Source organism: Dipodomys merriami, unplaced genomic scaffold, assembly GCF_024711535.1.
Source record: "Dipodomys merriami isolate MVZ:Mamm:240054 unplaced genomic scaffold, mDipMer1.0.p SCAF_4, whole genome shotgun sequence".
NCBI lineage: Eukaryota > Metazoa > Chordata > Mammalia > Rodentia > Heteromyidae > Dipodomys > Dipodomys merriami.
Window position 1 is genome coordinate 54,149,454 of NW_027205603.1, and position 123,522 is coordinate 54,272,975.

Consider the following 123,522-nt stretch of genomic DNA (forward strand, 5'->3'; position numbering starts at 1 on the left):
TGTGTGTCACAGAATTCATGGACTTCTGTTTATTTATTGGGGATTTCCTGAGAATATATTAAGAATCTAGCAGTTGGGTTGGGGGAGAAATATATTCATATCTTTTTTTTAAAGAAACGCATTTTACTGGTAGGGAGGCAGGCAATAAGAAAATAAGAACAATAACAATATATATGATAAAAATAAAATAGGATTTTCAGATGATGATTAGGATCATGGAGAAATTAAGCCACAGTGACTTAGAAATTGACCTTAATGTGGGACTAGTTCCAGAAGCCCAAATCCATGCAGATGCTGGTACAGTCATACCTATGGGACAAGTTGCTGACTGTTCCAGGATCTTGCTTTGTATTCGAGTTCTTTATGATCAGGAGTTTAGAGCTGTTCTGAAATATGGCCCTCTTTCAGCAGATACTCCCTCACTGAAATATCTACTTCTCTTAGCATGCTCTCTGTCATGGATTATTTATATATTTTTCTTGATTCCTTAATGCCATTGACTTTAATCTTGAGCAGCACCTCTTTTCTGTACTACTAAATCTGGACTATCTTGCTTGCTTTCTGCAACAAAAGCAAGTTTGTCTGATCCTGTGCAGAGCCTAATACTGTCTAATTGTTGTGACTTGGATGGAACATGTTGCCAACATGCCCCACAAAGATGACATCCTGGCCCTGGGATTTACCTTCCCTATGTCAGCACCAGGATTTCTGCCAACATGCCTATTCTTACTAATACTCCAGTAATGTCTTCTTGTTTTGTTCTTCCAGTGTTCAGGATCAACCCCAGTGTCCCATACCTGCTTGGCAAGTTCTACCCTAGCCCTGCAATGCTTTCAATTTATGCTATTTAGAATATTTTCCCAACTGAAGTTAAGAGGTTATGCTTTGAACTCTTGGTGGTAAAGAAGAATAAGCTAACTAAGCTATCTAAATGATAGGCCTGCTTGCTGGCTTAGGAAACCCCATAAATTAGTTTTTAAAAATGTAATGTCTGGGAAGAACATATATTGTTGACAAAGACAGAGGAAGTTCAGGAAGCTGTGAGAATACCTGAACACTTCTGGCAGGGGTGTGGTCCGACTGCTAGAGAACCTGAGGTACTGTATTAGTTTTGTTTTTCACTGTGACAAAAATTCTGAGGAAAATCAACTTACAGAAGGGAAGTTTTATTTCGGCTCACAGTGTCAAAGACTTGAGACCATGATTGCTGGCTCCATTATTTTAAGGCCTGTGGTAAGGTAGAACTTTATGGCAGAAGGCCTTGGGAGAGCAAAGCTCCTCACCTCATGGAGTCCAGAGAACAGAGAGAAGACAAGAAGGGGACAGAGGCATATTTTCAGGGCAAACCCTCCTGTGATTGACTTCCTCCAACTAAGCCCCATTTCTCAACAATGTCATTATATTCTAAATCCAACAAAGAAGTAATCCATTGAGTATGTGAGAGCCCTCATGGTCCAATCACCTCTCAATGACACTGTGGGTCCATCCGTTACAATCCAAGCCCTCAACACACAAGCTTTAGGGGAAACACTTGCCATGCAAACTATACCAGATACCTGAAATTTCTATACAGATTCTTATTCTAAAATCATTTGCTTAAGGATTTGAGGAAGATGTTTCAATAGCCCAGGTGAATAGAGAATTCATTTGAAGTATAAGTGGGAATCTTACATAATGCAACTGCAAATAGAGCCATTAGGCCTCATAAATGTTGAAAAAGGATGGAAAGCAGGGTCTCTATCTTTCTATAAGTCAATCCCTTTACATAGCCAGGCCTCTTTCACAAGGCTCTTAGTGTTTGTTCCTGAGTAACTGCTAGTAAACATGAGTTCTACGCTGCAACCTTCTGACTCACACTTGACCAGATGGTGCAGTTCTAGCACCCACAAACAATTACTAAGTCAAATTTCTCACACCCTAATTGAAATTCTTGTGTAAGAGAATCTGATTGATCCAAGTAGGTTTTGAGTTGTTTTCCTCTGTGTTATATGTGGCAAGATCCTGGAGCTAGAGATCATATGATCCTGTGATACAAACACAGTACTCATAGGGGCTGTCAAAGGAAAGACTCTCTCAGACCGAAGGGAAAGGAGACAATGGACAGCATATGTAAAGCTGCAAGAAAGTTATGAAGTTTAGCTACTATCCACAACTGTCAAAGAGGCCACTTTTTATTTTTTAAGTCCAACAGTTTAATAGATGGTTGCATAAAGATTCTCATTCTTTTAACTTGTGTAAATGTTTGAATTGACTTTTGTCTGAAGAGAATATTGTTCTACATTTTCCCTTTTTCGAAAGAGAAATCAAATTGTAGCCATGTTAAAAATGGATATTTGTAAAACTTGATCTAACAGTTTTAGTCTAGAAAAGAAGGAATTTGTAAAGGAATAATGAACAAGGATGTGAATAAAAATAGTTCATGAGTGTCTCAGGCTACAGTGTGGCTGAAGTGGTAAAGCACTTGCCTAGCAAACACAAGGTCCTGAGTTCAAGCCCCAGTATCCCAATAAAAAAGGAGGGGGATGCCAGGTACCGGTGGCTCACACCTGGAATCCTAGCTACTCAGGAAGCTGAGATTTGAGGATCATAGTTCAAAGCCAGCCAGGCAGAAAAGTCCTTGAGACTCTTAAATAATCTACTCAGACAAAGCTGGAAGTGGTGCTGTGGCTCCAGTGGTAGAGTACTAGCCTTGATCACAAAGAGGCTCAGGGACAGTGCCCAGGCCCTGAGTTCAGGACCAGCAAAAAAAAAGGGGGGGACTAGAAAATGGTCATAGCTTTCCTTGTACTTACATATGCTGTACCATATTCCTCACATACCTTTACCTTAACTCTCATGTTAACAAAGTTCTATATGTTCTTCAATATACAAATTAACCAGTACTTCTGGCAGAGTTTTTCTTTTCTTTTTTTAGTGCTGAGAATCAAATTCAGAGCCTCATACTTGCTAGGCAAGTAGTATATTACATGAGTTATGCCCCAGCCTGCCTTTTCTTCTTTCTTTCTTTCTTTCTTTCTTTCTTTCTTTCTTTCTTTCTTTCTTTCTTTCTTTCTTTCTTTCTTTCTCTCTCTCTCTCTCTCTCTCTCTCTCTCTCTCTCTCTCTCTCTCTCTCTCTCTCTCTCTTTCTCTCTCTCTTTCCTTTTTTAGTGAGGTCATACTAACTTTGCCAGGTCTGGCCTAGAACTCTCACTTCCTCTATCTCCAACTCATGAGTATGAGTAGATGGGATTATAGACAAGAGCTACCACACACTGCTTGACAGAATCCATTTTCAAAGGCAAAGATGATTGCTCTCTTCTTTGGTCACACTTTATTTTATTCTTCTTTGCACTCCTCACATCTACAACAAAATGTGTATGGACCTTAAATGAATATCTATTGAACATAACCAAATCCTTATTAGAATGAGACTCTGAATTCAAGCTCAGTACCACCCCCCCCACACACATATACCTACCACCATAACCCTGAAATAACCAAGAACTAGGTTGTGGTTCAAGTTGTAGTGTATTTGGCTAGCACACATAGGCTCTGAGTACATTCCCTAGTACCACAACAAACACAAATAAACCAACTAAAACAAACCCAACTAATTGGCAGGTTTGGCTAATAATCTTATTTATATAATTTAAGGCAAGAGTCTATGTATGGATCATGACTGTAATGGAATGTTGGACAGTTAATATTAGAAATCGTAAATCCTCTACTTTATGGTGATGATTATTTCACCAATCTATAGATGTATCCTTAAGAGATGAATCCTTATGTCCATCTTACCACAATTAGCACACATGCTTTTAGACTGCAGTACCAGTGAAATATAAAAGGCAAATTCCATGAAGAAATACTTATCCTGACAGTCATTAAACAAACACTTTTGATAGTGACACTTTATTATGTGACACAATTCACTATATATATATATATATTTATATTTATATAGTATAATAAAAAGACTGTGAAGAATGATATATCCAAATGGGATAAAGGTGTTAATAATAATTGCATTGCAGTCCATGCTAGAAGATATTGTGACAAACTCCTATAGATGTTTTACAGTATTGGTGTGTATGTAATTGTTTGCTTGATACCTTCTTTGGTGGACTAGAAGCTATACTGCAGTTCAGACACAGCCTTATTTGTTACTATTAAAGCCTGCCTTGTAGCACAATTCTAGCATCTAAGCAAGTATCCAGTAAGCTTATGCTAAATGAATCTGAATAGATAAATATATAAGAATAAAACAATTATATGTGTTCAATATGCAAAATTAGACATAAATGACAGCATATTAAGTTATCCTTTACTGAATCCAATTTGAGAAAGGCAAATTATTCAAGACAATTATTTACAAGCATACAAATAAAAGATAAATTTTTACCGGATCTGGGCAAAGATTTACTGGTTCAATAATCTATTTAAAAAAACTATTCATTGAATCCATACAAAGTACCAGGTACATTATTGGGTGCTGAGGTTCAAGAGAAAATAACTAATCTTGATCTTTATGTGCATTGATATATGTCCACAAAAACTTTATAAAACCAGAAGGTACTAGAAGTTTCAAAGATTATTTTCCTAAAATATGAAATAAAACAAAAAATCTATCATAAAACTCTTGCATATTTGACAAGCAAACATCTAACATACCTTTGATTCTATTTGGGCAAACATAACTCCCAATTCTACATCATATTTTGCTGTTTCAGAGCCTACACCACTGTTCATGCTAGGTATTGTTCATACCAAGTTTTGTATTTGGTTTTTTGACACAGAAACTCCTTATTCTGCCCAGGCAGGTGTCCAACTCAAAATTCTTCTATTATAGTCTCCTGAGTGTGGAGATCATGGGCATGTAGCATAACACCTAGCTTAAATCTTTCTTTTGCTTCTATTCAATCTTTAAATTTCTAAGGCAGACATGGTCTTCCATATGACACTCCAAACTTTCCAACCACAGCAAGCTGTGTGTGCACCTGCCATCACTGGGTTTATAGAGAATACTGATATCATTATTTGTCTGTTTATCTCTTTTGAACATATTTCTCTAGGGCAGATACTTTTTTGGGTCTCCTGATTTTGCACTTGTAATTCCTGGCACATAACAGGTGGTCAATAAATTCCTAAATGGAACTGAAACCATCTTTGCTTGCTATTTAGACACCTCTCTCTTCCTAAGAAATAAGGGCAAAGACTTCACCTCACAGCCTATATTTCCAAAATTTTTTCAGACAGGTATTTAATAGCCTGAATCATCAAGAAACATTACTGGGAAAGCATTCACAAGCCTGAGTGCCTCCTCTTTGCTTCTCACCCATAGCTTAAATGTACATGAGAATTTAAAACAAAGAATATCATTATTTTTATTGTCTTTTTTTTTTTGATGGGTTGTGGGGCTTGAACTCTGGGCCTGGGTGCTGTCCTTCAGCTCTTCAGCTTGTCTTGATCACAGAAGTTCCTTAATATCTCAAATACATAGTGACTACATAATAAAGTCAGAACTCTATCTATCTATCTATCTATCTATCCATCTATCTATCTATCTATCCTGGGGTTTGAACTGAAGTGCTACTTCACTTGAGCCACATACCCCAGACATTCTGCGTTTTGTCCCCACATTTTTTATTAGCATCAGTTAGTTGAACAAGGAAGGTTCATTTAACATGTCCATTCTCTTTCCTCACTTCACCTCCCTGGCCAATTTCAACACACTTCATTGTTCTAATATTCACCATGCTTTAGTTATTTGTTCAGTGAGGGTCTCATGTTTTTATCTCAGACCAGCTTCACACCACAAGTTTCCTTCTTGTGTCTCTGTAAAGCTGGGATTACAGACATGTACCACCATGCCCCAAGTAATTAGTTAATTGAAGGGTCTCACTATATAGCTCATGCTGGCCCTGAGGACAAAATCCTCTCCTGTAGCCTCCCAAAGTCCAGGATTACAAGTTCATATTACTGTAACCATAAGATATCTTTCTGGAAAATTCAGTACTTAAAATGCCACTGAGATGTTGGAGAAAATACTTCCTCTTGCCATTAATGCCCCTGAGGTAGTAAAACAAGTTTTTCAAAGAAAGAGTAAAGTGAAAAGAGATATAAATAGCCAGCACTCAGTAATACCCAGCAGACTACAGCAGAAGGATCTGGAACTTCACACTAGCCACAGTTATAGGCAGAAGCCCTGTAAAGAAAAGAAAGAGAGAAAGAAAGAGAGAAAGAAAGAGAGAAAGAAAGAGAGAAAGAAAGAGAGAAAGAAAGAGAGAAAGAAAGAGAGAAAGAAAGAAAGAAAGAAAGAGAGAGAAAGAGAGAGAGAAAGGAAGAAAGAAATAAGAAAGAAAAGAGAGAGGGAGGGAGGGAGGAAGGAAGGGAGAAAGCAAGGAAGAGGACAGACAGGAAGGAAAGAAAAGAGGAAGGAGAAAAAAAGAATGGGATAGATATATGAGAATATTTATTATGTAAAAATGTTATCTGACACATCTCAAATACAAATACACAATGTCCTCATTAATGAATTCTCATTTGAGCTTCTTTGTGTTATATATTGCCTCAATAATGCTTCATAACAAACCTTCTTGAATACTTAAAACAGTAAGTATTTATTTAGTTCACTACAAGCTCATGATTTCAAATGGGTTAGCTGGGAGGATCCCAGCTGGATTTCCTTTTGGCTAGAAGAAACAATGTAGAAAATGATAACATTTTGATTGGGAAATACAAACAGATAGAAATGAATCCAAAGAACACTATAATGTTCAACAGAGCAGCTACTAGACGTAATAGTAGAATTAAAGAAGTATTATTTCCTCCAGAGTAGGGTACATACTCTTCTGTTGTTGCTCTTGAACTCACACTTCAAGATTTTTGACCTTTGCAGTCTGGGCCCTACACCATTAGTCCTCTGGAGATGGTGAGGTCTTTGGTCTCCTACTGGAGACTACCACTGGCTACTTTGTTCTGAGGCTTTGGGCTGCTGTGACTGAGTCATTGCTTTTGGCTTCTGTGGCTGTCCAGCTTGAAGCTGGATAGTCATCAAGGAACTTTTCAATCTCTGATTGTGTTGCTGTGACAAATACTCAATAGCAGCTGAAGCAATTTCCCAATATTGTGTGCATGTGTGTATATAATGTAAAATATATACTCTCTCTGTATATATATATCTATATATATCTATATATATATCTATATATATATATATCTGATGCTTCTATAGTTGCAGAACTCCACTTAATACAATCACCAAAAAATAGTTTGCTTCAGAGGATACAGTTGCTCTTAGGCATACAGTATTGGATAAATATGCATATATCTGACAAAGGTAAGTAGGAGAAAGGACATCAAGGAAGAGAAGGAAGAAAAGGTGGGCCTCAAAGGAATGTTGAAAGCAGCAGCATTGTCCAGATGGGCATGGCACTCTATGGTATTGGATTCTGGCCAGCAATGGGGCATGAGGAGAACACTAGAGAGAGTTACAAAATGAACAAAGAAACATTTGAGTACTGGATATGGTACAAACATGTGAAAGCAGAAATTTTTGAGTGTAAAGTGCATTTTTTTCAGAGCTAATGTAAATTTTCCTGCACATCGTCCAGTGTTAACATGATCCATGATGTTAACTACCTATTAAGAAGCAATGAAAACCACCTCTCCAAAACACCACCATAGAAAATATACATCTGTAGACCCTGCCAGATTCCTCTGGGATGCAAAATTGTCCCAGGTTGAGAATCACTGGGTTAGTGTATTTGATGGCAAGTTATTCTTAAAACATAGTGACATAAAGCAATAAACATTTATTAATTCATCATTTCTGCGGGCAGGAACATGAGAGAGATTTAGCTGGCTCAAGGTCTCTGATGAGGTCTCTGAAGGCTTGAAGGATCCACTTCTATGATGAGTTTGTCACTTGTGACTGGCAGGAGGCCTCAGATACTTGCTGGTTGTGGCAAGATGCTTTCGTTCTTCATTCTGTGGTGGTTGTTCCATGTGACCTTGCCAATGGCAGCTGCTAATGATCTGAGAGTGTGGAAAGGACCACAATACCTTTTCATAAACTATTCTTGGAAGGGACACTTCTGCATTAGTATATATATATACAACCAAGTCGCTGACTGTAGCCCACACTCACTTGAATGAGAACAGCTTTGATTTGTGAAGGAAGGACTATCAACAAACTTATAGACATATTTTACTATCATTTATAGTTATAAGAAAGATTCTTTAATAAATAGGCTAGGGAATACCAATGAGCTCCTTAGAGAAAAGAAAAGACCATCATTCCAAAACAAATCCTAAAGGATTAAATTATTTGACAACAACAAAGAAAATGAATTGTCAAGTAGAAACAAAAGGCAGATAAATATTTGATCTTAGGATGTGAAGTAAAACCAGAAAGCAAAAAATGAATAATACTAAAAGTTTACATATAATCAATATCTCCATGAAATATTAAATACTCTTGTGAGCAGTCCAGAAAGAAAAGGGACAATGAGGGACAAATAATAAGATATAATAATCATTCATATGAAATGAAAATACACCATGATCACTTGCAGGCATAGTAGAGAATCACATTTCTTCTCATATTGTGCTATGGGAAAATTAGTAATAACAATAAATTATTGCTTCTGTACCATGTGTTAGATAGCTACAAGCATTTTATTTGTAGCAAGTTATTTTCTTACTACTAAACATCATGTGATATGGCTATACTAGTGTTTTATCTGAGGTACCTTCTAATTTAGTAAACTAGCCAAATCTTGTAGCTTGTAGGTGACAACAGAGTCAGCTTAATATCAATCCATTTGTCGTAATACAAATGTAATCAGAATATAGAATTTGCAATATTAATTTGTGGAGGAAAAGGACCACAAACACAACATTGCCTGAGACCATGCAAGTCAGAGCTGAATTTTGATCCTGGAAGATCCCTGGAAGACAACTTGCCAAAGTGTTTCAAAAGGGCTAAACCCATTTACACCCTTTGGTTACTTTGGAATTGAACCCAAGACAGTAAATAAGGACATATATGAAAAGATTTGAAAAAAAGTCAGCAGTAAAAATAAATATGCAATGTTGGCTATCAATTTAGGAGACCAGGAGAATACTAGAAGTTCTGTACAGCCCAAAGGGAAACAAAGTAGGGAATAGAACAAGAAGCTAAAAGGCACCTTGCACACTTCAGAAGGAGTAGAGACCCTGAACAGATGTTTATTAGCAGCTCTTGCATTTACTTAAATGGACCTGAGGGCAGAAGGTGGAGAAAATGTAAGGAAATAGCATGTGTTTAAGCTGAAAGAGTGAGCACTTTAAGGATCTCTGAAGAGATTTTGAAACAGGAGTAGTAGAGTGTGTGAGCACTAAAACCTTATCATTGATTTATCATGAGATTTCTGAAGAACCTATGGATGATTTTAAACTCTGAAGTGATCATTTCAGATGGATGTTTTGGAATGATCTTTGTGGATCAAGTGGATAATGCACCTAATTTAGGTGATGTTAAAGGCAGCAATCACTAAAGTCGGGTCAAATTTACTGAATCCTATGCTATTCGTGGTGCACAATTTTACCAAAAAGTTTGGGTGTGTCAGGACAAGAGGGAAGCTAGAAAGGCCATCTAAAGTTAGAGGAAAATTTAGAATAGACAAATGTTAAAATGCGAGTATAGTGATAAATAGTAGTCCCATAGAATGAAGTAGGAGGCTGGCTCAGAAGACCTGCAGAGACATCTAGTCTGGGACAGCAGCAGTAACAAAGTTGGGGAGTGGATGTAGGGACTTTATGGGGGTTGGATGAGGTGATGGTAAAAAAAAAATTTTTTTTTTAGACATATAAGCTTGAAGATCTTAGCTCTCTGAAGTAGATTAGATTATCTGGTGAGTAATGTGGTCATCGTTGACTTGAATTAACAGGAAGGCCTTTCTTACAAAAGCTACACAAGTCATCATCAGCACTAGGGAACCGGGTTGACTCATTTTATAATGGAGATAATGGAAGCTACTCTTCAGGGTTTGTGTGGATTAATTGCCGCTGACAGATGTACTTTCTCACTAGTATTCGCCCTGTCATTGGGGTGATGTGCTGGCAAGGGGAGTGGACGATCTGATCACTAATAAAAACGAGCTGCAAGTCTTTTGGTAGGACTACCTACTAAGTGCAATTATTTACTTTTTGCAGTGGGTTCTAGGTCAAAGACTGAGCTAGGTTAGCCTACTTCTGCGTTTGGAGGAGAGGATCTCACTTGAGGTCACGCGCAGGATTCCGCGGTGGACCAGAAAGTCCGAGTCAGCAGAGAGCACCCGGCTCCAGCTAAGAGAAGCCTGGGCTCCAATCTTGAGGGTTGGCCCCGCCTCTTCCACAGGCTCAGGCCCCACCCCCTTCTCCTATTGGCTGGCATTGGACCTCTCGGAAGACCCGGAGGAGCGGAGTTTTCCCAAAGGCAGGCTCCGTGCGCCTTCGCTGCGCATGCTCGCAAGAAGCTGGCTTCTGGGTCTGGAGTTGGAGGCTCTGGGGCGTCCGTGGCTCAGCGGCGCGCGCGCACCCGCGGGCGGGAAGGCGCGCGCTGAGTGCGCGGCGCCGGCGTCACAGGCACGCGGCCGGCGCGCTCCCGAGGAAGGGAGGCGTGGGGTCGGCGGGGAGGGGAGGGAGGGGGGGGAGGAGGGTGGCGCGCGGCCGGGGTGGGGTGGGGGGAGGGTCGGGTGTCGGCGAGCTCGGCGTGCAGCTTCCGAGCGGGTGCGAGGCGGCCTGGGCTGCCGGGGCCGACGCCTGGGTGGCTGCCGCCGCCGCCGCCGCCGCCGCCGCCGCCGCCGCCGCCGCGCCGACTGCGAGATGGCGATCTTGGGCGCGGAAGGGTGAGGGCGCACGCCGCAGGAGGAGGCGCCGCCGCCGCCGCGGTGGCTGCCCGGCCCGGCCGCCCGGAGCCGACTGCTTCGCCCCGGGGTAAGGACGCGGCCGGGGGCGCGGTGCCGGCGCCCCCCCCCACCCGCGGGGGGCTCTGCAGGGGGGCGCTCGGGGGACGACGGGCGCCGCCGCGGCCGCCGCTCTGCAGCCCCCTCCTCCCACCCCGCCGGGACCCGGAGTTCGCGGGGGTGTTGGGGTGGGGTCACAGGGCTTGCCCCGAGTTGGCCTTGTCACAGGGCCTGTGCTGGGGACGTCCGAGCGGAGCCAAGGGTTTCCGTGACTCTGCAAGCCGCAGCTCCCCGGCTTCCTCAGCCTCCTCCTCGCCCGCCTTCCACCTTTGCCTCACACCTCCGGCAAAACTGCCCGTGCCCGGGACTTTCACCCCAGTCCCTCCACCCCGAACCCGGGACCGCAGAGCCCGTCTTCTCTAGACCTGTTATCTTAAAACAAACAAATAACAACAGCAAGCACTCCTAGGGCTTCCCCGGCCCCCCAGGCCCCCGCTCCCACCATCCCCAGCTCCACCTTTTGTGACCCGGTAGGTTCCTGTGACCTTGCAGATTTTGCCAGTGCTTCTGGGCTCGGGTGGCCCGGCGCTCCCCTCCCGTCACCTCTTAGCATTTACATTTCATTGTGTGTCCCGGGCCTCTCCAGCCTCTACCCGATCTTCATTTTCACTTAGTTATTTATTTTGTGCACTGGGGGATTGTGCAGTGTGCATCGATCCCGAGTTGCTTCCTGTGCTCCAGTAATCATCGGAGGAAGCTTTCCTTACCGAAGAGCAGGAGTAGTTAGCATTTTGGTACTTTTTACTCTTCCTGGATAAAATGTATATTTTTTCCCCCCAGGAGCTTTCAGTTGGTGAAGTTTTTCTCTTTTTTGAGGGCAGTGGATGTGCCACCAAATCTGAGTTTCTGCCTTCAAAAGCTACTGTTAAAAGTAGTGGAAAAAGAACCTCCAGAATTACTCAACAACCTTCCCCCCACACACACACTTCCCGCCCCTGCAGTGTTATTGACCTGAAATACCTGGTTTACAGTTCTCTGCAGGTTTCTACAAGAGTTCATGCTTAGGTATAAATCCACTTTGCCAGGCTTACCAAGTCTATGCATTGTGCAAGCAAAGTGAAAATGTACTCTTTGTAAAAGAAAGGTATTCTCTTATCTCTATGTCCTGCTTTTAGCTATAAAGCAGTTTTAGTTGTGACTGAAAATGATCATTTTTTCATAAATGGTTAGTAAATCTTGAAAGTGTCATGGTCACATGTTGGGGGTTATGGAAACTGAGCCATGTAAAGTATGTGGTATCATTGTTTAGGATTTAACATTAGTATTTTCAAATACTTCTTCCCATTAAATGCTGAATTGCTTATACTTAAGACACCTTGATCTTTGAAAAGCTGGAATTTAGAGTTAGGTTTTTTGGATAGAGGTGTCAGAAGAAGTTGTAGATTAGGTTCCTGCCTTCAAAGAGATAGTGATCTTTTACTACTTACCCTGTCATGGTTGAAATTTCATTGACTTCTTTGCACAGTTATTAAGCATCTATTGAATGGCTGTGGTAGGTGATTATGATGAGGATGATTATCTGTTTTAGCATCCTCCTAAATTCTGAGATGACAGGCATGAACCATCACACCAGGCTTATCTTTTAATTTGTAGACAAACTTCATAAACAATACATTCTCAGGATTCAAACTTAATAGTTAAAACTCATTGTTTGGTGAGGCTCCGTTTTGAGGGCCTCTGGTTGTGGGATCTTGGCCTTGAAGGATGACTCTGAGATTTGATGGTCAGGTAAAGGTGATGGAAGGAGAAGCATCTAAGAGAATACAGAGTTCATCTACTGGGGAGAGGCAAGTAATTATGTTTAGGTGGAACATTATTTGTACTTAATGTGAGTACTTTCACATGAGAAAGCTTGAAGTAAAAAAGTTGGACCAGCCAGGCTGATAACTTTGCACTATAGAAGGCAGTAGGGTTCCACAGATGGATTTTGCATTGGAAGTTCAAAACTTTTGTCTTAGGAAGATCAATCTGGTAGCACTGTGTAGCTTGACTGGAGGTAGGGAGAGCCTGCTTGTACATAAACCTGATTACTGTGGTCATAGGTAGCCATGGAGTTCTTGAGTCTTAGATTTCCATTGGTTTATGCATACCCATCTTGTTTTCTATGTGCTTGAGAGCTGGTAAGTCTGAGTGATGATTTGGATGCTCTAGTGAGCAGATAGCAGTATCTTAGCTACTCAAGAGTCTTGAGATCTGAGATCACAGTTTAAAGGTAGCCCCTGCAGGAAAAACTCCATGAGATTCTTCTCTCCAGTAAGCTACCAAAAAAGCCAAAAGTGGTACTGTGGCTCAAATGGTAAAACACTAGCCTTGAGCAAAAAACAGCCCAGGGCAGTATCCAAACTCTGAGAGTTCCAAGACCAGGTGCGGGTATGCGCACACGCGCACACACACACACACACACACACACACACACACACACACACACACACAAAGAAAAAAAAGGGACACACACACACACACACACACACACACACACACACACACGCAGAAAAAGAAAAAAAAAGGGAGATTGGTCCAGGAGGAATGGAGGGAGGGAGGGAGGGAGAAAGAAAGGTAAGAAAATGGTGTTCATATTCTCCTATTCAATGAAAAGGATTAAAGTAGCTAACTTGCAATTAGTTTATTTCTAAGATAGTTTGATTAGTAAAATAACTAATTTCTGCACCTGATAAGATTGGCTCCCTAGTAGTAAGCAAACAGGGCTTGTTATTACTTGGTTTTTCTTTTAGAGAAATACAGAGAGAATAATCTCTTCTTTGTTTGCTTCTTTAATTATTAGAAAGACTAGAATCTTTTTAACTTTTCATATAAGATACGACATAATTCTAACAAACAGTGGAAAACTCAATTTGCCCTTATTAGTGATGTCCAATGAGCTGTTTACTACTAATAGAAGAAAAAAATGAATTTTCTTTGCTGGCATTAAGATGAATAGCTAATATTCATCTTATAGATATCTTGTAGATATTTTTCTACATGTAAGTTACATTTCATATATATTTTATCATCTGGTTCCCATGACAGTTGAGAAGTAGTGGGTTAAAAGGTAATCATTGCCTTCTTCTGGGTGAATATACTGTAGCTCAGACCTGTAATCCTGGTTTCTCAAGAGCCTGAGGTCAGAGGATAATGGTTTGAATATAAACCCAGGCAAAAAAAATCAGTGAGACTCCATTTCCAAAATGACTATCAAAGACATGGTCTGGAAATGTGACTCAAGTGGTAGAGTGCCAGCATATGGTTCATTTGTAGCTAAGCTTAGACTAAGACTAAAACTTTTATTTCTGTACTAATTTTTAAACATTTAATTCTTTTTTGTGTGTGTGTGCCCATCCTGGGGCATGAACCTATGTTCAAGGCTAGCGTTCTGCCACTTGAGCCATAGCTCTGCTTCTAGTTTTTTGGAAGTTAATTGGAATAAGAATCTCCTGTCTGCTGGCTGAATTTTGTTTAGTATTCTCACTAAACTTTTTTTTTTAACCTGAAACTACTTGTAAGAATATATGAAGACTTTGAATTTTCCTGATTAACTTCTGTATTGTGTTGATATAAATTGTCACTTATTTTGTGTTAGGATGGAAACTGCATTTTCAGTGGCTGTAGGGAGGTAGCTATAAATTTATTTAAGTATTTTATCGCTGGTAGTTATCCATATACAGTTATACTGTTAAGTATAAGTATATATAAGTTCTATTGTTAAGTACATTGGTATTATTTCCTTTTGAAAATTTGTTGCTTTTAATTCTAAGGTGAAGTTTTGTTATCTTTGATGATTATGTGTATGTAATGATACTTCATAGTTTTGGTCATTACATATCTAACTGAACGATTAAAAAAGATAAACCCCTATAAAAGTCCTTACGAATTAGCTTTTATTTATTTATTTGTTGCTGTTGAGGCTTGAACTCAGAGCCTTGGGTTTGCTTGCTCATGCCTGGTATTCTACCATTTGAGCCATGACGCCAGCCTGTGTTTGTGTGTGTGGGTGTGTGTATGTGCACGCAGGCACACATGCTTGTCCTGGGACTTGAACTCAGGGCCTAAGCTCTGTCCCTGAGTTTTTTTTTTTTTCTTTCCTATGACTAGTACTTTACACAAGCCATAACTCAGGTGATTGAGAGTCTTACCAACTTTCTTGCCTTGGCTGGCTTTGAATTGCAATCTTCAGATCTTAGCTAGGATTACAGACATGAGCCACCAAACTAGCCCTGCTTTTCTCTGGCCAATTGGATATTAGAGTCTTATATACCTTTCTGGTGGCTTTCAACTCCTGTACTCTAGATCCCAGACTCTTGAGTAGCTAAGATTACAGACATAAGCTGCCAGTGCCCACAAATTAGTGTTTTAACTTCTTTTATGTATGAATTTTTTATACAGAACCGTATGTCAGATAGTTTCTAATTTATAGTAAAACTAGCATTTGTTGATTTAGTTTTGACATTTCTTAAACTTGCTATTTATTCACAACACCCACTGGTATAGTAACCACATGCCATACATTCTACTGGGTACTTGGTACGATTTTGAGATGACAAACAGAAAGCTTGTTCGCTTAGAACTTGGAAGGTAGTAGTTTCATTGACATCAGTTAGTAAGAAAATTCACTTGTCTTCTGAGGTTGTAGGAATTTGGAGATGCATAATTAGCTATATATCCCCCTTTTTTCTGGCATTTGAACAAATTCTTCAGAAACACAAGAAACCTGCATTATTTCAAGCCTCTTTTGCTCTGTAAAAACTGTTTTATTTGTTTATAGTTTTGTTCGCCTGGGTTGGGCTCAGTTGGTCAGCAGGATTTGCTGGTATCACTGTAATGACTACTTTCAGCCGGCAGTTAGCTGAGGGATGAACACACACACCCTACATTCTTCATGCAGTCTTGTGGTCTATCCCTATCCTCTCCAGGTGGCCTTTGTAGGAGCCTTTGCCAGCCTTATCAGCAGCTTATGGCATTCAAGAGTGCAAAATTAGAAGCAAACAGGTCTTCTGAAGCTATATCAACTTAGGCCTGGGACTGGCAGAGTATCAATCACTTCTGCCTCCTTCTGTTGGTTAAAGCAAATCATAGGTTTAGCTCAGATTTCAGGAGAGGGAACTGAAGAACTTGAATCCATTTGGGGCCACCATCCAAATAGATTACCAGGAATTTTACTTTAAAAATACAGTGTCATTGATGTTACACAAAAACGAATATTGTGGGAAACTGTTTTAAAAAACCAAAGCTTAGACTCCTTTCCTCAGTCTAAATTTTGAGCCTGGTCCTGCCAGAGGGAAAGTTGAGTCTAAAGTGCAAATGACAACACATTTTGCATGTTACCCAGATAGAAATAGCTGCGTCTGTCCTTGGGAAGAAATCAAGGGGAGCTGGTATGTAGCTCAGAGTTAAGCAACTACATATCATGTTTGAGTCCTTGGGTTCTAACCCTAGCAACACACATACACATACACAGCCTCTACAGCTTGAGGCCTGACCAAGCATGCATCCACCGTAATATGGCAAGATTGATTCTATTTGAGGGCGGCAGGATATAGCAAAGGCCCATCCCCCTTACCCCTTGTGATTAGATATGAGACCAAGGGGTGCTGCTTGGCCAGTCACTTTGGCCTTGACCCATCTGTGCCCTACAGATGTATCTTTCATTTGCATTGTGTTAAGAAAGGTTGAAATGAGCCATTTTTATTAGGGAAGCCTAATCAAGGAGAGACTACTTTGAGAGTTATGTGGAAGTACTAGGAATAAGGTCATGCTTCGCCCTTCCTGAAACAAGTAGATGCATTAGTTGCTATGTTTACTTTTTTTTTGTACTGTTCACTGTCATTTTGTCTTAGTTTCAGTACTATTTTTTATTTACTTTCATGTTAACTACTAAAGGATGACATGTTAAAGGAAATGAATTTTTCTTCTTTTAATATAGCTTTCTCAATGGAATTGTGAATTAGTACATTTCATTGAAACCTGCTGCAAACCACTCTGCAAATTTCTGGAAATAGTACATTGACTATTGTGAGGAGGAGTTAGGTGACTGAATGTACTAAGACAATGATTTATAGAAGTAGGAAAGATGAAGATGCAAAGAAAAGGGATGGATAGAACTGTCTTAAGAAGGTTCATCCTCCCTTCTTCCCTCTTTTTCTACTTCTTAGTACTTCCACTGTTGGAGTTTGAACTCACAGCCTGGTGCTCACTTGCCTTACTTGCTAGGTTGGCACTCTACCACTTGAGCCATTCCTCTTGCCTGACTTTTTGCTGATTATTTCTGGCCAGCCTTGACCGGAGAGTTTCTTAATTTTAGTTTCCCAAGTAATTAGCATTATAGATGTGAGCCTCTGGTACCTGGCTTCTTTTTATTCTTTTCTTTTTGAAGATTAGCAAAAGTTTGTTTAGTAAAGCAGGGAGAAATAGAAAAGGAACACCTCTTGACATACAGAGGGAGAATATAGAGCCTCTTATGGTATCTTCCTATTTTTCTCTCTCTTTTTCTTTCTTTTCATTCTTTCCTTGGTATCAGTTAGTTGTACAGGTGGATTTCATTTTGACATGTCCATATATGCACACAGTGTACCTTGATCAGACTCAACCCCTCCATTACTCTCCCTCCTCCTACCGTTTCCCAAACCAATCTTAGCAATCTTTATTCATACATTTACTACTGTATTTTGACCATATTCACCTTCCTTTCCTCCCCAATTCCACTAGTATCGTCATGCTGAAATTCATGTTTTTAGTATATGGTACTTGTTCAAAGGGGTTTCACACATGCATATACAGTATTTTATTCATATTGACCCCCTTATTTACTTGAACTTTGCCTATTATCACTATCCTGTATTCAAGAGATTTTGGTTTCATTTTACTAACTTATAGATCTTCATTCACAGGTACAGTACATTTCAGTATTGTTTACCCTCTAATATTCTCTTTTCCTCTCCTTTTGCTAAGCCCCTCAAATAGTTCCACAGTTACAAATACATTATGTGATCCTCTTTGGTTTACATATATGCATATCTTTTAGGTCTAGCATCTACACATGAGAGCAAATATGCAACCTGTGGCTTTCTGAATCTGGCTTAATTTCCTTAATGTTCATTCTTCAGTTTCATTTGGTTTCCTGCAGATGACACATATTACTGTTCTTCACAGCTGAATAATACTTCATTGTCTATATGTACCATATTTTCTTAATTTGTTCATTGGTTTTAGGGCATTGGGCTGTTTCAGTAGTTTGGCTATTGTGAATAGTGCTGCAGTAAACATGGGCAGCCAAGTGCCTCTATTTTTATCCTGACTTAAATTCCTTTAGATATATGCCCAAGAATGGTTTGTTGGATCATATAGAAATCAGTATGGAGGTTTCCCTTAAAAACTAAAAATAGAATTAGTGTTTCTTAGTGGTACTCCTCCCTGCTCTAAATTACCTGGGTAGTTAAAAAAAAAGTCCTTGTAGTAACAGAAATGTAGGTATAGTAGCCTTATTTAACTAGGGAGAACAAATTCTTTTGCTAGCTATTTAGTATATTTGTAATTATGGTTAAATAGGGAGTAGAAACATCTTGTTGACTTGAAACTCAGAGTTGAATACTGCTATCATAATATTAGTCCCAATGAATTACATAAGTGAAGTTGCTCTTTATAAGATATTCTGTACCTTAGAAGCAGAAGGTCTTGGCCAGACATACTCAGGTGGCTTGACACAGGAGGATTTTGAGTTCAAGGACAGTCTGAACTACATAAGCTATGTCTCAATAACTCCATGAATTAAAATTTAAAAAATACACAAAAAGCAAAAACAACAGAAAAAGGTAGACAGGTCACTCTTGGCAAATGAGTTAAGAGCTATAGTTAAAAATCGATCAGATTTAGCTTCTATCAGAACTCTTTCGTGTTGCCTCAGTTTCTTCTTTGGAAAAGGGTAACAAATATCTTCATTACTTTTTTTGTAAGAGTTGACAAATCTTTATAAAATGTAATATTTTTTAATTTTTTTAGCTAATGTATTATAATTAAGTTGAAAATTCAAGAGGTGGACACCACTGTGTAGCTGAGTTTGTGTAGGACAGAGCTGCATTTTAAATCTCCTCCCTATTTCTCTTCTTCCCTGCCTTTCCCCCTTTTGCAACATGGGATTGAACCCAGTGCTTTGTCACTTCATCCATGCTTCCAGATAGGGCTTACTTGCTTTGTTCTACTGGCCCCAAACACCTGCCTCAGCCACCTGAGCATTTCAAATCTTACCATTTAATTTGGGGGAGAGAGGGATGGAGTAAGTTGCTAAAAGGTTAAAGTTGATCTGGGAAAAACTGATTCAGCAGGGCCGGCTGTATCATTTGGTGAAGGGTTGGCTGTGTCACCTAGAAACAAGAAATGGTTAACATCATCCTTAGGTAGAATATGTAGCCCAGTTTGTCAAGATGCAGTTCTTGTTTAACAGTCACCTGAGAGACTACTAAAATATGCAGGCTATGAAGGTCTTTCAACATCTTCATTTCTGTTTTTCAGCAAGCATTCAGATATTATACATGCTGATTTAATACCTGCTGGCAGAAACCGTCTGTATTTTGGGGTCCCTGTGAACTCCGCTAGAGATGGTTTTCCTAACTAAAGTGTTTCCTAGTGCCCATTTGTAGTGTAAATATAAAGAGAGCTCAATGTGTGAATATGCCAGATGTTTGAAAGGGCTGAACATAGATGCAAGGGCTTCAATCTGACCAAGTACAGAAACATAATATGGAGAGGTAGCCATGAAGAGCAGGGAAATGACACTATTCTACAGAAGAAAACATTTCATTTAAAGAAACCATTAATAGAGCTAAGTTGGATAATACAATTTGTTTGCTAAGTCTGATTGCTTTTCACTTAGCTAAAATTATCTATTCAAAAATAGAGATTTTGATTGAAGTGTATCAAATTTAGAATTGGGCTTTTGGGATAGAAAGTAGGTTGGCTGTGGGAATGATACGTCTTTTGGGAAAAGCCATTGCTTAGTATAAGGGCATTGACTTGGGAAGAAAATCATGAGAGAAGGTTTAAACTTTTATGTTGTTGGTTGTGGGGCCTGAACTCTGGGCCTGGGCACTGTCCGTCAGCTTTCCAGCTCAAGGCTAGTGCTCTACCACTTGAGCCTCAGTGCCACTTCCAGCTTTTTTTCTGCTTATGTGGTGCTGAGGAATTGAACCCATGGCCTCATGCATGCAAGGCAAGCACTGTACCACCCAGCCACCTTCTCAGCCCCAAGAAGATTCAAGTTTTAAGTGAAAAAATAAAAAGCCAGTTGCTCTAATTTTTGCTGGTGATGGCTGCCTGTGTGTAATGCAGTGTAAATCTACCTTTAATTCTGGGACCCACAGGACTCCAGAATTTGATCAGATCTGTCATTGGAAGAACAGCATAAATTGGAGCCATTTCAAACCCAAAAACATTGCTGAAATAAACAGAGTTATGGCTCATGTTTTGTGGTAGAAAAGAAACCATACCAAGCCCATGATACTTTCTAAATTTGAGTGGAAACTATCAGTTGACATTACTGTTTGAGGAGCCTATTGTTTTTTGAGGTTGTTTTCACTGTTTTGTGGCCCCTTCTATGAGGGGGAAAAGAACAATAGACATTTCTTTCTGTCTTGTGACTTGTGAAATATAGTGTTTGTTTTCAGATGCCCAGAATGAAAAGTGTACATTATATTAGGGAGTTTCATTTTTTGAGGTTAAAGATTTTGGTAATTATCATTTGTTTTAAAACTTTTTATGTAGTTTAACTTTTTCTTGAAAGCATTTTTTAAAGCTTAGACTATAAATGAAGTTTAAAGAAATCTAGACTTGAATTCTGGCACTCACTAATTGAGTCAGTGATATTGGTCAGATTAACCTAACTTAAACCTGAGTTTTAGAGTATGTACAGTGAGAATAACAATACCTAATTCATAGATTTCTTTTCATCTTAAACCTACATAAATTTTAGTAATCTGGCACTTAGTATTCAGTAAATAGTATCTTTAGGATAGACTGATAATACCATTTATTTATTCAAATCTGTTTTGGAATTATTATTATTATTATTTGGTGCTGGTCTTGGGGCTTGAACGCAAGTCTAGGCACTGTCACTGAACTCTTTTGTTGAAGGCTAGGACACTACCACTTGAGCCAGAGCTCCATTTCTTGCTTTTTGGTGGTTATTGGAGATAACTTGTCTCACAGACTTTCCTTCCTTGGCCTGACTTTCAGTCCTCATCCTCTAATCTCAGCCTCCTGAGTAGCAAAGATTAAGGGGTAAGCCTCATGGCCCAGCACAATTTTCTTTGAAATGAGAAGAACTCTGTGTACTATGTTGCATAAAACCCGCAGTGAAGTCTGGAGCGGTCAATGCCTGTGCTTTGTTTGAAAAATGTTTATGAATCACTTAAGGGCAGTAAGTAGTCTCACATGAGGCCAGATTTTACTGCTGAATGAGTTCAGATCAGTTTAGTTTTTGCCAGCAATGAGTAATGAAGGAACTCTCAGTTTTACAGCTTTTTGTGTATTGAAATTGAGTATAAAATACTCTGTTTTTACTGAATTTTAACTTGGTAAGGATTACTTTATTCTAGGGGTAGAATTTCAGCTACTGACTAAACTGGTTAACTCCTTTTGGGAAATTCTATGTGTTTTGGATTCTAGTAGTTTCCTCTAAGAATGAAGAACGCTTAATGAAAACTTGTACTTTACTGCATGTTTTTAAATTCTTGGGAAGAATAGTTATTCATATTGACTACAGTGTATGTATTACTTTAATACTTCTGATATATTTTCCTTTCTTTCACTTTCTTTTTCTTTCATCCTTTGAAATAGGGTCTCTCTCTGTGTAGCTCTGGCTAACCTGTGAGCTCAACAATCCTCCTGCCTCTGCCTCCAAGTGCTAGGATTTACAGGTGGGTGCCATCACACTGGGCTAATTTTATATTTATAACAAAAACTGTGGCAATACTTATTCCTCTTAGGTTCCTCACTGCAAGTATGGGGTTTGGTGTGTGTTGTTTTGCAGCATGTCTATGAGACTACGATGCCTTCTTAAACTGTCCTCTGTTTTCGTTGAAGCATAGGAGAAACGTTTATATGCTTCAGAGTAATTAAGAATGTGGTTCTAGTGGTTGTGGGAAGCAGGGGGAGAAACAGATTAGGAAATTAATACTTTATTCTTGCTTCTGGAAAGAGTTCTAGTTTCCTAGAGTAATGGTTATTTTTTTGTTCCCTCACAAAACTATATTATTTTTGTCTTAGTATCCTCATTTTTCAGATAAGAAAACAGACTCAGATGAAATGTACAAAAAGGGTAGAGTTGAAGAGTTTGTGCTTAGTTTTTTCTGACTTAAGAACTATTCTCTGTATACCTTTATTCCAACATGTTCTTCTCAAAGCAGAAATTGTCTATGGAATGGCAGAATTAGGAAATTCAATGCATAAGTTATAGTAAATCAGGGTTCTTAATGTATTTAAAAACAACCAGGAAATGTTGTTGAGGTGAATGTAACTTTGTGTCATGACATGCTAATGCCCAGTGCAGTATGGAAGTGCTAACTAGCCTTGTCAGTGGACCTGGATTTGGCTGACATAAGCTTTGTGTTCCTGAGGCTTTTAATTACCCCTCTGCTTTGGCTTCAAGAATGCATATGACTGTCTGCTTTCTGCTTCTTCATAAGGTGTAGCAAGTACAGTCAGTCTTCCCTATCTGTGGGCTCCCCATTCATGGATCCAAGCAACCTTGGGTTAAAAATATTTGCAGAAATCCCTTATGGGTACTGAACACCCATAGACATTTTCCTTGCCATTATTTCCAGAAAAGTACAGTGTAACAACTGTTTTTTACATTGTGTTGGTTATCATAAGTAATCTACAGTTTACTTATGATAGGGAGCATTGAGAGGCTAAGTATAGGTTTTTTGCAAAGAAATACATTGTCATTTTACATAAGGAATATGGTATTGATGTATTTAGGAATTCCTCATAGATAATGAGGGATGGCTGTATTTATGCCAGTCTTGGTATATGTTAACTTGGGTTTATTCTAAAAGCTTGGAACTCAAGTTTCGTAGTTTAATGCTATTTGAGAAACATTTTAAGTGATATTTTTCAGGACCTGAATGGGACACCTGTTCTACAGAGTTTTACTGAAACAGGCAAAAAAACAATTTACCAAATGCCTAGATTTTATTTTTTTTTAGAAGTTGTGATGTCTTCTCATTATAAACATAATGGAATAGGAAGTTGAGAAATAATAGACTAGAAGGAAAAGAAAAACTTACTTCATTTTAAAGTACTGAAACCATTTAGATGTAGTCCTTTATTGATGTGACTGGTTTAATATCAGTTCGTTGAAATAATTTGACAATGTATAAGTAAAAATATATTTCAATTTCTTATTATGATAAAAGAGATTGAAGCAGGTAGAGAAGGAAAGGTCAGTATGATGGTAAACAGCAATGTTATCAAAGTCTTATGTTTTTGTTTAATTTTTAAGAAATCATAGCTGTTTATGTTAAATATTAGAATAGGTGTAGATAAATATAATGAATACTTTTCCTTTTTGCTAATCTTTCCAAAATATAGACAATTTACAAATTCCTTTTTATAAAGGAGTTATTCAGGGGAAATCGATATGATTTATTTATAAAAAATTCTTTCTGTGGAGCAATATCACCATCTTGTGGCCCTGTAAGAACATTGTCAAAAGTGAAGTTTTTATAGTTACAAACAAAAATTGTCCTCTAGATATTAGCCAAGGAGTGCATCACATTTCTAACTGGCTTTGTTTACTGCCAACAGAAAATAAAGTGATTTGAGGACTAGTATTGCAGCTTTGTTAAAAATTTTTTATTAGAATAAAATAATGGAATAAAAATAAACAATTACAGTTGATTTGCTAAGATTTCATTGTAATAGAAAATATGTAGTATTTTTAATGAAGTAATTCTAAGCTTAAAAATTTTTTAGGTTTTCTGATCTATTCGTTAATTTAATTAAAAAAAACCCGAAGGCTCAGAGATATTTAATGGGACTTAAAATTTTTTTTTTGTTGTGGCATTTTAAAATCAGCTTCTAGGGCTGGGAAGGTGGTTCAGGGGTAGAGTGCTTGCCTTGCATGTATGAGGCGCTGGGTTCGATTCCTCAGCACCACATTAGCAAAAAAAAAGCCAGAGGTGGCGCTGTGGCTCAAGTAGTAGAGCACTAGCCTTGAGCTGATGAGCTGAGGAACAGCGCCCAGGCCCAGAGTTCAGCCCCCTAGACCGACAAAAAGAAAACAAAAATCAGTTTCTAAATACATTTAACTTTGTTTTTGAATCTGAGTGTAGGAAAATAATTCCAAACTGGACTGACTTTATAAGTGATTAACATAGACATCAACGAAGGTGCTTGCCTTGCCTTAAGGTCTCAGTCTCTCCGTTGTATAGGAATGCTTTGTTTAGTAATGCATTCTTCCCACTTCTAGGTCATATTGCTCTGTGATTTTCCTCTTGTCTCTGCTCAGTTTCCTCTCTTTGACATGCCATTTCATTGGCTTGAGTCTTTTTTTAAAATTTTATTTACTTATTGGTAGGGGCTTGAATTCATGGCCTAGGTACTGTCCCTGAGCCTCTTTGTGCTCAAGGCTATTGCTTTACCACTTGAGCCACAGATTTTTGAGTGGTTAATTGGAGTCTCATGGAGACTTTCTGCCTGGGCTGGCTTTGAACCTTGATCCTTAGATCTCAGCCTCCTGAGATTACAGGTGTGAGCCAGTGGTGCCAGGCTTGTTTATTATTAAGTAGTTGCACAAAGGGATTACAATTCCATGAATTGCTTCTTGGACAGTGTCACTCCTTCCTTTGCTTCCTCCCGTTTTCCTGTTCCTGCCCACAAGTTGGATAATTTGTTTTTGTAATTTTCAATATTAAGCAGTATTTTTTGAACTAGTTACTCTCTGAGGAATATTTTCCACATTAAGTTTTATATTTTTTTTCATTTTGATAATAATCTTTTTTCCCTCTGATGTATGTCTTGCTATGTTACCCAGGTTGGTCTTAAGCTCCTGGGTTTAACTGACCCTCTACCTCAGTGGAGACTATGGACACATTGACTCACTATGCTGCTATTTTGATGATAATTTTTATTATTGTTGTTGTTGTTGTTTTTGGTCCGTTGTAGGGCCTGAACTCTGGGCCTGGGCACTGTCCCTGAGCCCTTCAGCTCCAGACTAGCGCTCTACCACTTGAGCCACAGCGCCACTTCTGGCTTTTTCTGCTTATGTGGTGCTGAGGAATTGAACCCAGGACCTCATTCATGCAAAGCAAGCTCTCTTACCACTGAGCCACCTTCCCAGCATTGATGACAATTTTTAAAGGGAGGAGAGAGGAGAAGTAAAATGTAAGAAAGCACTTAAAGGTATATAGCTCAGTGGTAGAGTGCTAACCTAATGTATGTAAGACCCTGAGTTTTATCCTAGCACTGCAATATTAGAAAATAAATAACACCTAAAAGAATAAGTGCATTTAAGTTTAGTGCCTCTGGTTGACTGGGGTATAAATTAAATACCTTCTGTATGCCAGGCTTTGAGACAGGTAAGTAGGTAGATACAAAGGTGAGGATTTGTCTGGACACTCTTGGAACTTCTTCTAGTATTCGATAAAAATTAAAAAAATAAAATTTTGAAATCAGTAATTCTGGATTAAATACATCTTTGTTTATTGAGTATTTCCTTTGGGTCATATACCATGCAAGTGCTGTGGGCACTTTTTCTATTCTCAGTAGTTTACTTTGGGACTTCGATTTTACAGGGACAATGCATATGAACACAAACAGGTTTTTGTGGAAGCCTTGAAATATCTCTGGAACAATTGGTTTCCTTGTAAAGTATAAGAACTTTGACCTGTTCAGGTTCAATAGCTTTTAGTGACATTGTTTCTGTGGGAAAATTTGTACTTCATTCTTAGTAGTCATCTTTTCCTCAATTTTTTAAGTGTCTAGTTGTTATATAATTGGGGATTAGGATACTACTTCTGGAGTGTTTTGAATATGTAATTTGCAGCTGGAGAATATTCAAGTGTAAAGACCTTTGATTTAAATACTTTTGCTTGCTTTAGGATTTGACAAGTAAAGTAAGAATTGTAGGTTCTTTGCATTTGAAGAAATAAGCATGAACCTGGTGCTCAGAATTAGCAGGGCCAAGGTGGGAGTGGGTGTATGTGGTTTTATAGTTCACCTTCATGGGACTAAAAAATATTTTCATTAGAAGTTTCAGTTCTGTGCTGTATAGATTTTTTTTTTTTTTTTGGTTTTGGGGCTTGAACTCAGTGCCTGGATGCAGTCCCTGAACTCTTTTTGCTCAAGGCTAGCATTCTGCCACTTTGAGCTACAGCACTACTTCTGGTTTTCTGATGGTTAATTGGAGAGAAGAGTCTTATGGACTTTCCTGCCCAGGTTGGAACGGTGATTCTTAGATCTCAGCCTCCTGAGTAGCTAGAATTACAGGCATGAGCCACAGTCGCTCAGCAGTATCTAGGTTTTTTAACTTAATCATCCTCACCCTTCTATGTGGTTTACATTTTAATTGTGAACCTTCATTAACACATGTTTATTGAGTTTGTCTTTCCAAAGTCTTAGTGTGCCTCCTGTTACACTGAAGAATTGGAATCATTAGGCAAAGACTCCTTATTTCCTGACATTTTCTGTGATGTCCTCTCTTCACATTTCTCCTTTGCTACCCCTTTCCCACCTCCCTCCAGTCCTGGGACTTGAAATCAGGGACTGGTTACAGTCTCTGAGCTTCCTTTGCTCAAGGCTAGTACTCTTATCACTTGATCCACAGTGCCACTTGCAGCTTTTTCTGTTTATGTGGTACTGAGGAATCAAACCCAGGGCTTCATGCATGCTAGGCAAGCACTCTACCACTAACCACATCCCCAGCCTCTCCTTTGGTTTTTGATCCCAAAGATCTCTGTCTATGCTTTTATCAATATTGACTGACCTCATTTTCTTAGCACTGTAAGATAGTACAGATTGAGTATCCAGGAACCATTGCCAGAGTAAATGGTACTCCTGTGTCCTTGTCTTTAGTTACCCTTAGTCTGGTAGGTATTTTGAGTATCCTTTAAATCACCAGAAGGGCATAGCTTGGAAGATGCTCTTCAGTGGATGAATGCATCAAGAAAATGAGTTATATTACAATTGAATTTTACTCATCCATTAGGAAAAATGATAGTATGTCATTTTCAGTGAAATGGATAAACCTGGAGAAGATGTTAAGTGGAAGTTAGATCTCAGAGAGACAGAGGACACGTGTTTTCTCTCGTATGTGGAAGTTAGATCTGAATTATAAATACGGGTTCATCCATTTCCCTGAAAATGACATGCTAAATACATAAGTGAACATATATAGGGTTATATGCCTACATATGCAAGTATATTAACTAATGCATTGTATATTCGGGGGAGAATTTCCAATGGTATACTTCCCTTCTAAGAACTTACAGCTTAACAAAATGAATACCAAGAAGCTGAAACTTGTGATGTAATCAAGGGGAGAAGGGTAGACAAATGCAGAGGGGAAGAGTGGGAAAACACAGTCATGATATTTCAGTGTACATATGTGAAAATGGAACTTGGGAAATTGAGGGAATGGGTGAGCTTGGGAGAGATGGGGAGAATGCTGAAAGGAGTGACACTGATTAAGATGCATTATACTTCTTAACTGATATGTTGAGCTGAATCCTCTGTGCAACTACATGAAGATTTAAAAATCAAAATGATGACTTCTCTGTCTTTTGTGTTTAATGGAATTAATCTGATATTCATAGAAAGAAAATCAGTGTTGGACCTTATTAAAAAACAAAATCATATCTAGTAAGATAATTCAACTCATGGGAAAGGTTCAGAGAAGCATTACTCTTTTTCCCCTAGTAGCCACTTGTAAATTATTAGACATTTTTGTGATTGGCACTGAAAGGGATTAATCAGTGATATTTATTGAGAGATCACTGAACAGAGAAATCAGCTATGAGCCTGGTGCTGGTGGCTCATGCCTTTAATTCTGGCTACTCAGGAGGCTAAGATCTGAAGATGGTGTTTCAGAGTCAGCCCGGGCAGGAAAGTCTGTGAGACTCTGATCTCCAATAGACTACTCAGAAAACTGGTGCTGTGGCTCAAGTGGTAGAAAGCTAGTCTTGAGCTGAAGAGCCGAGGGACAGCACCCAGGCCCAGAGTACAAACCCCACGACTGACAAAAAAAAAAAAAAAAGAAAACTGCCATGTTCTATCTCAGACAGTTGAAAGTATATAATGAGAATTTAGTACTGGTTTTATTTGAGATAAAAATTCACAGTGGTTAAGGGCAATGCTAGAAAAGAAAAACGCTTCGAGAGAAAGAATAGAGATGAAAAGAAAGTGTTGGTGTTGCCTTGGTGAACTTAGAAACAGTTACACACACTATTTCCTAGATAAAGTAGTTGTTAATGTTGGACACTGAATTGCTGTGCATTCTAAAGGAGTGCAGGCTTCCCTGAAGTGAGTAGGCAGATTCTAAAGTTGCACCTATTGGGAGATTGTGGGCCATAGAGGGCTGTCAACTTCGGGATGGAGTGCTACTGAATGGAATGCAGGTCTGCAAGCTACAAGGGTTGTAAATGGGAGGCTGTGTAATGAGTATGACAGCATGGGCTAGGGAGGGACAGCAGGGCTGAGTGTCAAGGAAGTCTATGCAAAAATTGGAAATAGTTTGGTTCATTAGGAGTCAACCTGGTGAGGATTTGGAGAATTTTAAGTTAATGATATTGAGAGCTAACACTGGGTATGGAGAAAGCCCCTTGGTCCACCTGTTTCCTGACTTTGTACTTTGGGGAATTCTGTCCTGAAGAATTTTACTTCAAGATGCAATTCACTTGTAAGTTATCTTCTCTGTGAATCTGTTCCTGAACCATGTAGCTTGGTTAGTTGCCATCTCCCTGTGCCCAGATGTATACATTCACATTTTGCATCCAATTTAGTAATTATTACACTGAAAGCAGTTTGTTTGTTTGCAGGGTTATCTCTTCAGCAGACTATGAGCTCCTTGAAAGAAAGAATCGTGTCTTACTCATCTTTGTGTCCCCAGTGTCTAGTACAGTTCCTGATACATAGTAAGTGATTAATGTGTTTTAACTAACACTGTGTTTGACAGTCAAACTCAGTGCACATTGTTAATTACACCCATGTAGACCTATTAAGATGTTGTTTTAGCAGTATGTCTACAGAGGCAATTTCCTCACCTTTAAGTTACAGATCGTACCATACATGGTACCTCTCTAATAATACATATATATATATATATTAGTATGTATATGTAAGTGTGTGTGTGTGTTGTACACACATACCCCCCACATATATATTCTTATATATTCTTAGTGTCACACAACTTTGGGTTATAAATGAATTGCGAGGTTAGGTGTAATGTAAGTTTGAACATGCCAGAATATATGAAACGTGGAAGTCAGTAATAAATACAAATATCTGTGAGTCAACATTTCAAACTACAATTTAGATCTGTACTAACATGGTTAATGAGCTACCAGTGAATACATCTCTTACCCGGCATTCCTCTTTTCCCAACTCCACTGTAAATACTATCTTGTTTTCTTTCTTTTTTTGTGCTGGTCCTATGGCTTGAACCCAGGGCATTAGTGCTATCCCTGAGCTTTTTTGCTCAAGATTGCTACTCTACTGTTTGAGCCATTGTTCCACTTTTGGATTTTTGGTGGCTAATTGGAGATAAGAGTCTCATGGGCTTCCCTGCCTAACCTGGCTTTGAATTGTGATCCTCAGATCACAATTGAATTGAGATCCTCCCTAGTAGCTAGGATTATAGGTGTAAGCTACCAGTGCTTGGCTCCTAAATTTTTTATTTCTTTATTTTAGGTGGTATTGGGGCTTCAAATCAGGGATTTGTGCATGTCAGAGAGATGCTCTACTACTTGAGCCATACCTCAGCCCTTTTTCTAAAACAAAAGAAAGAATTTCTTGAATAGGATCTCAAATGCCTGGCTAGCCTGAATTTCAATTCTGCTATTTATGCTTTTCATGTAATTGGGATGATAAGCTTCTGTTACTATACCCAGTTTTTTATCCATTGAAATGAAGTCTCTTGAATTTTTTTGCCTTAGAATATAAATGTGCAGCTTTATATGATAATGTCAGATTGATTGCCAATAGAATTTTACCAGTTAAAACATTTACCCTTAGATCTTCCTCATCAGCCTTCTGAGTAGGTAGTATTACAGGTGTGGGTCACCACTCCTGGCTGGCCTTTTCTCTTTTTTTTCTTTCTTTTCTTTTTTTTGGAGGGTCAGTCATGGGGCTTGAACTCTGCTCCTGGGCACTGTCCCTCAGCTCTTCAGCTCAAGGCAAATGCTCTTCCACCCCAGGCAGGACAGTCCATGAGACTCTTATCTCCAATAAACCACCAGAAAACCAGAAGTAGCGCTGTGGCTCAAGTAGTAGAGTGCTAACCTTGACCTGAAGAGCTGAGGGACAGTGCCCAGGCCCAGAGTTCAAGTCCCACATCCACAACAACAACAAAAAAATTTCAGACTACATAAAATTTCAAAAATTTTATATGGGACATTGCTGAAATTAGAATATGGACTATATTAGAGAATAGTTGGGTACTATTAAAATTCCCAAACTTTAGCATTATGCTATAATTATTATATATTTATTTTTTAGGAAATACTTAGAAAAACTGATGTGTAAAAGGTCAGTGTACTCAAGTGATTCAAATAATATATACATATATTAATTTATTCATTATGTGCTTATTTTATTTAACATATGACCCTGGATTCTTTTTTTTTTTTTGGTCGGTTGTGGGGCTTGAACTCTGGGCCTGGGTGCTGTCCCTGAGCTCTTCAGCTTAAGGCTAGTGCTGTACAACTTTGAGTCTTAGCACCTTCTTCAGGTTGTGGTTAATTGGGGGTAAGAGTCTCACGAACTTTCCTGCCCTGGCTGGTTTTGATTTGCAGTCCTCAGCTTCCTGAGTAGCTAGGATGACAGGAGTGAGCCACTGGTACCTGGCTTCTGGATTCTTAATATAATCGTTTATTTTGTTGCTCATATTGACTCAAGTATGATTTATTTATCATAAGGTTCTGTAATTTATGTTTCTAATGCTCGGTTATAATTTCAGATGAAAGATGCCTGAGAATATAAATGTGATGGCTGAAAATAAGAGTGGATTATAATTGTATAATTGATTTGAACAGCAATGTTTAAACATTTTGCAAATTTCAGTATTGTGTCTCATATATAAATAAATGATCTTTTTTTATAGACATAAACTGAATTTTGGGACATGGCCACTGCTTCACCAAGGTCTGATAGTAGTGATAACCACAGTGGAAGGTTACAGTTACAGGTAACTGGTAAGTGGTTTTCAAATAATTTAATATGGTGATTCTCTGAAATTCAATTTTGAATATCCCAATTCAGCAGACTTACCACATAAATAAAGTTCTTGGGAAATACTCAAGTATTTCCTCCATTAAATGGCACCAAGTTTTAGTGCTTTGCTTTTGTTTCTGTTCCTTTTTCCGTTGCTTTGCTTTTCTCATCTTGTTAATTTAATTTTAAAATAAAAATCAGTTGATAAAATCTACAGTCCTAATGAGTTCACAATACCCCGTGTAGTATCTATCACTATTCCTTAAACCAATAGGCAAAGGGACTAAGTGCCTTCTGTTGGATATAGGAGACTGATTAAGATCCTAGGATTCTAGGCTTTGTACTTTTTATATTAGTTAACAATGATCTCTGTACTGATTTTTCTTTGTGGTACTCAGGGTTGAACTCAGGGCCTCATGCATGCTAGTCAAGTGCTTTACCAGTGAGTTACATTTCCATTTTATTTTAATCATATGCTATCAGTAAAGGCTTGGCCCTTTGCTACCATTAAACCTAGTTGTACTCTTCACTAAGTTAATTATTTTTAACATCCTGATTTATTTATTTTTATTGTTAGCATATAGGTTTTTTGAGACAGAATCTCACTATATAGCCTAGGCTGGCCATGAGCCTGTGATGCTCCTTCCATAGCTTTCTTGGTGCTAAAATTATGTGTGGTGTATACCACTATAATATATTTATTCTTTTTCTTTATATTCTTAACCTACATCTAATTGAAAACAATAATAGTGGGCAGCAGGGTCTGTGTGTGTGTATCAAGGAGAGAGAGAGAAAGAAAGACTTGGCATGCTGGAGGCCTTGGGATTGATTCTCAGTATTGCAAAATAAGGCTAATAGTAATGATGATAATTGTAACAGAATAACAAGAGTGATCATGTGAGCAGAAAAATTACGACAGAAAAGAATCAAACAGAAAACTGTCCAATGCAATATGGTAATATATTGTAGTTTACCATGTACATAAGCATACTAGCATACAGAAGTATATTATCTTGAATATCTTTTTAGATTTCAGATTTTTAAGGGAAAGGTCAGAAGCACAAAGTTTGCAAAATATACAAAAGGAGAATCCTTAAGTTTGAAAAATAGACTTGTTATAGTCATTCTTGGAATATTTTAAGCTTTTATTTTGCCTACTACCTTAAGAATTTCACATTTTAAAACTGAGAATTTAAGTTGTATGTATCTTATTTAAGTATTAGTGGCATGAATTAATAGACTGCATTCTTAGTGTTACAATATTTATGGAATAATCTTTTCTTCTGTTGATTTGAAGTCTTATCATTATATACAGACCCCTCAGAATTCTTGTCACCTTTCTCTCATCGCTGTCAAACTGTCATACTTTCATCTTACTGTACTTAAAACAGATTTGGAGAAATCTCTCATTTTGCATATCATGTATATTTATACCTTCTCTTTTAATTTTTTTTTACTTTATTTAGTTTGACTGTCCCTCATTTCCTCTGCCTCTACCAAAGAAACTCAAAAATGAAGGTTTGAGGTTTATTTTAAAATACCATATTAAATAAGAGATAATTCAGATCTTTCCATATTAAAATTTTCAAATCTAAGAATATTCAGATCATTTTTTTCATCTTTTATGCCCATCATTAAAGTTTTGACATTAACTTCATGTTGATCTTATACATTTAATATTATTACTACTCTTTTTAGGGGAGCTGTTAATGAGTATCATTTAAAAGTTAACCTCCCTATTTTCTAATAATTTTTCAGTATTTACATAGCTTTGTAGCAAATAATATAATACCAAATATAATACCAAAGAAAACTAATTAAATGAGCATATACACTCTATTCTACATATTTCCACTAGTTAGAACTACTATTTGAGGGCTGGGAAGGTGGCTCAGTGGTAGAGCGCTTGCCTTGCATGCCTGAGGCCCTGGGTTCGATTCCTCAGCACCACATAAGCAAAAAGAAAAAAGCCGGAAGTGGCGCTGTGGCTCAAGTGGTAGAGCGCTAGCCTTGAGCTGAAGAGCTGAGGGACAGCGCCCAGGCCCCAGAGTTCAAGCCCCACGACCGGACCCAAAAAAAAAAAAAAAAAAAAAAAAGAACTACTATTTGAAATAATCATATTGATTTTTGATTATTTAAAATCATAGAATTATGGTTGTTTTATATGCACATTCTTGTCAGCTAATATAAATTCTTAAGGAGATTAAAAATTGCCTTTTAAAAATTTATCTTAATTGGGTGCTGGTGCCTCTAGCTACTCAGCGTCTGAGATCTGAGGATTGCAGTTCAAAGCCAGCCTGAACAGGAACGTCTATAAGACTCTTACCTCCAATAACCTTCTCATTAAAAGTTGAAGTAGAAAATACACATTCACCACCTGCCTAAAAATAAGCTATTGATTTAGTAGAAAGGAGAAATCTACAGAGCTTACTACATAGTCAAAAAAAAAGCTGTAAGTAATGCTGTGGCTCTTAGTGGTAAAGCCTTGGCCTTGAGCACAAAGAGGCCAAGGGACAGTGCCTGGGCCCTGAGTTTAAGTCTCAGAACCAGCAAAATAATAATAATAATAGTAATAGTAATAGTAACTTCTTGTCATTCTAGCTTCCAGTAGTATTGAACATGTTGCCAATTAAAGGTAGACAGATGGGCTTTGAATGAGTTTGTAGTTACTCAGGAGTGTTCATAATGTACCGTTATTAATAATAGAGTAACATTCACCGTTTTGGGTGCCAGGAATTCATTGATGGTGGTAGTGCTTTGCATCCATCCTATCACTTAACAGTTGTAAGAATTAGGTAGTCTGTTTTTCAGATGAAAAAACAATGGTACAACATGGTTAATTGACTTCCTTACTGTAAAGTTCTAGTAATTGGTAGAATTAAAATATGAGCCCAGATACATTGTTTCCTGTGCTTTCAAAATGATACCCTCTCCTTCCTGTTTTCTTCTCATATGTGAATAGATGTGACGTGTATTAGCAAGGAAATGACACTTTCACTTGGGATGACAATTCTGAGCCTTTTTATTTTTTTTATCAGTCACTCCAGTGGTATTGAACATAGAGCAACTTGAGCAGTGAAGGATGGAAATGAATTTTGTTAAGACTCTGAGAGTGTCAAAGTAGAAGTAGTAGCATAGTAGAAATAAGATTGAACAGTCTTTGTTCCGTGCAGCTCTTCAATGTAGTATTTGCTCTAAATATCTCATTATTCTACTGTTATTCAAGTTCTGTGCCCCTTTGAGGTATTTATCATGTTGGGTTTTCTGGTGTATTTGTATGACTATGTTCATAAGATAGTAGAAACCTGTATATCTGGTTTGTTTCTGTATCTGTAACACATTGTGTATATGACATAGGGAGGTTTTCCTCTTTCTCATCACAGATCCAGGATAGGCATAGGATTATCAAGGTAAGATAAATGGTTTGTACTGCCCTGACAGAATATTTATTTCTCTGTTTGAATTAGTATTTGGAAACATTAAAGACATTTGTATAGCCTAATTAATTCCTTCATATCTTAGGTAAATTAGATTTAAAGTTTATTTTCTATAGACTTAAAATGACATTTTGTTTTTAAACTTTTTATTTTAAGACAAGTTACTTTTCATGTTTTTTGAAACCTATCTTCAGTTAAAGCTTTAACACATTTAGAATATAAGTTACCCAGTTAAGTGAAGAATACCATCTGTCAGGTGTGTTAATAGGAATATTGAATAGACATACTGCTCAATAGCATGAGTTCCTTTTTGGGGTAAATTTGTGTTTTTGGTTTTGGGATTATTTTACACTGCCTCTCGCTATGTAGCATAAGTTTATGTTTTCCTGGAATTCACGATCTTTCTGCCTCAGCTTTTCTAGTTCTGGGGTTATAAGTATATACCACCCCACAGCCAACTCAGCAAAAATGTTATAAAATTTATTGCAGTAATATCTGCACAATGGTGTGATTCTTTTAAAGCCAGTAAACTCAGTCAGTTCATCCATAAGTGGGTAAATTATGTGACGTGTAAATTATGTCAATTTAACAGGAAAATTCAAATAGCTTTCAGGCATTATTATTACCTTCTCCTTTTGTCAATGGAAGAAATTGCGCAAGAAGAACTTCCATTTTTATTGATTTATTAGTAGGCAATACTAGTTATTAGCCACACACACTAATGATGATTATTTTTCTGTTAGTTTCTAGTGCCAAACTAAAAAGAAAAAAGAACTGGTTTGGAACAGCAATATATACAGAAGTAACTGTTGATGGAGAAATTAAAAAAACAGCAAAATCCAGTAGTTCTTCTAATCCAAAGTGGGATGAACAGCTGACTGTGTAAGTATTTTCTTAAGTTTAGGCTCCTCATGTTTTTTTATTTTGTAAAATGGCTTCACAGTAAAGAGTCTTTTTTCCCCATTGCTAATAGGTGATTTAAAATATGAAGGTATTGGATTCATTTTCTTAAAGAAAAAGAATAATAATTCTTGCTTTATAATTTAATTATTTCCATAGAGCCCTCTTTATTCTGGATGATTTGCATAGAAATTTAAAAAAATTCAGTAATCATTTAATTTTGGTATTTGTGAAATAGTATGGTATGGATTCATTTATAGTAAAAGTATTATAACTAATGGCCTCAGTTTTCTTAAATGTTTTTGAAATCTGTTTGAAATTTTTTTCAGATAAAAACAGTATTATTGTAAATTCTCAGTATGACTCAGAACATTGCCGATGTTTTGGATTAGTAACTATTAGTACTATTACAATCTTTATGGTTTTCTTTCATGTGATATTAAATAAACTGAATTTTCTGTTCTTAAAATATATTGAAATAAATAATCACATAAAGTGATGATGTTTGTGTTTTGCTTTAATTTTACTCCTACAGAAATGTGACCCCACAGACAACCTTAGAATTTCGAGTTTGTAGTCATCACACTTTGAAAGCAGATGCTTTATTAGGAAGAGCAATGGTGGATTTGAAACAAGTCCTTTTAACGCACAATAGAAAATGTAAGTTTCTTTCTAACCTTTGTTTCTTTGTAAGTTTATTTCATACACTTTTAACATATCCTAAATTACAAAAGCAAACTATAATTTGGCACTATTGAAGGAGAATTTTATTTTTGCCTATGATTGCTTTTAAATTTATAGGTATCATAATAAATATTATAATTATTTCTCCATTCTGTAAAGTGATTTCAGTTATCTGTAAGTATTCTATTATCAATGATAAGCAGTCATTTGTTATTTTACTCATCTATATATTTTAAAACTTAAGCAGCATGTGGGTGGTGTTGCACATCTGCATTCCTACCATTCAGGAGAATGAGGGTAGGAGAATTGTGAGTTCCAGGTCAGGCCCGGGTATATAGGAAGATCCTGTCTTGAATCACATCTCCCAAGTCATACAAGTTTTTGAGATTTAAAAAAAAAAAAAAAAGACCAGTGTCTGAGCCTCTTCTTTGTTTCTTGACTAAACAATTTTATTTGGATAAAATAAATTCTAACTTTAACTTTTGGTGTTTTCATCATACAACTAGTTCATTGTAGGAAATGTATAATATAGAAAATCTCAGAGGAATATAAAAATTACCTATGATTTTTCTATCCTAGGATAACCATAATTTCTGTGATTTTCTTGTTTGTAGACATAAACATGTCTATTATTTTATCTTCTGTGTTTAAAAATTTATTAGTATACTGTAATTATGTTTCCATGATTTAAAATTTTTCTGGCTTCAGGATTTTTAAGGTAGGTAAGACTGCAGATATTTTGTAAACCTCTTAGAAGTATTTGTGGAAGTTTAGGTATACATACTTCAGCTTGTAATTCTGCAGAATTATAAATCAAAGGTTTTATCAAATTCTCAAAATATGTAATTCATAGAAGATTATAAACAGCTCTAGTTTGAATTTTAAGTACAATGTTTTTTCATAACATTAAATCTTATTGTCTGACATCACATGGTTTCTAGTTGTTAACTCAAACTAATGTTTAAATCTGTAAATCTTTGTGCTTACCTTTTTTTCTTTTCTTATTTCCTTGCAAAAGGTAAATTTATAATGCTTCAAAGATAGAGGAAATCAGTATGCCTTAGTCTCAATTACTCATTATAAATCACTCATTATAAAAATAAAAAAGTTACTTGCTAAAGTAACAAGTAATTGTAAAGTTGTAAGTAGAAGACATATTTTGTTTCTTAACTTGAATTTTTATTTAGCTAGCCTTGAAACAGTTTTTAAAACATTTCATTTACAAAGATGATTAAATTCTTGGTTTCCTTTGATTCAATTACTTTAAACAGTACTTTGATTCTGGATTTTAGTTCAGCATCAATTAAATGAGCTCTAGTGAGACTTTTTGTGTTTTATTTACTTGGTTTTTGCTAAGAATACATAGTAACCCATGAAAAACATGACAGTCTATGATAATAGAAATACCTGATATTACAAACATTCTGACTTTTCATTAGATCATAAAATGACTTTTCATTTAAGTAAAATCTAAATACCCCAGTTATGAAAGAGGAGGAGTATTTGGTTTTATATAAAAAAGAAATCATAAATTGTTGTCATGATCCTTAGTAGCCAGACATGGGCTTTGCATTAAGTTCTTATGACTGGTCTTAGTTTGAAGTTCTTTTTTAAAAAATTCTGACTATCTCCATTTTGTGGTAAGGAAATGAGAAAAGTGAGGACTCAAGAAGTTTAAATAACTTAATCCATATCATGTCTAATTAGTAGCAAAGCTAGAATTTGCCAATGCTTTGCCTCAACCAAAGGGTTGGGCTGAAGACCAAGTTTGTTCAGTTATTAGACAGTCTTAGTTTTATTTGTGTAATAGCAAGTTCAGAGTGTATACAGAAGTGGTTAAAGATGATCTATCGAAAGTACAGGGAGGGGGAGAGAGAATTACTGAACTAGGTGCAAAAAGCCAATATAGATTAAAAAATACGAAGAATTCTTTCTAAACATAGCTGTCAAGTACTGAGTTACTCCTTCTTGAAATGTAGTTTTGATTTCCAAAACAGTTTGTATGTAGCCAAAGTGATAAAATTGGATATTCTTTTTTCTAGTGGAAAAAGTGAAGGAACAATTAAAACTGTCTTTGGAAAACAAGAACGGCATAGTACAAACTGGTGAGCTAACAGTTGTACTTGATGGACTGGTGATCGAGCCAGAAAATCTAGCAAATTGTAGCTCATCTCCAACAAGTAAGCTGTATGTATGCTTTTAAAATTTAAAGTAAGTCTGCAAGAAGTATATGAAAACCTGGTTCTTTCTTTGTTTCTTGTTCAGTAGAAATACAACAAAATGGGGATGCCTTACATGAAGATGGAGACCCTTCAGCAAGGACAACTACCAGGTAGAATGTTTCATTTCAATGTTTATGGTAACAGTTCTTAGTATAAAGTGGTTTGGACCGCATTCTGGTAGCTCACACCTGTAATCCTAGCTACTAAGGAGCTGACATCTGAGGATTCTGATTCCAAGCCAGCTGGGGCAGGAAAGTCCATGAGACTTTGATCTCCAATTACCTACCAAAAAGCCAGAAGTAGAACTGTGGCTCAAGTAGTAGAGCATGAGCCTTGAGCAAAAAAGCTAAGGATCGTTGCCTAGCTCCTGAGATTAAGCCACTGTACAGGAACAAATATAATGGTTTTGTTCTTTTTTTTTTTAACTTTATTATTGTTTAATTTTTTCAAACTAGGGCTGTGTAGCTCAGGCTGACTTCAAACTCAAGATCTTCCTGCATTAGCCCCTCAGGCCCCGGGGTTACAATTGTGCATAGCCATACTCAGCCACACTAAGTATGAGGTTTAAAATTTTAACTTTAATGTAGAATTTGTCACAAAATTTAAAAGCTGACATGAAAACATACTTGTTGAATGCTTATGAGTGTAGCTTTTAAAAATAATAGTTTATTAAGATATAACATAGACCATAGTCATTCTTTTAAAAAATAAATTTCAAGGCTGGGAAGGTGGCTCAGTGGTAGAGCGCTTGCCTTGCATGCATGAGACCCTGGGTTCGATTCCCCAGCACCACATGAGCAAAAAGAAAAAAGCCGGAAGTGGCGCTGTGGCTCAAGTGGTAGAGTGCTAGCCTTGAATTGAGGAGCTGAGGGACAGCACCCAGGCCCAGAGTTCAGGCCCCATGACCGGACCCAAAAAATAAATAAATAAATAAATTTCAATAGATTTTGTCTAGTTCTAGACTGTGCAACTACCCATCTAGTAATTTACATTTTAGCTCTAGATTTGTCATTTCATTTTCATCATTTCATATGAAATTCATAAATTGTGAATGTTTGTGACTGGCTTCTCAGATTTAGCATAACAGTTCAAGATTTATTTATGTTGCAGCAGTTTATGAAATTCATTATGTGTCTGAGCTTCATATTAATAATATTTTTCTAAATCTGTACTTTGGCTTTTTGGTAAATGGATTCAGATATTGTAGATAAATCTTACTGCTATCTTAATTGGCATTCTATAGACCACAGGAAGATAAATGCTCTACTGATTTGCTTTTCTACCAAAATCATCCTGTCATTTCAAAAACAACATTCATACTTTGTGACAAGAGATGCTTTCTGACATAATAAATTGAAACAAAGATGTATAATATCAAATATGGTAGAAGTGTAGCCTTAAAATATAAAAATATATTTCTGTAAAATTACTTGGTACATTTAAAAAAACATGCTGGTGAAGGACAAAGTATGAGCTTTATTACTGTACTCTTAATTAAGTTGGTATTAGCAATCTTAATCACATTAAATGATCCTGATAAAATCACTTGAACAAGCCAGGTGTGGTGTTGTACTCCTAGGTACTCTGGAGGCTGAGGCCGAAGGATCACAAGTTTAAGGCTAGGTTGGCCATCTTAGTCCCTATCTAAAAATAAAATTTTAAATGGAAATGCTGGTGGTTCATGCTTGTAATCCTGGCTATTTAGGAAGCTAAGATCTGAGCATAGAGGTTTGAAGCCAACTGGGGCAGAAAAGTGCTTAAGTCTCTTGTCTTTGATTAACCTGCAAAAAGCTGGAAGAGAGATGTGGATCAAGTGGTATGGCACCAATCCTGAGTGAAAAGCCAAGAAAGAACATGAGACATAAGTCTCAGTACTGTATAATTAGTACTAAAAGTATTTTAAACTTTAATGTAATAAAACAGGCTATATCGTTGTCCCTTACTTTTTCTACCTATCATTTTACATAGATATTAAGAATTCTAAATTTTTCTGAGGGAAATCCTAATGAAAAGTTATGTAATTATACGTAACCCATTGAACTAAGGTTTATTTTTGTTTGTTTTTAAAGGTTGGCTCTTGAAGGTACTAATGGAATAGATAATCATGTACCTACAAATACTGTCATCTCAAACTCATGCTGTTCGTATGTAGTTAATGGAGACAACACACCTTCATCCCCGTCTCAGGTTGCTGCCAGACCCAAAAATACACCAGCTCCAAAACCACTCACCTCCGAGCCTGCCAATGACACTGGTAACCTGGCTGTTTATGATATGTTTAAAGAAAGCAAAATTAAGTCTATGTATCTATGCCTATACTTTCTTCCTTGTATAATCTTTTTTCCTCTTAATTTTTTTATTGTAATGGTGATATACAGAGGGTTTACAGTTACATAAGTCAGGTTCCATTTCTTTTTGAACAGTGTCACCTCTTCACTTGTTTTCTCCCGGCTTTTTCTCTCCTGACTCCCCATCCCCAGAAGTTGTGCAGTTCATTTTCAACATAGTGTCTAGTGAGTATCACTCTATTCTTTGACAGAAAATTTGTAATAACAATCCTGGAAATTTTTTTCTGAAATTTTAATTCCTTTGGATCACTTAAGATGGAATTCCAAAACTAATTTAGAGAGGACAACACATTTTTACTTCACTTTTATGATAGGTAATGAATGTCTCAGGCTTTATTCCTCAAAGTACATTTTATTTTTCATGTTATAGAATGTTTCTGAAAGAACTTCAGTGAATTCATTGGTTTGTAACTAAAACTTAGTAGCAAATGGTTCATTTTGCTGTCCTGTCTAGTTTGGTATAAAAATGGCCTGACGATACAACTAGCAGAAAGTTTTATAGCCCCAATGTAGGAACGACTCTTATTAGAAAGGCAGTAGTTAAAGAAGATTTTTCTGTGTAAGTTTTTGTATCTATCTGAAAATACAGCATAATATGAATATAACATAAGTAAGTCTCATCAGTCTTGCTTTATGTTACCTAGTCTTCAGTTAGATCTGACATATAATACAAATCTGTTACAACTAATGTTATAGCTAGCCAAAACCACATGTTCTAAATACTTAGCTTGGCTATTTAAAAAAAAAGTTAAAACTTGGGGCTGGGAAGGCGGCTCTGTGGTAGAGTGCTTGCCTTGCATACATGAGGCCCTGTGGTTCAATTCCTCAGTACCACATAAGCAGAAAAAGCTGCAAGTAGTGCTGTGGCTCAGGTGGTAGAGTGCTAGCCTTGAGCTGAAAAGCTGAGGGACAGCACCCAGGCTGAGTTCAGGCCCCACAACTGACAAAATAAATAAATAAATAAATAGATTAATTAATTAATTAATTAGAAAATTGTAGTTTTAAAAATACAGTCTGAGGAACTGCTTATAGGAAGAAAGACCAATAATTTGTTTTTTAAAAATATAAACACAGAAAAGATTATCTAAGTACCAGAGTTCTGCATGATAAGGCAAGAAAAAAATGCTTTTTAACCAAGAAGACTAAAGCTCCCAAATAGTTACCCATACTAGAAAATGAAGAAAAATCCTGCTTATTCACCCATTTAAAATTTTTACATTTCATTTTTGTATAATTTCCTTATGAACTTACCAAAGAAGTTCTAAGAATAACTATTAAAAATATTTAATTTTCATATGACCATATAAATGAGTTCTTTTATGTGATTATCTTTGAATTAAGAAAGGTTGAGCTAGTTCTATTCTTTCTTACAACAGTTAGATAGCAGAACCTATCATTTCAATCAGTACTCTTTTTTTTGTTTTTCCTCACTCCTGGTTAGTACTGGATTTGGAACTCAGAGCCTGGCTGGTACTCTACCTCTTGACCACACCTCCAGCCTGGCTTTTTGCTGATAGTTTTTGGAGGTAGAGTCTCTCAGACTTTCTGCCTGGTTTGACTTTGAACTTAGATCTTTAGGATCTTAGCCTCCTGAGTAACTAGGATTACAGGTGTGAACCACCAAGCCTGACTCTAAGACTACTCTTGATTTCATGAAAAGAATATAAGGTGAAGATGTTGAATGCTTATTTTAGAAAGGTTTTCTTTTTGCCATCTCTCTAAAGTATATGGAATTTTCTTATTGGTAAAGTGATTACCTATCTGAATAGATTAGTGAAAATAATCTACTGACCCTTACTTTCATGTTTTAGTGTTGGGGTATATTCAGATGTGGACATAATTAAGGAAGAAGGAATTAATTTAGGCTTTTCTGATTATAGAATTACAGACTTCAAAATAGTATTCTCCCACCCTTTTTACTGATTATTATTGAAGATGTCTTACAAAACAATCCTATTGTCATCATTCCATTGCCTAGTTTAGTATGGCTTCCGGAACCTAGCCTGTTGATAGCAACCACTTAATGGATGTCTTTTTGTATGTTCAGTCATGCCTTACTAGGAGGATGAATTCAGGAATGGGCAGTTCCTATTCCTTTAAGATGTTGGTACAAAGCCATATTTCTTTATTTAAGGTAAGGTCCTTAGAAATAAGTTTTTGTTGTTGGAGTTGTAGATGGGGATGAGGGTGGAGGAGAACATATTCTGTGTATCACTGTATTCTGTCTTTAGTTTTCTGAGTGTGAGCCTGACCCCTGAATTGTTGTTTAGCTTCTGGTGCTTTGGTTTTCTATCTGGAAATACAATCTCTTGATCTCTTCTCATACATATCCTGAGGGCTTCAGCAGAGCTGCTCTTCACTGAGAACCTGAGATTTTGAGCGAAATGAACTTCTTTTTCTTGAAAAGTTATTTATTCAGCCTTGTTATTTACATTAGTAATTCAAAGTAGACTTACATACCTATAGTTCCACAGTTTGGAAATCACTAAAGTTTTTTTTTTTTTTTTTCTGGGTCCAGTCGTGGGGCCTGAACTCTGGGCCTAGGCACTGTCCTTCAGCTCTTCAGCTCAAGGCTAGCACTCTACCACTTGAGCCACAGCGCCACTTCCGGCTTTTTTCTTTTTGCTTATGTGGTGCTGAGGAATCGAACCCAGGGCCTCAGGCATGCAAGGCAAGTGCTCTACCACTGAGCCACCTTCCCAGCCCAAATCACTAAAGTTTTTTTTGTTTATTTTTGTTTTTGTTTTTCTGTTTTTCTTTCTTCTTATAAAGTCATTCAGTAGAAAAATTATTAGAACTGACATGAAACTAGTTTTAGTGGGGTACCAGTGGCTCATACCTGTAATCCTAGATACTCAGAAGGCTGAGATCTGTGGATAGAAGTCAGCCAGGGCAGGAAAGTTCATGAGACTCTACCTCCAATAAACTTCCAAAGAGGTAGAAGTGCAGCTGTGGCTCAAGTGGTAGAGTGCTAGCCTCGAACAAAAATGCTCAGGGACAGCACTCAAGCCCTGAATTCAAACTGCCATGTTCCTCCAAAAAATAAACCCTATAGGTTTTATCATATTCATGATGCATATTCCTATATTTTTATGCGAAAGTATTAACATATTTAATCATAATGCGTGGTTCTCTGGTGTTCATGTAGTATCTAATAAATATATGTGCTATATTACCTTTCATAACCTTTCAGGGCCAAAAAGTTATGGCCTCAAAGGTTTCAGACAAGGAATATAGAATTGTACTAGGGAGTTGATCGATGCTAACTACCTGCCATACCATTACACATGAAGGCTTTTCCTCCCTTCCTGTTCTTTATAGTCTTAAGATCCATTTAAGAGATTTAGTTTTTTCATTAGTACTTATTTTAGCCTCCAAGAGAGACAGTGATAATGTAGTGAAGAGTTGATTTATGCTCCATGTAGTCCTAAACTCAGACATTTACTCAGTTAACAGTGATCTTGTACAAAGTAACAGTCTCAGAATTAGCTCCTCTATTAAAAAGATTTTTAAAAAGTAGAGGATTATTTTGAAAGTTTAAATGAGGTTATAAAACTACTATAGTTCTTAGACAGTAGGTATATTCTTTTCCACTTAGTTCCTTAATCCCTAACTTCTATTGTTAAATGGGTCTTTTTGTAATATATGATCATTATTAATAAAATTGATCAGAGCTCAGTTTCTTCAGCCAGAGCTAGCTGATCTCAAACATTTATGACACTTTTTTTCTTAGCTTTTTATATTAAAGAACAATGGGAATGTATAGGAAGGTCCCATATCTTTCTCAAGTGTTAACACCTTGTATTACTATAGTAAAATATCTGTATCAGAAGACTCACAGTGGTACAAACCACTGAGTGTTTTCATATAGTTTGCTTGTTTTCCATGTGAGTTGAGTTCTGTGTAATTTTGTCAAAGGTATGTTTCATATAATTGCCATGATTGCACAATTACCACATGTCTTACTCAAGCTTTTCCTCTGTACCCACATTAAGTGAAAGTTGACTTTTTTGTTTGTTTTTAGACAGGACTTGCTTGTAGCTTAGACTAACATTGAATTTATGATTCTACTGCTTTAGAAATACAAAGTGGTCTGTTTATGTTTCTGTAACAAAATACCTGTGGATAAAGAAAAGAGATTGATTTTGTAATACATTTTTTATTGTAAAAATACTGTACAGATGGGTTACAGTTACATGAGCAAGGCAATGAGTACATTTCCCATCAAGCATTGTTGCCTCCTCCTTTGTTTTTCCCCTACCATCCCTTCCTTCCTCACCTCCCGGTCTACTCTGCCATGCTCCCCCAGCCCTGCTTCCCCCACCGAAGTAGTAAAGTTCGTTTTCAACATAGTGTCTTGTATATCTCATTGTTACAATGGGTCAACCTGTATCCCTATTTAAGCATTTCGTTATATCTCTTCCTCTCCCCAAATTAGAAAAATGTGTATACAAGATTCAGGATACCAGAATCAAATACAGTGAAAACAGGGGTTATACCATGGGGGAAGAACATACCAAAGAAACAAAAAATCACATAGTACATTATAAATACATTAAAAACAATAGCAAGAAAGAAAAACCATTTGTGTCCCTATCTTGGGGTTCATTTCGCTTAGCATCACTTTATATGGTCATATGTACATAGCTTTTGACCTTTTCTGCTTGTCTTAAACTTATACTAGTTATTGCAACTAAGGGAAACCATGGGACCTATGTTTCTTTGGGCCTGGCTTACTTTACTTAACATAATTTTTTCCAAGTCTTTCCATTTCCTAACAAATGGGGTGATGTCATTCTTTCTGATGGAGACATAGAATTCTATTGTGTATATATACCACATTTTCTTCATCCATTCATCTACTGAGGGGCATCTGGATTGGTTCCATATCTTAGCTATGGTAAATAATGCTGCGATAAACATAAGTTGTGCTGGTACCTTCTTGTTTGTGATCATTTGGGTAAATTCCTAAAAGTGGGATTACTGGTTCATAGGGGAGCACTATGTAGTCTTTTGAGGGACCTCCATACTGCTTTCCAAAGTGGTTGAACAAGTTTACACTCCCACCAACAATGCAGTAGGGTACCCTTCTGTCCACATCCCCTCCAGTATCTATTGTTATTAGATTTCTTGATTATAGCCATTCTAACTGGGGTGAGGTGGTATCTCAATGTTGTTTTGATTTGCATTTCTTTTATGGCTAGAGAAGTTGAGCATTTCTTCATGTGTCTATTGGCCATTCTTATTTCCTCTTAGAGAAGTTTCTCTTTAAGTCTTTAGCCCACTTATTTATTGGGCAGTTGTTTCTTTGAGGATTTGTTGGTGGAGGATTTAATTTTTTGAATTCTAAGTACATTTTAGGTATGAGACCCTTGTCCATTGTATGGCTAGTGAAGATCTTCTCCCAATCCATGGGCTTTCTATTGATCTTGCTAGCTAAGTCCTTTACCATGCAGAAGCTCTGCAGTTTCATGCAATCCCATTTGTCCTACCTTTTATTTGTTGTGTTTCTGGGTCTTTATTAAGAAAATTTCGGCCTGTGCTAAGGAGACTTAGGGTTTCTCCTATTCCTTCCTGTAATGTTTTCAGGGTGTCTGCTTTGACTCGGGTCTTTGATCCATTTGGAATTGTTTCTGGTACAGGGTGATATATAAGGGTCTAGCTTTAGTTTTCTACAGGTGTTTAACCAATTTTGCCAGCACTCTTTACTGAAGAGGCTGCCTTCTTCCATTCTATTTTTTTAGCTCCCTTATTGAAGATTAGGTGGCTGTGAGTTCATTTCTGGGTTTTCATTAGTCCTCAGGTCTGTTCTTGTGCCATTACCAAGCTGTTTTAATTACTATGGCTTTGTAGTAGAGTTTGAAATTTGGTATTGATAAGAAAAGATTTATTTAGCACACAGTTTTGGAAGCTGAAAGTGAGATCATATGGCCCCATTTATTTAACCTTTGAAGAGAATGGCCACGTCTGGAGCACGTACTGAAGGAGGGATCATGTGACAGGAAGCTGAAGTGAGCCTAAAGAGTCATGCCTGCTTTTTTTTTCTTTTTTTTTTTAAATAACAGCTTACTCTTGAAAGTACTCATCAGATTCCCTATTTGAAATTACTTCATGGGTTTTCACCTGTCACAGGGATCTCTGGAACATAGCTCCCACGATGGGTAAGGGATCACTGTTTACATATTTTTAAAAGAACCCATGATACAGGGAAGCCGCAATAAGTAAACGACTGATATAGTGAGGGACGACTGAAAAGCATTTCATTGTGGTATTTACATAAATCCCCCCCTTCCCATCATCTCTTAACATTTTTTTCCCCCTTATCAGGGATTGAACACAAGGCTTCACACTCTCATTCAACTTTTTTTTGTGTGTCGGTCCTGTGGCTTGAACTGAGGGCCTGGGCACTGTCCCTGAGCTGCTTTTGCTCAAGGCTAGTACCCTACCTCCCCTACCACTTGAGACACAGTGCTGCTTCCAGCTTTTTGTGTTTTATGTGGTACTGAGGAATCAAACCCAGGGCTTCATGCATGCTAGCAAGCACTCTACCACTAAGCCACATTCTCAGCCCCTCTCATTCAACTTTTCTTGCTCATAGCTAGGCTGGTTTTCTACCACTGGGGCCATTTGCTCAGGCTGGCTTTATGTAGGTTATTTTATTTTATTGTCAGTCATGGGGCATAAACTCTGGGCCTGGGTGCTGTCCCTCAGCTGTTGAGCTCAAGGCTAGTGCTTACCACTTTAGCTACAGTGCCACTTCTGGTTTTCTGAGTGGCTTATTGAAGATAAGAGTCTCACAGACTTTTCCTGCCTGGGCTGGCTTTGAACTGCAATCCTCCAGATCTCAGCCTCCTAAGTAGCTAGGATTACAGACATGAGCCACTGGCACCTGGCTTATATAGGCTATTTTTTGAGATGGAATCCCATGGTCTTTTCTGCTTAGGTTGACTTGGAACCTTGATCTTCCAGTTCTCAGCCTTCCTAACTAGTTTGGATTACAGGAGTAGCCACTGACACCTGGCTTAAACAGTTTTTAATGAGTTTTATCATGTTATTTTCATTCATGCATACATATACACACATACATATACAAAATATATTTTAGCTGTATATCTAGTATGGCTTGCTTATTGCATATTTGTGAGTGATGAGTGTATTTTCCTATTATATACTATGTTAGAACCAGTGAGTCTTAGTGGACTCACTCTAGTAGTTTGAGTAGTTGTGCTGTAGCCATGGGAGTATATTAATGCTTACCATCTTGAATCCTTTTCCTTGCAGTTTATTTGACAAAGTTTTTTTGTTTGGTTGGTCATGGGGCTTGAACTCTGGGCCTGGGCTCTGTCCCTGAGCTCTTTAGCTCAAGGCTAGGACTCTACCACTTGAGCCACAGTACCACTCTCGGTTTTCTGGTGGTTAATTGGAGATGAGTCTCAAGGACATTCTTGCCTGGTCTGGTGTGAACTGCAGTCCTCAGATCTCAGCCTCCTGAGTAGCTAGGATTATAGACATGAGCCATCAGCACCCGGCTTAATGTGACAAACTTTTATAGTGTACACATACTGGGAATGGACCAGTTACACTTAAAAATGAAACCTAAGAATGTGGGGGTCTCAGGACTAGAGTATAATCTTCAGGTAATATTGAGTCATACATTACCTTTTTGTAGATTAGAAGGGAAGTTGAAAGAAATGTTTTTTAATGTTCTTTTATCATCTGTGCAGATTGTCCCTCAGAATAATTTGGAAGAGAAACATTTATATGCTAATGTTGGTTTCTGTTTCCTTAAGCCAAGGGTATTGGCATGTCTACTTAAATTTTTATTATTTACACACTTATCTTTAAATATGAACTATGAAAAATGTAATCTCTTAGGTTTATTAGTACTTGGCCCATTGCTCAGTGTGAATTATAACCTGAAGAATATATTAGGTAACTAGATACTTGTTATTACTTCATAGATCCTGTTTTTAATTTTTCCCTCTCAGTTAATGGAGAATCATCTTCATCTGCACTAACTGCTAATGCTTCTGCCATGGGTACTCCAGTACCATCGGAAGAACCCACATTGACTTCAGATTGCATTAGCACTACCATCGAAGATTCTTCTGTTCAGGAGCTACTAGCATCCTCAGAACACAATGAATGTATTCCTTCTGTCAGTACAGAATTGGGATCTGAAACTCAGAACGTATTAGACCTTAACTCCTCTAATTCTGGAAGTAGTTCTGCTTTTGACAAATTAAGGCAATCAGATGGATGTGTGGAGCCTCTTCGGCAGCAGTCTGGGAATGCAAACACAGAGTCTTTGCCATCAGGGTATGTGAAAATACTTTTTTTTAACATTTGACTTTCATTAGTAACTATATTATATGGCTATTGGATGTGTATATATGATGCTTTTATTAGCGTAAATTAATTATACAATGGGGTTTATTTCTAGTATTCGAAAATTTGAAATCAAAGTTGGAATGTTTTATACTCTTTTATTTCTCCGGTGAAAGTGTTTTTTTGGAGCTGAGAACAATTGTTCATCTAGTTGAAGTATGTGCAGTATGAAAAGAAAAAAAGAATCTGATATGAATTGGAAAGATCTTCTCAATTTGATATGTTTCCTTTTTGATGAGAGTGATTGTGACACTCTACATAATAATGCTAGTCTTCTAGCTTTCTGTGTAGTCTGCTTTCCAAGCCTCACACTTGAAATACTGAATGCTGGTGATGGTCTCCCAACCCTTCTAGTAGGACCTTTTTATTTATGTGTGTGTGTGTGTGTGTGTGTATGTATATATATATATATATATATGCTGCCTAGTTTTTATTAGTCTGCTTTAAGTGTCCCTCTCTATTCAGTCCCTATGATTTTCTTAAAGAATATCTATCTTTATTCTAGCTATAGTCATCCCTTCCATATTTACTTAATTGTTTTGAGTCTTGGCACTGATGATGCTAAGTAATAGATATTCATTTGTTGTCTTTACTTCCAGGACCTTTATATATGGGTTCAGATTTGAATACATGTGCATGCAGTGTATCATAAAAGTACCATAATAACAGTGTAGGCACAGCTTACAGAATCAGTGTCACTGTATAGCTGTTGAAACTACCCTTCTGGGGTGTTTAGTTACCTAGTGCCTTCCTTTACTCATCACAGTACCTATACTCATACTTCTTTCCTACTTTGGGGACTATTTTTCCCCCCTTGGTGCACTTTCTTGTTTCATCTAGTTCTCTTCACTGTTTTAGTTTCAACCTTTAGTATGTGCTTCCCCTGCAAATCTATAGGCTTGTGTTATTTCACTTGTTAAAACCCTTTGTCTAGGGTAGCTCTTTCTCTAACTTTATTTATTTATTTATTTATCTGTTTATCTATTTATTTATTTTGTCAGTCGTGGGGCCTGAACTCTGGGCCTGGGCACTGTCCCACAGCACTTCAGCTCAAGGCTAGCACTCTACCACTTTAGTCACAGCGCTACTTCCAGCTTTTTCTGCTTATATGGTGCTTAGGAATCAAACCCAGGGCTTCATTCATGCAAAGCAAGCATTCTACCACTGAGCCACCTTCCCAGCCCTCTAACCTTATTTTTTAGCTTCCTTTTGGGACAATTCCTTCTGTTTACTGCAGCCACTTCATCCTCAAAAATCTCTTGTCTCTTTCTGTTTCTGGTAAATTTAGTCCCTTATCCCAGCCACTTATCTGCCATTCACTGTATGCAGACATATAAGAAGGTCTTTTTTTTGTCTGTCATGGGGCTTGAACTCTGGGCCTGGGTGCTGTCCCTCAGCTCTTCAGCTTAAGGTTAGTGCTCTACCACTAGAGCCACAGTGCTGCTTCTGGCTTTTTCTGATTATGTGGTACTGAGGAATTAAACCCAGGTCCTCATGCATGCAAGGCAAGCATTTTACCATTGAGCTACCTTTCCAGCCCAAAAAACTATTCTTGCTATGAAGAACCTCATGGTATAATAAAGGGTAAAGACAGGTGAACTATTATACTATATGGACTATACAGTACAAGAAGGCTCTACCAGAAGTATATAGGATGCTATGGAAAGGGAATGTAAGCAGAGTTGAGTAGAGAGTCAGAGGCATATCTATCCTGTGTTGTTGAGATCAAAGAAGACAGTCTGGGAGAGATGATGTCTAGATCATGAAAGGATCCTTTCTGAAAGAGGAGTAGGAGTTAACAGATCAAGTAAGGGAGCTCAAGGGTGAAATATATCATTCTCCATAGTACCAGCCCTAGTACCCAGGAAAATGAGTGTATTGAACTCTCAGGAGTCAGTATTTTGTTTTAAATCCAGCATTTTAAGAAGCAAAGACTATAACACCACAGATTAAACAGTTGTGTGAAGAATGTTGTATGTCTGCTAAGGATTGAGGAATTTTGAAAAACATTCGAAATTTTAATAGTGAAGTGGCATGATCATATTTTCATCTTGTTAGGATCTTTCAGTGACTATGAACTGATTTGGAGTTAAGGAGTTAGGCATTCCAGTTTAAAACAGCAAATTTATTAACTTAATTCTGTGGAGCCAAGGAAAAGATACCAGCAATCCAAAGCCACCATTTGTGATCTGTGTATTAGAGGATTTGTAGTAATTTCAAAAAGTGTTTTTTTTTTTGGGGGGGGGGAGCGGTCCGGTCCTGGGGCCTGGGCACTGTCCCTCAGCTCTTCATCTCAAGGCTAGTGCTCTATCACTTGAGCCACAGCGCCACTTCCGGCTTTTTTCTTTTTGCTTATGTGGTGCTGAGGAATCGAACCTAGGGCCTCATGCATGCAAGGCAAGTGCTCTACCACTGAGCCACCTTCCCAGCCCCTCACTAAGTGTTTTTTAAATTGTGATTGTGACCACTATTTGAACACACTGTAGGCTAGGATGAGAAATATTATAGTGTGTTACATGTTATTGAGAATAAGTAGCTGGGACATGGCTCAAGTGATATAAGGCCCTAAGTTCAAACTTAAGTACTGGCCCAGTATCTAGAAAGGTTAGCATTATTTCCTGAAAGATGTTTTTTGTGATACGTGTGTATGTGTACATAAAAGCTGTAGATAAATAGTGCAGTAGACACAGATTTTTATATTAAGTATATTTCTTACTGTAAGTTATGCTCAAAAAAGTTTAGATGCTAATCTATTAGGGGAATATGGATCTTAATATCCCCTAAAAGATTAGCATCTGAAGCTTTTTGTGAGTCATGGTGGGGAGGTGGGGAGGAGAAAATGGAATCAGGTGTGTTTTTCTGGCATAAGTAAAATTGGCTGTATAATTGAGACAGCAGTTTTTAACCCCACACGTAATCTTCTTTCTTGCTTAAAAATCTTACCTTATGTTCCTCCCTTTGGTCAATTAACAGATTATTTGGGTAACTATACCATAGTCTCAAACATTTTAGTCAGTGATTCTAATATATAGCTATATTTATTTATTTGTTTATTTATTTGTCGGTTTGGGGGCTTGAACTCTGGACCTGGGCGCTGCCTCTTAGCTCTTCAGCTCAAGGCTAGCACTCTTAACACTTGAGCCACAGCGCCTCTTCCAGGTTTCTTTATTGGAGATAAGAGTCTACAGACTTTCTTGCCCGGGCTGGCTTTGAACTATGATCCTCAGATCTCAGTCTCCTTAGTAGCTAGGATTATAGGTATGAGCCACCAGTGCCAGCTTTATATAGCTGTCTTAAGAACTGCTATTTTGGGGCTGAGAAGGTGGCTCAGTGGTAGAGCTCTTGCCTTGCATGCTCAAGGCCCTGGGTTCGATTCCTCAGCACCACATAAGCAAAAAGAAAAAAAAGCCAGAAGTGGCATAGTGGCTCAAGTGGTAGAGTCTTGAGCTGAAGAGCTGAGGGACAGCGCCCAGGCCCAGAGTTCAGGCCCCACGACTGGACCCAAAAAAAAAAAAAAAAAAAAAGAACTGCTGTTTTAAGTGCTTTTGTTAAATAACTAATTATTCCCTACATCCATAATTTTGATTCCCTTTATTCTCAAGTGAGATGCAAAATTGTGTATATCAAGGTTAATTTAAAGCACAGGTCTAGGAAACCTAGCATATTTCAGAGATTAAATATCAAGAGATGTAAAAATATTTTCTGGGTCTTTCCTTAGGCATCTGGTTGAAAATATGTGTATTTGACTGAAATAATGATTATAGAATGATGGTATAAAGGAGTAAGGGAGTGGAGAGGTGATGTTCGGTGTTTGTAGGGCTTCCAATTACTTAATGTCACCACATGACATTCACCAGAGTGGTATTCTGAAGACCGTTATAACCCAGTGATGACATTAGAGTATTTTGGCTAACTAAAGGCCTCTAAATTTGCTGTAACTTTTGTTATTCTTTACATGTCAGCACGATGCATACTTAGCCACTGATAAAATATACCTCATTCCAGAGGCTTTCTGGATTCCTATGCAACTTAAGCTCCTCTTTCTCTTAACTGCTTTACATGCTTAAATTTTCCCCTAGTATAGCATTCATGGTTCTCTCCCCTCCCCCCCCCCCCCGTGTGTGTGTGTGTGTGTGTGTGTGTGTGTGTGTGTGTGTGTGTGTGTGTGTGTGTGTGTGTGTGTGTGTGTGTGTGTGTGTGTGTGTGTGTGTGTGTGTGTGTGTGTGTGTGTGTGTGTGTGTGTGTGTGTGTGTGTGTGTGTGTGTGTGTGTGTGTGTCCCTCTCTCATTCCTTCCCTCCTCTCCCTCTTCTCTTTCCTGCTTGAATCACCCCAGCCTTTTGCTCTGCATTTTTGTTTTAGACAGCCCTGGGGATTGAACTCAGAGCAAGTGTTCAATTTGAAATTGTTGGGAAGAGGTTGTTAGTTTTTAAGTGTTCAGAACTTAAGGTGAATTTTATAGTAGAAATACATTGTGTTTGAAAGTAAATAAGTAATAGAAAGTTAAGCATGTTAATAAGAAAAAGATACATACCAGAAGAATTGAAAAGATTTGAATATGTTGTCATTAGAAGTGGGAAATGAAATGGAGACAGTAAGCACTATTGTTTTCATAGTGAACTCTACAGACTTCTTAGCTGTTTAATTGATGTGAAGGTGCATATAATTTCAGATCTATGAAGGATTGCATTAAGCTATATTATAATTATATATAATTTTGATAAAAATTAAAGCTTAATATAAAATTACAGCTTGTAAAGAAAAGTTTAAAACCAGGAATTATTGCTACAAAATAGCAATAAAAATTTAAGGACCAATTGAGAATATCTAAAAATCAGATACCATTATTAGGAATCTCTGGAAACTAAATCAATATTCTACTACTCATTTGTTTGTGGTAATTAAGCATTCATACAGCTAGCTCATGGTATGTGTTACAGGAAATACTGAAAAACCTTTAAATTGAAATCATGTTTTTAAATCCCCTTTCTTATTATTTTTATGCATAGAAACAACTGAAGTAAATCTGAACTTTTTGTGTATTTTTAGTGAAATTTCTTATAAATAAGAAATATCTACATTTTTACATAGTTTTTACATAGGTTTTTAATAGAGAAGCTTAATAGTCTCTGCTTCTGTACAATTATGAACTTGGAAATCTTTATTGTTCATTGTTACTAAAGTATTGTATAAGTTAGATTTGTTAGGTGATGCTTAAACAGATTATTAAATTACTTTTACATGTCATTTTAAGGATTGGTACAATCTAGTAGTAGGGACTAGCTTTCAATATGTAGAGCCTCAATGTATGAAGATAATTTGTGGAAAATAACTTAAGGCCTTTCTAAAAGTCAATTACTATTTAAGTGGATGCCTTTGTTTCACATAAAGGAAACGTATTTTCAGCTTGTTATATATTGAAAATAAGGAGGCTAAACCCAAATGTCAGGTTTAACTTCAAACTTTACTTTTCTGTATATTAACAATGGAAAAGAAGAAATATGGATCCTAAAGGAAGCAACAAAGAAGGGAAATGAGAGGTTGAAAATCTCTGGGATTGGGGCTGGGAAGGTGGCTCAGTAGTAGAGCGCTTGCCTTGCATGCATGAGGCCCTGGGTTCGATTCCTCAGCACCACATAAGCAAAAAGAAAAAAGCCGGAAGTGGCGCTGTGGCTCAAGTGGTAGAGTGCTAGTCTTGAGCTGAAGAGCTGAGGGACAGCGCCCAGGCCCAGAGTTCAGGCCCCATGACTGGACCCAAAAAAAAAAAAAGAAAAAGAAAATCTCTGGGATTGAAAAAAGTAGATAAGATTGTCTATAAATTGTCTGTCGAAACGAAATGTGGGATATAGGTGCTCAATGTACTATATGTACAAAGATTAATGAATTATCAAGGAGCAGCAATACTACATACTTCTTTTTTATTGTGAAAATACTGAACAGAGGGGTTACAATTACATGGGGAAGATTATGAGTACATTTCTTTTTTTTTTTTTTTTTTTTTGTCGGTCGTGGGGCTTGAACTCTGGGCCTGGGCGCTGTCCCTCAGCTCTTCAGCTCAAGGCGAGCGCTCTACCACTTGAGCTACAGCTCCACTTCCGGTTTTCTGGTGGTTTTTGGAGATAGGAGTCTCATGGTCTCTCCTGCCCGGGCTGGCTTTGAACTGCGATCCTCAGATCTCAGCCTCCTGAGTAGCTAGGATTACAGGCATGAGCCACCAGCGCCCAGCATGAGTACATTTCTTATCAAGCATTGTAGCCTCCTCCTTTGTTTCCCTTTCCCATCCCTTCCTATCCTCTCCCCACCCTCACCCAATCCTCCCCCCCTCCACCAAAGTTGTAAAGTTCGTTTTCCACATAACGACTTGTACATCTCATTGTTGCGATGGGTCCACGTGTATCCCTATTTAAACGATTTGTTTTTCCCCTTCCCCTCCACAAATTATACTGACATCAAATACAGTGAAAGCAGGGGTTATACTGTGGGGGAGGGTCATACATAGCAACAAAGAAATAATCTTATAAATGTGTTAGAAACAATCGCATGAAAGAAAAAAAAAACATTTTAATACATATCTTTAAGGCTATTTCTGATAAAATCTTGAACTCATAGGCAAAAATGATATTACTTAATAGCATTTTATGCCTTGGGTTTGATGGTAGTAGGATGAGATTCCTCCATTTTTGATTATATTTTTATCTGATAATATGAACTTTATAAATTAGTATAACTTTCACATTTTTCCTCTGCTAACTACAATTATTGTTTGACTTTCTAATATTGTTTTTTTTATTGTATATATATTATTGTAAAGATATTGTACAGAGGGGTTGCAGTTGTATGAGTAAGATAATGAGTACATTTCCTCTTGAGCATATAGTTACATGTATAATAGTATAATACTATAGTTACATCATAAAACCTTTATAGGTAAAAGGCCACACTAGAGGAAACTATTCAATACAATCAAAAAACATCATTACTGTCCAATAATTATTTTGGCAGCTGAAGGTTATTTTTCTTTCCAAATTAGTCTAGGACTGGCTGTTGCAAACACAGATTTAATCACTATCCCAAACAGGGTTATTTCAGTTACTCATTTGATGTAAGGATATTTTTGCATTTCTTTTTTTTTTTTTTTTTAGTTTTATTTTATTTTATTTGAGAACATACTGTACAGAGGGGTTACAATTACATGGGCAGGATAATGAATACATTTCCTACCAAGCATTGCAGCCTCCTCCTTTGTTTACCCTTCACCTCCCTTCCCAGCCTCCCCCCTTCCCCCCACCCAATCATACCCCCCTCCCCCCCACACCGACATTGTAAAGCTGGTTTTGACATGACATTTTGTACTTCTCATTGTTGCAACAGGTCCACCTGAATCCTTAAACGACTTGTTTGTCCCCATCTCCTCCACATGTTATACTGACATCAAATATAGTGAAAGCGGGGGTTACACTGTGGGGGAGGGACATATAAAGCAACAAAGAAATAATCTTATAAATGCATTAGAAACACATGCATGAAAGAAACGAAAACATTAAAATACATATTTAAGGGTTCATTTTCTTAACATCACATTATCTGACGTTTTCCGCTTGACTCATACCTATACTAGATATTGCAAATAAGGGAAACCATGGGACCTATGTTTCTTTGGGTCTGGCTTACTTCACTTAATACAATTTTTTCCAAACCTTTCCATTTCCTAACAAATGGGGAAATGTCATTCTTTCTGATGGAGGCATAGAATTCCATTGTGTATATATACCACATTTTCTTGATCCATTCATCTACTGAGGGGCATCTGGGTTGGTTCCATATCTTAGCTATGGTAAATAATGCTGCAATAAACATAGTTGTGCTGGTAGCTTTAGTGTGGTCTTGTTTGTAAACATTTGGGTAAATGCCCAAAAGTGGGATTGCTGGATCATAGGGGAGATCTATGTGAAGTCTTTTGAGGAACCTCCATACTGCTTTCCAAAGTGGTTGAACAATCTAATATTGTTATGAACAATGATTAAAGAGATTAAAATAGCAGTAAGGGAGAGGAGTCTAGGGAAATGGGTCGATGAATGAAGAGAGGGAGAAGAATACAGTCATAAAATTCAATTCATATCCTACAAAGTTAAGAAAGTTGAGGGGAGGAATAGGGTCAAGAGGGATGGGAAGAATGATGAAAGGGATGACATGCATCAAGATGCATTATATTCATAATGTTGAATATATTCATAATGTTGAATGGTAACTCCTTTGTGCATCTACTAAAAGATAATAAAAATGTATTGAAAGTGTAAAAAACAAGCAGTTAACCTTTAATTTTTTTCTGTGTGAACATCTATATATACCCATTTAAAGTAAAACTTTTAATTTTGCGGGTCATAATTTTTTCTTTATCTTTTGTCTTTTATCTTTTTGTGTTTTTATTAAAGATGGGAACAGAGAAAGGACCCTCATGGTAGAACCTATTATGTGGATCATAATACTCGAACTACCACATGGGAGAGACCACAACCTTTACCCCCAGGGTAATGTTGCATCTTTATCTATCTTCATTTTTAACATGTGTGATTTTTAATTTGTACAGCATTAATTGCATAATAGGCTCTAAAGATGAACTCAGAGATTAAAGAGACCCTTGCAAATTTTCGTACAGTAGTCTCAGTGAAATAAACCCCATGTTATGGCTGTGTTTTGATGGGTTAAATGAATGATTGTCAGGTGGTGATTCTTTCAACAAAGTAACAAAAGATTCTTTTGTTATGTCTTAGATTTGCTTTTTAATTTGAGTGAAGTTCTAACTAGTTTTCAGCCTCTTATAGAAGATTATTGTGTATTTGTGACAGTTGGGAAAGAAGAGTTGATGACCGTGGGAGAGTGTACTATGTGGATCATAACACCAGAACAACAACATGGCAGCGTCCCACCATGGAGTCTGTTCGAAACTTTGAACAATGGCAATCTCAGCGGAACCAATTGCAGGGAGCTATGCAACAGTTCAACCAACGATACCTCTATTCGGTAATTAGCAGATTATAACATGGGACTACAGACTTGTGTTCACCATTTGTTCTCTTCTACTTCATATTCTAAAGTTGAACAGACTACATTTCTTTCTTTCTTTCTTTCTTTCTTTTTTTTTTTGGCTGGTCCTGGAGCTTTTGAACTCAGGACCTAGGCTCTGTCCTTGAGCCTCTTCTGTGTTCAAGGCTAGCCCTTTACCACTTGAACCACAAGTGCCACTTCCAGCTCTTTCCTTCTTTCTTCCTTTTTTCTTCCTCCTTCCTTCTTTCCTTTCTTCCTTCCTTCCACCCCCCTCCACCCCTTTCTCTTTCTTTCTGGTTGTAGGGCTCGAACTCTGGGCGTGGGCGCTGTCCTTCAGCTCTTCAGCTCAAGGCTAGAGCTCCACTACTTGAGCCACAGCACCACTCCTGGTTTTTCTGGTGGTTTGTTGGAGATAAGAGTTTCATGGACCTTTCTGCCCAGGCTGATTTTGAACCGAAATCCTCAGATTACAGGCGTGAGCCACCAGTACCGGGCTACTTCTGACTTTTTCTCTGTATATGGTACTGAGGAATTGACCCCAGGGCTTCAAGCCACATTCCAAGCCAACATTTCAGTTTTTTTTTAATTAAGCTTTAAAAAATAACTATTGTTCCTATTATATATATAATGTATATATGTATGTATATATAAATATTTCTTGCTTTGAAGCATTTCAGATTTTGAATTAGAAATGCTCAATCTTTATGTAATAAATAAGAAATTATGGACTGTGAATGTTGGTTTGGTTTCTATATGGGTCTTCGCTGTGAGCCTGAAAACCTTAGGGCAGCAGGACAAAATTAGGTAGTAGATATATGTACAGTAGAAATATTTTCTACTGTAACAGAATCTCCTTAAGTGGATTGAGGTTAGTTATTTCAGTAGAACAATAAACTTTGGATATGAGTCTAGGACAAATACTACATTGACTCACAATGCCATCAAGTAACCAACTTCTGATTTTTAGCTCATCTGTCCTCATCATGCATCATACTTGTGTGCGACTTCCCTCCAGTTCTGATTTCCAGAGTCTATGCAAGAAGAAAGGGAAAGGAGAATTGAAAGGAAAGAGCTTTGTTCTACCCTCATATCTAGCAAGCTCTTGAGTAAGAGATAGGTACACCATGGCCTTCTGCCTATAACTCATTGGCAAATCTGGTCTCTCTACCGATCTGGCCACAGGGCAAGCAGAGAATATGTATTCTTTTCTTTTTTTTTTTAATATTATTTTATTTTATTTGAGAACATACTGTACAGAGGGGCTACAATTACATGGGCAGGATAATGCATACATTTCTTACCAAGCATTGCAGCCTCCTCCTTTGTTTACCCTTCACCTCCCTTCCCAGCCTCCCCCCTCCCCCCACCCAATTATACCCCCCTCCCCCCCCCCCCACCGACATTGTAAAGCTGGTTTTGACATGACATTTTGTACTTCTCATTGTTGCAACAGGTCCACCTGAATCCTTAAACGACTTGTTTGCCCCCATCTCCTCCACATGTTATACTGACATCAAATATAGTGAAAGCGGGGGTTACACTGTGGGGGAGGGACATACAAAGCAACAAAGAAATAATCTTATAAATGCATTAGAAACATATGCATGAAAGAAACGAAAACATTAAAATACATATTTAAGGGTTCATTTTCCTAACATCACATTATCTGACCTTTTCTGCTTGACTCATACCTATACTAGATATTGCAAATAAGGGAAACCATGGGACCTATGCTTCTTTGGGCCTGGCTTACTTCACTTAATATAATTTTTTCCAAGCCTTTCCATTTCCTAACAAATGGGGAAATGTCATTCTTTCTGATGGAGGCATAGAATTCCATTGTGTATATACACCACATTTTCTTGATCCATTCATCTACTGAGGGGCATCTGGGTTGGTTCCATATCTTAGCTATGGTAAATAATGCTGCAATAAACATAGTTGTGCTGGTAGCTTTAGTGTGGTCTTGTTTGTAAACATTTGGGTAAATGCCCAAAAGTGGGATTGCTGGATCATAGGGGAGATCTATGTGAAGTCTTTTGAGGAACCTCCATACTGCTTTCCAAAGTGGTTGAACAAGTTTACATTCCCACCAACAATGAAGTAAGGTTCCTTTCTGTCCACATCCCCTCCAGCATCTGTTGTTGTTAGAGTTCTTGATTTTTGCTGTTCTAACTGGAGTGAGGTGATATCTCAATGTTGTTTTGATTTGCATTTCTTTTATGGCTAGGGATGTTGAACATTTCTTCATGTGTCTATTGGCCATCCTTCTTTCTTCTTCAGAGAAGCTTCTCTTTAAGTCTTTCGCCCACTTATTTATTGGGCAGTTGTTTCTTTGAGGATTTGTTGTTGGGTGGTTTAATTTGAGAATATGTATTCTTGTGGATAAATGGTAGTTTCATTATCAAGAAAGCAGGGGTTAAAAATATCTACTGTATCTATATCTATCTATCTATCTGTCTGTCTGTCTATACTGAAATATCTGTAATACCAATCAAGAGCATATACTTTATCAATCAGAAATTAGGAAAGAATGACCGGAGTATAAAACATGAGGAGTGTTAAAGTGGACGGCAACCAGGAGAGGGAGAAGGGTAAAGAGAGAGGGTATATCAGGGTGAATATCATCAAAGTACTTTGTTTGTATCCATGTCTGAAAAGAGATAATGAAACTCATTAAAACTGTTTTAAAAGGGAGGAGGATAAATAATAGAGGGCATGAATTTGATCAAAGTACATGGTACACATATATAGATACACCACAATGAGGCCCCTTTGTACAACTAAGTGTACTAATACATATATTTGTGTTTACATCTATATTTTTAAATAATTTTATATTATTTTAAAATTCATAATAGAATATATTTTCTTCTGTATATATTGATACATTATATAAACATGAAAATATGTAAATTATACAAATATCCTAAGTATAATATAAAAATGGTTCTAGAGTTTAATATTGTTTGTATTAATGAACATTTGTTTTTAAAAGCCCTGTTATAGTTCTGTTTTTTATTTTTATTGTTTTCATTCTATATTTTAATTACTGCCTTATTTAAACATTATAATATTTTACATGCTCTTTGCTCATCTTCTGTCTCCCGATAGATCATTATGGAAGGACTAGAACATTAAAATATTGATATCAATATATTATTTCTAAGTCCTTTTTACAAAACTAATAATTATATCAATTGGTTAGCTGCTATTATATTTAGAACTTTGTTTTTTAAATTGAAGGGTATGACTCTGCCACGTTGTTTAGTATATTTTTACTGTTATACTGAAATTCTACTGTTTTGTTTCTGCACTCAACTCTTTCTCCAATTAGGCTTCAATGTTGGCTGCAGAAAATGACCCGTATGGACCTTTACCACCAGGTTGGGGTAAGTGGATAGGGTTTTGATTAAAAAAAAAAAAAACCTGTCCAGTATATAAATCAGATAGTTATATAAATATTACATCACTTTGTTTTTAGAAAAAAGAGTGGATTCAACCGACAGGGTTTACTTTGTGAATCACAATACAAAAACAACCCAGTGGGAAGATCCTAGGACTCAAGGGTATGTATATACTGCAGCCTTACTTAAGTCCTATCTTGCATATAACTGTAAATTGAAACAGTGAGCCTTAAGTACCTAGAAAATATTCATTTGGAAATCTCAACTTCTGTCTTTTAGCTTACAGAATGAAGAACCTCTGCCAGAAGGCTGGGAAATTAGGTATACTCGGGAAGGTGTTAGGTATTTTGTTGATCATAACACAAGGACAACAACATTCAAAGATCCTCGCAATGGGAAGTCATCTGTGTAAGTGAAAGTGTGAAAAATACCTTAAATGGTACTTAATGAAGACATGAGTTTAGTCTCTAAAGCAGCTTCAAGTTGAGCAGGAAATTCTACTTTCTCGTTCAAGAAAACCTGCATGAGTTAATACCTTAGTATCTCTTATTTTTGCTTTGTCTTATTCCAGAATGGATTTGTGGCATATAAATGTATATCATACAGTATTTTATATATCATACAACATATAATAGTAGTAAATATACATAGTGATTAATAACTGCCAAGGGTTGTTCTAAGTTCTTTGTATCTATTAGTTCATTTTATCTTCCAATAACCCCTTAATGCATTTTTCTGGTTATCAAGTGAGTAAATGGCTAGAACAAGCATAGCTAACTGCAAAGTTGTAAGGCATGAAATACAGCTGGGTAAGTGGTGCTATGGCTCAAGTGGTATAGTGCTTGCCTTGAGCTGAAGAGCTGGGGGACAGTATCCAGGCCCAGGGTTCAAACCCCATGATTGACCAAAAAAAAAAACAAAACCACAAAAGCTGTGAGAAATAGAGCCAGTTTCAGAACAATGCAATCTGTCCTCCATCTGTGCTCTTAGATGCCACATCATACTGCACCAACAGCTTCTGTGAATAAGATGTTGAGCAAAACTGAGTTTTCCAGATAGATTCCTTAATTAAGCAGTTGCCTTTATCCTTACTAATGTGTGCCATGTGTGATCTCTTTCTCTTCTTTGTGTTCACACCTTGTATAATATTATGCTATTCTCTATAGAAAAACCAGACTGATTTTTAAAATTCAAATAAGAAGTTAATTCTCAGTACAAAAGTGTACTCAGCAGAATCTTTGTCTTACTTCCTTCTCTTACCTCTGGTACTGAGGATTGAACTCAGGGCCTCATCCTTGCTAAGTGCTTTACTACTTGAGTTATGACCAAGTTCTATCCTTTCTGCTTTTAAGAAACACACCTCACCCCTAAAATAGTAAGCTCTTTATCAAATCCCCTTTTAACATTTACTATAGTAGTTTACTTATTTGTGTGTTTTTCTCTCTCTCCTTCACTAGGACTTACTTGCTAATTCCACGAAATACCTATTTCACAAAAATGCATTTTACCTATTAATAAGTAATGCACTCACTATCTATAAAACACATTCAGTTAATTTTTGTTGAATTAACTTGAATCTAACAATGTAAGAGAACACTCTCTTTTCTACTTTTAAATATTCCCTCAGATTTTGCAAGTTCCTTTGTACCTATCTGTTAGGCTATCTCTAAACAGACAGCAGATCCAGACCTTCTCTCTTGTGAGACAAATTATGATAAAAAATAAACCCCTACATTCCTAGATGCCACCACTATGCATCTTTCTCTCACTGACTGATTTATGTGCCCTGGTTGTAACTTCTTCCTAGGAATTTGTTCTTGCTTTGTTTGTTTTCTCCAGCAGAATCTTTTTGTTCAGGTTAGGTTTGTGATAGGGTATGATTTTTTTTCTTTTTTCTTGTTTTTCTTTTTTTGCCAGTTGTGGGCCCTGAACTCTGGGCCTGGGCACTGTCCCTCAGCTCTTCAGCTCAAGGCTAGCGCTCTACCACTTGAACCACAGTGTCACACTTCTGGCTTTTTCTGCTTATGTGGTGCTGAGGAATTGAACCTGGGCCTCATGCATGCAAGGCAAGCGCTCTACCACTGAGCCACCTTCCCAGCCCTTTTTTGTCTTTTTTATCTGCAGTGACTATCCTCATTTAGACTTAGGGATTGGGCAAAGGCTTTCTTTGAAGTAATCTGTAGTAGACTTAAATGTTTTAGTTAACTAATTACTTAAGAAAACACTCATTCCTCCATGAAGTGGAGCTGTGATTGCCTTATGCTCGATTCTCTGTTGTCTTATTGAATTGTAGCTTTATTTCTCTCTTTGTAAATGACTGTCTTTAGTCATATCTAGGGTTCTAGTACACTCTGATTTCATTTTGAATATTAAATACTCAACTTATTATGAATTAATATATAGTTCATTTTGTTTTTCTTTAGAACAAAAGGTGGTCCACAGATTGCTTATGAACGCAGCTTTAGGTGGAAACTTGCTCACTTCCGTTATTTGTGCCAGGTACTACAGTGGTAAATAAATCTTATCTTTATAATCATTCAGTCTGATCTTTATAGTATATGTATATATGGCTTACACGATGTTATGATATTTTTTTTGTTTTTAGTCTAATGCACTTCCCAGTCATGTAAAGATCAATGTATCCCGGCAGACATTATTTGAAGATTCCTTCCAACAGGTAAGGTAAAGAGAGTTGAAAATCTGAATACCACTTCCAGAGTGATCACTTTAATAATAATAGTTGTATTAAATCTCACCATGCATTGTGTGATTGACATTTGCTTTGACATTGGCATCTTATCTTTGTTATTTCATTCATTCTCATAGTATGAAAATTTTGTATGTAAAGATGTTGAGACTGAAAGACAATTACTCTATCATGAATTTAGATGTGTTTGTACTAAACAAACAGTAAACAACTTTTAGAACAAGTTGATCTGTTTCAACACTTAGCTAAGAATTTATTACCTCTAAAAAGGTTTTGATAATACTAACAAATTTAAATTAAATTCATGGATACTGTATTTCATTTGAATTTTCAACTAGTAGCCACTATTAATAAAATAATAATAAGTTAAACTTAACAGAGACAATCACTTTGATAATTCATTCTCACCTTTAGGTTTCCTTTTAAATATCACGATCTCAGAGCAACTTATCTGAGCATGCTATTTAAGATGCCCATCCTGCTCATCTCCTTCATAGTCACTTTTTAGAATTTATCCTACTTCGTTCTTTTTTGTAACACCTGATACCTCATGTATTAGGTTTTCATGGTCTCCCTTACTAGAATGCAAGCTCCATGAGAACATGGCTATTTAACTTACTGTTCTTTTGCCCAGTACTTAAACTAGTGACATGATAGTTAATGTAGCTATAGCAACCTTTTTTTTTTTTTTTTGGTGTGAGTTAATAAATCCTTAGCAAAACAAGTGTTTCCCATTTCCAAATACCTTGCTCCAAGGTGGTGAGCTGATTTTAGTGATTACATCTAAATTCTTTTTAGACTTTATTTTCCTTTGTGCTGTCTTGGGAGGAGAAGTGTGGTCTTTCATTGCTAGATGGGATGGAGCCTCTGACTGCCCCTCAAGGGCTGCTGGTAAACTGTGCTCTGTCTTAGACCTGCCAGTCTTCACTGTGTGGTTCTGACATATGTGTGGTGGAAGTAATTCATTTTTATCCACAGGTAAAGTCTACTTAATTTTAATGTTTATGTAAACTTATCCAGTATGAAAACTTGGTTAAGTATTAACATATTTTATAGTTTATAAAAACGTATCATTACTTTCCTACTAAGCATTGACATGAGAGATGTAAGCAGAATATAAAACAAGTTCTTTTGCTGCTTAATTATTGCTGCTTGGAAAAAATTACAGGTCATTTTATTGAAAGATTTTGGTATAGGTTTGAGGCATGAGGAAGAAGACAATGTTTTCTGATTACTTAAAAGTCTCCTTGCTGGGCCCTGGTGGCTTCTGGGTAATGCTAGCTATTCAGGAGTCTGAGCTCTGAGGATCAAAGTTTGAAGCTAAGTATAAATTGTTTTAAAAGTCACTTATGCTCTCTCTGTGTTTAAATATTCTTGTTTTTGTTTTTATTAGATTATGGCATTAAAACCATATGACTTGAGGAGGCGATTATACGTAATATTTAGAGGAGAAGAAGGACTTGATTATGGAGGTCTGGCAAGGTAAAATTAAACACATATCTGCTTTGAAATAAGCATTCTCATTGTATGCAGTGAGAATATATTTAAAAAGATAAACTATAAAATTAAAAATGTAACATTGATGTGGTAGTGAGATATAGTTTAGTGGTATAGCCTAGCATGCATGAGAACTTGAATTTCATTGTCAGCACTCCCACTTAAGTAAGGAGTGGGGAGGGAGGGGAAATGTGAAAGACAAGAAATGTTTTGGCTATTTTATACACTGTAGACATTTTTCTGTATCACTTTGATAAAAATACCTATATATACATACATATATATATATATATATATATATATATAAAGCTAGTATTCTGTTTTATCAAATGGCTACAAATTTATATCCCATTTATGGACATAACTATATTTTAGTTTTTGTTACTTTAGCATTGTATATTGTTTTTATGTTTGTACTTTTAATCTAATCAGTCATTCTTTTGAGAAAGACATTTTCCACATGTTAATGGTAAATGTATATCTTAGTAATGAGTGGGAAATCCTTAAAATTTATTTTCTCTTAATTGCTTTGCACAAACTTAATAACAATTCATTTTTTAGCAAATGTTTCATGAAGTCTTTCCTAAGAATTCAACTTAATATTCATAGAAACAACTGTTTGAGTTTGTATTTCACAAGTATACATAATTACAAAATCATAATTTTAGTATAACTAACAAAAGAAATGCAGGACACTTGTAGCAGCAGATAGCTAATATATGTGGGATTACCAGTTTTATTACAGCTAGTATATATCTTCATGCAATATGTCTTCTACAGTAAGTGTTCATACCTATTATGAGTTTTTCTCAATTTCAGAAATGTTTAGAAGTTAAAATGAAAAGTATGTCTTAGAAAATAGGATATTGTTTTCCATTGTCTGAATTCTTATTGGCTTCAAATGTTTGTGTCTGGATTTATATCTTGCCATTTTTAATGTATTTAGCCAACTCTTTTTTCCAGATTTTTGGGTGTTTAATTGGAGACTAAGAGTCTCACAAACTTTAATGCCTGAGCAGGCTTCAAACCTGATCCTCAGATCTCTGCCTCCTGAGTAGGATTACAAGTGTGAGTCATGAGCACTCAGCTAAGACAAGTTTTTTATACTATTGTTTCCTTATTTCTTAATTCTTTATTTGATTCATGTGCTGGTGGGCTAGATTTATCATTAAAAGTTTTATTCAAGAGTTCATGGGCTAATTGGGCATTGGTGGCTCACATTTGCAATCCTAGCTACTCAGGAGGCTGAGATCTGAGGATCATGGTTCAAAGCCAGCCCAGGCAGAAAAGCCCCCATGAGACTCTTATCTCCAATTAACACCCAAAAACTGGAAGTGGAGCTGTGGCTCAAGTGGTAGAACGCTAGCCTTGAGCACAAAGAGGCTCGGCAACAGTGCCCTAGGACCAGCAACATAAAACCAAAACCAAAAAAAAGAGTTCAAGGGTTGTATATTCCTAAACCTTTGCATGTCTGAAAAAATGGTTTTCTGTTGTTTTTATATATAATCAGCAAACTCACCTAATATAAGTATCTCACACAACACTTGCTTCTCCAGTACTCTTTAGGCATTACTTCACCATTTTCTAGCATTGAATATAAGTACTATGAAGTACAAAGCTAGCCCCTGTAGGAAACTTATCTCTGAGTCCATACACACAGTTCTTTACCTTAAGGTTCATTAATTTCATTGTTGTTTATATCTTTTTTTAAGAAACATTAAGATCTTCCTTAATTTCAAGGAAATTTTCTTCTATTATATCTTTGAATATTTTTTTCTGTTCCATTTGTTCCATTTTTCTTCAGGAACATCAATCATGGGTATGTGGAATCTCCTTTGTCAGTCTTACATGTCTGTCATCTTTTCTCTAATGATTTTTATCTTTGTGCTTTTCTATTTTGTTTTGATTTTTTTCTTGAGCCTATCCTTACGTCACTACAGTAGTGCCCTACCTTTTACTGCTTCTAATGTGATTTTTCTTCATTAGTGGTTATAGCTTATTTTCTTTTGTAGGTACTGCTAGCTCATCTGTTGTGTCATAATTTTTCAACCTCTGTGTCCCCTCAGTTCATTTGAGTGTAGAAAAGGATATGTTGATAGTTAACTCTTCTGTCTCTTGCTGGTTAGGAATTTTTCTCCTTTGTGCTAGTACAGGGCAAAGGTTAATTGCCATATTATAATCATTCATTTGAATGGCTTTGGTTTCCTCTGGGGTCTTGGTTGCTCATAAGGATAGGAAGCTATGGGGAATGTTATTCCTGCTTTTTTGTGTCTAGACACATTCTCACTTGACTTGGTCAGTTCTCTTCATTAGAGTATACATTATTTCAGCCTCATCACTGAGGAAGGTCACTTGGTTCATCTATTATTTGGGGACTGGATTTAATTTTATGAATTGGTATTAGTCATTTTTCAGTTGGCTTTGTTTAAAAACTCCCTTGTACCCTTTAGGCAATGTCAGGTATTATGTTTTAAAAGCTTTTTTTAAAAAAAAATTGTAAATAGGTTGCCAGGCCATATGAACCTGCATAGAAGTGGCCTATAGTGGTTTAAAAATTTTAAGGTTGCTTAGTAATATTAAAAAATTACCAGATGATGCTTAAGAATAAAAATTTCTGGCTTTTCTTTAGAAAAACTAGACCCGCACCCCCATCTTTGACTAGAATATGTTGACCCAAGTAGCTATTTCCCCTTTAGGTTAATATACACGGTTTTACTATAGTGCCTAGAATTATCCAATCACTTGAGGGCTAGATTCATATGCCAAGATTCTCCTTCCTTAGAGCCAGTAATATCAGCTGTGCTAAATGAGTAATGGGGAATTGTGACTGAGCAGATAATGTAAGTATTCTCACTGATCACTCACGTTTAAGTTGGGAATCTTCTTCAGAGGAAATTGCTGTTGAAATGACCTTTTGTAAATTGAACTTATTCTATGAATTATTAAAGAGACAACATAATTAATAAAAAGTTAGAAATTATTATCACATTTAATGTTTTAATTTTGATTCCCTTCTTAATATATTGACAACAAAGATGTAAACTATTCTTTTATAGTAGTATATGTATTGAAGTAGTCTAGCAAACATTATAGAAAACACTTGTGGGGGTTGGAGAGTATAGCTCAGTTACACACCCTTTGCCTAGGGTGCCTGGGGACCCAGCTGTGATCCCTACCACCACCAGAAATAAAACCAAAACCACAAACAAAAAGCCTGTTGTATATAGATCCTAAAATGCCTTTAGGGATTAAGGATATAAAATAAATGACATGGGCTGGGAAGGTAGCTCAGTGGTAGAGCACTTGCCTTGCATGCCTGAGGCCCTGGGTTCGATTCCTCAGCACCACATAAGCAAAAAGAAAAAAGCCAGAAGTGACACTGTGGCTCAAGTGGTAGAGCGTTAGCCTTGAGCTGAGGAGCTGAGGGACAGTGCCCAGGCCCAGAGTTCAGGCCCCACGACCGGCCCCAAAATAAAAAATAAATAAAATAAGATAAATGACATAAAGACATAGATATAAATAAATAACATAAAGACATAGTTTTTACCGTCATGAAACTTAGCAGTCCAGTGAAAGTGTGTTTCATTATATAAAGAATTCAGTGACTAATGTAAGTACTATGTAGAGATTGTTTAAAGATTCCTGAAGTTGGATTTTAGCATACATTGAGCAAAAGGTAGAGTCTACATTGCTTGAATGGATGTTGAGGAGACATACCCAAATAAAAGTGTGTATACAAAAGAATCTGTATCTTGAAGAAACTGTAAGTTTGTAGTTTGTCAATGGAGAACCAGCAGCTAATTATGAGTGGAAAGCAGGATAATAGAAGAGCTTAGCTGGAGGAGGGCTGGGCATTGGCAATGGAACTGTTAAAGGCGCTTGAGAAAACAGATATGTGTATGTATAGTCTATTTAAGATTTCTTTTTAATTCACAAATCAAAGCTAAAACAAAACATTCACTTATTTTCTTATAGAGAATGGTTTTTCTTGCTTTCACATGAAGTTTTGAACCCAATGTATTGCTTATTTGAATATGCGGGCAAAAACAACTATTGTCTACAGATAAATCCAGCATCAACCATAAATCCAGACCATCTTTCCTATTTCTGTTTCATTGGTCGCTTTATTGCAATGGTGAGTTACCAACTTTTAGTTATTTATTTAAATGTTGCTTATCTCAAAAGCATCTTATGAGGACATTAATAAGAGAAACTAAGCACTATATTAGTTATTCACTTGTTTGTTTCTTGAGATACTGTCTTTCTGTGTATTTCAGGCTAGCCTTGAACTTGCCTCCCAAGTGCTGAAATTATAGTTGTGCTACTACACTTGTCATTCATATATTTTATACCAAGAATATTTACTTTGTAAGAGAATATCATAATGCAGTTTATTAATATGGGGAGCTAATTAATAGTCATTTTTAAAATAAGGCTTAATTATATATGATTTTTTTAATAAAAGGAAGGAAAATCTGAGTTATCTGTTAAGTGACTTGATGTTTTTGGCAGACGTCCTGTGGAATTATTGTCTTTTGAGAATATATGCATTTTTTAATGGATTATCCATTAATTTATTAACAGGTTATTTATTGCAAGCCTGCTATAATACCATGCTTTGTTCTAGGCACTGGAAATCAGGAAAATATACAGTTCCTACTCCTACGGATCTGCATTTTATGAGAGGGAGCAAAATAATAAATATGTGCTCAGGAAAAGGGAGTATTGCTTTTTTATATACTATAGTTACAGGAAAGCTCTAAAGATTGACAAATGAACAGAAATAAGAAGAACACAAGGGATTAATTTATGAAGATATCTTGGAGAAGAACATTTGAGGCAGAAGCAATAGCAAGACAAAGTCCCCAAGACAGAGGTGATTTTTGGTAGAGAAAGAGACCCATGACTGGAACAGAGCATATGGAGGAAAGTGTGGTAGGAAATGAGACCTAAATTCTGTGTAGGACTTACAGAAATTCACATAAAGGTTTTGAGCAAAACAGTTAGCATGATTTAAGTAGCATGATTTAAATTAAATTCTATTGTTTGCTGTCATATAGAAAAGACTGCAATAATTGGTAGGTAGCAAAGGAAAGCAAGGAAGATTATTTGTAACAATCTTGGCAGTGAGAGACTGAGAAGTGGCTTAGATTCTGGATATATAACTCCTGCTAAGATGGTAATACAAAGCTTTTTCATAATAAATTCATAAATGTAGGTGCTTTAGTGAGGCGTCAGCTGTGTTGACCACAATACTACCAGGCCTGAATTTTGGATATATTATGAAATTAGAACTTAAAGGAATTTTCTGACCTATTAGATGCAAACAAAGTATGGTACCAACATTTATGGCTTGTACATAATGTTGCAGTTGCCATTTCCCACAGTGGTCAGGGTTGCAGCAAGACTTGGCTTGCTAAGATTGGGATATGTGTAGATAACCATGTGAGAAATATAAAATAGATGTTAGATATTTAAATTGAGAAGAATGAGAACTTTTCTAGGTTAGAGAAAGACATTTGGCATTCGGGGCTTTTAATTCTCCGTGAGCAGAGTGCTAAGAGCCTTTAGGATTATTTTAAGAAGTAAATTTGGGCAGAATGTCTGGAGACATCTGTAAGTTAATGAAATGAGAAGGAATCAGCAAAAAGACCTGAGGTAAGAAAATAGAATAAGAGTTGTTCCTAGAAGACAAAGGAAAGGAAATTTCTCAAAATCAAATGTTATTTAAAGGCTGAGGAAATGAAGTCAGAGTTGACTGGTTTGTCAAGGAGATAGGTATTCATGAGTAGTAGGTAGAAAGATTGATTAGAGGAGAAATGAGAGAATGGAAGTAGTGATAGCAAACATAAGCAAGTCTTTTAATGAGTTTGCTGTAAAGGAGCATAGAACAGTAACTAGATAGAAATGGATATAGAATTAAGGGGGAGAAGAATAAAGCACAATACAGTTGCCAGTGGCTCATGTGTGTAATCCTAGCTACTCAGTTATCTCAGCCTTGAGATCTGAGGATCATGTTTTGAAGCCAGCCCGGGCAGGAAAGCCCCTAAGACTCTTACCTCTGACTAACTTCCAGAAAAGCTTGAAGTTATTTCCTGTATTTTGTTTTTTTCCTCTTCCTATGTCTACTAAATTGATCTTTAGTGATTTTTGTCTGATGTGTTCCTTTGATTTTGAATGTTTTCTTCCAATTGTGCTCCCCCCTTTAGAATTCTGATTTAGTGATCATGAATTCCTTTAATGTTTGTCAGGGAAGGTTTTGGTTTCACCAGCTAATGTGAGAGATAGTTTTGCTGGGTAGATGTTTGGGTTGGCAGTTTATCTTCAGTGCTTGCATTATACTATTTGAGGCTCTCCTTGTGTTGAAACATCTTACATAGACACATCTCTCTATAATAATCCTAAACATTAATGGACTTAGTTCTCTAATCAAAAGAAGAATATCAGATTGGATTAAAAAAATAAGATCTATCCATTGTTTGCAATCTGTTATGCAATTTGCAATTTGGGTTATGTTTTAATTGATTAAAGTACTAATTACGATATATATCTTAAATTTATTACCTATATGTCACATTTATTGGATAAATAAAAGGTATTAATTTCTGATCTTAGATAAAATTCAGATAGAGACATCTGCACAAAATAACATACCTTTAGATATAAAGAACAATCAAGAACATTGGGGCTGGAATGTGGCTTACTGGTAGAGTCCTTGCCTAGCATGCATGAAGCCCTGGGTTCCATTGTTCAATACACATAAATGGGAAAAGCCAGAAGTAGCACTATGGCTCAAGTGGCAGGATTGGCAAAAAAAAAAAAAAAAAACTCCAAAATAAAACCATAAAGGCTGTCAAGCTAACTTATAATAGAAAATAGCCCTATTGTAAAAGAAGAAGGTAGAGGAGGAGGAGGAGGAAGAGAAGGAGGAGGAAGAGGAAGAAGAAGAAGAGAAGCAGCTGTAGCAGCACACTCACAAGCATAGGGGACCACTACCCCACAAAAAAAAGTTGGAGGTAAAGCTGTGGTTCAAGTGGTTAGAGCGCTAGCCTGGAGCATAGAAGCTCAGAGACAGCACCTAGACTCTTAAGTTCAAGCCCCAAGACCAGTGCACACACACACGCATGTGCACACACACTCAATTTGTATTTGCTGATAGTGATGAACAAGTAAGAAAATAAATGAGGCCAGTAAAACAAGGAATATGGGAGTAATGATCTATGTGAAAGAGTAAATGATTCATTTGTTGTACATAGAAGATAATTCAAAGTTTTTTTATAATAAAATTCATAAATGTAGGTGATTTAGTGAGAGTTGTTGGAAACATTACAAAAGTTCTCTCCCAGTTGTTGTTTCTTCAGTGAAATATGAAGTGAGATCAACTCAGGAATGAAAACTGGAGAGAATTATTAAGCAAAAAGTGATAGGAAGGAAATAGTCATAAGAGTGGGGAAATATTACCTGGCAAAACAGCTTTAGCGTTTAGGTTATTGGTGATAAACAAATTAGCTTACTATAGGGAAGGGTTTAAACAGGTACCTAAGGGAGTGATTTTAATGATTGATGATGGAATCTAAATTGAGGTAGGGAAGACTCATTTCATAAGGGCGTTGAGAGACAGTAATGAAGTACCAGTGTCTATATGTTTTTTAAATCCCCCAGGGTCAAAAATTTCTGAGAGACTGGGGTGGTTTCTTTTCTTGACCATGATTACTATTAATAGAGGCTCAGTGTTCCTGAAAATAACAAAGGAATAAGAGAGGTTTCTTTCTATCTGAACAGAGCTCTTTTTCATTTCTGAATCCAATTAGGTTAATTCGTAAAACATTAGAATATTTTACTACCTACTCCTCCTACTTTTTCTAAAAAGTCTTTTATCATCCTAATACTTAATATATTTGTTATGATTTCTACCATTTACCTCCTGTTTTTCTGTCTGAGACAGCTTCATGATTTGTTATTACTATACTATAAGAAATTATTACTTTGTAATTTTTGTTATTTAAAAACAAATGTATGTAACTTTTTTTGCTTTTCTTTGCAGGCACTATTTCATGGGAAGTTTATTGATACTGGTTTCTCTTTACCGTTCTACAAGCGTATGCTAAGTAAAAAACTTACTATTAAGGATCTGGAGTCTATTGATACTGAATTTTATAACTCTCTTATCTGGATAAGGTTTGAAGATTTATTTTTTTCAGTAATCCATTTTCTTAAAATCCATTTATTCATTTTGTCAATTAGAATGTATGTATCGTATATCTCTTTATGTATGGATATATGTATTATTTATTTTATCTAGGGATAACAACATAGAAGAATGTGGCTTAGAAATGTACTTTTCTGTTGACATGGAGATTTTAGGAAAAGTCACTTCACATGACCTGAAGGTGGGAGGTTCCAATATTCTGGTGACTGAGGAAAACAAAGATGAATATATTGGGTAAGCTAATAGACTAGCTTTTTTACACATTAAAACTTAATCCTCAAGCTGTACTCCTAATTTTATTATTGCAAATAAACTTGGGAAAATACCAGTGTTCTTGAAATAAGAAAGTACATAACAGCTTTCACTTTCTCACTGCCATTTGCTGCAAACATTCTGCTATGACCAGGTAAAGAATCATTGAGTATTGATATTGTAAAGGGGCTGTGCAGACCTTCATGTTTAGATGAAAGCAGAGCCTTACTCTGGTAGTTTGGAGCAATGCATTGGTTTTTGTTTATTAAGATGGAGGTCCAGATGTTACTACCATTCTCACTCTCATCTTCACTGGACTCTGGCTTTCATTTTTGTTTCTTTCCTGTCAGGTTCTTGTATTTTTTGTTTTTATTTTTAAAATAGGATCATATTATTAATGTTACTCTAGCTAGCCTTTTCTATCTTTCAGGTCAGTAAATAGATACCCCTCGTTTTCTAATATCTACATAAATTATAGTATATTGACTTCATACTGTTCAGTCATTTCTGATACTAGGAGTCATTCAGATAGTGCCCAGTTTGGATCAGTACGAGCAAGACAGCAGAAAACTTCCGTAAGCATGAATCCATATGTATCTGGAATAGATCTCCAGAAATGAGGTTATTGGGTTAAAAATACTTACAAGACATTTATGGTGTCACTTTCTTGGAAGGTTATAGTAATCCTTTCTTCTTGTCTTAATTAAATTAAATGTATACTTATTAGCATTTGAGGCCTCTTGTTCCCTAATTTTTGCTAAAAAGAAATTACCAATCACTGATTTTTCTTTGTACATCTTTGTATATTCTGAGGTATTTTTGGTTTGCTTTGTTATGCATGAGTACTGGAAATTACAATATATTTATATTTTGAAGAACATACGTTCATGAAGAGAGTATATAGTGTATACCTAAGCCTTTTACAAAGTCTTAGTAGTAACCAATAAATAAGAACGACATGCCTTTAAGAAAAATAAGAAAAGGTTTATCACATCAGATTTATCACATTTATGTAGCTGTACTTTGAACTTTTTCTGTTTTGCAATAATTATACCTTAAAATTTTATCTGTATAGTACCTACTATAGAGTTGCTAATCTAATCCTGAATACAGGTTTTGGGGGATTCTGTTTCAATCCCAAGTAAAGCAGGCATGAATTTTATTTTTTTAAACTTTTAAAAACTGTGATATTACCCTTCTCTTAGCTGATACCGTTAATGAACAAAATAGTTCCTCAAAAAATAGGAGTAAATGAATGGTAGAAATATGAAGTATTGTCAGCATGCAGTGTGAGAAAGGAACTATCAGTTCTGCTGAGTGAAGGCAGGAAATCTCTTCATAGGATTTAAAACATCTGTGAGAAAGTAAGGCTGTAGTAGCTCACCACTATAATCTTTTTTTTGGGGGGGGGGGTGCAGTCGTGGGACCTGAACTCTGGGCCTGGGCACTGTACCTCAGCTGTTCAGCTCAAGGCTAGCACTCTACCACTTGAGCCAGAGCGCCACTTCCGGCTTTATTCTTTTTGCTTATGTGGTGCTGAGGAATCGAACCCAGGGCCTCAGGCATGCAAGGCAAGCGCTCTACCACTGAGCCACCTTCCCAGCCCTCAACCACTATAATCTTAGCCTCTCAGGAGGCTACGATCTGAGAATTGCCCTTTAAAACCAGCTGGGACAGGAAAGTTTGAAACTTGTCTTTAGTTAACTACCCAGAAGTAGAGCTGTGGCTTAATTGGTAGAGCACTAACCTGGAGCACAGGTTAGGGACAGTGTCCAGGGCCTGAGTTCAAGCATCCAAGACCAGCACACACACAAAAAAACAACATCTGTGAGAATGATGAAGATTTTCTGGGGAGATGGAAAATAACAAGAACATAGGAAATAAAGGGGATTAGTTTAATTTGTGAATCTACAACTTCAGTGTTTAGGAATGTAAGAGAGTGAGAGCTGGTCTCACGTCTGTAATAATAGCTACTTAGGAGGTTGAGATCTGAGGATGATGGTTCAAAGCCAGCCTGGGCAGGAAAGTTCCTGAGACTCATATCTCCAATTAACCATTCAGAAACAGGAAGTGGTTGTGACTCAAGTGGTAGAGCGCTAGCTTTGAGCACAGAGAGGCAAAGAGGCCCAGGGACAACACCTAGGCCCTGAGTTCAAGCCCCACAATTGACAAAAAAGAGAGTGAGAAATAGTGCCTAGACGGGAGCTTAGAATTCTACCAGATTTTAATTTACTGTAAGGAAATTGTCATTCTAAAACATCTCAATTTTTATTCTGAATAATAATCATTATAAACTGAGATAGCACCACCAGAATTATTTGGAGAATCACAGGGCATGTTGAGGATAAACTGGGAGACAGTTAACAAAGGTAGTAATTAGAGATCAGAATACTAGAGGTCGTTTCAGTAATCTAGTAATGAGACTTGAAATACAACCAGCTATAGAACTTTAAAAAATGACAGAATGGCCAGGTGCTGGTGACTCACGCCTATAATCCTAGCTACTCAGGAGGCTGAGATGGGAGGATTGCGGTTCAAAGCCAGCTGGGGCAAGAAAGTCCATGAGATCTGATCTCCAATTAACCACCAGAAAACCGGAAGTGGCTCTGTGGCTCAAGTGGTAGAACCGGTAGCCTTGAGCTGAAGAGCTGAGGGACAGTTCCCAGGTCCAGAGTTCAAGTCCCATGACCAACCAAAAAACAAAAAAATGATAATGGTTTTTTTTGTTGTTGTTTTTTGGGTCGGGTCGTGGGGCCTGAACTCGGCCTGGGCGCTGTCCCTCAGCTCTTCAGCTCAAGGCTACCACTCTACCACTTGAGCCACAGCGCCACTTCCGGCTTTTTTCTTTTTGCTTATGTGGTGCTGAGGAATCGAACTCAGGGCCTCAGGCATGCAAGGCAAGCACTCTACCACTGAGCCACCTTCCCAGCCCCATGATAATGGTTTTCTGAGGATGTAATCGAAATAGAGTAATCGAAATAGAGTGGCACAGTGTTCACATTGATTAATTTGAAGTTACCAAAGTTCAGAATTGGAATGAACACTCCAGGAAGGTACTACATACAAAAGTTGGGAACATTAATGTTTGTTGTAGGAGATCTAGGTAGAATGATTGCTCAGAATATTTGACAATTAGGTCTTTTGTAACATTTGAGTTAACAACATTTTGGGATCTTAGAAAAGATATTGGAATCCAAACTACCATGGTTTATTTATTAAATTTGGGATGGATAGGAAGTGAGAAAGTTGATACAAAGAATCTGTTCCCTCTTAGAAATACAGTAATAAAGAGAGGAAAGAGAATAGTTTAAAAGACTTCCTTGGTTGAAGGAACAAACACATTTGGATTTTGTTTTTGCTTTTTGGTCAGTTGCGGAGCTTGAACTCATGGCCTGGGCACTGTCCCTGAGCTGCTTCTCTACCCCCCTCCACCCCTCCCCGCCAGACTAACACTTTACTACTTTAAGCCACAGCTCCACTTCCAGTTTTCTGGTGGTTAACTGGAATAAGAGTCTCACAGACTTAGGCTGGCTTTGAACTGTGATCCTCAGATTTCAGCTTCCTGAGTAGTTAGGATTACATGTGTGAGTCACTGGCACGCAGTTGAGGCAAAGGATTATTAACTGATGAAAATCAACTTCCATTAGGACCCAAAATGAAAAGATAGAATTGCAGTAGCATGAATAGATTGTTTTCTGATATTTGCTCATATTAATTCTCCTTTTTAGGCAGTTTGTGCTGTTTATCCAGAAGCTCATATAGCCAGACCCATCTTTTCGAAGGTCCTTATACTGATAGATCACTGACAGATTTTTCTTCCTTCTTTTTTGTCCTACTTCCCTACACTATGGCTATTTTAAATATTTTCAGAATATTCAATTTTTATCATAGTTGATATTTTTGTTATGAAATCTGTTTTTCAACCAAAAAGCATGTAAAGAACCTGTTTTCTAGTTTTAATCCTTCCAAACTATGAAACTATAAAAAATAATGGACCAATGGCAGATTATCATTGCAGGTTATCAAGATAATCCCTGAGCCATTTTTCAAGTTCTTGGCAAAGGCACAAATGACCAGCCATTCTCCTCCTATGCCAGCACACAATGTTTGGAGATGTGTTCATAGTGCTGAAATTTTGCTAGTGTACCGATAAGAAACTATTGTAAACTAACAGCAATCCCTTTTAACAGCTGTTGATACTTAGAACTGATTTCACATAAAATCATACTATTTCTATATATACATGTATGCATGCATGCATAATACATATGTGTGTTGTACCTATTTACATATGTATATACACGAATGCATGTATACAGGTATGCTGTGTATGTATGTGTGATGTCTGTGTGTGGTATATTGAGAACAAGAGAAGGAATTTAAGAAATTCGTGATGCTTTTAATCCTTTAACTTCACATACAGATGACCTGTTTTCAAATACCATCTTTGTTTTCAGCTTAATGACAGAATGGCGTTTTTCTCGAGGAGTACAAGAACAGACCAAAGCTTTCCTTGATGGTTTTAATGAAGTTGTTCCCCTTCAGTGGCTACAATACTTTGATGAAAAAGAATTGGAGGTTAGACTTTTATTATGCTCTTGTAGAAAATATGTTAATGGTGCAAGGAGCTGTTTTGGTGCCTCTTCTCCCCTCCCCTCCCCTCCCCTCCCTTTTCCTCCTCTTTTCCCTCCCCTCCCTTTCCCTGCCCTCCCTTCCCCTTTGTCCTCCCTTCCTCCATCCCTCCCCTTCCTTTCCTTTCCCAACACAGGGTTTCTTTGTATAAACCAAGCTAACCCCCAGCTCATAGTCTTCCTGCCACTACCTTTGTATGCTGGGAACATAGGCCTGGGCCACCATGGCTGGCTTGTTTTGGAGCTTTTATAGAACAATGTCCACACATTTTAAAAGCGTATAACACAATCTTCAAATATTGTCTAAATCTTTAGGTGGCATTAATTCTAGCATTTGTTAAGTGTCTTGATTACATTCTCTGAAATACAATGTATCATGAGTACAAAATCATCAATCAATGTCACCTACTAGCAGTTATAAGGAATGATTTCAATATTATTAATAACTTGAGGACATTTCTGAAATTTCAGTTCAGTACTATTCAAAGATTAGAATTTTAAGTAATGAATTCTTAGTGCTCTTAACTATATGTTGGTTTTTTAGAAGTAGAACAGAAATTCTTTTTGTTTGTATATATGTGATAGAATACAGATAAAATTTATCATCTTAGTAAAGATAAATATAATTTTTAGTAATACTAAGTATAATCATATCATTATGTATCCAGTCTCCAGGATTCCTTCATATTGTAAAACTAAAACCCTTATACGTACATACCCCCTCAGGCCTGGCAACCACTATTCTAAAGATCTATACTTTAAATGAAATCATGCAGTATTTGTCTTTCTATGATTATTGATGTCACTTAGCATGAAATGTTGTCCATTCTCTACCATGTGTCAGAATAATACTCCCATTATATATTTTAAATGAGAAAAAAATTTAACCAAATATACACAAGACCTCTATACTAAAAATATTGTTCAGAAAAGAAGGCCTTATAAATGGAATGATATATCTGTCTTATTTTCAAATTCCCAACAGAATTCTTTTTGTAAAAAATTATAGGTTGATTTTAACATTATAGACTGATTTTTAAAATGACAATGAAGTATAGAGGCTATAGGATAGCCAAAATAGTTTTGAAAAAGGATACTCTTGTAGAATTTATAGACTGATTTTTAAGACTTATCTATAAAACCAAAGTAACTAAGATTGTGTGGAAGCCAGGTGCTGGTGGCTCAAATTGGTAGAACACTAGCCTTGAGCAAAAGAGCTCAGAGATAGTACCCAGATCCTTAGTGCAAGCTCATGACCACTAGCACCACCAACAACCAAAAAAAGTAGATAGTGGTATTTGTGAAAGGATGAACAGACCGCTCAATGTCATCTAAAGAGTACAGAAATACACCCACACATTTATTGTCGATTGATCTTCAACAAAAATGCAAGTATTTCAATGAGAAAAGGCATAAACCTTTTCAACAAATAATGTTGGGTCAACTGGATATCAATATGGGAGAAAATTAACGTTGACACTTCCCTCAGTCCATAAACAAAGATTCATTTTAAATTATAAGTACAAAGCATGGAGAAACTTTTGTAAAAGAAAATTACAGATGAATTTTGACCTTACCAAATCTAAAAACTTATCTTCAAAAGACAACTTGAAAATGAAAGGCATCCTATACATTGTGAGACAAAGGAATCATATTTAGAATATATTATTTAAACTCATAACTCCATGTAATGGGTGAAAATTCACTTCACAAGACAAGATATAAATTTCAGACAGTGCTACATACCATAAGTCCTGCCTGTGAAGGAAACTGAGACCGAGGAGGAGGATGTGAGCCTCAGGTGTTTGAGCTGGCATAGGGAACATAGGGAGACCCCATCTCAAAACAAGTGTAAACATTAGTATACACACACACACAGATGGCAAGTGAACACACTGAAAGATGCTCATGAGTTACTGGGAAATGGAATGAAAAGTAAATGAAATACCACATTGGCCTAATGCTGGTAGTTTTATCTATTATAGATAGATAGGACTCAATCCATTTCCAACTCTAAAATACTTGGAATATCACTACCTAATGCTGATAGTTTCCTATATTGTTAAATGTATGTCGACCTATGTTCTCACAGATCCTTATTAGGTGTTTAATAAAGTGAAATGAAATATATATTTGCATAAATACTTGTATTTCAATGTTTATTGCATTGTGACTTATTACATCCCAAAGATGGAAGTAACTCAACTGTCCATCAACAAATGAATGTTTATATAGTCATATAATGGAATACTAGTCAGTGATACGTACCTACAACATGGGTGGACTTCAGAAATATGTGTGAGTGGTGATGGGCACTGAAGGGGACTAGAATGTGTGTGTGGTGTGGTACATGACAGAAACATGTATATATGCATATGATACTCTAAAAAAGGCATGGTGAACTTCTTGATCACATAGTGCTATAGATGGTTTGCTTGCAAAAAGGAGACACAATGGAAATAATCTTGAAGTTGTTGCACATTTTTATTCCATATATAATAAACTGAGGCTGTTTGAAAATTCCACATATGTGGAATATTTCCAGTTAAGCTAGATAAATGAATAATGAGCTTATTTTTTTAAGTTTTTAAATATATCAGAGAGCATAGATTTGAAATAGAGAAGATATTTATGTTGGATAATAATTTGGATCCCTAGTTTGGGATGTCTGTAGATATGCTTTCCCTTACAGCTAGTTTCAGTTCAGTCAACATGGGTTAAAGAACATCCCAAACAATTCTTTATGCTGTGCTGCCAGAATTTGGATTTGCTTATTGTCATTCTTCCCACACTCTTTACGATTGTGCCATGTGCATGTATCCGAAAGTTTCACTCTAAGCCCTTCAGTAAATCTTCGTTGTCACCTAAACTGTGCTTGTCTTTCAGGTTATGTTGTGTGGCATGCAGGAGGTTGACTTGACAGATTGGCAGAGAAATACAGTTTATCGACATTATACAAGAAACAGCAAGCAAATTATTTGGTTTTGGCAGGTATTTGCTTTATCTTTTAAAACCAAGAATTCAAAGAAAATATTTTCTAATGAAATAATGGTTTAAAAGCATCTTTAAGTTATAATTTAATGACAAAAGTTTTAAACACAGCATTTCTTGGTACCAACTGAATTCTATAAATTCTAACTATTTCTAGAAATAAATTAGAAAATATGAATGTATTATTATAGGGAGAGGAAGACAGGTTTAGATAGAGTCTCATTGGAAAGCAAGCCCAGGTTAACCAACTACATCATTTTTCTGCCCAACCTTCCCAAATGCTGGGAGAATGGATGATCTCTACTATGCCCAGTGAGGACTGTGTTTTTTATGAGAAAATCAACACGTATTTATTCATTCTTCTGGGGTGATAATATTGTAAGGAAATGGGATAACATCCAAAAGAAGATAATGTCCAAAAATAACTTTATTTTTGTTTGTGTTTTATCTATAAGGTGGGTCTCTGGACATCCAAGTATACAGTTTAGTAGACTTCTTATGTTTTCGAGAATTTAAAATCTCTAGTCCCAGCATATTCTCTACATAAGTATTAACTACTTGAAACTCATTAGAGCAACTTAATTAATTTCTGGCTTCTGTTTATCTGCTGTAACATTTAGGTTTTGTCTTAACATTGTATCTTTTAATAAGGGATAGGTGTTATGAGTATATTTTTTAATATGTTTCAAAATTCTATTGCTTAATATTTTTTAAAATATTTCTAAAAATATTTTAAAATATACTTAAAAAATGTGCAGAATGACATATACCAAAATATTTAGTACAATATCACTGTATGCTAACAGGCTTGGAGCAACCTAAATGTCAATCAGGAAAAGACAACTAACTAAACTAATGAAATTTATATTCTAGATAATAAAAGTAGATGCCAGTATATGAATATATCAAAAAAAAGAAATCCCTGGTCACTGTAATAAAAGGAAGTTTAGTAATTAGAGGCCAATCTAAGAAAGCTGCTTTTCACACTGCATACCTTGTACTACCTTTAAATTCTCTCTTCTGTATTATTTATAGATATAGATAGATAGATAGATAGATAGATAGATAGATAGATAGATAGGAATCAATCTATTTCCAAGTCTAAAATACTTGGATTGTATTACCTATAATCTGCACAGATGTTTGGAATGTTCCTTTTTTAGCCTGTTTTACTAGCATTGAATTTCATGTTTTCTTCTTCATGTTTCCTTTGTCTAGTCATTATTACCTACATAGTAAAGGATCTTAGATTGCATAAATCTAAATAGAGCATTTCTATTTTCCGAATTGGCTTTGTGTTAGGGAAAATGATGAGGCTCAGATTAGACCTGGTAACAAAGCTGCTTCTCTTATTCTGTTAGGATATATGCTTTATCATAATTCTATGAAACGTTTTTGGTCAAGATTAGGATAATATTTTTTTCTTATGCTCAGCAACTATATTTTCTGTTTTAAAGATACAGTTCTAAAAGCCCAGTGCTGGTGGCTCATGCCTGTAATCCTAGCTACTCAGGAGGCTCAGATCTGAGGATCATGGTTCAAGCCAGCCTAGGCAGGAAAAGCTATGCTCTTATCTCCAATAAACCACCAGAAAACTGAAGTAGAGCTGTTGTTCAAGTGGTAGAGCGCTAGCCTTGAGCTGAAGAGTGGAGGGACAACGCCCAGGCCCAGAGTTCAAGCCCTATGACCAACAAAAAAAAGAAAAGAGCAAGTGGTGCTGTGGCACGGTGGTACAGCGCTCCTTGAGCTAAAGAGCGCAGGGACAGCAACCAGGCCCAGAGTTCAAGCCCCATGACCAACCAAACAAACAAACTGTTCCCTAAATTCTTTGCTTTGATTTACCTGAAACAAATCAAATCAGTATTTCAATGTATTTTCCATTTATGTCCTTTCTTAAAAACAAACAAAAAACTCCAGGCAGTAAACCAGGTAATTTCAGAGAAATTTGTCCTTATTGGAAAATGTTTACTGGAATAAGTATGAGAAACTATTGAAAGTGGCAAAAGGAAGGTGTTCATTTGCTTTTGTAGCTTGAAAGGGAGATAGGTAACTAAATAACAGTGATTAAATTAGACCTGAGTTCAAATGCTAGTTCTGTCACTTGTTAGTTCTGTCACTTCTTAGCGTTTGAAAAGGACCAAACTCTACAGGCCTGCATTTTTCTTCCATGGAGAAGATAATTCTATGACCATTAGCTAATAATTATATCTGTCACATAGAAGTATTGCAAGGTTTAAGCAAATGAGAAGCATATGACAGTGTGTGGCTAAGGCCCTCAACAGGGGACAAATAGCCCAATATCTGCTCTGATTGCCCCTTTTAGTGAAATGAACAAGTGATGTAACCATTAAAGCCTTTCTTTAGTGTTCTCATTTATTTCCAGCAGCATCCAGGCATCAGGGTTAAATGGAATAATTGAGTAAGATTCATACTTACTTTGCATAGTGTCTAACCTGAATAAATGATAAATGCTATACCCATTTTCTATCACATATCTTTTGAACAAATTTCAGTGCTAAATGTTGTTTAATTTCTTTAACTGTCTACTATTTTCATTCTTGAAGAGGATTTAGCATTCATTTAAAAAATTCAAGTACATTTTTTGTGTTAACACAGTTTGTGAAAGAGACAGACAATGAAGTAAGAATGCGACTACTGCAGTTTGTCACTGGAACCTGCCGCTTACCTCTAGGAGGATTTGCTGAGCTCATGGGTAATTGGATTTCCACTGCAGTTTGTTGATGATTTTGTTGTATTGATAGCCTTGAGATATACCTGATAGACTTGAACTTAAGGATTATTATTGGAGCTCTATGTAAGGTTCCAGCCATAAGAAATAAACATGGTGGTTAATATCCAAGGACTTTTATATAAGATAAAAATCACTGTTTCCTCATATAGACTAAATGGCCATGGCTTTGCTTCCTGGGGAAGGCAGTATGATTCTGAAGAAATAGCTGTCTTTCTATAGATGTAATTCTTACTGGATATCTGTAGCACTAAGCTTCTCCAAGTGGAAGCAACTCACATTGGGAACCTCTTCTTTGATTTATTCTGCATCATCATATGACTATACAACATGTTCTGCTATGTAATGAGTGTGTCAAAACCAAGAATTTAAAAGACCAGATAAATATTATTTTATTTTCCTGGTTTAGGAAGTAATGGGCCTCAAAAGTTTTGTATTGAAAAAGTTGGCAAAGACACCTGGTTACCAAGAAGCCATACATGGTAAGTTCAAGAATCCTAAATAGGAAGATGAAAGCAGTCTTTTGTAAGCTCTTCAGGAATGGTGGCATGGCTCAATTGTTAAGGTTTTCAGCTGAGTTTAAAAAAAAAAAAGCGAAATGATAGCACAGATTTTGAGTTCAAGCCCCCAGTAGTACTGGTTTGAACACAAACACAAAACATGTAAAATCCAGTATAACTTACCCCTTTTGAAAAGAAATTAACATAGCAGACAATAAACACCTTAAAATTACTTTTTATTAATTAGAATGCTTGAGAAGGTGTTACATTGACTCAGTAAGTATTTATAGTACCAGGTATATATAAAGCAATCCTTGTCTTGTTTGAATTTAGCATTCCCTATTAGGGCACAAATAACAAGTGGAAATAAAGTGCTATGATAGAGAACAACTAGAAGTTGTTAGGTGGTCAGGGAAATTTCTTAGAAGGGGTAATATTTAACTTGAGTGTAATAATGGCATGCTATGGGGGAAGAAATAGAGGATAAAGCATTCTTTGAGCAGAAATATTAAGTAAACAAAAACCCTGAAGTAAGAATAATTATTCAAGGAAATAAAAGATGGTCAAAGTTAATAGGATTTGGTGAATCAGAGCATAGGAAAAGAATTTGGAAACATAGGTAGGGCCTACATTATATACATCCTTGTTGCCTGTTGTAAGGAATTGGTGTTCTATTATAAGGAAAATTTGATGTTTTAAATAACAAATAATGAGATCCAAGAAATGTCATCTGTCAACAGTGTAAAGAAGCAATTGATATAAAAGTGAACTCAGGAAGATTAGTCACAGAAATATTCTATTACCTAAGCAAGTAGTGATGGCTCAGAAATAAGTGGTTCTTTGTGGAAGTCAGAACTATTTTTTTTGGTAGTTTTTTTTAAATTTTATTTTATTTTATTTGTGAACATCCTGTACAGAGGGGTTACAATTACATGGGCAGGATAATGCGTACATTTCTTACCAAGCATTGCACCCTCCTCAGAACTATTTTTATACTGTCATTGTCTGGCTGTTATTTTGAAATTTATACTTAAGGTGCAAAAGCAATACAAGCTGAAACTTAAGGGAGGCTTTCATAGAAATCAGGGCAATGACAACAGTCCACATTTGTAAGGACAAAGACAGAAGATGTATTTGTTGAAGACTGTCTTTATAAGGCAGGCAATTAAAAATCATAGTTTATTAAATTTCAAAGCTTGAAGGTATGTCTTAATATTCTATGTGAAGAAATAAGAAGTTTGCCTATGACATTTCTATGCACTGAAGAATGATTTCTTGAAGGAAAGTTCTTGGGCAGTTACTTCAGTTAAAAGGTTAAATTGACTTGCTTTTTCATGGTACACTTTTACATGAAAGAATGAAAAACTGTTCACTTGGGCATTTCACTTTCTTTTTTGATAAGTAATGAAGTAAACTTGTCACTTCAAGAAAAATAAGTGAGGGGCTGGGAAGTTGGCTCAGTGGTAGAGCGCTTGCCTTGCATGCCTGAGGCCCTGGGTTCGATTCCTCAGCACCACATAAGCAAAAAAGAAAAAAGCCAGAAGTCGCGCTGTGCCTCAGTGGTAGAGTGCTAGCCTTGAGCTGAAGAGCTGAGGGACAGCACTCAGGCCCAGAATTCAGGCCCCACGACCGGACCCCCCCCCCCCCAAAAAAAGAAAAAGAAGTGATATTTGTTCTGTTTATTTTTTGAGCTCTGTTTATTTTTGAGCCAGCTCAAGCTGGCCTGAGTGGATAGAAGACCCACTCACAGTACCAAAGATATCAATGACTTAACAAAATCCAAGCTCTCTTTGGTATTAACAACAAAATTAGTATCATACCAAAGAAAGCTTGGATTTTGTTAATTCAGAATCCTTACTGTGCATAACCTTGTCAAATTTAATGTAGTTAAATCAAAGAATATCAACTTATCTGAAAAGTTAATGAGTTCATTTCCATTTTCTAATTCCTTATCTGTCTGTGGTTTTGTAATCCTCAGGAGGCTAAGATGTGAGGATTTCTGTTTTTCATATGTTTAATCTAGATTTTCATGTAATTGTAACTCAAGAAATATAGAACACATTAAATGAATAAAATGTCTTCTATTAATCCACATATTAAAAATATTTGCAAAAGAACAAAACAAATGCATTTCACTGGTTTTTGAAAATAGCTATTTTTTCATGCTTATGTCAACATTAGTTTGTGTTTGTTTTGCCAGTTTTGGGCCTTGAACTCTGGGCCTGGGTGCTTGCCCTTTGCTTTTTTTCTTGAGCAAACAGAAAGACAATCTACTTGATTGCAAAACTTTTACCCCAGAAATTGTTAATGTGTAAATTTTAAGAAGCCAGAATTTATTTGGAATTTAAATTTTGATTAGTTTCAAAGACAAGATTTAAAACTATTTGCAGAGTTATTATTATAATGATAAATTGTGATCTCAAAAGTAATGATGATGGTCAATAGATAAAGAAAAGATGAGGACTGCATAGGATGGTGAAAGAGTAATGAGTTAATAGGTTGGCATTTTCAGTGAAGTAAGCAGTAGTCATAAATTAGGAATGTCCTTATGGTAGCAAGAAGTTTAAAGTTATAATCCTGGGGTATGTAACTGAAGATAGTAGAGGAACTGGATCAGTGAAAGGAGAAGACAAAGAATTGGGGACTATGAGCCACCAAAACTTACCGTGGATAAAGCAAGACCACAGTCAGCAGATTATAGGAAACTGCACACTGAAAACAGTAAAATAAGTAAGTAAATTAAAAAATCAGGAATTAGCAAGATCTGAGTTGGAGCACAGGGTTTGGGATTTGTGTGTGTGTGTATGCACATCCTGCGGCTTGAATTCAGAACATAAGTGCTTTCCTTAAGTTTCTTTTGCTCAAGACTGTTGCTCTTACCACTTGAGCCAAAGCTCCATGTCCAGCTTTTTGCTGGTTAATTAGAGAAAAGTGTCTCAGGTGCTTTTCTGCCCAGGCTGGCTTCAAACCACAGTCCTCAGATTTTAGCCTCATGAATGGCTAGGATTACAGGTATGAGCCAACAGCACCTAGCTGGGATTTAATTTTTAACAGTAACTAAGCTAAGCAATTAGCATTGTTGTTGCTATCATCTTTAATGCAATGCTTTCCTTAGTACGGCGGCAGCTTTAAGTTTTTCTGAAGCTATGTACAGTTGGTGAGCTGAAAGCATATTGTTTCCTTATACTACTTGGGAAATATATAGGCCAGTCTTGTCTCTGTTTTTAAATAAGAAAGCTGAAGTAGCAAATTTAATTTTGTGCCTTTGAAACACATCCACTTGAAAGCTAGGGTGAAAACTTAAAACTTTGATGTTAACATAGTAAGAATCCTTTTATAAAACAGTACAATATACAATGGCTAATATTTTGGGTATTTTCAAAAAATCAACTTTTTTGTTCTCTGTCTCAATACCTGATGGTGTTAACAAGTGTACAAATGTGGATTTTAATATCTAGTGGGAAATCCAATCAGTCATAATACAAAGTGAATGTCAAAGAAGAAATAAAAGCTAGGTTGAGATAGGGGTGTGGTTCAAGTGCATATGACCAGCAAACATAAGGGCCTCAAGTTCAAAACTACACCACCAAAAAAAATAAGTGTAGATAGGTGACTTATTAATTCTCCTTATGATCCTCTTATATTTTTTGTAGCATTTGCTCTGAAGAATAAGACTTCCACAGGCAGAAAAGGATATTTCAGACCAGACAGAGCTGAGAGCATGGTAACAGAAAATTATGCTAGAACAAGATTAGGAGATAAGAGGCAGTACTAAAGAGCATCAGCCAAAATCTTCTACATCCATAGTTAGAAGCAGCAATGGAGAGGGCACAACTATGATGTCTTTTAGCAAGCTTCTTTGGGCAATGTTAGGTATAAAAGCATAAAAGTTGTCTTGGTATAATACTGTATTGAAAGTGAAATTGTTTTCTGAATCTCCATCACTGTGAGACCCTTCCTGAGGCATATAAAGTGAAAGGTAGTAAATGTTCTAAATGCTACCATTATTATATTTAACTTCTATAAAATACAAACAGTATGGTTCAACCATACCAGTTTTAATCTGCTATTTCTAAAGATTTCATTTTCAACTTTCCCGATTCATAAATGGGAGCTGGCAAGGAAGTTTCCACCTGAGGAAATGAAGTCATAGGAACATTCTGCCTATGCTTACTTATTTTATGAAGCCACAAATAGGGTGGGGGAAACATGCCTTGGATACTGGAATTCTAATACAGCCAGTTGGTACTGTATTTTAGGAAGTTTTAGGTAATTACTTTTTTTTTTTTTTTTGTAAATTGAAAAGTAGTGTATTTTCAGTTGTTTGACTTTGTTGTTATCAGTTGTGGGACTTGAACTTAGACCTAGGTGCTGTCCTTGAGCTCTTTTTGATCAAGCCATCACTACCACTTTGAGCCACAGCTCCACTTTCATTTTTTTAAAGTGGATAATTAGAATAATTGGAGATAAGAGTCTCAAGTGAACTTTTCTGCCTGGGCTGGCTTAGAACTGTGATCCTCAGATCTCAGTCTCCTGAGGACCCAGGATTACAAGTGTGAACTAGTGGTGTCTGGCTCATTTTTTTTTTTTAATCATTTAATCCCAGAAAGGAATTAATGCTGACAGGACTGAAATGTTCAGTTTACAAGAATTTATAATCTTACATGTTTTAATCATTTAATCCCAGAAAGGAATTAATGCTGACAGGACTGAAATGTTCAGTTTACAAGAATTTATAATCTTACATGGATTATTGAATTGACAATAAAAAGAATATTTCTTCATTTATTGTCTGCATTCTAGAAATTCTGTAAATTTTCATCTTCTAATCTCCTTAATCACCAGCTAGAAGAACCATATCTTGCACATAAATGTTTTCAGTTACTCTTTCTAATGACTGAAAGAAAAATGGACTCTTAGCCCAAAAGAAGTTAGGGCAACTCTTGAAACAGGCATAATAAAACCAGTGCTTAAAAGAAAAAAAGATTCCAGTCTACCCATATTACTATATTCTGTCAAACATTATTTTTATGTATTCCTATGTTTGAATAAGTTCATCTTAAAAATGTGGGTGTTATATAATAATAAAATTATAATTGTAAATTTTACATATATAGCCTACTCCATTCAGCTTTTCAATGTGCTTTAAAGAATGCTGTATTTAAATACTGTATTATAAATCTCTTCAGTTTTATTGAAAACACCTCATTTTGTTTTTGTTTTTGTTCAGTTTTAATCGCTTGGATCTACCACCATATAAGAGTTATGAACAACTAAAGGAAAAACTTCTTTTTGCAATAGAAGAGACAGAGGGATTTGGACAAGAATGAATGTGGCTTCTTGTCTTGGAGGAGCTCTTGCATTTAAATACCCAGCCAAGAAAAATTGCACAGATAGTGTATATAAGCTGTTCATTCTGTACAGTGAATTTTCTGAACCTCTCAAAGTATAAATGTTTTCCATTCTTCCACAGAAATATGTAAAACAGTTCATCGTTTTCTACTTTATTTATTTTTCCCTTGAAATGACTGACCAGGAAAAAAAATCATCCTTAAATTTTGAAGCAAGCAAGACTTTATTAAAAATAAGTATATATCTATATAAACATATATGATTGTGGCTCTAGTTTTATAGAGCTCCAAGTATTAAACATGCCAGCTGTTCCTTCATAAAGGTATGATTTGCTTTACCTTTTCTGTTGTCCGGGGAGAAGTGCAAATTGTCCCATGGTCATCTCTCTTAGGTAATCATTCCTAAGGGTATTTAGTTGCATGGCTGTTCAGGAAGGTATCAAGGGCTTATGCCAAATCTTACCTGACTATATTAAAAATGCTGCTGGCTTTTATGAAGACAGGTGCTTGAACCTGTCCATTTGTTTTAAATGAATAGTTGAAAAACTCCCTCTTTGCTCTATCAGTAATAACAGTTAAAGTAATGAATGAAACCTTAACTTACATGGAGCTCATGTACTCAATCCAATAACTGTTAGAGATTGGGAAGAACTCATTGAGCAATGTAGAGATTTGTTTACATGTTTCTTTGGGATGTTAGGTATTTATGGAATTTTAAAGAATCAGGCATTTCTGTACTTGTTTTTTTTTTCAATGTGATGTTCTTCAGATCTACTAGTAATAAATTGATAGTTTGATATTTAGGAACATAAAAATGGTAATGTGGACTCTGCCACTTTTGTTTGTGTTCAAGCTTTGGCATTATAAAAACAGATAGATTGAATAAAAACAGATGAGTTGAAAAGTTACATAAACATTTAAACAGACTAAGGACTTTCTATTACTGTTTGAATAGCCTAGTTGTTATCAGACTTATGAAAATTCTGTTTAGTTAAATGAGCATATAAAAAATCTATTTCTTCTATTCCCAATTTTCTAATTAAGTTAATTTTGTCCAAATAATACATTTTTCATTATAAGAGTATTTGGTAAACTATAAGATACAAATAAAATCTGAGGTGATTGATAATGCTGGTTTTAGCACAATGGGTTTCCCAATTATATATAAAATTACAGTTTCACTTATATCATGCTTCCAGTATATACTATAAATTTCATTGACTTAAATTTTTCTAAGAACTGATTTCTTAGAATGTTACCTGTAAATACTGCACTGCGTGCATACAGAACATACCAGTATACAACTTAATTTCTAAACACTAGTTTTTGTTTTGCCAAAATTTTATTTTTCTACACATTTTAGATTGCCCTACATTTTTATTCACAATTCATAGTAAAGATGAAATAAAGACAGTGATCCACTTAATTGAGTAGAATCCTTTCTCAGATCCTAATTACAAACTTTCTGCTTATTTTCAAGCTTAAAGAAATTGTTTTCTAACATTTAACAGGTTATTTAATAGTCTTCAAAGGACTGCTTAAGTTTGTTCATAAGACAGAAAGCGCCTTGCTACATGAATTTACCTATCACAAAAGTCATTGTATGTCATCTGGTGGATATATGTTAGACTAACACCTTTGCAAAAAAAGAAAAAAAGTGCCTCTCAGGTAGGCATTCAGGGTATAGGCCCCTCTTATATGAAGTTGCAGTATATCAGATAAGGCTATCAGGTAAGGCTACCCAGAGCCCACATTAGCTTTCTGGTTTCTAAAGACTACACACTTCACTATACCTTTCCACTTTTCATACCTAATTACATAAAAAGCAACCTTACAGAAGGACTGTCATTTACATAGTGACAGTCAAAAAGCCCAATAAAAATGTAGTTCACTCCTCTCTTCCAATCCCTCCTCTGAGCTAGATAAGCAACAGATATTAGCACAAAATTCATTGTGCTTAAGTACAGCTCGTGAGGAAATGCAGGACAGGGAGGCTCTCATGCGGGTTCACATTACATTTTGCTTACATACCCACTAAAAATATTGTAAGCCTAGGGAATGTACACAGTTTCATCTATCAGATCAGTCTGTTCTCCAGGAAAAGCTACCATTGCTTTGATTTGTACCTTTGCTGAACAGTTGAAGGTAAAAATATTCACAGAACATTTTTCATAATGACTTTAAATGCCTAGAACTTCTTCACCTGAAATCTAGATTAAGATGGTGTGTACCTCATTGCCAGGCAACCTTGCTTCTATGTGAGGTTAAAAAGGACCCTGATAAACTGCATCTGAAATTTTAAAAAGTCCCCAGATCTGTAATAATAAGCTCTAAATGAGGATTTTCCTTGAGTAAGAAAACTCTTACAACTGCCTGGCCTTTATGAAGACCCTGAGCTTGGTGAGATGATGTTTGTTTAGAGCACAATATGGATATTGTTTACACTGCTGGTAAGAGGCCTTCTGATAGAAAGCCCAAGGTCAACCTGCTGGCCAGTTATGGTTCCTGCCCTACTACTTTCTAAGTAAATTTATCAAATATAGGTTGAGTCCTAATGAATATTGCAGAAGCAAAACATAATCTCTTGTTGAATTATGTGAATGAGAAAATAAAATTTTTCTTGTAACAACACTACTTTTCTTAATCTGTTGTACTTAATAGCAAAGTTTGGTCCATGTCCAAATTTGATGTCTCATGAATTGTGATGCCTCATGAATTTCTGGACCCAAATTTAGCAAATGAGTCAGATGTTAACAGTATTTTTAAGTGTACATAACAATGCTCATGGAAGTGGCGTTGTGGCTCAAGTGGTAGAGTGCTCGCCTTGAGCTGAAGAGCTGAGGGACAGTGCCCAGGCCCAGAGTTCAAGCCCCACGACCAACAACAACAACAACTTAACAATGCTCATTATAAATCTTTTACATAAAAATGTATTCTCTCAGTCCTCACAACTCAATTACATGAGATTGTTGGGTTTTGTTTTAACCATGTTTAGTTTGGGAATGAGAAAAGGGATCTGCAAAGTCATGTTTACAGCATCTATACCTAGTTCACTATAAGCAATGACTAAAAACTTAGTGGGGAAAATTATGCCATCCAGAAGAACAAGAGTGCTGGAGTAGTAGCTCAGTGGTAGAACACATGGCTAGCATGTATGAGGACATGGGTTAAGTCCCCAGCCCTAATTGGAGAAAAAGGCAGATGTGAGAACAAGTACAATCTGTAGCATGCAAAAATAACAGCTTTTTTTTGTTTTTGCCTAGGATGCACAAGGTTCTGGGGTCAACCTTCAACACTGGGGGTGGGAGGAGGGGGGGAAGGAAAGTATATACAAACTATTTTCTTACATCCTTGAAGGAAGAAAGGAGACAATCACAGTGGTACATACTTGTTGGTTGCAGCACTTGAGTGTGAGGCAGGATTGAGAGTTTGAGATTAGCTTGGACCATATATAATGTGACCCTATCTTGGGGAGGGGGTGGAGAAAAGGCAAAAACATAAGAGAGAGAAACCATTGCCTATGTCTGTGATACATACAAAAGATACTACAGAGCCGGGCATCCATGGCACACACCTGTAATCCTAGCTACTCAGGAGACAGATCTAAGGATCATAGTTCAAAGCTAGGCCTGGCAGGAAGCTCTGTGAGACTATCTCCCTCCAATAAACCATGCAGAAAAAGCTGGAAGTGGTGCTCTGACTCAAGTGGTAGAGAGCCCACCTTGAGCTTAAGAGCCTGATGACCCCCCCCCCCAAAAAAAAAAGATACTACAAGTTTGCAGTAAGTATGTGGAAAGGTATTAAGGCTGTTCAACCATTAGGTCAGGAATGCACACAAGGACAGTCAGGTAGGTGGAAATTATACACGAATGAAACAGAACCAAAATGTTCGTTCTCAGGAGTGGGTCTCAACTATAAGGGAAACACCAAGAACCAATGTAAATCAGGTCACTGAGAAGTCAAAACAAAGAGGCACTTAGGAAGTACCAGATCAGAATCTTGGGAAGACATACCAAGCAATTTCACAACAATTTTAATGGAGAAAAACTACATTTGAATGGATGGTTAAATAAGTATATCCAAACAGTGAAATACTAGTCAAAAATTAGTAATAAGCTTAGATGAGTTTTCAGTAGCTGCATAGAAAGACAACCTCAAAAAGTCACATAACAATGATTCTGTAACATTCTTGAAATGACAAAATTGTAGAGAACAGATCAGTGGATGTCAGTCAAGGATGAGTAGGGTGTTAAGGAGACAGTAGTTTGCTATGACAACCCACTTAGCACTATGGATCTTGGTGGTAAACTTTGGTGGCAGGTATAAAAGTTTACAAGTGAGAAAATACGAACTGTGCACAAGTGAGACACATAGAAGTTAAAATACGAATTAGATCTATGGATTGTACCAGTATGTTTTCTGGTATGGTTCTAGCATGGTTAAGATGTTACTCTGGAGGGCAAACTGAAATAAGGGTACACACAACCTCAGTGAGAAGCTTTTGAAATTTCTTCATGAACTGAATTATCTCAAAATACGTTTTAAGTTCTACAAAATATCAGAAGATCCTTCCATACATGTAATTTTGTATATGTGTGCAGGAAACTGAACCCAGGATCTTATGTATGCTACATATTCTCTTTACAGCTGTGATATACCCGCAGCCCCAGAGATTGTTTTTCTACTAAACCCCTAGTTGCCACCTTCCATTGATTATCTAATCTTGATGGTAACAAAAGAATTACACCCCTAAAAAATTACATTTAAGTCACTCTTAAAAATGAGAAAAGTGGTGGCTGTACCTCTAATAGAGCACTTGTTCACATGTGCTCATACCAGGGTTTAATCCACAGCACTTGAGAGGTAAGAATTTTAGCACAGTATGCTGGTTTGAGTTAATAAATTGCAGGTTTGAGAAAAATCCAAATTAGAAATTCAAGAACAGAACTGGACAAAGGTTTGAAATGACTGCTGTCTGAAACTGAGAAAAAAAACTTAAGAAAAAGAAACATCTCAAGAATAAAGACAATTGTAATTATTACAAAGGCAGAAGACATTTGAACATTAAGAAAGGAAGAAAAAACTTACAAAAGGTTACAATAAAAAGTTAAATATCTGAGAGATGGATATGAAAAGGCAAAATGGATCTAATATATGTATCATTAACTGCAGTCCCTGAAGTAGTGTGGAACTGTTCTCAATGGTTCATCAGGCCAATATGAAATGGACAGTTGGCAAGAAACTGGACTAGCCTTTCCAAAGTATAGTTTTGCAAGAAGAAAAAAAAAAACTTCTAGATTAAAAGCAACTAAACTGCTAAACTGTCAATTAAAGGCAACATATGGTCTTTGGCCCTAGTTTTAAAAAGTATAAGACTTTATTAAAAGTATAGATTTTAATAAGGCTTTTGATATTAGGTGATATTAGAGAATTGTCAACTTTCCATTTGTGATAATGGACTTGTATTTGTTTTGGAAGCCTTTACTCTGAAGAGTTAAATATTTTAGGGTGAAATATTCTGTCTACAGTTTCAAAGATTTTAGAAAGATCTATGAATAGACAAGTATAAGTAGACTACAGCAGAAGAAACAGTTGTTGGGTATATAGAATTCACTTTGTCCTAATGTTTAAAGATTCACATGATAAACAGGGCATTTCTAAACCATTTGCCTTATTTCACTATTACAATTCTCAAATCCTTTGTTATACTTTCAAGGATTATCTAAGAGGCATTCAAAATTTCCACTTTGCAAAAACTTGAGATTTTCAATGGTGGCAAACTCAAGTTAAATCACGGTTCTACCTAATTAAACCAAGTTAATTTCTATTTAATCCTAAATTCTGAGTTCCTTTCATCTGGTAAGGATATAGAATTCTGGCTTTCTCTAGTGTCAAATTTGTGAGACTATACATTTTAAAGAAAAACTACTCAGCTTCAGAGGTTGAATTCTACCCTTATGCTGGTTGACTCCAAAACGACTTGCTTAACTAATTTAAACCAAGAACCCCACCAATGTCCTAACATTTCCCCTGTACCTTCTCTAAGATCTCAACTATGATTCAAATTCAACTTGAAAACCCACTCTGCTGCACAAAGCTTTTCTTTCGTGATGTCCTATATCTTCATATGGAATCATATCATTGGTTGTCTCACAGGCAAAATAATCTGTCTAAGCCATGAAATTAACTGCAACCATTTTAGTACAATATGGCAATCATTTATTGTGTTATTTACAAAGCCTAGAATTTTGTATATGTAAACTGTTAAATTGTAACATTAAAAGGATGGAGCCACAGAACAGTTGTAGTTAATGTTTATATCTTTATAAATGAAAAGGCAAAATTTGTTAGATACTTGGTGTTTCTTCTCTAGAACTTTCTCAATTCTTGTCACAAACCTGTAAGCAACTGAGCAGCTTCTGTTTGTACCTAAAATAGAAAAGCATATTTTATAAACAGTACAGTTTAAAGGATAACTTCTGAATTTTAAGTTTGTCAAGTGGACTGTGGTTTCTACGAGTTTCCAAAATAACAAGACAGGACATTATAAGAAAAAAAATTTCTTCAGTGATAACTAAGACTTTTATAAAACCATTCCACCATTGCACACCAGTGCACACCATTCCATTCCACACAGTGTTGTGGAACCAATCCTAGGGTCTTGTGCCTGTAGAACAAGTGTTTCTACCACTTAGCTAAATCCCTACCATATCCTTTGATTTTATGCTTTAGGACTTACTTGATCTAATTTAGATAGATAGATAGATAGATAGATAGATAGATAGATAGATAGATAGATAGATGTGTGTGTGTATATATATATATATATATATATATATATATATATATATATATATAAATAACATAATTCTGTATTGCAGCAATAAAGTAACATTTGGTGACAGTGATACAGTATTATGTGTTGGGACGATTAGGCTTTAAAGATGTTTTTAGTTCACCCTTTAGTGCCTCAATGAAAATCTATTTGTCTTACTTTAGTTATTAGAGATGTTTTACCTGTTTATCTTCTTCTGTGTGTGCTGGATAATCCTTGGCTTTCATTAGCCAGAGCGCAGCAAGCTTTTTGTTGTTTAGTTTCAAGTATGTCTTTCCTAAAAGGAGCAAGTTTTTGCTGTAGAAGTTTGGATCCACTGTACAAAGAAAATAAAATTAAATTTAGCTCGAAAGAAATAGGGTTGCTCTATTTTTAAAGGTTTGATTTGAGAGTCAGTAAGTGATTAGACTACATTTTTCTTTTGCTCAACTATTATTTCAAACTGTAAACTAATTGCAATTTGTTCAATGTCTGTTACTAAGTATAGATTACATTTCTCATTTAACTACTGCATAAAGTAGATACTTCTATTTAATAATTAAGAAGTTGAGGCTCTTGATTAAGAATGTAAGACAGTACAGCTATTTTTTTAAACGTGTTTTCCTACCTGTAAACCAAGTGCCTAAAAAATTGTCTACAATACACACACACACACACACACACACACACACACACACACACACACACACACACACACACACACACACACACACACACACACACACACACACACACACACACACACACACACACACACACACACAATTTACTGACTGAAGGAAATTATGGTGATAATGTAAATTGGTAAGTTGGGCAGCGGTGGCTCACACCCGTAATCCTAGCTACTCAGGAGGCTGAGATCTGAGGATTGAGGTTCAAAGCCAGCCCGGGCAGGAAAGTCCGTGAGACTCTTATCTCCAATAAACCACTAGAAAACCAGAAGAGGTGCTGTGGCTCAAGCGGTAGAGCACTCGCCTTGAGCTGAAGAGCGCAGGGACAGCACCCAAGCCCAGAGTTCAAGCCCTATGACTGACCAAAAAAAAAAAAAAAAAGTAAATTGGTTCAACTTTTGGTGAATGTCCAGAATTTTAGACACAAAGAAAGAATAACAGTCTACTTTTTTGGAGTTCATAATAAAAAGGAGAGAGAAATTTGAACACAATGTGCAATAAGAATGAAGAAATGCCTTCTTTATCAGATATACAAACTTCAAAGTAACAAGAAGCCAAAAGAAAAATCAACTCAGTGATAATACCTGTACTGACTTGGAGGATGAGTAGGAGTGTATTCTTGGTTGAAGGAAAAAAGTATGAACAAAAGAGCTATGAAAATGAGAGAAAGATGGTCACCAGAAACTAAAAACAGGGTGGAGACAGGATAAAGGTAGGCTGGTTGAGGAGGGTAACAAAATACAGTTAGGAGGAGTAAGATACACAGCACAATAAGGATGACTACAGCTTTTACTTACTGATTTTATACAGAATTTAAAGCTGCCCAACACAAAGAATGATCAATGTTTAAAGACATGGTGATCATTATGTACTGTTACAGGCTGATATCATATGATTCTTCATCAACAAGAATTATGTGTCCATTAAGAATAATTTTGTATTGAAGATAGATATGATTGACGTAGTTTGTTTGCATGTATAAAAACAGAACAATGAAACCTGTTGAAATTGTTTTAGGAAGGGGAAAGAGGTTAAAAGCAATGGGGTAAGACTGGAGTACAATGAATACATGTATGGAAATGTCACAATGAAACACACCTTGTACAACTAATGTATGCTAATAAAAATAATTTTTACAAAGTTTATGAATGAAAGTATGAAGGGTGGGCATGGTGGCATACAGGAGGCAGAGACGGGAAGACAATGCATACCTGGCCCAGCCAACCTACATACTCAGCAGGATCTTCTCATTCATTTCATTGATTTTTCTTTTTGCCTGAGTCAAAGTCTCATTGCAGTCCAGGCTAGTCTTGAGATCCTCTTGCTTCATCCTCCCAAGACTACAGATGTGCCACTGCCATGTTGAACATATTAACTTCTGTTTCCTCCTAACAATCTAGGGCCCACTAGTCAAAACATACTTTCTGGGACTGTGTATATAGCTTAGTGGTAGAACACATGGTATAATACGCACTAATTCAATCCCTAGCACCAAAAAGCAAAGAATGTAAGTATACTTGTTTAACTGCTTTTTTGGCTTACTCCTTGTGCTAAGGCAAGCTGGTATACTTACGGATCCCTAGCTTTAACGTGTATTGGTGCAGTAACAAATCTATTTTCTTATGCATTCAGCAAATTTGCTAAGCGTCATATGTTAGGCAGTGAAGATAAAATTCTATACTAGAAAGATAGAATACCCAACTTCCTGCACTTTAAGCCTTGTACACATAAATATTAAGTGAAAACAGGTTATAATAGGATTTGTACAATACACAACACAGGAAGAGCTTCTGAATTTGGGTAACCTTTTGCCTATGGAAAGTGAGCACTCGGGTGATACATGAAGGATGATTGGTATTACAAGGATTATTTTAATTCACTGAAGACAGATCCATGTTTTTCTCAGCACTTCCAATTCTTAAATCTAAAAGTCTGCTCTTTTACTTTGTAATTAGTTTTAATCCTTTGAGAAAATTATATTCTAAGATTCATATTCATGTGATACATAAAATGGTATGATTAGAAGCTATGGATGAAAGGCAATGAAGTAAACCAGAATTCATGAATTAGACATTATAGGTGTGCAACACCATAACCAGCTGGGATTATAGGTATGTCCCCCTGCACCTAGCTTCAAATGAATTTAGAAGGCAGGTTTTTAAAAACTAACTTGCCTGTTAGCATTAAAGCTTTTGAACAAGTCTATGAGTATAGAGCCTCAAATATAACAAATAGTATGTCTTATTTTTCTTCTGATTAAATTGTATAGAAGTATATCTGTAGTAATGTGTGTGCATGTGCATGGTCCTGGGGCTTCACCTCAAAAGCCTCAAGCTCTCGACTTTTTCATTCACAAATGGTATGCTACTTGAGTCATGCCTCCACTCTTGGAATTTTGCTGGTTAATCAGAAATAAAAGTGTCCAGGATTTGTCTACCCAGACTGGCTACAAACATATATTCACATGTCTCAGGCTGCTAAGAAGGTTAGATTATAGGCATGAACCACTAGTACCTGGCCTCTGCAGTGGTTCTTATGGTATATTTTGTACTTTTTTTTTTGGTGCTGGGGTTGAAAAACAGAGGGCTAATGCCCCTCAGTAGATGAATGGATCAAGAAAATGTGGTATATACACAATGGAATTCTATGCCTCCATCAGAAAGAATGACATTGCCCAGTTTGTTAGGAAATGGAAAGGCTTGAAAAACATTATATTAAGTGAAGTAATCCAGACCCAAAGAAACATAGGTCCCATGGTTTCCCTTATTTGCAATTACTAGTGTATGTCTGAGACAAGCAGAAAAGATCAGATAAGGTGATGTTAGGGAAATGAACCCTAAGATATGTATTCAAATGTTTTTTTTCTTTCATGCGATTGTTTCTAACACATTTATAAGATGATTTCTTTGTTGCTTTGTATGTCCCTCCCCCACAGTATAACCCCTGCTTTCACTGTATTTGATGTCGGTATAATTTGTGGAGGGGAAGGGGAAAAACAAATGGTTTAAATAGGGATACAGGTGGACCCATTGCAACAATGAGATGTACAAGTCCTTATGTCGAAAACGAACTTTACAACTTTGGTGGGGGAGGGGCGGGGAGGATTTTGTGGGGGGCGGGGTGAGGATAGTAAGGGATGGGAAGGGGAAACAAAGGAAGAGGCTACAATGCTTGATAAGAAATGTACTCATTATCTTGCCCATGTAATTGTAACCCGTCTGTACAGTATTTTCACAATAAAAGAGACAAAAAAGAAAAAAGAAAAACAGAGGGCTGAATTACATAAATGGATCATTCCAGAACTAGAGCTCTAAATTCCACTAGTTGTTTATTTCTTATTTAGGTGACCTTTGTTAAAAAAAAAGACAATGGCATTTATTTTACAATATCAAATACAAAAAAAATCTAACAACTTGTACCTGTGTTTTAAAAATTCCTATGCAGGACAGGCATAATAAATTCCTATTATATAATTCAATATTCATATAATTTAAACTATCAATATATGAAATCAAAATGCATTACCTTGTTCTGCCCTGTGAAAATAGCCCAAAGCCTGTTAAAAACACAAGGTACAAACAAAATGAAAAAGATTAGAATATACTCAATCATTTTTTAAAAAGTGTATTCTCAAAGACCTATTCCTACATTACATGTAAGTCAGTAAGTAAACCATCCTAAAAATAATGATCAATTTAACAGCTGATATTAACATGGCTAAATTGAACACACACTATTAAATCATCAAATAAGATTATAATGTATGGACCACTTCTGGTAATAATTTCATTGTGATTTATAATGTAGCAAACTGTCGTGTGCAAGCCTGTAATACTAGCTACTCAGGAAGCCAAGACCCAGAGGATTGCAGTTTAAGGCCAGCCTGGGCAGAAAAGTCTAATATTAGACTGGTTCCAGCAAAAATGCTGAAGTAATTGCTCAAGTGTTAAGAGCACCAGCTGAGGAAGCAAGTTGAGCAAGTGCAAAGTCAACTCCAGTGCCAAGAACAAGAAAAAACAGCCTAACATGTGCAGAAGGGACAGAAGTAATATGTGTAATTCAGTTGTCTTTGGTCTTAAACCTTAACAGTGACTCCTACTTAAAAGCTAAATTCACTCAACAAAATACAGATTGTGCTTTGTGATTTTTTTATTTTTATTTTTTCGTGGAGTGCTTCAGGTAGAACCAAAACCTTGTATACACTAGGTGGGTGCTCTGAGTTACATTTCTAGCTCCCATATCAATTTTTTCAAGTCCATTATTGAAATTCTTACCTACAATGTATTATGAACCTGAAATTCTCTGCTAATTTCTGTATTACTTAAACTACTACCCCTCTAGTAATTACTTAACATTTGACTTCTCAGAAACAATTTGCTATATAAAAGCTGCCTATCTTTTTTCCTTCAGAAAACAATATTCTAATTAATACCTAATAATTCTTTTTTTTTTTTTTTTTTGGTCATGGGGCTTGAACTCTAGGCCTGAGTACTTTTCCTACACTCTTCCGTTTAAGGTGAGCACTCTACCACTTGAGCTACAGTGCCACTTCCGGTTTTCTGGTAGTTAATTGGAGATAAGAGATTCATGGACTTTCCTGCCCGGGCTGGCTTTGAACCATGATCCTCAGATCTCAGCCTCCTGAGTAGCTAGGATTACAGGAATGAGCCACTGGCACCTGACTAAAAGTTCTTTATATCCATTTCTATACTACTTCAGAGGTAAAAAAGAAAACCATTAAATTCTCTGTCGTGAAAGTGTGAAAGAATTGGGACAATTTTCTTTCAGTTGTCCATTTCCTTATACTCTGAAAATATTTTGAATGCACAAGGCCTAGTTTTATTCTAAGTACCAAAAATGAATAAAAACAACAGGTTAGGCAGAAGTCCTTCTCAAATTTTATTCTTAATATGTAAAGCAAAAGGCCTTGAAAATATAGGAGGTAAGTCTTTCATGTTAATTTTTATAGAAAATTATAATTTTTCAATTCAAATACGTTCTTTTATCCTTAAATTAACTTATTTTGTAGGATACATAAAACACACTGGGTAACAGATGCTGTTATTTCTTGTTCTGTGTGGCTTTTATATGGCATAAACTTCAAGTAGAAAATGAAGGTAGATTTTAGCCATGAACTATTTAAATTGGCAATATACTAGAATTATCAGCCACTTACCTAAAGTGGGGGAAAAAAAGCACTCACCAGTCCTGGATAATAAGTATTAAATCTTTGTGATAGCATAGTTGAACTGGATCATTAGAAACTTGCTCAAGTCCCTCACTGAATCAGAGCTCCATATGCCGTATGTATGAGTACTGTTGAATGTGCTGCATTCGCTGAAGTAAGAAATCGGTACTAATTTAACAAAGGACGTCACACTACCTCCTCATAGGTGGAACTAGGAGGAGTTGCAAACAGCATTTCAGCAATTCTTCTTTGATACCAGGGCATTTCAGCAAATGTGTAGCACCTATAAAGGGAAATAAATCAACATTATACATTCAAAAACTACCTCTTTTTTCATATGAAAAGAACTAAAATTTTTAAGATATAAAAGAAATCTATTCTTTTAAACAACTGATACTTTACATACCCAATAGGTTAATATTCATAATTTGCTAGCAGGGGTAGGAATCATTCAGTCCTTGGACTTGTAGGGTCAAGTATGCGTCTCACCAAGGGCACTAGCCCTCAGCTATCTGCCTGTATTGATAATTTTGTTCTTCCCGTAATGACGTTATAAACAGTCAAATAGCCTTTGGCAGAAAAAGGGTTATTCACTCCTGATTGACACTGACAGTTTAGTAGTTTGTATGTATTTTATGATTAAATGGAAGCAGTAAGCAAGTGTACAAATGATGTTAATACAACATATCATCTACCACTGAGTGTTTGCCAGGTGCTGGGCTGCAACAACTGAGAGAGGATCGATCATTAGCTATATGTTTGGTTTATAGTTTTTTTGTTTTGTGGCAGTATGATATTTGAACTCAGGATTTCCAGGCAGGTCGCTCTACAATGTGAGCCACATTTGCAGACCTTGTTTAATTCTTTAGACAGGATCTCAAGTTTTTGTCCAGGGCTAGTCTTGGACCAATAGCTGCCTGAGTAGGCTTTTTTGGAAGACATGGTTTCACTTCTAGCACAGGCTTTGAAGTTTTGAACTCACTGTTTACCTTTGTCTCCCAAGTGCTTGGATTACAGACAGGTACCACTAAACCTGGCTCATTATTCCTTTTTTTTTTCACTTAATGTTAAAAAACACTGAAATTGAGAAAAAAATGATATGAATGAATAACAAGAACAAGAATTTTAGCCTATTTTTAAAGAAGTGATGCAAATTAACATCCAAAAATATCTCTCTGAAATATTTAGGAAAATGTTTTTGATCTTTGTCTAGAGCCTGAACTTCTTGAAGCTGTATCTCATATTTGTTTACTAAGTGACTGCTTCTCTATTATTAATCATCAGTAATTTAATGTCCTTTAGCCTTTAAAGAGTTTGAAGGAGTGTTAAGTTACCCCACTTAGAAAACAATGAATATTTAGTTCTGCAGACTATCCAAAGAAAATATTGGTAATTTGTTACTCAAAAGATTCTTTGGAGCTAGGCACAGTGGCTTATGCCTGTAATTCTAGCTACTCAAGAGGCTGAGATATGAGGATTGTGGTTTGAAGTCAGCCTTGGCAGAAAAATTAGACTCTTAATCTCTGATTTTCCACTAGAAACCTGGAAGAGACACTGGCAAAAAGTGGCAGAGCATTATCATTGAGTGAAAAAGCTCAGGGACAATGCCTAGGTCCCACAACCAAAAACAAACAAAAAGAAACTTTCTTTGAAACCAGCAAATATTTAATAAGTTTATATACTTTTAATTTCAGCAAAATAATGATACATATTGGGCACAAGATAATTGTGGAAATGGAAGATAATATTGTTCCTCAGATTGATCAAGTCTATATCTGACATACTTTGAAGGTGTGAGAACCCTCTTGATGCATCCTTCTATATTACTGTACATAGATTAATCCAGTTTTGCTTAACATGGCAAAGAATATACTGTTCCAACATATGATTCACTGAACTCTGCTGAGCATTATTTTCCATTGTTATATTTTGCTTTGTACAATACTACAAAATAAGTAAGTCCAGATTAGACAGCACTTGAAATATAAAGAAAATTTTCTTACCAAATACCCATAAGGTGAATTGAGGTTGCATCTTTAGGGTTCAACTTAATTGCTTTCTATCAAGAAATTTAAAAAAGAAAAAGCAATCATTTTCAAACAGCAATAAGTTCATAAGTATATTTTCTAAAAAGCCATGATTAAAAAAATTCAACCCAGAATTTTAGTAAGCATTTTTTTTCTTTTGGTGGTACTAGGTTTTGAACTTAAGGCTTTGAGCTGGCTAGGCAGATGTTTTACCATCTAAGGCATTTTTTGTATATCTAGATAATTTGGGGATTGTATATAGCATTTATACTTAGGCTGGCCTGGACTTCAATCCTCCTTATGTGAGGATGTTAAGCTTATTTTATTCTAAGCTTATTTTAAGCTTTGTATTTTACCATATCCAGCTACTGGTTGAGATGGCTTATCACTAACTTTTCACCCAGGTTGGCTTTAAACTACTATTCTCACAATCTCTGCCTCCTGAGTACCTAGGATTACAGGCACGAGTTACTAGCCCAGCTGAAGATCAACATTTTCTTCCTTCTGCTTCTTTGATTAATTTGTTTCAATACATTGTCCTATGGATATTATGGGTTCAGAAACTGAGCTAAGATCTATTAAGACGAGAGAAATCACAAAATATACACATTAAATCTAAAAAGTTTAATACTTAACTTAAAAATAAGCTTAAAAGTATAAAATAATGCTTAAATAAAAATAACAGCATTATTTTTAAAGATCTAGAAGTACACAATTTTGGAATCTTTCCCTATAATCATATTTTGCTGAACTTCCCCACTGTACTCCAAAAACCAATACTTATTCATAGACCATAGTTAATAATGATGTACCAAAATAACAAAGTGTCGGGGCTGGGAAGGTGGCTCAGTGGTAGAGCACTTGCCTTGCATGCCTGAGGCCCTGGGTTCAATTCCTCAGCACCACATAAGCAAAATAACAAAGTGTTTATTGAAAATTTCCCTAATTTCTTTTTTAAAATTTTTTTATTGTGAAAATACTGTACAGAGGGGTTATAATTACATGGGCAAGGTAATGAGTATATTTTTATCAAGAATTGTTGCCTCCTCCTTTGTTTCTCATCTCCCACCCCCCCTACCTTTTACCCCCACCTGCTTATCCCCCCTCCCTAATTTCTTATTGAGTCTATTAGTATAAATTATGAACAACAGAGTGTTAAAGGAAATTCCTTTTTTTTTCTTTGGTCAGTTGTGGGGTTTGAACTCTGGGCTTGTGTGCTGTCCCTTAGCTTTCAGCTCAAGGTTAGCCCTCTACTACTTGAACTACAGTGCAACTTCTGGTTTTCTGGTGGTTTATTGGAGATAAAAGTCTCACAGACTTTCCTGCCTGGGCTGGTTTTGAACCACGATCTTCAGTTCAGCCTCCTGAGTAGCTAGGATTATAGATGTGAGCCACTGACTCCCGGCAGTAATTACTTCTTTTAGCCAATATTTTATGGAAAGTTAACTGAACAATGTTGATTGTAATAGAAGCAAATGTTCTATAAACCATGTTTTTACTTTTAGTGAAATACTCATATAATGATTAAGAGCAGCCTGCCGAAATCAATTAGCTACTCAGGAGACTGAGATCTGAGGATCACAGTTTGAAGCCATCCCAGGAGAAAAGTCTGTAAGACTCTTATCTCTAACTACATGAAAACAAGTCTGGAATTGGAGTTTTGGCTCAAGTGGCATAGTCTTAGCTGTGAGCAAAAGAAGCTCAGGGACAGTGTCTTGGCCCTGAGCTCAAGCCCCAGGACTGGCACACACACACACAAACAAGCCCCTTCTGCACTGGATATTTTCAAGATAAGAGTCTCCCTTTTACGCTTAGGCTGAGCCTCCCATTTGTGCTTGCATGTGTCACTGGGGAATGACAGGTACACAGCTGTACCCGTAACTAGGAGTAATAGGCCACCATGCCCAGCCATTAGTGAGGTACAGTATGTCCAACTTTTATGATTGGGTTGGCTTCAAACTACAATCCACTCCATCTCCTCCTCCCACATAGGTAGATTATAGGCTTAAATCATTACTCTTGGTACAACACTCAGTCTTGAAAGCTTGTTACTATCCTGTAAATAAGTTTGGGCTATACCAATAAATGATGAAGAGACAAGTGGGGAGGAACTATTGATAGGAGGTCATCTTGAACAAAAAAAAAAACCTGAGCACCCAGGTGATTTTAGCTTTATCAGTCAAGGCAGAAGTGCTATTGCACTCAGCTCAGAAAATTGTAGGAAAATCACTGAAAGCCACTAAAGCATTTTTTTTTTTTGGGTCCGGACGTGGGGCCTGAACTCTGGGCCTGGGCACTGTCCCTCAGCTCTTCAGCTCAAGGTTAGCGCTCTACCACTTGAGCCACAGCGCCACTTCCGGCTTTTTTCTTTTTGCTTATGTGGTGCTGAGGAATCAAACCCAGGGCCTTGAGCATGCAAGGCAAGCGCTCTACCACTGAGCCACCTTCCCAGCCCTAAAGCATTTTTTTTTTAAAGACAGGGTTGCAGACAGGCTCCAGTGGGTCACACCTGTAATCCTAGCTACTTAGGAGGCTGAGATCTGAAAAACATGGTTCAAAGCCAGCCCAGGGAAGAAGTCTGTGAGACTCGTATCTCCAATAAACTACTCAGAAAAAGCTGGAAATAGCACTGTGGCTCAATGGTAGAGTGCTAGCCTTAAGCACAAAGATACTATTAGGGATAGCCAGTCCTGAGTTCAAGCCCCAAAACTGGCACAAAAAAAGCGGGGAGGGGCTGATCCTGAATCTTAGATTCAAACTATCCTCATGCCTCAGTTTTTTCAAGTATTCAGGACTACGGATGAAGGTCAACATTTCCAGCTGGTCACTAAATTCAAGGTTTTGTACTATGCAGTAATTGATTACTGAAATCTAAGCAGGAAAGCATTGATTTTTTTACATGCATGAATTTCAATAATTCATCAGTACCTCAAAATGCTCCTTGATAATGTAGGCATTTGCAATTTTAGCCTTGATGCCTTCATAATCTCCAACATCACTTATGCAGATTGCGTACCACTGAAGAAGGAAAAATGGGAGAGTAATACTCTTAATATTCCATTCAGAACAAAAATAATTTATATGGGCATAAAACCTTATAAAATATAGGCACAAAGTAGACATGGCCCTCTAGAAACTAAGGCATAGGATATGTTTGTAGAAAACATGGCATTATAGAGTAGAAAGTACTGAATTATCTAAGAAAATTGTCAATATGCTTATGGTCTGGGTATACAATTAGAAACATTTATAACTGAGAGACATTATCTATTCACTTTCTTTTCTGGAAACTACTTCTCCTCTGACATATGTTATTATTATAGGGCTGCCACAGTTGTGAACTGTAGCATTCATAGTGCTACATGCCTGGGAGGCCAGCTACTCAGGAGGTAGAATAGGAGGATCTCAGCTCAAGCCCCTCCCGGGCAAAGTTAACAAGAAAACTTTGAAAAGCAAACTAAAAGAAACAGGCATGGCCTCCGAGAAAAAGCATGCTTGATTTCAATTTTATTGAGGGAAGAAAGCAGATGGGAAGGGTGGCACTGCAGCTGAGAAATGGAAATGTTCCCCAAGCCTGAGGCATTGAATGGGCTGAAGGGTAGCTGGGAAGTCGGTGTTCTCAGCCTTACCTCCAGGCCTTGCTCTGGGACTCCTTAAAATGGGAAGGTTCCACTTTGCTTTTTTTAGACAGGGTCTTACTGTGTAGCTCAGACTAGGCTCCACCTCCCAAGTGCTGGTACTACAGGCACGGTCCACCAGCCCTGGCTCTACTTTGCTTGCTTCTGGTGTTCTAGAGTCTACCATTACAGAAAGGCAAGATAATGTGGCTGCTTTTATAAACTGATCAAGCATGTACTTTTTCCCCCAAGAAAAAAAATTAATTAAAAGGAACCCCAATTGAAACCTGACAGATCGGCTGCTACCAGTACTTCCTGAGTTGCAGGATGCACACAGGTGGTCATCTATGCCAACTCTGCTGATGTATGACCTGCAGCATCCTCCAACTAAAACACAGGGGGGACTGGTTTGGAAAACAGCAATCAAAAGTTCATTTGTTCTTGTCCATTGGCTAACTATGCAGGGTTTTAACCCTTCCATTACTTGAATAATTTTGTAGGTCTTCTGAGTTTATGGCCACATTCTTCCCAAGTTATTTTCCTCCCCCTTGCTGTTTGCCCATCCTGCCCATTTTTTTAATTTCATGGGTTATATTTGAATTGTTACATTACATATTATAACCTCCACTGAATGCAAAGTTTTCTACATTCTCACTGTTAACACTTAATGTAAGTTTTTTTGATATTTTTTTTCCTTTTCCTGGAAGGTTTGTCATTTCTCTAAAGTTTATACACAGTATTTATGTATATAATGTCACTTTCTTAATGTTTTGTTGTTGATATTGTGGGCCCCCCCTTTTTTTTTTTGTAAGAAGGACTGGCACCTGGAAAACATACAGAAACACCAGAAATAAAACTGATAGTTGTTGGTAGGAATCTGAGAAAAAAAAAGAAACAGGCATGGTTCAAGTGGTAGACTTGCCAACCAAGTCTAAGATCCTGAGATCAATCCTCAGAACTATAAGAAAATAAAACAAAACAAAAAAACACAAATAGGCGAAAAGTGAAAAGACAGAATAATACATCAAAATAAATCAATAATGCTTGTAATAGACAATAAGCAAGAGTATAAGGAGGGTAATTTTGTAATGATAATTTTTTTTTTTTTTTTATCGGTCATGGGGCTTGAACTCTGGGCTTCCGCACTGTCCCTGAGCTCTTCAGCTCAAGGCGGGTGCTCTACCGCTTGAGCCACAGGGACACTTCCGGTTTTCAAGTGGTCTATTGGAGATAAGAGTCTCACGGACTTTCCTGCCTGGCTGGCTCTGAACCGTGATCCTCAGATCTCAGCCTCCTGAGTAGCTAGGATTACAGGTGTGAGCCACCAGCGCCCTACTGTAATGATAATTTTTAAATTATGTAATTTTATAACCTTACAAAGAAGTCAATTCACCAAGAAACTATAACAATCCTAAATGTTTATAATAGCATTGTAAAAACTAATAGAATTGCAAAGAGAAGTAAACAAATCTACAAGTAAACTTGAAGATTTCAAAACTCTCCCAGTCCTCCAAATGACAATACTAATTTACCTAACATACTAAAAGAAATTTGAGCTCAAAACTACTTTTTGGAAGTGGCACTGTGGCTCAGTGGTAGAGCGCTCATCTTAAGCTGAAGAGCTGAGGGACAAAGCCCAGGCCCAGAGTTCAAGCCCCCTGACCAACAAAGAAAAACCACAAAAAACGTTTTGATAAAACACTGTAAAAATAAATCTCTTCCCTAATTTAATATAGAGCTGTTTTGTCCCTTATATAAATTAGGAGTAAGTACAGACCAACAGACCACTCAGAAAATAACAGTTCACTTTGGCCAACTCACCTTATGAGCACCAAAACTTGACTCATTTTTTTCTAGTGCTCTTTTTGCATACTCTAGGGCTTCATAGATCAAAAGCTTTTTCTCCTCTTCTGAAGTCCTATTAAGCTGAGCTATATCACGTGAGGCTCGTGCCAAACGCCACAATAACTCTGCATCTTCACTAATTTGAAACAAAACACAAAATGAACATTTTAATTCACATTTAAAATTGTTAAAAGTTACATCACTAATGAATGGTCTTTTAGCTAATTAGGATACAGGAAACAACCTATCAGACACTATTATTAAAAATGCTAAATTTATTCTTTCATAAAAATTTTTATTTGGTAACACTGCCCATTGAAATTTCTCGGGAGGGTGCGAGCTGAGGACTGCAGTTCAAAGCCAGCCTGGGCAAGAAAGCTTGTGAGACTCTTACTTTCAATGAACCACCAGAAAACCAGAAGTGGAGCTGTGGCTCAAAGTAATAGAGCTCTAGCCTTGAGCAAAAGAGCTAGGGACAGTGCCCAGGCCTTGAATCCAAGCCGAATGACTGACCAGATCAAAAAACAAAAACTGCCACTGAAATATAATATTTTAAAAATGATTATTAAATTAGTGATCATAATTTTAAAATATTCTAAAAAATTTTTAGGCAACAAACAGTATTTGCACAAAAGTTTTAAACCGAAAATGAACTACTTAACAGCTGGTAAGTAGCTGGGCCCCAGTGGCTCACACCTGTAATCCTAGTTATTAGGAGGCTGAGATTTGAGGATTGCGGTTCAAAGCCAGCCTCCTGGGCAGGAAAGTCCGTGAGACTCTTATCTCCAATAAACCACTAGAAAACTGAAAGTGTCGCTGTGGCTCAAGCGGTAGAGCGCTCACCTTGAGCTGAAGAGCGCAGGGACTGCGCCCAAGCCCGGAGTTCAAGCCCTCCAAAAAAACCAGCTAATAACCTTTCACTATAATGACTACAAAATACCCAATGTAAGGTCAGGGGCAGACCCCTCTCTCCTCTTGGCTGTTTCCACCCAGTACCTGCCCAGGTCACTGGCACACCTGGAAGCAGTCACCTCCTCCTCCTCCAAGCTTACATCCTGGGCTGCCCCAGGTCATGCCTCCCATGTGGGAGGGTCCCAGCCTCCTAGGGCTCCGAGGGCACATCCAAATCCAGTGTGGCTACACTTTCCCTCACTTGGCTGCACCTTCTTCCCACCCCTTCCCTACTTAAACCCAGACAGGGCCTTGCCTTGCCCCTTTTCAGCCTAAATACTGTTTTCTTCATTGGCTACCTAATTAAACTTACCTATGTAGGATTAGTTAAACATGGTGCCAAGACCCAGGAGGGACTTTTGAGTCAGGAAGGGCAAAATTTCCTGACCACCCGTTCCCCCTGCCCCCCAACTGAACTGCCTCAAGACACCATAAGAGACTTTTCACCAATATCATTGCTGGCCTCCACATAGCTTACACCCAAATTATCATCTGAAAGATGGAATGAAGAAGAAAAGATTGTTCCTGTATATAGCTAGGGAGTAAAATTTATGGGTCTTGGGGAGAAAACTGACTTTTGGAATCTAGCAAAGGTAGTTGACAAATAACTCACAATTCCTAGATTAGGAACTGAGGTACATGAGATAATCTGGAAATCCCACCTACTTTATATGACTTACTTTATGGGGCTCAGTGTTCCTCTAACTCTACCTTCCAAAAAGGTAATGCACACTGACCTTCTAGACCAAACATGTAATCTAGTACTAAAAACAGAAAAAGGTTATATTTGTTTGGTTTCTCTGAAAAACTAAACATAGTTGCCATTCAATGGTGGCATATAATCATCTCAAACCTCCATAAATTCATTCATAAATTCATTTAAACTAAAGTTTAAAAGAGTTTAAAAGAGAAGTAAAAAGTAACTATATGGATAGGTGAAGTACATATAGATAGGTGAGGTACTCTTAGTGATAACTTGTATGGGTCAAAAAAAAAAATGGAAGCTGGGTGTGGGTGGCTCACATCTGTAATCCTAGGATTGTGGTTCAAAGCCAGCCCAGGTATAAATTCATTCATAAATTCATTTAAACTAAAGTTTAAAAGAGAAGTAAAAAGTAACTATATGGATAGGTGAAGTACATATAGATAGGTGAGGTACTCTTAGTGATAACTTGTATGGGTCAAAAAAAAAAAAAATGGAAGCTGGGTGTGGGTGGCTCACATCTGTAATCCTAGGATTGTGGTTCAAAGCCAGCCCAGGTAGGAAAGTCTTTGAGACTCTTTTCTCTAATAAACTACCAGAAAACTGGAAGTGGTGCTCAAGGGGTACTGAGGGACTGCCCAGGCCCAGAGTTCAAGCCCTATGACCAAAAAAAAAAAAAAAAAACCCACTGGAAAAAAACAGTTCAACATTATAGTAGTCTTAAGTAGTAGCACTTTTACCAAATCAATGAGATTCATGTAGCACTTCTGATTTGTTTAATGTAAGAACGTTTATAATGTAAATTTCAAGAAATATTATATTATTCAGGTGGACCTGTTGCAACAATGAGAAGTACAAAATGTCATGTCAAAACCAGCTTTACAATGTCGGTGTGGGGGGGGGGAGGGGGGTATAATTGGGTGGGGGGAGGGGGGAGGCGGGGAAGGGAGGTGAAGGGTAAACAAAGGAGGAGGCTGCAATGCTTGGTAAGAAATGTATGCATTATCCTGCCCATGTAATTGTAGCCCCTCTGTACAGTATGTTCTCAAATAAAATAAAATAAAATTTAAAAAAAAAAAGAGAAAACATTAAAAAAAAAAGAAATATTATATTAAAGAAAAAGCTACAATTAAAAAGATTTCAAGTTGGGCACCTAGTGGCTCATGCCTGTAATCCTAGCTACTCAGAAAGCTGAGATCTGAGGATCGCAGTTCAAAGCCAGCCTGTGCAGGAAAGTCCGTGAGACTCTTATCTCCAACTAACCATCAGAAAACCAGAAATGGTGCTGTGGCTCAAAGCAATAGAGCCTTAGCCTTGAGCAAAAGAGCTCAGGGACAGTGCCCAGGCCTGGAGTTCAAGTTCCATGACTATATATATATATATATATATATTTCAAACTGGGTGCTGGCTATCCAGATGGCTGAGATCTGAGGATCGTTGTTTTAAGCTAGCCAGAGCAGACAAATCCAAGAGACTCTTATCTCCAATTAAGCAGTAAAAAAAAGCAGAAATGGTGAAGTTCTAACCTTGAGTGAAAAAGCTAAGCAAAGGTGTGATACAACAGCACCAGGAAAAAAAAAAAAAGATTTTGAAACCACTTTCTTATTAACGCAAAGATTTTAAAGAAGTCTTAGACCTACCATATATTGCTTACCTTTCTTTGTACTGGGTTAGTAAATGATAAAGTTTTTCTGTTTCTCCACTTTCATATAGATAGTCTGCTTGTTCAAGGACTTCCTCAACTACAAAGATTATAAAAGAAAAAAAAAGACATAATAGGTATTCCCAAATTAGATGGCAGTAACTCTTTTTAAAAATCACACATTTTAGGCTGGGAAGGTAGCTCAGTGGTAGAGAGCTTGCTTTGCATGCATGAGGCCCTGGGCTCGATTCCTCAGCACCACATAAGCAAAAAGAAAAAAGCCGGAAGTGGCGCTGTGGCTCAAGTGGTAGATGAGCTGAAGAGCTGGACAGCGCCCAGGCCCAGAGTTCAGGCCCCATGACTGGAACACCCCCCCTAAAAAAAAAAATCACACATTTTACAGAGGAAACCAGACAGACAGAGAGATAATGTTCAATTTCCTAGCAAAAATGCCTGTAGTGGAAATGGGGCTCAAGTATGACTCAAGAGCTAGATTTGAGTGAAAAGGCTAAGGGAGACTGTCCTGATCCTGAATTCAAGCCCTAGTACAGTGTACTCTTCTGTGTGCACATTTCACACATATTAAGAGTTTTTAACCACTGAGTGTATTCCCAAAACTAAGTGGGCACTAAACCACACCTCCACATCCTACTTTTTCAATGGCTACTTTTAGGCTAGTGTATCATTTCTCATCAGGGCCCACCTCAGCTGTGATCTATCTACTTTAAAGATAAGGTTGGATTGCAAGTGTAAAACCACGTGTGGCTTCCCTTTGTGATGATAGATTATCCTGGGCTTTTCAGCCTGGCTCACCTAGATCCATGCTACTCCAAATCTCAGCTTTCTATAAAGCTCAGGGTTACAGGTGTGTGCCCCTACACCTAGCAGTGAGTGAGTAGTTGAGAAAGGGTCTGATGACAGGGGTGAGCCAAGGGATTCTACCAAAAATTTATATATACAAGGATTCTGGGAATACTTCCATGGAAGAGTGCTTGTCTAGAATGGACAGTATCTTAGGTTCAATTTCTATCACTCAAAACAGAAACAAAAAAAACAGAAGCAAAAATGCTCATAAGCCATTGTTTTCCACTGGTAGTAGCCCTGAGTCCTACATTCACATTAGTACTAACAAGAACAGAAATTGTATAACAATAAAATGTATAAATATTAGTTTCATGTTCAAAAATAAGTAAATATCGTTTTGTTTAACCTTACCTTTATCTTTGGCATGAACCACAGCAGCCTGAGAAATGATTTGGTAAGTTTCAAAACCCAAATAAGACAAAGCTGAGAATAAAAGGCCTCTTTTGAATGTTTTTATGTTTCCTATCACCTGTGGATAACATGATCAAAGTTACTACTCATAACAAATCTAGACCAACTGCTACGCCAAGTAAAACATATCAACTTTCTTCCATTTCCAAAATCAATTAACAATAAAATATGAGTAGCCTGAAAACGAATTCACCTAATTCTCCAGGTAAAACTATTTCACATCTTATTTGGAGAGTATCTTATTAAGAAAAACACACTTACAAGTGGCAGTTCATTTAAAATTCAGTGATATGCTACTAATATTATTCAGTGATAGAATGCTTACATAATGAGTGTGAGGCCCCAGGCTGAATAACCCCAGATAGACAAGATAACCATAGCCATGCTAGTAAGTGCTAAATAGGAAGATCTGCAACTTATTTGCTGAGACACAGATATTATAATTGTATGATATAAAATGAGTTACTAACACATAATACCTATTAGATGAGATGAAGATGAGCAATAATGGAATTACTACACATAAAATTGTAATTAGCTTTAACTGAAGGTACTGTCAAACTACCCACAAAACTCAGTTTTAATTTTATAAATACATTTAACTTATTTATTTTTACCTATTTTGGAGTTACTGGGCTTTGAACTCAGGGCCTTGAGTTGGCTAGGCTAGAGTTCTACCACTTGAGCCATGACCCCAGCAGTCCTTTAGGTTTTAAATTGTTTTCCAAGTATGGTCTTGACTTTTGTCCAGGGTGGCCAGGACCTCAACCTTCCTACTTCTGAGTACCAAGTCATTGGGATTATAAGCATGCATTGCCATATCTAGAGTAAGAGTATTTATTTGGTGGGGCAGTACTTGGTGCCTGTGTTTGCTAGGCAAGCATTCTACTCCTTGAGCCATACTTTCAGCTCAGAAACTCAGTTTGTAAATAAACAAATGATGAATGAAATAAAAGGTTTTATGCATAAAGGTCTGGAAATTAACTTTCATTTTGGTCAGATTCTTGAAAATAATGACAAGAAGAATATGTTAATATCACTCCAGAAGTTATTTCCTTCCTCCACAATCTTTAACATTTTGTTTCCTTTTCTGTATTCATTCCACCAACATAAAAACAATATTAGCCACTTGAAAAACAAGCTATAATTTTTTTAAAAAAAGAATCTTCTTGACTTCACACCTCCCTAGTCTCATTTCTCAACTCCTACTCTTAGTAAAAGTCTTTTAAAAGTTTTCTGTATTATCTCTACTTCTCTTCCCACTTCTTCATCCCACACAAATCATACTTTATCCCCACAATCCCACTGATGCTATTAGAGTTAATGACAATGAAAATTCTGTTACAGGTTGAGGATTCATTGTCTTGGGACTAGAAGGATTTCAGATCTTGGATTTCTTTTCAGATTTCAGAATATTTGCATTAACATGAGATGTCTTGTGGATGAAACCTCAGTCAAAACACAAAATTCATGTTTCTTGAATAATATATATATATATATGTATATATATATATATATATATATATATATGGCCTGAAGGTAATTTTATACAGATTTTTAGCGTGTGTTTTTACTGTGCCTTGACACAAAACATGGAATTTTTCGCTTATGGAACTCAAAATTTAATTTTAAAACATTTACAATTTATATTTTCAGATTGAGAATGCTGGTTATGCATTGCACACCTATAATTCCATCTAGGTGAGAGGCAGAGATGGGAGGACCCTGGTTCAAGACCAGCCAAGGCAAAAAAGTTAGCAAGATATTATCTTAATAAATAAGCCAGGTGTGGTGGTCTAGTTCTGTAATCACAGCTAGGCAGGAGGTAGAGGTAGGATTGCAGTCCGAAGCCATACCAGGGGAAGAAGTCTGAGACCCTATCTGAAGAAGAAACTAAGGCAAAAGGGTTAGAGGGTCTGGTTAAAGTGGTAGAACAGTTTCCTACCAAGCACAATGTCCTGAGTTCAAATTCAGTATCATTAAAAGGAAAAAAAGAAATAACTCATCCTGTATATTTGACCTATTTGACAGATGACCATTCCTTTTACAAATGGATATTTGTTAAAACAGCATTATTCAGGTATACATACAGACTGCACTGCACAGGGTGTCAATTTTAAGGCTTGTTTAAACTTGGGAAATCATTATTAAAAGATAATACATTTATTATCCTGAAAGTTTCTTCTTTGTAATAACTTCCCAGGGCTTAATTTGCTCTATTACTCACTTTGTCTTTGACAATACTGTCTTAGATTTCTTCTATTGCAATTGACTGCTACTTCTTTTGTTAGGTCCTCATCTCTAATATTTCATTCCTATTTTTTGTCTCAGATCTCTTCTTTTCTCTATTTGTGATCTCATTGCATCTCACAGTCCTAAATACCAACCTTCCCAAAACACTGTTAGTCTGAATATCTCTTCTAAACTTCAGCATCATGTATGCAACTTCCTACTAAGCATGAACTCTACTAGTCATCTCAAAGCAGCTATTTTTCCTACTAAACTCACTCCTCTCATGGTTTTTCTTACCATGGTAAATGGAAATCCCATTATACTTGATCAACTTTAAAAAAAAATCCTTGGAGTCATTCTCAAGTCTCTCACAACCATGATCAGTATTTGAGCTTTTGATAAATTTCTGAATTAGAAACGGGGACTATAAAACACATTTCAGTTTGCTGAATGCTTTGTTGAGCAAGAATATTCAAGGTATTCCACACAAATGGAATATAAAAAGATGCCAAAGTAGTAAAACTAAATCAGTCACACTCACATTTCTAGCATTTAATTTTCTGAGTTTGTTTTTAAGTACCAACTAGAAGAATAGGTAGTCCAGGATCTGGGGGATTACACCTGTAATCCTAGCTGCTCAGGAGGCTCAGAACTGAGGTTCAAAGTTCAAAGGCAACTCAGGCAGGAAAAGCCCCTGAGATTCTTATCTCTAATTAACCACAGAATGCTGGAAATAGAGCAGTAGCCTTGTAAAAGAGCTCAGGGGAAGCACCTAGGTCCTGCGTTTAAGCCCCAGTATTGGCGCTACGCACACAAATAAAAAATATATATATTAAAAACAGAACGGGGCAAAGAAGATGAGTGGATGTGTGAATGTATAGAGTTGCCTAGAAAATTAAAAAAAGAAGCAGAAAAGACCAAGATGATATCAGCAAGTCTCTTAATTTTTCTGTTGCTGACAGGGGTACTACACAGTAGAAAGACTGTGCAGATCATGATTTGAGGAAATCTTTGTGTTTACAGTGTTCATTTTCTGTGCTCAGATAATGCACAACCAATATCCTAGCTTTCTTAATGGGGAGAAAGAAAATACTCTACTATTGAGTGACTAAAATTTTATTGTAATTTCATGACCTGACAGTCTATTGCCTAAACTCTGGTTCAGTTTGGTTAATATGAGACAGGATGTTTGCTCATTTCTGGGAAAAATCATGATAAAAAATGTTTCTGATATAAAAAATAAAAGCAAAGAAAATACTAACTTGTGAAACAGCTTGAGTGTGCCATTTCACTCTGTATCAGTTCAATGCCTTTCATAACATGAGTTCTTTAAAAATGTTTGCTGAAAAAGTATGCTTTTCTTAAGATATGTCTTTTCTTCAATATTAACTGAAAACTTTGGGATAGAAAGGGGAAAAGGAAAAAAAAAAAACCCAAAACCTCATCACTACATGGAACGGAATATGTCACTACTCTTTGTTACTGGTCCTTCTTGTAGTCTTACTAATAAATGCTTTGAATTGGCTTGTTTTAAAATTACAAAGGCTCCTGAATCTGTATATCTAGCTGAGACATCAGAAGGTAATCTTCAGAGCCAGGCACTGTGGCTTGTAATCCTAGCTACTTAAGAGGCAGAGGTCAATCAGGAGGATCAAGGCTAGCCGAGATTAAATTTTTGATATCCTATTTTACCCAATAAAAAGTGGGGTGAGGTGGCATGTACGAGTCAACTTGGCTGTGTGAGATACAAACAGAAGGATCAAAGTCCAGGTCTGCAACTAAATGAAAAGGGGGTTTCTTACTATATGAGGGCATAGCAGTTGACAGCTTGAGTCAACCTCAAGAGAAACTCAGCTAAAGTCTGGGTTCCGGTTCAGTAAAAACCACAAGAGAACAAGTGTCTAATATTTTAGGCAGGCATTGAAAGATGTATTTTAAGAGTGTAAACTAATGCAAACCAAATATCATATGCACCCGTCCCCTTTCCGTAAGAACCACAGGCCCACGATCAGCCAGGATGGAGACTACAATCCAGCATCCATATCCTTCCTGAATATTACGCAGCTGAATCAAGCAAGTCAAGAAACTCAAGGAACAATCAGCAAAAACCCAAACAGTAAATAAAAACAAAAACAACGTGGTCTCTTCATCCTAGGAGTTTTCACAGCGACGCGGTGCGCGTGGAGGTCGGGGGCCTCCGCGTAGCCCCGCTCGGCAGTGCAAGTGCCCTTCCCCGGGGAGAGCTCCGGATTCGGGCACCTGGTCCCGGGGCCGCACTCCCTCCTCGGAGGCCGGGGAGAGGGCCGGGCCCGCCCGCCGCGGCCGCCCGGAGCGTTCCAGAGCTCCGCCCCGGAGCCCGGTCCCCGGCCCGCGTTCCACCAGGAAGGGGCGGGCGACCCCTCGGCGGGGTTACCTCGGAGCCGCCGAGAGGACGAGAGCCGCACGGCGCACGGCTACCACAAGTCCTCCTCGGGAGCCGGAAGCCCGAGGCGGCTCCGCGTCCTACAGGGAAAACACGCCACAGCCGGGAGGCGAGCGCCATGGGGCCGGACCTTCGCTTCACCTCGAAGCGACGGAGGGGGCGAGCGCAATGCGTCTTCCCAGGCTTCCGGCCCCGGGAGTTCCGGGATGCGAGTTCCGGGGGCGGGAAAACGCCACGATTGGGTGGGGCTTCGTGCGCTTCGGGGACCGGAGCGGGGCGTGGGAGAGTAGGTGTTCCCTGCTGCCGCCATCTTGGCGCTGCTTCGAGGTCGGGCCGGAAAGCAAAGGTCAACTGGAACTTGTGAAGGACATCCAAGGGCATAAGTGTGAAAGGAAAAGTTGCACCGACCCCGCCGCTGCCTTTAAACACAGGTTGAATCCTGGCGCCAAGGGGATGGATGCCTGGAAGAGCCAAACTGCCTGCATCGCGGGAATGAAGAGATTGAGTCTGGAAATGGAGTTTCCGAGAAGGGAGAGGGAAGCCAGACAAGAGCGACCAAGCCAAGCACCCCTGGCCCAGGAAGAGGAGGAGGGGGCTGCCAGGATGGCGTGCACAGCTCAGTGGCAGCGCTTGCCGGGCGCGCCCAGGCCCGTGCAGACACGCGCTCACCGGTGCTCACCGGTGGCTGGGAGTGAAACCTGAGTCTCCGCGGAGGCTTCTCTCCAGAGTGCGCTGACTTCGGAGGTGAAGGGAACCGAGCCCCCACACAAGCGGAAACACAGGCTGCAAAAAGAAATCGCCTAGAGGATGGAATTTGTGGGCTCTCGGGGCCAGTAGTCCTGGTTAAAAACAAACAGGTTGCATCCACGTGGTGCTTTCTGACACGCGCAATGAAGTGGACTCATACTGCATCTCTTCTGCCCAATGATCTTGTAAAGTACTGTTGTAAAATTATAGTAAAGAACACACAAGTACAATTGAGGGCGCAAAGCTAGTGATTTTTTTTTTCTTGAAAGACTGGAATCCATATATATCTTATGGGAAAGAGTAATAGTGCTTTTAAAAAAAATTATGGTTGGGGCTGGGAAGGTGTATCAGTGGTAGAGCGCTTGCCTTGCATGCTCAAGGCCCTGGGTTCGATTCCTCAGCACCACATAAGCAAAAAGAAAAAAGCCGGAAGTGCCGCTGTGGCTCAAGTGGTAGAGCACTAGCCTTGAGCTGAAGAGCTGAGGGACAGCGCCCAGGCCCAGAGTTCAGGCCCCACGACTGGACCCCCCCCCAAAAAAAAAATTACGGTTATTATCGCCACCATTTCAGCCATATTTATTTAGGATTTGTTAGTTGATATCTCTATTTTTGTGTTTTTGTCTGTGGTCAAGGATTTGTTTGCCTGATTGGTTGGGATTTGGAGAGGTGATTTTTTGAGACAGGGTCTTACAGTGTGTGGTGTGGCTTAAGCTGGCCTCAACTTCCTGTTCTGCCTCCATCTCCCAAGTGCTAAGGTTAGAGTTGTTTGCCACCATGCCTGGGTCCTGCTTTCTTCATTTCTGAAATATACATAGGTCTTCTCAGCTTCTGGACCCAGAGAGTGCTTCTTTTATTTCTGTTGATGGCTATCTCAATATTGCTAAATGGTATGTTGGACATGATCATTCTGAAATCACATTTCTGGTATTTCAACTAGGGTAACTTTTGTGTGTATAATGGGGATAAGCCTAGGACCTTGTGTATGCTAGATAAGTACTCTACCACTGAGCTGAATCATATTGCATGGTACATACTTGTTTTAAAGTTCTTATATAAAATTCAGATTATGTGGACTTTCTATATTTTGTCTGTCAGCCCTACTTCATTCTTCATGGCTGAGGATCATTGGCTTCCACTGTCCCTCAGCTTAAGTTTTATTGATTGTTTGCTATGACTTGGCTCAGGTCAGGCATTTTTGGTAGGCACAATGAATGACATAACCTGTTTGTGGCTTAACGGAATGAGGCCTCTGATGAAACTTTGCTGAATTACTGGAAAAGCAGATTAAAAAAAAAGTTTTTGTGCTTGTGATCAAACCCATAGTCTTGTGCATACTAAATAGGTGCTTTACAACTGCAGTATGAATTGGGATCTATTTAAAAGGGAGATTAAAAGGGTTGCTACTGTTACTCAATGATAGGGTGCCCTGGGTTTGATCCCCAGGACTGAAAGGAATAGAGGTAAATTAGGACATTTTATCCCCCTCCTTTAAATTCATTTCTGCTATATTATCTCCTACCCAATTAACTGATACTATCTGCTATCTTGTACCTACCTCTTTAGTCTCTCATTTTCCCTTTCTCTCTCCTCCTCCCCCCCTCCTTCTCCTACCCCCCCCCCCCCCAGTTTAGTAACACTTTTTCTTCAATGAGCCTCATGATATTCTTTTCTTTCCCTCAATGAGCCAATGTGATATTCTTTCTATCAGGAATCTTTTCTATTCCTCCACCTTATACCTTCTTTACCCCACTTCATTATTCCATAGACCATTAAGTTCTATTTATCTATTGTCTCTCAGCTTAAGTGTCACTTCTTCAAAACAACTTCTCTTACTTCTTCCAAATATACCTTGATTTCCTTTACGACGCTAAGCACATAATAAAATTTCAGTTTTACTTGTGTGATGTTAATCTGGAGTACATTTTGAAGACATGGTTGATAACAATTGGTGACATTTACCTTCATTGTAGTATAATCTTAATGACCATATATGATATTTTGCTTATAATAAGCTCGCACAAATTCTCCATTTGCTCAAGAAATATATACTTTGTACCTGCAATATGCCCAATATGCCCAATATTCCTTTTTTTTTTTTTTTTTTTTTTTTTTTTTTTTTGCAGTCAAGAGTCTTGAACTCTGGGCCTGGGCACTGTCCCTCAGCTCTTCAACTCAAGGTTAGCTCTCTACCACTTGAGCACCACTTCTGGTTTTCTGGTGGTTAATTGGAGATTAGAGTCTCATGGACTTTCTGGACCAGGATGGCTTTGAACCATGATCCTCAGATCTCAGCCCTCTGAGTACCTAGGATTACTGGCATGAACCACTGGCATCTGGACTAATATTCTTCTAGAAGCAGTTAACAGAACAATTCCTAGTGGAGTATATATTCTAGTTGAGGAAAGATATAAACCACGTAAATATCAAAAGATATAATAGGGTATAAGTTGATAAATGCTAACAAGTACAATAAAATAGAAATATTATTTCCTGTTTGCAATAATTACTTACTTGCAATGTTATGGCATTCCCCTTCCCCGCCTCCTCCGTATTACTAGAGATTGATCCCAGGACATCATACTGCTAGGCAAGTACTCTACCCATGAATGACTCCTTCAGCCCAGACATTAGGTGATAGCCACAGAAGACTGTACTGAGAACTTTTAAATAAA

The 123,522-nt window shown here is 37.0% G+C and overlaps 2 protein-coding genes and 1 long non-coding RNA gene across 7 annotated transcripts; 1 reads left to right on the plus strand and 2 right to left on the minus strand.

Moving 5' to 3' along the window:
- Nucleotides 1–7,773: 7,773 nt before the first annotated feature.
- Nucleotides 7,774–10,508, minus strand: LOC138805833 (uncharacterized). Its single transcript, XR_011365649.1, has 2 exons — nt 10,214–10,508; nt 7,774–8,016 (listed from the first exon to the last, which is right to left on the minus strand). It is a non-coding gene; the product is annotated as an uncharacterized lncRNA (long non-coding RNA).
- Nucleotides 10,509–10,736: 228 nt separating this feature from the next.
- Nucleotides 10,737–93,326, plus strand: Wwp1 (WW domain containing E3 ubiquitin protein ligase 1). 5 transcript variants are annotated; one of them, XM_069991013.1, is made up of 27 exons: nt 10,737–10,938; nt 21,789–21,868; nt 28,988–29,083; nt 31,270–31,360; nt 35,560–35,698; nt 36,252–36,376; nt 38,443–38,580; nt 38,666–38,732; nt 40,692–40,876; nt 41,046–41,135; nt 48,959–49,289; nt 57,789–57,884; nt 58,203–58,377; nt 61,739–61,793; nt 61,886–61,970; nt 62,088–62,216; nt 64,232–64,307; nt 64,414–64,485; nt 65,909–65,997; nt 69,988–70,147; nt 74,057–74,190; nt 74,315–74,455; nt 78,931–79,051; nt 81,991–82,095; nt 84,712–84,808; nt 85,254–85,326; nt 90,575–93,326. In XM_069991013.1, the coding sequence occupies exons 4-27, from the start codon at nt 31,291–31,293 to the stop codon at nt 90,672–90,674; spliced, it is 2,853 nt and encodes a 950-aa protein (XP_069847114.1). In that variant the 5' UTR covers nt 10,737–10,938; nt 21,789–21,868; nt 28,988–29,083; nt 31,270–31,290; the 3' UTR covers nt 90,675–93,326. The 5 variants fall into 5 exon arrangements, with proteins under 5 accessions (XP_069847114.1, XP_069847117.1, XP_069847115.1 ...); XM_069991016.1 differs by having other exon boundaries at nt 38,669–38,732; XM_069991014.1 differs by lacking the exon at nt 21,789–21,868.
- Nucleotides 93,327–96,997: 3,671 nt separating this feature from the next.
- Rmdn1 (regulator of microtubule dynamics 1) lies at nt 96,998–121,029 on the minus strand. The gene is made up of 10 exons (XM_069991018.1): nt 120,095–121,029; nt 115,390–115,507; nt 114,187–114,274; nt 110,855–111,014; nt 108,345–108,434; nt 105,393–105,448; nt 103,585–103,672; nt 101,727–101,757; nt 97,713–97,846; nt 96,998–97,124 (listed from the first exon to the last, which is right to left on the minus strand). The coding sequence occupies exons 1-10, from the start codon at nt 120,482–120,484 to the stop codon at nt 97,086–97,088; spliced, it is 1,194 nt and encodes a 397-aa protein (XP_069847119.1). The 5' UTR covers nt 120,485–121,029; the 3' UTR covers nt 96,998–97,085.
- Between the last annotated feature and the right edge of the window lie 2,493 nt (nt 121,030–123,522).

Bases quoted from the DNA above. Each gene is read 5' to 3' on its own strand.
- Rmdn1 (XM_069991018.1), bottom strand. From the start codon at position 120,484: ATGCCCTTGGATGTCCTTCACAAGTTCCAGTTGACCTTTGCTTTCCGG. The intron at 111,015-114,186 runs GTAAGCAATATA...GTTTCAAATTAG, and splicing joins CTAACCCAGTACAAAGAAAG to TGAAGATGCAGAGTTATTGT. The intron at 108,435-110,854 runs GTGAGTTGGCCA...TTCCTTCTTCAG, and splicing joins CAAGTTTTGGTGCTCATAAG to TGGTACGCAATCTGCATAAG.
- Wwp1 (XM_069991013.1), top strand. From the start codon at position 31,291: ATGGCCACTGCTTCACCAAGGTCTGATAGTAGTGATAACCACAGTGGA. The intron at 31,361-35,559 runs GTAAGTGGTTTT...TTTTTCTGTTAG, and splicing joins GTTACAGTTACAGGTAACTG to TTTCTAGTGCCAAACTAAAA. The intron at 49,290-57,788 runs GTATGTGAAAAT...TTTTTATTAAAG, and splicing joins ACAGAGTCTTTGCCATCAGG to ATGGGAACAGAGAAAGGACC.